General features: G+C 52.4%; 5 protein-coding genes and 1 long non-coding RNA gene across 18 annotated transcripts; 2 read left to right on the forward strand and 4 right to left on the reverse strand.

The window, feature by feature from the left end:
- Positions 1 to 45,539: 45,539 nt before the first annotated feature.
- On the forward strand, positions 45,540 to 61,170 carry ADGRE5 (adhesion G protein-coupled receptor E5). Of its 4 annotated transcripts, XM_059918306.1 has the most exons (20): positions 45,540 to 45,783; positions 49,290 to 49,340; positions 49,558 to 49,677; positions 50,250 to 50,405; positions 53,507 to 53,638; positions 54,197 to 54,343; positions 54,803 to 54,952; positions 55,040 to 55,086; positions 55,216 to 55,293; positions 56,549 to 56,726; positions 56,810 to 56,917; positions 57,138 to 57,361; positions 57,950 to 58,129; positions 58,946 to 59,137; positions 59,391 to 59,617; positions 59,743 to 59,809; positions 59,947 to 60,038; positions 60,124 to 60,292; positions 60,380 to 60,484; positions 60,569 to 61,170. In XM_059918306.1, the coding sequence occupies exons 1-20, from the start codon at positions 45,744 to 45,746 to the stop codon at positions 60,596 to 60,598; spliced, it is 2,493 nt and encodes an 830-aa protein (XP_059774289.1). In that variant the 5' UTR covers positions 45,540 to 45,743; the 3' UTR covers positions 60,599 to 61,170. The 4 variants fall into 4 exon arrangements, with proteins under 4 accessions (XP_059774289.1, XP_059774288.1, XP_059774290.1 ...); XM_059918305.1 differs by having other exon boundaries at positions 60,124 to 60,484; XM_059918307.1 differs by lacking the exon at positions 54,197 to 54,343.
- LOC132363021 (uncharacterized) lies at positions 53,337 to 59,082 on the reverse strand. Its single transcript, XR_009502529.1, has 3 exons — positions 59,020 to 59,082; positions 54,625 to 54,733; positions 53,337 to 53,708 (listed from the first exon to the last, which is right to left on the reverse strand). It is a non-coding gene; the product is annotated as an uncharacterized LOC132363021 (long non-coding RNA).
- Positions 61,171 to 61,271: 101 nt separating the features above from the next.
- Positions 61,272 to 69,273, reverse strand: DDX39A (DExD-box helicase 39A). Of its 3 annotated transcripts, none has more exons than XM_059918310.1 (11): positions 69,161 to 69,273; positions 65,290 to 65,501; positions 65,029 to 65,156; positions 64,082 to 64,174; positions 63,535 to 63,718; positions 62,710 to 62,828; positions 62,250 to 62,381; positions 62,052 to 62,161; positions 61,804 to 61,948; positions 61,519 to 61,666; positions 61,272 to 61,423 (listed from the first exon to the last, which is right to left on the reverse strand). In XM_059918310.1, the coding sequence occupies exons 2-11, from the start codon at positions 65,495 to 65,497 to the stop codon at positions 61,407 to 61,409; spliced, it is 1,284 nt and encodes a 427-aa protein (XP_059774293.1). In that variant the 5' UTR covers positions 65,498 to 65,501; positions 69,161 to 69,273; the 3' UTR covers positions 61,272 to 61,406. The 3 variants fall into 3 exon arrangements, with proteins under 3 accessions (XP_059774293.1, XP_059774295.1, XP_059774294.1); XM_059918312.1 differs by lacking the exon at positions 69,161 to 69,273 and adding an exon at positions 69,058 to 69,123; XM_059918311.1 differs by lacking the exon at positions 69,161 to 69,273 and adding an exon at positions 66,267 to 66,518.
- Positions 69,274 to 77,682: 8,409 nt separating this feature from the next.
- PKN1 (protein kinase N1) lies at positions 77,683 to 101,706 on the forward strand. 2 transcript variants are annotated; one of them, XM_059918314.1, is made up of 22 exons: positions 77,683 to 77,880; positions 82,464 to 82,767; positions 84,267 to 84,418; positions 86,050 to 86,185; positions 89,189 to 89,334; positions 89,556 to 89,769; positions 90,587 to 90,781; positions 92,775 to 92,884; positions 92,976 to 93,119; positions 95,689 to 95,764; positions 95,847 to 95,988; positions 96,078 to 96,171; positions 97,895 to 97,974; positions 98,050 to 98,125; positions 98,223 to 98,314; positions 99,570 to 99,746; positions 99,908 to 99,970; positions 100,115 to 100,191; positions 100,392 to 100,534; positions 100,804 to 100,911; positions 101,001 to 101,081; positions 101,434 to 101,706. In XM_059918314.1, the coding sequence occupies exons 1-22, from the start codon at positions 77,860 to 77,862 to the stop codon at positions 101,635 to 101,637; spliced, it is 2,835 nt and encodes a 944-aa protein (XP_059774297.1). In that variant the 5' UTR covers positions 77,683 to 77,859; the 3' UTR covers positions 101,638 to 101,706. The 2 variants fall into 2 exon arrangements, with proteins under 2 accessions (XP_059774297.1, XP_059774296.1); XM_059918313.1 differs by lacking the exon at positions 77,683 to 77,880 and adding an exon at positions 81,349 to 81,413.
- PTGER1 (prostaglandin E receptor 1) lies at positions 101,259 to 105,284 on the reverse strand. Its single transcript, XM_059918315.1, has 3 exons — positions 105,205 to 105,284; positions 103,240 to 104,219; positions 101,259 to 102,647 (listed from the first exon to the last, which is right to left on the reverse strand). The coding sequence occupies exons 2-3, from the start codon at positions 104,197 to 104,199 to the stop codon at positions 102,384 to 102,386; spliced, it is 1,224 nt and encodes a 407-aa protein (XP_059774298.1). The 5' UTR covers positions 104,200 to 104,219; positions 105,205 to 105,284; the 3' UTR covers positions 101,259 to 102,383.
- A 2,299-nt stretch (positions 105,285 to 107,583) lies between these two features.
- Positions 107,584 to 119,964, reverse strand: GIPC1 (GIPC PDZ domain containing family member 1). 7 transcript variants are annotated; one of them, XM_059918318.1, is made up of 10 exons: positions 119,859 to 119,964; positions 118,056 to 118,110; positions 116,373 to 116,427; positions 114,816 to 114,903; positions 111,168 to 111,488; positions 110,082 to 110,267; positions 109,805 to 109,985; positions 108,944 to 109,056; positions 108,538 to 108,619; positions 107,584 to 108,401 (listed from the first exon to the last, which is right to left on the reverse strand). In XM_059918318.1, exons 5-10 carry the CDS (start codon positions 111,453 to 111,455, stop codon positions 108,250 to 108,252), a joined length of 1,002 nt encoding a protein of 333 aa, XP_059774301.1. In that variant the 5' UTR covers positions 111,456 to 111,488; positions 114,816 to 114,903; positions 116,373 to 116,427; positions 118,056 to 118,110; positions 119,859 to 119,964; the 3' UTR covers positions 107,584 to 108,249. The 7 variants fall into 7 exon arrangements, with proteins under 7 accessions (XP_059774301.1, XP_059774299.1, XP_059774303.1 ...); XM_059918316.1 differs by lacking the exon at positions 119,859 to 119,964 and adding an exon at positions 118,662 to 118,766; XM_059918320.1 differs by lacking the exon at positions 118,056 to 118,110 and having other exon boundaries at positions 119,859 to 119,963.
- Positions 119,965 to 127,167: the final 7,203 nt, after the last annotated feature.

Below are 127,167 nucleotides of genomic sequence, written 5' to 3' on the forward strand. Positions count from 1 at the left end.
TAAAGACACCAGTCATTGGATTTAGGGCCCATTGCTTAAGAATCTCATCTCCAGGGCTTCCCTGGTGGTGCAGTGGTTGAGAATCTGCCTGCCAATGCAGGGGACACGGGTTCAAGCCCTGGTCTGGGAGAATCCCACATGCCGTGGACCAGCTGGGCCCGTGAGCCACAACTACTGAGCCTGCGCATCTGGAGCCTGTGCTCCGCAACAAGAGAGGCCGCGATAGTGAGAGGCCCGCGCACCGCGATGAAGAGTGGCCCCCACTTGCCACAACTAGAGAAAGCCCTCGCACAGAAACGAAGACCCAACACAGCCATAAAAATAAATTAATTAATTAATTTTAAAAAAAATTAAAAAAAAAAAAAAGAATCTCATCTCCAGATCCTTAACTGATTTTATCTGCAAAGACCCAGGTCACATTCTGAGGTTCCCATTGGACAGGAATTTGGGGAGGGAGAGAAATTCTACTCAATCTGATACACTGGGGTTTAAAGAGTGGGGTCCCTCGGCCCCTCAGACTGGGTGCACTCCCGGGGGTCTCCCTCTCTGATGGTCTCCTTGCTTTTTGCACCCAATCTGGCCTCCCCGCCTGGGGGCCCTGCTCCCTGAGGCTCCAACCCAGACCACATCCAGCCTGGCGGGATCCAGCCCCTTGGTTCTTCTTCCTTTCAGCCCTGGATGCCTTCTGAGTAGGCTACACTCCACCCCACAACCCCTTGGGCATTTCAACCCCATTCCCCACCGCGGAGACTTTGCTGGAAAACAGCTAATTGTCTCCCTCCCCTGAAGCCAGTCTGGTGGAGCTAGGGTGGTATTGGGTGAATGCGCCCTGAGTCCACAACCAGCAGCCCACACACCAACACACAGAGGTTTCTCTATTTTTTTAATTCCACAGCAATACTTTGATTAGAGAGCCAATGTGTTGTGTACGACCTCAGGGACCTCATTATTTTTCTCACTCAAATAAATACGGCGTTCGGAGAGCAGGGAGGGGCGGAAGGGGGTGGAGGAAAGGATAGACGCAGGAAACCTCATCTATAAAAAGAATTCAGGCCTTAATGAGCTTTTAAAACTTGCCAACCCCCCTCCCTCCTCACTGATCTATAAACAGAAGATATGGTTTCTGGCTTCAGCTGCAGGATTTGGGGAGGCAGTGTGGGCACAGCTGGGGAGGGGGGCTCATCTGGGTGTCTAAGATTTCGGAGGGTTCCCAGCTGCTGGGATGATGAGAGTGGTCCAGTCCAAGCTCAGAGGGAATCGCCACCATTTGGGCTCCAAGTTTGGCGTGATGATCTGAGAAAAATCTAGAGTTCCCCGATCCCCTGGGCCCTCTTGCGCTGGGCCCACACTGGCATGAGGAGGAAGGAGGGAGAGGTGGCATTGCATCATCCTTATGTGTCTGGAAATTCTTCCCCAAAGCCTCCTCTGGGAGAGGCTGGGGTGAGCAGATGGGGAAACTGAGGCAGGGCAGAGCAAAGAAGGCTGGACCATAGGGTGTGTTGGGGAGAGACCATAGGCGCTCTCCCCAACCCACTCTCATGGTGGGACAAACAAGCCTTGGGTCTGCCCAGTGGCTGATGGGGAGGGGAGCTACCACCAGCCTAAGGAACCCCTTCCTTGGCTATGATGTCGGGGTGGATGGAGTGAGGCGATGACCATGAGCTCCCAAAAGGGCAGGGTGACCTTCAAGCCACTGCTATGTTCGTCCATTCGAACAGGAGCCAAGACGCTTCCCAGAGCAGGCAGCAAAGCCAATTTCAGGTGAAGATGAGTTCTTTGGGCAGAAATGTGCTTGGACCTGACGAATTTCTGTGTGATGAAAATTCCAGGGAGCAGGACAGACTCAGGGCCTCTGGACAAGGGCTTTAGGAAGGACCCAGGGTGGGGAGAGGGAGGAAGGGGTAAAAGAAAAGATTCAGGTCATGCAAAGACATGTGTGGTGTTCAAGTGGCTGATGGGGGAGGGGTGGGATGCAGGAAGATGCAGGGGAGTGGGGGGGGGCTACATAATGGGCACAGAGGGGTGTTCAGTCTAAAATGCAGCCCCTATCCCTCATTTTCTCTCTACCCATTTTAGTTTTCTTCATGACATTTCTTGTGTCACTCTCTGACATGATGCTTGTTTGTCAGCTGCCTCCTCCACCAGGCTGGCCTCCTGCCTTGCTGCACCTGAGGGCAAGGGGTTTTGCTTCTCTTGAAAGGTGGGTGGGCAGGTGTCAGTTGGGGCAGCTGTCCTGGGATGTAAGCAATGATGTTCTGGTAAACCAGCTGGGATTTGTAATGTTTGCCAATTTACATGGTGTAAATTCTCCCACCTTGGTCAATTTCAAGCTGTGAAAGTGATGTCACTGAGAGGGAGAAGGGGGAGCTATAGACTGAATGTTATTTTCCCCCCCAGATTCACATGTTGACATCTTAACCCCCAAGGTGATAGTATTAGGAGGTGGGAGCCTTTGGAAGGTGATTAGGTCATGAGGGCAGGGTCCCCATGAATGGAATTAGTGTCCTTATAAAAGAGACCCCAGAGAGCTACCTGGCCCTTTCCACTGCGTGAGGACACAGCGAGAAGACACCATTTATGAAGCAGAAGAGAGTCTCACCAGACACCGAATCTGCCTGCGTCTTGATCTTGGACTTCCAGCCTCCAGAACTGTGGGAAATCAATGTTTATTGTTTATCAGCCACCCAGTCTATGGCATTTTGTTATAGCAGCCCCGATGGACTGAGACAGCGGGCATGAGGAGGTCTCCCGATGGATGTAAGCTACAGTGTGCTCATAAACCAGCTGGGGCAAGGGCATCTGTTTATAGTGTTTGCCAATTTCCATGGTGTAAATTCTCCCATCTTGGCAGATTTCAGGCTGTGAATGTGATACCTGATATGTGAGCCCTGAGCTAGGAAGAGATATGCATAATTGGCTCTTGTGAGCCAGTTTGATCCAACTCAAGTACACCAATTGGTGTCATCTCCTGGCCTGGAACTGGTCCTTTTGCAATTTGGGCTCAGGAAGAAGGGAGGAGAAGGAGGAAAGTGAAGTAGGCCTTCCTGCCTTCCATCCCAGGGCCATTTCACTCACTGTTCCCCGGCCTGGCATGATCTTTCTCCAAATAATAACCGAGTCTTCCCTACCCACTCTGAGCAGACCCCATCCCACCCTCCTGCTGGCCCTGCCCCCAAGCAGCCCAGCATCCTCTGAGCCCCCTGCAGTGACTACCCATGCAGGTATCATTACTGCCAAATCTGTATTTTATGAGTAGAAACATGAGGCACTGGAAGTTAAAGCGCCGGGCTAGAGGCACAGAGCCAGAGAGCGACAGGCTGGCTGCTGAATCTATTCGTGTAACAACTGGGCTTTATTACTGCCCACCTCCATCCCCTCCTCAGTACATTGTAGGCACTTTTTGCTGCTTTGTCTGCTAGAGAGCAGTGCGAGCACCAGCTCTGCTGTCTGAGCATGGCCAAGTCACTTCTTCTCTCTGAGCCTCAGTTTTCCCTTCTGCAAAATGGGTATAGAATAGTACCTACCCCCGACGTGGTGTCGTGCACCTTCACGGACGGAATACTTGGCTCATGTACCTCTAGAGCAGGGTTTCTGGACTTTGGCAATACTGACATTTAAGGCTGGGTCATTGTTACAGAGTCCTGTCCGGTGCATCGTAGGATACTTAGCAGCAACCCCAGCCTCCACCCACTATATGCTGGTAGCATCCATGCCCCAAGTGTGACAACTAAAAATGTCCCCAGATATTGCCAAATGTCTCCTGGGGATGGGGGTGGGCAGAATCCCCTCTGGTTGAGAAACACCATTCTAGATCAGCAATTCTTCACCCTGTCTGCACGTTAGAATTACATGGGAGTTTGAAAACTCCCCAAAGCCAGCCCCACCCAATTGCCTTAGGTTCTCTGGGGGTGGGGTCAGGGGTCAGCATTGTTAAACCTCCTTAGGTGATCCCAGTGGGCTGCTAAGGTTGAGACCAGTGGTGGGAGACAGATGATGCACCCAAAGTGGAGAATGGAAGAAGCCTCAATGAAGGCGTGGGCCACATCCTGGGAAATCAACAGTGGTGATGTACCCCAGGGCTGCCGGGAGCTGGGAGCTGTTACTACCCTGTCTCAGTCAGCTCGGGCTGCCAAAACAAAGAGCAGTTTGCTTAAACAACAGGCATTTATTTTCTCAGTTCTGGAGACTGAAAGTGATCAGGAAACTGACCAAGGTGCCAGCAGGGTTGGTTTCTGCTGAGACCTCTCTTCCTGGCTTCTGCACCACTGGGCTTGTGAGATCTCCGTTCCCTGACCAGGGATTGAACCCAGGCCGTGGCAGTGAAAGTGCTGAATCCTAAGCACTAGACAACCAGGGAACTCCCTCATTTAACCTTAATTACCTCCTTAAAGGCCCTGTCTCCACATACAGTCATATTGGGGGTTAGGGCTTCAACATATGAATTTGAGGGGAGACACAATTCAGTCCATAAAAAGGCAAACGGAAGAACATCCAGTATGGAGACAGACCGTGAGCTTCCAGGGATGTATGGTGCTGGGCACGCAACTGCTTTGTGCATGTAGGCTGTCGATAAAGGGCAGGAGGGCTGAGTGGGCCTGCTGGGTCCTGCCATGGCTGATACACCCATGGATGGGCATGGGGGGATGGCTGTCAGAGGCCCCCTCCAAAATGTGATTCATGCAGGACAGTGTCCCCAGAGCTGATGACCCCCCCCTACACACACACATGGGTTCCCAGATCCCTCTGCCCATCAAGGCTGGCCAGAGGCAGCTGCAGAAGGGACAAAGGGAGTCAAAGCCAAGGTCTCCAGCTCGGTAGACATAGATGAATGCTTTCTGCTTCCATATTTTGGCAGGAAGGGGATTTCCCATCCCTGAAAAATTCCTGAGAAGCTGGGAAGATGTGAAAGGCAAGGAGACCTGATGGGAGGCAGGAATGATACACATACTGCTCAACTCAACAGAGGGAGGGGGGATACCCAGGAACCCAACCCATGACCTCTGACTATAAAACTTGAAGCTGGTAACCAAGCCCCACCCCCAGGGGGACAAGATGGTACAATAAGTGTATCTTTGTGTGTATGTGTGTTAAAATACATATAACGTAGCATTTACCATTTTTTAATTGTAACCATTTTTACGCTTACAGTTCAGTGGTATTAAGTACCTTCACTTTGTTGTACAACCATCACCACCATCCATCCCCAGAACTCTTTTTATCTTGTAAATCGGAAACTGTTCCATTAAATAATAACTCCCCATCCCCCCTCCCCAAGTCCTTGGCAACCACCATTCTACTTTCTGTCTTTATGATTTTGACTAATCTAAGAACCTCACATAAGTGGAATCATACACTATTTGTCTTTGTGTGGCTGGATTATTTCACTGAGCTTAATGTCCTCAAGTTTCATCCATGTTGTAGCATATTGCAAAATTTCCTTCCTTTTTAAAAGCTCAATAATATTCCATTGTATGAGTATACCACATTTTGGTAAGCCATTCATCGATTGATGGACACTTGGTTTACTTCCATGTTTTAGCTACTGTGAATAATGCTGCTATGAACATGGGTGCACAGATATCTCTTTGAGAACCTGCCTTCAATTCTTTTGTGTGTTCACCCAAGAAGTGGGGTTGCTGGGTCAATGGTAGGTGTGTCTTTAGATCCAGCGAGACCTACTATGTACCCAGCAGTGTTCTAAGACTGGGGATGCAGCAATGAACAAAACAGAGGCGCCTGTCCTCCCTGAGCCAATGTTCCAACAGAGAGGGAGACAATGAATTAGTTAAATAATATAGAAGTTGATAAGTTCTAGGAGGAAGGTAAAGCAGAGAAGAGGAATGGGGAGTTCTGGGAATGGGTTACAGTTTTAATTGGGTGGCCAGGGAAGATGTCATGGAGAAGTTGACTTTTGAGCAAAGAGGTGAGGGAGGTGAAAGAGTTATATTTGTTATGTAGTCCTGCGTAACAAATTACCCCAAAACCTAGTGGCTCTAAACAACATGGATGATCTTGTGATGATTTGGGGGTCTGGAATCTGGGTGCCACTTAGCTGGTCCTGTAACTCATGAGGCTGCATCAAGGCATCCACTGGGGCCATATGGTCATCTCAAGGCTCGACTTGGGAGAATCACACACAAGGCTGAAGACAGAATTCAGTTCCCCACTGGCTGTTGGCTGAAGGCTACTCTCTGTTCTTTGCCACTCTCCATAGGATGGCTTACCTCATGGCCACTGGCTTCATCAGAGCGAGAGACAAGAGTGCTGGCAAGAGGGAGAGTTCAGAAGGACAGAAGTCACAGTCTTATAACCTAATCTTGGAAGTGACACCCCATCACCTTTGCCACGTCCTACTGGTTAGAAGTGAGCGGTTCAGCCCCCACGCAAGATGAGAAAATTACGCAAGTGCCTGAAGACCAAGAAGCAGGGACCATTGGAGACCATCTTAGGTGCTGCCTACCACAGGAACCGTGCAGATACCTGGGGGAAGAGCATTTGAGGCAGAAGGAACAGCATGTGCAAAGGCCCTGAGACAAGAACAAGCTTGGACTGTGGTTGGGAAAAAAAGGACAATATGCCTGGAGCAGGGATCAAGTAAGGGGAAAGGGTAGAGTGTGAAGGCAGAGAGACCAGCAGCCATCCTGAGGGCCATGGGAAGAAATCTGAAATTTTTTCTAAGAGCAATGAGAACCCACCGGCCAATTCCTAGGCAAGGCATGCATCATCTAATTTATGGTTTGAGAAGATTCCTATGATGCTTGCAGAAGTAATATGGTACTCGGGGTTTGCTTTAAAATACTCCCTTAATTAGCAGATTCAAACTTGTATATAGAGAATGGATAAACAACTAGGTCCTACTATATAGCACAGGGAACTATAGGCAATATCCTGTGAAAAACCATAACAGAAAAGAATATGAAAAAGAATGTATATATATATGTATAACTGAGTCACTTTGCTGTACAGCAGTAATTAACACAACATTGTAAATCAACTATACTTCAATAAAAAAAGATTATAAAATACTCCCTGAAAAAACACGTTGGGAGGTAAGAGATGAAACAAGATGGGCAAAACGTGGGTTATCATAAAAGTCGGGTGACAGGACTCTATGGGCTCTTCATACTCTTCTCTCTACTTTAGCACATGCAGGAAATTTTTCTATAATAAAAAGGGAAATATTAACGACAAACCATGTATCGGATTTCTGAAGTATGAACAAACAGTGGGGGAGCCAGGGTGGAAGCAGGTGTTCGAGGCAGAGGTGACTACAGTGGTCCAGACTACACGCTATCAGCATGTTGGCCAAAATTAGAGGCTGCTGATACCGAGTGTTGACGAGACGTGGAGGAACTGGAACTCTCATCCACTGCAGGTGTGCAAAAAGAGTCTGCCAGGTTTGTTTGTTTGTTTGTTATAAAGTTACACGCTCACCATACAGCCCAGCAATTGGATTCATAGGTATTTACCCAAGAGAAATGAAAACATATGTCGGTGCAAAGATCTGCTGGCAAATGTTCATAGCAGCTTTATTTGTTATTGCCGAAAAACTGGAAAAAACCCAAATGTCTAGGATGAGAGAATGGATAAACAAATTGGGGTCCGTTCATACCATGGGATACTCTGCTGCAAGAAAAAGGAACAACTGCTAATAAGGGAGCTGGATAGAGATCTCAGAATGCTAGATGCCGAGGAGAAGCAGCCAGACAAAAGAGGCCACCCTGTGTGGATTTCTATTTGTATGAAATTCTCCAAAAAAGCTAAAGTAACCCATGTCGACAGAAATCAGAATAGTGATTAGGGCTGGGGATGAGGCAGATGGGAAACTTCTGGGACCTTCTAGATGGGAATGTTCCATAGTCTGATGGTGTGGAGGCCCAGGACCCAGAGGCACCTGCAATGCACCAGGCATCTCACCTTAAAGGATGTAAATGATCTCTCAATAATAGGGCCCGGGAAAATGATTCCAAACCCGGCGTGATAACAAGGGGGTGAGAAGCAAATGGGATTTCGTACTCGGTTCCGAGGCAAAGCCTGCAAACCTTGCAGGTGGGCAGGCTGTGGAGGTGAGAGGAAGCCCTGTGGCCTCCCCCCTTTAGGGGAGGGGGAAGCCCAGACCTCCGCCCCTGGGCGGGACTCGCTGGCGGGTCTAAAAGCTTCCCTGCAGCGGCCCAGGCGGTCGATAGCAGACACCCCGGCTCCGTCCCAGTCCCGCCTGCCCGGCAACCCAGCCCCTTCCCGCCAGCGCAGTCCCCGGGAGGGGACCCGGGCCGGGTAGAGCCTGCTCCGCAGACCCCCGTCTGACTCTGGTCCCCCTCCCCACGTGTCCCTCCTTCTCTGTCCCCAGAAGTTCCAGACTCTGAGACTTGATCTCGTCCGGGGACTGGAGCGGGGCGCCCAGACAGCCGCCCCTGGGGGCTGCGCTGTGATGGGCCTGCCTGAGCCCACTGCCCACCCCTCTACCCCACACAAGAGGCACGGGGAGCACAGGTGGCTCCGTGAAAGATGGGAGCTGAGGTCTTACTGTTGGAGCCGACCATAAATCTTGACTTAGAGCCACGTCTTTGATGTCATTCAGGCTCGCTTTCGTTAGTTCATTCATTCATGCATTCATTCATTCAACAAGTATTCACTGAGTGTCTAAGACGCCTAAAAAACAAAACAACCCCCCACCCCTCCTGGAGCCGACATCCTAGACCAGCAACGACAAACATATGATGAAGCCACAAATGAGGACCCATAGGTAATTTTCAATTTCCAGTAGCCACATTTTAAAAAGTCGAAAAGAAATAGATGCAATTAATTGTAATCATGTATTCTATTTAACCCAGTATAGCCAAAATATTATCCTTTCAACACATAATCAATATTTTAAAATGCATTTATGAGATATGTTACATTCTTTTCTTAGTACTAAGTCTTTGAAATCCTGTACATTTTTATTAGAGCATACCTCAATTTCGACTGGTCATTTTTATTTTTTATTTTTTTCCACCTGGCATGCTGGGATTCTAGTTCCCCCACCAGAGATTGACCCGGCCCCAGCAGTGAAAGTGTGGAGTCCTAACCACTGGACCGTCAGGGAATTCCCATGGACTGGCCATTTTTTTAAATTGAAGTATGGTTGAAGTACAATATTATATAAGTTACAGGTGTACAATGTAGTGATTCTTAATTTTTAAAGGTTATGCTCCATTTATAGTTATTATAAAATATTGGCTATGTTCTCTGTGTTGTACAATATATTCTTGTGGCTTATTTTATACATAGTAGTCCCCTACCCCTATATTGCCCCTCCCCCTTCCCTCTCTCCACTGATAATCACTAGTTTGTTCTCTATACCTGTGAGTCTGTTTCTTTTTTTGTTATATTCACTAGTTTGTTGTATTTTTTAGATTCTACGTATAAGCGATATCATATAGTATTTGTCATTCTGTGACTTATTTCACTTAGCATAATACTCTCCAAGTCCATCCATGTTGTTGCAAAGAGCAAAATTTCATTCTTTTTTATGGCTGAGTAGTATTCCATTGTGTATATGTATATACCACATCTTTATCCATTCATCTGTTGATGGACACTTAGGTTGGACTGGTCATTTTCAAGGGCTCAGGAAGCACACGTGGCCGGTGGTGACCATGTGGGCCGATGTAGGTTGGGAGGATGGTGGGGGGACAAGTGAAAGGGATAAGCAAGCCCTGAGGGCGCAGTGAGTCATTCAGGTTTCACTCAAGTGAGACGGGGACCCCAGAAGGTTTTGAGCAGGACAGGAGTTTGATCTGACTGTTACAAGATCGATTTGGCTGCTGTGTTAACATAAATGGGAAGGAGGTAGGGTCATACCTTGAAATGCACTAAAAAGTGAGGTGGATTATACTTCAGTAGGTGGATGGATAAATAAACTGTGGTGCATCTGTACCCATGGAATATTATTCAACACTAAAAAGAAATGAGTTATCAGGCCAGGGAGAGACACAACGAAAATTTAAATGCATATTACTAAGTAAAAGAAGACAATCTGAGAAGGCTACAAAAAGTATGATTCCAACCACATGGCATTCTGGAAGATGCAAAACTATGGAAACAGTAAAACATCAGAGGTTGGTGGGGGGAGGGAGGGATGAGGGTGGGTGGAGAACAGAGGATTTTTAGGGCAGTGAAACTACTCTGTATGAGACTATAATGGTGGATTCATGTTATTATACATTTCTCCAAACCCGTAGAATATACAACACCAAGAGTGAACCCTATTGTAAACTGAGTAATGATGGAGGTCCATCGATTGTAACAAATGTACCACGGTGGCGGGGATCTTGATAGTGGGTGTGGTTATGCACATGTCGGGGCAGGAAGTATATGAGAAATCTCTGTACCTTCCCCACTATTTTGCTGTGAACCTAAAATTGCTCTAAAAAATAAATTCTTAACTAGAAAAAAATTTTCAAAAGGTGGTTGAAGTAAGTCAGAAAGAGAAAGACAAATACCACATGATATCACTTACATGTGGAATCTAAATCATGACACAAATGAAATTATTTACGAAACAGAAACAGACCCACAGACATAGAAAACTTGCAAACTTACAGTTACCAAAGGGGAAAGGGATGGGGGAGGGATAAATTAGGAGTTTGGGATTAGCAGATACAAACTACTATAAATAAATTAGATCAACAACACGGTCCTACTGTATAGCACAGGGAACTATATTCAATATCCTGTAATAAACTATAATGGAAAAGAAAAAAAATAGAGAGGTGGGTAGATAGATGGATAGACGGACAGACAGTAACAAATAGAGCAAAACGTCCATTGTAGACTCTCAGCGGTGGGTGTATGAGTGAGTATTCACTGGACAATTCTTTCAGTTTGTCTGTACATTTGACAACATTTATGCTAAAATATGGAAAAATAGTCTGTACTTGTTTCCTGTGGCTGCTGTGACAAAGGACCACAAACTGGGTGACCACAAACAACAGGAATTTGTTCTCTCCTAGTTCTAGAGGCCAGAAATCTGAAATCAGGGTGTGGGCGGGGCTGTGCTCCCTCCAGAGGCTGTAGCAGAGGATCCTTCCTTGCTTCTTCCAGCTTCTGGAGGCTCCATGCATTCCTTGGCTTGTGGCGGCATCATTCCAATCTTTGCCTCCATCATCACATGGCTTTCTTCTCTTCTTGTGTCTTCTCTTTCTTCTGTCTCTTATAAGGACACTTGTCAGTGGACTTGGGGCCCACCTATATAATCCAGGTTGTTCTGATCTTGAGCTCCTTAACTTAATGACATCTGCAAAGACCCTATTTCCTTTTTTTAAATTTTTTTTGGGGGGCCGCACTGTGCGGCCTGTGGGATATTAGTTCCCCAGCCAGGGATTGAACCTGGGCCCTCGGCATTGAGAGCGCAGAGTCCTAACCACTGGACTGACAGGGAATTCCCAAGACCCTATTTCCAAATAAGGCTACATTCACACGGCCCAGAGGATAGGACTTGGGCATGTCTTTTTGGGAGCACAATCCAACCCATGATGTAGGCCATGTCCCACAGATCAGCTGTGGGCCCCCAACACATGGCACAACCTCTCTGAGCCCCTCTCAGTGGCACAGAGTAGGTGCTCAATAAACCAAAGCTACTGTTTCCATCATCCCCAGGGCCTCTCCTGGCAGCTGGTCCACTTGCAAGCGGCCTCAGGGACCCAGGTTGGAGCACCAGGCACAGGACCTGGTATCATCTGGGGGAGAGGGCAGTGTCCTGGTTGATGGCACAGGCTCTGGCCTCAGAAGGACAAGAGTTCAAACCCTAGTCCCACCACCTAAAAAATTCAGTGCCCTTGAACAGGTGACTTTGAACCTCTGAGCTTCAATTTCCTCATTTGTAATGGGAAGGGGTGTGTCGTTGATTGCTTCAGCAAATATTTTTTGAGAACCTACCGTGTGCCAGGTACTGAGTGCGAGGGCTGGGTTTACAGTGGTGAATAAAAGAGGTGAGGTCTGCGCTCAGCAGGGAGATGAGTGATAAAAACAAGAAACATGCTATTCAGAAAATTTAAATGGGCTGATGGATTGGTGTAGAGAGGGCAGTAGAGAGGGCTTCTCGGAGGAGGTAACATTAATTGAAGTCTGAATAAGGGCATTCCAGGCAGAGGAAAAGGCAAAGTGGTCTTGGCTCCCGGGGTTTGATGATGGAGTCATTAATTTATTCACTCATTCATTCAACAAATGTTGTTCAGCACCATCTACCTGCCATGGATACAGCCCTGGATGAAGAACATTTGGTACAGGTCCTGGTCAGGCTGAAATGCTCAGTAACCATTGGCAGTTACTGATGGTCAGTAAATTCAGGGATCTCTCCGCCCCATCCTTCCCCAGGAGACTTTCCTGAGGGAGGAGCCTCTGCCCTATGGCCTTCTTTCCACAGTGAAAATGACTTTCTTGTTTTTATTCTGGTTGTAAGATGATACATACCAAGGGGAGAAAATCCAGGCAAGTAGAAAGAGAGGATAATACCTGTATTCCCACCTCCTGGAAGGAAGTATGGTTAACACTCTGAGGGCATCTTCCTGGATGTTTCTCTGTACAAGCAGGTGTGCACTCGCACACACGGGTGTGCACACATGCATGCATGCCTACAAATGCCTACCTAGGCACACATGCTTGCCCTCATGCATATACACCACACACAGAAGTGCACAAAAGCATGCAAACACGTGTGTGTTCACACCCAGGGAGACCCATGTATGCATGCACATGTGTGTACAAACACACATGTGCAAACACATGCAGGTACACAGGGCCAGGATTAGGGTCAAGTGACTGAGTCTGAGTCTTGAAATCAGGGTCAGGTCCTGACTGTATTATAATGTGGTGCTTTCAGGGAATGATATTCAATGCCTTGTAGTAACCTATAATGGAAAAGAATTTTTTAAAAAAAGAATATATATATATACATATATATATATATACACACACAACTGAATCACTTTGCTCTACACCTGAAACTAACACAATATTGTAAATGAACTATGCTTCAATAAAAAAAAGAACTATAAAAAAGAAAAAATGTAGTGCTTTAAAAAAATAAAAAAAAAAATGTGGTGCTTTGTTCATATGGAATTTTTTATTATTTTGATTTATTTAAATATTGCATTAAATGGAATATAATCTATAAGAATATCAAATCTTTATGTTGTACACCTGAAACTAATATAATATCGTAAGTCAACTATACTTCAACTAAATGTATATATATATTGCATTAAAATATTTATCTTGATGACTGAGTTTTTTGACATTCCCTCAAATTTTGCACCTGAGGTCACTGCCTCACTCGCCTCACCTTTGTCCCAGCCCCAGCACACACACACACACATCCACACTATGCACATACATGCACACGTGCATACATGAACACACAGGTACACATGTGGTCACACATATATACTGCAACCCCTTAGCGGGGGTGAAATCAAACCAGTGCATTGGAGCCATCACTTTCTTCTGTCGCCCCCCTCCTTTCTCCAGTCACTATGTAGACCCCGCCTTTTACTGGGGGTCTGGTGACATCAACCAGAACCTTGAAGACAAAAACATTGTACATATGAGAAAGACCTCCTTTCAAATGGAACAAAAGAGAATAGAAAATATCAGAACCCACTGCACAGAGAAAAGATAAATATCACTTCATAAAACTTTTGTTTCAGTTCTGAATCTGGGTAGACTACATTGCAATGTGAAAAATTAATTCCCTGATCCTTGATCAAATTGCTTGAAATCTGTGGCTATATACGACATTTGAAGCCTGTTTTCTTTTTCTTTTTCAATGAATATGTCGCAGAGGTCACGTGGTGTCAATGAATATAGGTTTGATCATTTTCATTTTCTACCATGTATTTGGGCAACCTGCTAGGCACAGACACTTTCATTGTTTCCCCGGCTTTCCTTAAAGGTTTTCACAATGATGATAATAGTATCAAGCACCTGTTATGTGTTTGGCAAAGAGACTCTGAATTTCACACACATTACCTCATGGAGTCCTCATGATAAGCCCATTGTACAGGTGAGAAAATGGAGGCTCCGTGACATCAAGTCATTTGCCTGAGGTCACACAGCTTACAGGTGGTGGAGCCAGGATTTGAACCATGGCTGTCTGACTCTGGAGCACTTAACCACCCTGCATTACTCTTTATAGATCTTTGCATATTCCTAGAAATGGACTTCCTGGGTCAGAGAGTTTACACACTTAAATGTTTAATACAAATAGCTGCACTGCCCTCCAGTGTATTACTTTACACTTCCATGAGAGTACATGAGTGTGTATACTCAAATTTCACACGTGCCGGTAAGCTTGACAAGTAAAAGGGATTCTTTAGCTGATGAATGATCAGATGGCACATCTTTACAGAGGTTTGTTGAATTTTTATCATTCCTTTGTAAGCCCTGTGCCAATTTCACACTTGGGATGTTTGTCTTTTTCTTATTGAATCATAAGTGCTCTTTATATGTTAAGGCTCTTAATGCTTTGTCTGCCATATATGTGGTCAACAATTGAATCTCCCTTGACCTGGGACCACTTTGAAAGGCCAGACAAGTCTGTTTTTATTGCACTTCTGGCCTTGATGAATGTGTCTGTTCTGACAAAACCTCACAACAGGCTGCACTTTATTGGTGGTGTCTCCAGAAGCAAAAGTGGGGACTGTGAGGTCTTATAAACCTCAGTCTTATTCAGACCAACATTTGAAAAACCCCTTAGCTTTCCACGGCAAGAAAGTCAGGACCCCCAGCTTTTTGTCCCAGGTCTGCAGCCCAACGCAATGCCTCAGCTCCTGCTCCTTCCAGGTTCAGAGGGATTGGTAAATCCAGCCACACCCACCTCCCCACCAAGCCATGCCCACTGCATACAAAATCTCCCCATTCGGCCATGCCCATCTCCTCTAATGGAGTGGAAGTAGCAGATACAGAGAAATGGTTGCTCCTCAAATATAGTCAAGGAAACTGTACAAGGGGGAGGCAGGCAGGAAGGGTCCCTTGACCTTGATGGCTGGCAACCCCTTGGTGTCCCCAGCAACCACCTGGTTAAGGAAAGAAGGAGGTCCCTGGCTACTTAAACCTACCTTTCTAACCCACTCTTTAATATATTCCTATCAGGGCCCACGGTTTCTCTGTGCCTCAGTTTTATCACCTGTAGAATGGAGATAATTTTAAGGATTCCATGAGTTGGCATCTGTAAAGGGGTTGGAATGGTGCCTGGCTCACAGTAGGTCTTCGATAAACAGTATCACTGTTTCGGTTCCGCTGTATTATCATTGAGGATAAGTTGCAGTCTGGAAAAGCAGGGCCCTGGGACACCTGGAACCAGCCCCGGGGGCAGATGGGGCTCTGCACAGCATCTTTACCCAGTGTCACCTGGAGGACTCTCTGGGGGACAAATGAGGTCCCAACTACACCCCTCCCCAGCCCTTAGTCCCCCTCATCCATGTCCCTGTCTTCAGAAGCCCAGAAGGGGCCCCCTGGGAAAGTGGCACGGTGGGGACTGCAGGCTGCCCAGTACAATTACCGTTCTCATCCTCATTAAACCACATTTTCATTCTACTTAGAGTTTCACCGCCTCCCAGAGAGAAGGGCCGATTACTTTTCACATCATTACCAGCCTCTCCCTCCCTCCTTTCCCACCCTGCCCAGGTGCCTATTCCACACCAGCTTGTCTCTCTCTCTCTCTCTCTCCCCTCTCCCTTCATCTCTCCACGGACTAGACAGAAGCACAGAACATTTATCAGTCGCCTACGGGATGCCGAGCTTGGTATTAGGAACTTTCACCCACAGCATCACTGCCTTAGCTTTGCCCTGCTCTCATTGCCCTTTTTTTCTCCAACACTTATCCCTCTGAACATGCCCTGTGATTTACTTATTCTGTTTATTGTTTATCTCTGCTCCCCCAGAATGTCAGCACCCACTTGTATCCCCAAGGGACTCCACTCCTGGGTACACTGACCCTACAGCTTCCAACAGCCAGCCTCTGGCTGCTGGATCATTCCCAGGGCGGGCAGAAAGTGCTGGAGAGCAAACACACTGCTGGAGCAGCCCTTGCCCAATGACTGGGGAAGGGCGAGGGATTAATACCCCAGCTCCCTTGCCCCTGGTGGGAAAACTCTGGGGGGTGTGCTCTACTTGGTGTCTCAGCATTTCCCCAGCAGAACTGAGTCACAGTTGTCCGCAGTGTAGATTCATTCATGAACACACTTTCATCCAATGCCTTCCCTCCCTTACTCCCCCTCTCCCCCCCATCCTTGCTTCCTGGGGTCACCTCCCAGATCAACCACATCCTGGATCTCCCAGCCTCCTTGGGGTCCAGGGAAACCAGATCTCTGAGAGAGTCACTTCAGTACTCAGCACCCAGGGTATGGGTTAAGAAACCTTCTGCAGCTCTCTCTGAAACAGAAGCTCCATTTTAACTAGAACACAGCATCACTGGGCAGCTCTGACCCAGGTTTAAAATAAACTCTCTGGGGAGTTCCCTGGCGCTCCAGTGGTTAAGACTCGGCATTTTCACTGAAATAAACTCTCTGGGTGCTCCCATTTGGAATGGAGGTAAACTGCCCAGCACTTTAGGGGAGCAGCTTGACAGTATGCATTAAAATGTGAAGTGCACAAATCACTATTTGCTTTCTGGGTGGCCAGGAGTCACTGGTCTCGAGCATGGCGGTGGAGCCAGCATGTTTTGGGCAGGCTGTTTGTGATCACGCAAACAAGAAATAATCTATGTGCCCATCAATAAAGGATGGGAAAATGAGCTACGGTACTGTGGAATACTACAAAACTGCAAAAAAGGAGCTGGATGCCTGTATTAGTTTCCTGGGGCCGACAAAACAACGTACTGCAAAGTAGGTGGCTGAAAAAAATAAGAATTTCTTCTTCCATGGCTCTGGAGGCTAGACATTCGAAATCAAGGTGTGGGCAGGGTTGGCTCCTTCTGGAGGCTCTGCGGGGAGAAGCGGTCCATGTCTCCCAGCCTCTGGTGGCACCCAGCAGTCCTTGGCTTGTGGCTGCATCACTCCAATCTCTGCCTCGGTCTGCCATGGCCTCTCTGTGTTTGTGTCTTTGTGTGTTACCTCTTTTTCTAATTGGATACCAGTCCTATTGGACTTAAGGCCCACCCTGACCCAGTATGACCTCATTTTAACTTAACTCATGTCATCTACAAAGACCCCATTTCCAAATAAGGTCATATTCACAGGTACTGGGGGTTGGGATTTATGTATATCTTTTGAAGAGACACAACTCAACCCATAATAGTGCCTGAGGGATCAACCCTAATTGTGGGCTAATTCTCTTTATGTGATCACAGTCAACCTTTATTGGGAGATTAACATTCTCCTCCTGACACCCACGCCTCCAAGCTTTAGCCCAATCACAGCTATTTCTTTTCTCCCTTGATTTAGCCAATATTCATCATGCACTTATAACATGTTCAGCACTGTCTTAAACATTTTAAGGGCATCATTTTATATAATTTTTGCAGCAACCCCGTGAAGCCTATATGGCGTTAGCCCCCATTTTACAGATAGGGAAACTGATCCCCAGGTACATTGAATCCCTATTTCCAGGTCACTCAGCTGGTAAGCAACAGAGCTGGCCCAAGCGGCCTTTTGTCACCACTGTGGCTACTGGTTACTGATTTCCCCGATGACAGTGTGTACCTTCCACGAAATACATGCGGTCGTTTATTTTTTTCCAACAACCCTGCAAGGCAGAAATTATTCTCATGTCATAGATGAGAAAATGAGGCAAGGAGAGAGAAAGTGACTTGCTTAAGGTCACACAGCAGGTGTCAGAGTGGCGATGTGAGCCGAACATGTGAACTTTAGGGGGACCACAGGCTCCATCACCTGGTAAATGGAGTGAGGGTCCCCTCCGGCCCAAATGCAGTTACAGAAAGTCACAGGGCCTGGGTCTTGGCCTCCCGACTTTGGGCTGGGGAGCGGCCCTGACTGACAGAGGCCAACCAGTGGTGCCATCTGTGGGCCCTGCTCTTGAAGCATCTTGGGACTGGTAGCCCTTTCCCACCCCAGGCTCTGAGCACCACACACCAGGGACCCAAGTCAGCCTCTAGGTCTCTCCGAGCTTGGGGATCCACAGGCATCACCCTCACCTCGCAGGGGGTAATTAATTAATGCTGATTAATATCTGTGTTCACAGAGCCAGCCAGGCCCCTGGGCCTGGAGCATCCAAGGAAGGAAAGCATGAGAAAGCTGGTAACCTGCCAAGCAACAGGGATTATTCAGACTGCCACGGCTGGCTAGCAGGGAAAGGCTCACGGTAACCAGCTGACCAGCGGGAAAACGGAGGCACAGGTGAGGACCAAGCAGCAATGGACAGCTTCAAAAGTGGTTTGCCACTTGAAAGAACAAGGAGACAAGCCTTGGAGATCCAGCAGCTTCTGGCTTCACATGAGCTCTGGGTCCCACCCCTGAGCTTCAGTTTCCTCATCTGTAAATGGGCCAAAAATTTTTTTCTTCTATTTTGGAGGAGACTCGTCAAGCTTTTATGCATGTAAAATGCTTTGCACGCAAACTCCCTTCCCTGGCTGCCTGCGGGAGAGGACTTCTGCAGCCACTTGGCTCAGTTTCCCTCTTCCGCATACAATGAGCAGGCAGGGCACCCCTTTGCTGCTCCTCCCTTTGGAAGGTTCCCAGGGCAGGGCCCGACTTCACAGAAGACTCTGAAAGATCATTTCTGATCGGCCTTGAATTAATGTCGCCGTCGTTAACGTGGTGACGAGACAGTTCCCTGCCCCCTGATTAAAAACAGAAGTTTCTCCCCCACGAGACGGAGCAGAAGGGAAAACAAAGACGCGCACACTCGCCGCCAGATAAATACAGACTCAAACACAAGCACGGCAGATAAACACACACTGGCACACCAGATATACACACAGTCGGCTGCAGAATTCCGGTGGGCTGGCACAGCCTGGCTCAGACAGCCCAGAGACCCCCAGGAATGGCCACACGAAAGGTAAAGAAACCCACCTCCCACACCACACCCCCAACCTGACCCCTACATGGATGTTGCCAAGTCTGGACCACATCCGGGCCCCTGACCACTGCAGTGCCCATGGCCAGGAGCCAGACATGAGGGGATGAATGCCCCCGGCAAGCAGTCCTTAGTCCAAGGTGGAAGGGACTTGGTGGATAAATACCTTTGCTCCCTCTCCTGGCAGCTGCATGGGCCAATGGTCTCCCAGAGGCCCCTGGAGCGTCTGCAAGCCCTGTCTCCCCTGCCTTCTCCCCATATACCCACCCTCAAGTTTCCCCCATCATCTCCTGCCTTAGTCTGTTCTGGCTGCTATAACAAAAATACTGGGTGTCTTATAACAACAGAAATTTCTTTCTCACAGTTTTGGAGACTGGAAGTCCGAGATCATGGCGGGGTTCTGGTGAGAGCTCTCTTCCAGGTTTATAGAAGGCCACCTTTACGCTGTGTCCTCACATTGACAAAAAAGGGTGAGGGATCTCTCTGGGGTCCCTTTTATAAGGCGCTGACCTCATTCACGAGCGCTCCACCCTCATGACCTAATCACCTCCCAAAGGCGTCACCTCCTAACACCACCACGTTGAGGGTTAGGATTTCAACATAAGAATTGGGGGGAAGGGAATCCCCTGGTGGTGCAGCAGTTAGGACTCCTCACTTTCACTGCCGAGGGCCCGGGGTTCGATCCCTGGTCAGGGAACTAAGATTCCCACAAGCCGCGCAGCCAGAAGCAAACAAACAAAAAGAATCGGGGGAAAACACAAACAGCCATTTTATCTCCCAAACAAACCATGTGCCCTCCACCCTTGTGTCATGGTCTGCTTCTGGGGAAAGCCAAACCAAGGCACCCACAGAGAAGCACAAATGTACAAGTGTACACTCACCGTGACCGTGTGTGTACCTATCAAAAGAGCTGCAGGTCTCAGTGGGGGTGATTTTGCCCCTCAGGTGATGTTTGGCAAGGTCTGCAGACATTTTTGGTTGTCACAATTAAGTATGTGCTACTGGTATCTAGTGGGTCAAGGCAAGTGAGGCCGCTCAACACCTTACAGTGCATGGGACAGACCCCACAGCAAAGAATGATCTGGCCCCAAATGTCAAAAGTGCTGAGGTTGAGAAATTCTGGTCTACAGGAACCCGACTGCCTCGTACACCCTGGCACCCAAACTGACCCCCATGTAGAAAGAGCTGCACAGACATGCAGTGGGGTTCACAGGCCTCAGACCACAGAGATGCACTACGCACCAGGTCCTCATACTAGGGAAAGAGCAGGAACGTTCAAGAATGGTGTGTTTCCCACCAGGATATGTGGACTGCCAGAGGGGACCTTCACAGTCTGGGAGCAGCCTGTGTGCCAAGCTCTGTTCTAAGAGCTTTTCACGGGAATAACCCATTGGATCCTCACAGCCATCTGGGGAGATAGTTCAATGATCATTAAGCCCATTTTACAGATGAGGAAACTGAGGCCCAGAGAGAGGAGTTTATGCCCAGTGACCCAGCTAGAAATCCAGGAGCCCCAAGTGGTATGTGTAGACACCTGTGAAGACAGTGAAAGCAGGGTGGATGGGAACCCTCCCTACCACTGTCTGGGGTCTGAGGTGAGGAGGGTCAGGGAAGACTTTGAGTTTCCAAATGGATTCCTACATCACTTGGGGTAACTAAGAAATCCATTTTTTAATGGTTCTGTTTTTAAACCTTTTGACCCTGGAGTTGGACACACCTATGGCTCCAACCTCAGCCTACCATTTTTGGGCTCTGTGAATCTGGGCCTCCCGGAGCCTCAGTTTCCCCATCTGTAAAATGGGGATTCCCCCATTCACGATTCCACAAGTATGCTGAGGGCCCACCGAGGCCAAGCACTGTGCCCAGCTCTAGCCCATAAAGGGTTAAGACAGGACATGCGCATAGCAAGCACTTTTTCCCCCACGTCCCCCTCCCCCAGGCATGGGGCTTCTTAACTAGTTTTGTGTGGAATGGGAGCAAACTGTAGGGCAGAGGGGCGGAGGGGCAGAGCTCTCAGCTCCTTCCACCCCTCAGCCCACCATCCCCGTGCCTCTCAGAGACCCAGAAGTTGGGGCCCGAGCAGGCATCCAGATTGGGGCCAGGGGCTGACCCCAGGTGGAGGACAGGGAAGGAGTAGTGCAGGTGCCTCCCCAGCCACCAAACGCTCGGGTTTTCCTACCTCTGCTTCCCGCAGCTAAAAGCACGCGGAGCGAGCTCCACCTGTGGGCCACCGGAGGGAGGTGCATGCGACTCCCCGGAAAGTGAGTCGCCCCTCCCATCTCTCCTCACCCAGGACACCCGCGGAGGGGGTGGGGAGGGTTGCTCAGCAATTTTGGATGCGACTCCCCCGCCTACGAAATTCTCCTCCACGTTCCGTTTTTCCCAGCCGCTGTTTCCACGTTGTAATCTTGTCGCCCGTGCATTCCCCTCCACCACCACTAGTTACTGAGCACCTGCTGTGTACCGGGCTCTGTTCTGGGTTCAGAGGACACAGAAGGAACATAGTAGGTAAAACTCCCTGGTATTCTGGAGCCTATAGTCTGGGGGGAAGACAGACGAGGAAAGGGACAGCAACCAAGGAGGCCATTGCTGGCTGAGATAAGTGTTCTGACGGGGAAAGTAAACAGAGGGATGTAACAAGACAGGGAGCCCACCCTGGATAAGGGGAGTAGAGAGGGCTCTCCGAGGAGGCAATATTTGCACTGAGGTCTGAGAGGGATAAGTCCCCGGCCATACCAAGACTAGGGCAAGGCTTCCTGTGGAGGGCACAGCAAGTGCAAAGGCCCTGGGGCAGAAAGGAGCTTGGGGTGTGTTACAAGAAAGGGTCAGGGTGGCCAGAGCTGAGAGGTGGAGGGAGAGGTCGGGTGGGATGTCAAGGCCCCTTTTGGGGACAAACCCGACCCTATACTCCCCCTTGAGGAGTTGTCTCCTAAAAGCCTGAGAGGAAAAGAATAAACCTCAGACTGAACCAAAAGCCCTCTATCATCACTCAGCTCCACACAGATGCCGTCCTCCCCACCCACCATGAAGACCTGGGAGCAAGTGTTCCCCACAGAGAAAAGCCCCAGACCATGTGTCATGCCTCCCCTCCCAGGCCTTTGCGTCTGACGATATTGGCTCCAGTGTGCCACCAAAGGACACCTGCAGTGGAGAGAAATGGGACTCGGTGACTCACTAGGGGCGGGGAGACCTAGAGTTGGCCTCAGAAGGCTCCTTGGGGGATGCCAGGGCCTAGATTGTTGGGGCAGGAACAAAACAAGGGGGTCTATGTGGACCTGCATGTCCCAGGGCTCCTTGTGTGCCAGCTGCCCCATGCCAGGCGGGCACTGGGGCAGGGGTTCGTCTCTGCTGGCAAAGCCCCCTCCTTGCTCCCTGGCTGCCTCCCTGGGGGACCCGGGAACCATACAGCCAGTCTGACTCCTGAGATAAATGCCTCTCGGCTGTGGTGAGTGCCCCCACCAGAGGGGGCATCCCCTGTCTTCACTGAGCGCCCCCAGGACTGCCCCTATCCTCCCTGTGCCCAACCCCTGTCTCTGGCATCCTCACCCCCTTCGAGGCTGGGTTATCTGCTTCAGCCCCCTCAGCCAGAGAGAAAAACCCTTAAGGGTTGTCACCAGCCCCACACCCCAGACCCCTGCCCAGCCCCATCTCCCTGTCTTCATGCCCCCCAAAAGCAAAGTCACCTTGTGTGGTCAGAAAACCCCAAAAGGGACTGCAGGGAAATGCCCGGGTCCCATGAGCACTGTTCCCTGGGGCCCTGCTTTGAGGGGTGGGCGCCCTGAGGGAGGCTGTGGGTCTCCCTCAGCCCCGGGAGGGGAACAGGGCCCTGTCCCGGTCCCAGCTGGCCTCAGCTTTGGGGACTGCCTGCCTCTTGGGGAGGGGGCGGAGCCTCCCGGAGCTTCTAATTACGGTTTCAGAGGCACAGACTTAATTACTGCCTTGTGAAGGGTTAATTACCCCTAATAGGCTGGGAATCAGACAATTCTCCTGCCTTCTGAGAACCAAAATATTTCCCCTCCCAGACCCCCCCCCCTCCTACTTGGAATCTTCTCAGTTTCCCGGCACGGAGGTGTGTGGTGGGCTAGGGAGAGTGGGGGCGGGGGGGGGGGGCGTGCGGACCTGAAACCACCAGTCTGCTGGCAGAGAATCCACCTTCTGGGCAGAGAGGAGACCTAGGTGGGCCCAGAGGTGGCTCGCTCAGCCGGAGCTCACTCAGCACCTGGGGCCACTCTGTTCCTCCCAAGAGCCCTGTGCCTGGGCTCCTGGTGACGTGAGTATCAGGACCTGCCCACCTCCCTGCTTTTCTCCTGACCCCCTCCTTAGGCCCTAGATACACCCACTGCTTCCCACCTCAGGCCCTTTGCCCTTGCAGGTCCCCCTACCTGGCTTACTTTTCCCCCCATGGTGCTGTGTCTGGGAAGCTCTGGCCCTAAAATGTCCTCTCCTCCAGGGAGCCCTCCCTGACCACTGTCTCCCCAGGCACCCTTCCTGGGAGTTCTCCAGCCTATCATGCTTTAACCCCTCTGAGAAATTGCCTTGTTTATATGCAGACTGGGTGACCCAGGACTCTGTTTCCTCATCTGTAAAGTAAGGGTGATGTCAGCAGTCCCATCAGAGTCCTGGGCCGTGACTCTGGTGACTCCAGGGGTCAGGGTGAGTTGGGACCTTCTTCTGCAGGGTCCCATGGGATAGACTTGGAGGTTCTGAGCACAGCTCAAGGGCAGTGAGCCGAGAGCAGGTAAGAGTGAGGTTCAGGTGAGCAGTTCATCAGAAGAGGTTAGAAAGGAGGCTGACCTGGGAACAGTGGTCAGGCTGTTTGCCCCTGTTTTACAGATGGGGAACTTGAGGCTCAGAGAGGTGAAGTCACTTACCCAGGGCACAAAGCTGTCTAGTGGGAGAACTGGTATTCACACCCACATTTGGCAGGTCCCACAGACAATTAAGGAGGGATGAGCCTGGGAAGGCAGTGATGGGAAGAGGTTTGTTTCAGGGAAGGTAAAAAGTGCAGTTTGACTCGGCTGTGTTGGCTGTATTGGGGGTGGGGGTGGGAGGCAAGAATGGTGGTTTAGACCAGGATTGGGTAATGATTCAATTAGAGATAGAAGGGAAGAAAGGAGGGAGGGAAGGAGGGAGGAGGGAGAAAGAAAAAGAAAGAAAGAAGGAAGGAAAGAAAGAAAGAGAGAGAGAGAGAGAGGGAGGGAGGGAGGGAGGAAGGAAAGGAAAGGAAAGGGGAGGAAAGAAAGGAAAGAGGGAGAGAAGAAGGAAGAATTATTCAGGACTATTTCAGTTTCAAGTAAAACTCCAAACCCAAACTGACTTGAGAATTTAAAAAATAATAATAATTTATTGGTTCATGTAACTGAAAAATCTAGGGTATGTTGGCTTCAGGCACAGCTGGATCCAGGGGCTGAAACAAAGTAATCTCTCCCTCTCAACTGAGCTCTCCTCTAGGGAAATTCATTCTCAGGCAGCCATTTCCCATGGGGATTAAATGGCCTCAGCAATTCCTGGCTTATATCTTATCAGCCCAGAAACTCCAAGGAAGATGGCCACTTTGCCTATAGCTCTGGCAAAAATCCTGGAGCTACCTCTCCTTGGACAGACCGAGATCCATGTCATTTAGGAATCAATCACTGTAGCCAGAAAAAGTGGAATGTGTCCGTTGGCCAGGCCTGGTCATGTGATCACTCCTGGTGATGGGGGTGGGCCTGGCCCCATCAGACCTAAGTGGACAAAAGGTGAAAGAGAAGAAGACAACTCATTCAACAAACATTTATTGAGCACCTACTATGTGCCTGGTTCTGGTTTAGGTGCTGGAAATACAGCAGAAACACCCCTGCTCTCTTGGGGCTGGTAAAGACGTGAATTCCAGTGATATTAGGTGTGTTATAGAGAAAATTAAGGCAGGGGAAGAGGGTAGAGACTGCTGGGGAAAGGGAGCTAAGATTTTTAAACAGGAGGTGGTGTGTGAGTAAAGACGTGAGGCAAAAGGAGTGAAGATATCTGGGAAAGGGTATTCCAGGCAGAGGGAAAAGCCCGTGCAAAGGCCCTGAGGCTGGACTGTGTCTGGTGTGTTTGGGGAACAGCGAGGAGGCCTGTGTGGCTGGAGGGAATGAGGGACGGGGAGAGTGGGAGGTGACGGGGCAAATTGTGCAAGGCCTTGTGGGCCATGGGGAGGACTTTGGACTTTACCCTGAGTGAGGTAGGAGCCACTGAGTGTTCTGAGCAGAAGAGAGACAGGACCTGACCGGACTCAGGTGTTCACGGGAAGAGTGGATGGTCAGACCCACAAAGTAGCCATCATATATACACAGAGAGAGAGGCTGGGTCTCTACCCATCATGATCTCCGCTGATCTGCCCACTGCCATCCTCTCCCCTGTGTCTCCCTGAGGTTTGGTGTGCTACCATTTCCCACGACCCACCGGGAGAGGCACAGGTAGGGTGAAGGGCTGGAAGGACAAGGTACTTCGGGCTTCCCCTTCCCAGGAGAACCTAGCCCCACTCTGATCCAGGATACACTTGAGCAGGACTGCTGTGGGATGTTTGCTTTTTACCCTCTCCAGGCTTGTGGGAACAGGCGTGGCTGGAGGCACAGAGAGGCATGACCAAGCTTGGCTTGGGCAAGGCTGAGGGGAAGGAAGCTGGGTCACAGAGAGGTCAACCCAGCCCGGGGAGCCCTATGGAGACAGGGGCTGCTCCCTCAGAGAAGGCACAGGGGTCCCGAGGTCAGTTTGGGCCTCTCTGGCACCTTGCTCTGTTTGAGTCTCAAGCCTGGTGCTGTAGGAAGGAGCAGGGTTCGGGTGGCAGGCTCTGTGGTTGGGCTGCCAATGGAAGTGCCGATAAGGACCCTTGAGGTTGGATTTCAGCCCTGAGAGGTTGGGCAACATCCTGTTTGGGCAGGCTCCTATGGCTTTCTCTCCTGCAGCCCTGCCCTGACCCTCGTGGGAGAATTACAGACAGTGAGAAACAGGAGCCAAGTACCCACTCAACAAGAAACAGAAATAACCTCCCCCTTGAATTTTCCGAAGAATAGGATATACACATGTAAAAGGAAGAGGAAGGAGAAGAAGAAGGGGAGGAGAGGAAGTACTTATATACTATTTCACATTCTACACAAAAAGTCACTATAAACAGATTGTAGACCTAAATATAAAAGCTAAAACTATAGGGAATTCCGGGGAGTTCCAGTGGGTTAGGACTTGGCGCTTTCACTACCGGGGCCTGGGTTCAGTCCCTGGTTGCGGAACTAAGATCCCACAAGCTGCACAGCAAGGCCAAAAGAAACAAAAAACAAAACAAAATAAAAACCCCTAAAACTATAAGACTTCTGGGAGAAAACCTATGAGGCAATTTTTGTGACCTTGGCTTAGGCAAAGATTTCTTAGACATGCCTCCAAAAGCATGACCTGTAAAAGAAAACATAGATAAGTTGGACTTCATCTAAATGAAATGTTCAGAAAAGGAAAAGACAAGCCACAGACCAGGGGAAAATATGGGCAAATCGTATATCTGGTAAAGGACTTGGATCCATAATACGTAAAAAGCTTTCAAAACTCAATAATAAGTCTCAACATCCACTCATGTTTAAAACTCTAAACAAGGTAGAAATAGACGGGAACTTCTAAACTCTCATATAAGGTACCTACCAAAAACCCCACAGCAAATATCAAACTTAATTGTGAAATAGTGAAAGACTTCCCTCTGATATTAGAACAAGAAAAGGATGGCCGCTATCACCACTTGTCTTCAACATTGCCGTAGAGGACCTAGCCAGGATAAAAAAGAAAGAAAAGATAATAGAAGATTTAAAGATTGAAATGCAGTAACTAAAACCTTCACTATTAGTGAATGACACTATTATGTAAGTAGCATATGTAATAAAATCTACTGCTAAACTAATAGAACTGAGTGAAGTTAGCAAAATCCCTGGATACAAGGTCAATATATTTTTAAAAATTTATTTATTTATTTGGCTGCACCGGGTCTTAGTTGCAGCATGCAAACTCTTATTTGAGGCATGCATGTGAGATTTAGTTCCCTGACCAGAGATCAAACCCAGGCCCCCCCGCATTGGGAGTGCAGAGTTTTAGCCACTGAACCACCAGGGAAGTCCCAAGGTCAATATTCTTTTAACAATTAATTTCTATTGGAGTACAAAGTCAATAAATTCTATTTCTGTATACCAGCAACAAGTTCTTGAAAAATAATTTTTAAAAAAACTCAGTAATAAGATACTGTACAACATGGGGAATATAGCCAATATTTTTTAATAACTAATTTAACTATGAATGGAGTATAACCTTTAAAAATTGTGAATCACTACATTGTACACCTATAACTTATATAATATTGTACAGCAACTATATTTCAATAAAAAACAAAAACAGGGAATTTCCCAGTGGTCCAGTGGTTAGGACTTGGCACTTTCATTGCCATGGCCTGAGTTCAATCCCTGGTTGGGGAACTAAGATCCCACAAGCCATGTGGTGCAGCCAAACAAATAAACAAACAAAAAAACACAAAAAACAAAATGAAAAAATATCAATAAAAGAACATTTAAAACCCAATCTAAAAAGGTTTTAAACAGATACTTCAGCAAAGAGGATATTTGAATGGCAAATGAGGATAGGAAAAGATACTCAAGATCATTAGTGGTTAGAGAAACACAAATTAAAACTACCATGAGATACCACTACACACACCCTTTGGAAGAGGTAAAACAAAAAAGACTGACAATACCTAGTGTTAGGATGTGGAGGTACTGGAACCCTCAACCGCTCCTGGTGGGTATGTAAAATGGTACCATCACTTTGCAAAACAATCTGGCAGTTTCTTAAAAAGTTAAACATACATGTCCCCTGTGATCCAGAAATGAAAGTAAACTCTAGACAAAAAATGCACATGAGTGTTCACAGCAGCCGTATTCATAATAGCCAAAATGTGGCAACAACCCAAATGTCTACCGACAGAGGAATGGATAAACAGAATGTGGTAGATCCATACAATGGAATACTACTCAGCAATGAAAAAGAACAAAGAATTGATAAACACACCAATGTGGATGGACCCCAACAACATTACACCAAGTGAAAGAAGCCGGATACAAAATACTACATCTGGGACTTCCCTGGTGGCGCCGTGGTTAAGACTCCGCCTGCCAGTGCAGGGGACACGGGTTCGAGCCCTGGTCCGGGAAGATCCCACGTGCCCCGGAGCAACTAAGCCCGTGCACCACAACTGCTGAGCCTGTGCTCTAGAACCCACGAGCCATAACTACTGAGCCTGTGTGCCACAACTACTGAGGCCCGCGTGCCTAGAGCCCGTGCTCCACAACAAGAGAAGCCACCGCAATGAGAAGCCTGCGCACCACAACGAAGAGTAGCCCCCGCTCGCCGCAACTAGAGAAAGCTGGCGCATAGCAGTGAAGACCCAATGCAGCCAAACATAAATAAATAAATGAATAAATCAATAAAAATACTGCATCTTATATGATTCCAGTTATGTGAAATTTCTAGAGAAGGCAAAGCTAGAGAGACTGAAAGCAGACCAGTGGTTGCCTGAGCCAGGAGGCAGTGGAGACAGATTACAAAGGGGAACGAGGGAAATTTTGAGCTATTGAAAGTGTTCCCAAACACCAGACTGTTGTGATGGTTGCACAACTTGGTGAATTCACTAAAAATCATCGGACTGTACACGCACACCCGGTGAATTAAATGATATGTAAATTACGTCTCAATAAAGCTAAAAAAACCCACGTTGCCCCAACAATCTTAAGATGGGATTGTCACCATTCAGTCGATTAGATCAATAAGTACCTATTTTTCACGCTGGGAACACTACAGGGAGTAAAATGGACATGACCTCGTGGAACTGATGTTCTCATGAGGAGACCGACAGGAAGCAAGACGAGAAACAAAAATCTATACAAGTGTCGGATGGTGATTGTTACAAAAAATTAAGCAGGGATGGGGAGAGTGCAATTTTAAGTCGGGGGGTCAGGGAAGACTCTCTGAGGAGGTGATGTTTGAGGAAAGACCTGAAGGAGATGAAAAGAGAGGCATGTAGAGATCTAGGGAAGGAGGGTACCAGGCAGCGGAAACGGCAGGTGCAAAGGCCCTGTGGTAGGAGCATGCCAGGATCAGTGAGGAAGCCAGCGGGGCAGAGGAAATAGTAAGGGGGGAAGTGGGAGGAGGCGAGGGCAGGGAGGGGACAGGGCAGAGTGTGCAGAGACTTGTGGTCATGGGGAGGACTTTGACTTTTGCTATGAGTGAGGTGGGAGCCAAGGAGGGTTCTTGAGTAGAGGAGGGCATTCAAGGGTGTCCTCTGGCCACTGTTGGGGGAACAGCCTGTAGAGGGGGCAAGAGTAGGAGCTGGAAGATCAGGGCAGAGGTGACTGGTCCATCATCTCCCACTGGTCCAAGTGGGAGATGATGGGGAAGGTCCAGGGTGGGGGCCAGGAAGGAGATGAAAAGTGGTTCGATTCTGGATAGATTTTGAAAGTAGAGTCCTTAGGGTTTTCTGATGCAGGAGAGAAAGAAAGAGAGAGGACAGAGCCAGGAGAGACACAGATGACTCCAAGTATTTTGACCTGAGCGTCTGGGCCACTAGGAAGGAAACTAAGGCTCAGAGAGGTAAGGGAGGTGCCAGGTTGCACATGGGTCCACAGTGACCCTCGTCCCCAGCTGAGGCATGGCCCTGATTTGAGAGTTCTGGGGGTGTGGGTATCACTAGGGGCAGAGACTGCTCAGAGCCAGGCGCCTCCCAAATCCTCACCCCAGTACCCCCTCTGGCTCTGTTCTCATTCATTTTAGTCTTCTTTCCAGAACGTCTCCTCCCTGGGGAATTCAGCCCATGTGCTTCTGATTCCTTTGTCCTGAACTCATATGGCATGAGCACCCCCCGAAAGCCTTATGTGGAAGAGCGTAAAGGCAGAGAAGGAGGAGGGGGGCACATTCCTCCCAGGGGCCAGGGCTGTGTACAGCAGCACAGCGGTATCTCCAGGGCATCCAGCAGCAAGGGAGGCATATTTCCAGGCCGGGCCAGACCAGCTGCCGCCCAGCATAGGTTTTCTTTGGACCTGGCAGTCACCCACCCACAGGCCGGGCTCCAGCTATCCTGACCCCCCCCCCCCGAGGCCTCCCATGCATTTTCTCTTAGGAGCCACGACTGTGGGATTTGGTTTCCCCCACCCTCTCCTTCTCTTCCCAGCTCCGTCACTCCCTCAGGCCGCCGCCCTGGTGGCCACAGTGGGCCTGTCTCCCCACCGAGTCCCAAATAGCCATGGTAGGGCCTGCGTGTGGCCAGAGCCACAAGCTGGGCATCCCATCTTCCCTGGTACCTCCGCATCCTCTGGCCTCTGTGTTCCCTCCTCCTCCCCACCACCTGGGCATCTCTGGTCCCCTCCTGCCTCTCCATGTCAAAGGCTTCGGAGGGGTCTCCTTAATTCATCTGCTCTTTGCTGACCACTGACCCACCAGACCATGCTCTCACTATTGGGGAGACAGACTGACCGATGCTTAAAAGCTAATATTGGGTTGGCCAAAAAGTTCATTCAGGTTTGTCCATAAACCGTTCCCGAATGAACTTTCTGGCCAACCCAATACTTGTAGAGTCCCTTCTGGTCATTAATAAATCAGCCCATCCATCTCCTGACGACTCTATGAAGGAGAAATATGGGTTCCTGTTCCCATTTACAGACAGAGAGGAGATGTTGCTTGCCCGGGGTCACAGTGCCAGAAAGTGGCCGAGCTGGGACAAACCCTTGACCACTCCACTCATCTGCTTCTCGTGAGAGAGACAGATGAGGTCTTGACCTTCCGGGGTTCTCAATCCAGGGGAGAGAGACAGGAAATAGCAAATGAAGAAGAATACCATTCAGCGACAAGGGTTTGAGGTCCCCAAGATCACCCTCGGGGTAGATGATTCACTAGGACTCACAGAACTCAGAAAAGCTGTTATACTCACAGTTGCAGTTTATTACAGGAAAAGGATACAGATTAAAATCAGCCAAGGATAATGGCACAAGGGTCAGAGTCCCAAGAAACCAGGCACAAATTTCCAATTGTCCCTTCCCAGTCATGCAGACAGCTCTCAGTTCTCCCAGTAATGATGTATGACAATAAGCATGGAGTGTTTAGAGTATTGCCGACCAGGGGAACTCACTCCAACCTTGGTGTCCAGGGTTTTACTGGGAGTCAGTCACTTAGGTACAGCTGACCACCGAGTAGCCAATTTAGGCACCAGCTCCTCCAGAGGCCAAGCTGATACTGCATGGTGGCCCAAGGACCCCATCATAAATCACATTGTGATTTATCTGGCATGGGTAGGATCCTAGGTATACAGACACTCTTATCCAGCAAGACACTCCGGGGGCTTAAAGATGACCTCCAGGAGCAGGGCAAGGGCCAGTGCTGCAGTCTGTCCTTTCTTTGAAATGTGCAGGGTTGGAGCACCTCAAGCCCACCGAGTCTGTCGGTGCGAAGGAGGTGAGAACAGAAGGCCTCGTGGACAGAATGACAGAAAGAGGGGAGTCCAGAAGCACACCCCCACTTGGATCTTGAACAACTGAGTCATACACTAAGAAGGGGAAAGTCAGTGGACAGACTCCAAGACAGCCCCTATGACCCTCATCTCCTGGTATCCACACCCTGTGTAATCCCTCCTCCTTGAGTGTGGGCAGGACCTTGTGACTTACTTCTAACAATAGAATAAAACAAAGGTGATGGGATGTCATTTCCACACTTTGGTTACAAAAGATTGAGACTTCCAAGTCTCTCTCTCTCTCTGCCTCTGATGAAATTGTATTGTGAGCTGCCCCCTAAAGAGGCCCACATGGCAAGGAGCTGGGAGCCACATCCTCAACAGCCTGTGAGAAACTGAGTCCTTCCAACAACAGTGAGTGAGTTTGGGAGCAGATCCTTCCCTTATCAAGCCTTCAGATGACACTGCAGCCCCAGCCGACATGTAGATGGCAGCCCATGAAAGACTCTAAATCAGAGAACTCAGTGAAGCCACACCTAATTCCTGGCCCACAAAAACTGTAAGATGTAACTCTTTGCTGTTATTTTAAGCCCCTACCTTTGGGATAACAGCAAGAAATCACTAATGCAGCAGGTCTGGCCAGAAGTTAGGAGGGGAACCATATATTAGGGTGTTTGTCATGTTGAAAAAAATTGTAATAGGCCTCTGCCTTGACTTTACTTCCCCCAGTTGCAGAGCCTGAGACAGGGATCTGAGTGCAGGTGCTTCCTTTGAAGGGGATTCTAGAAAGCATGAGTGGAGAAGAAGGGAAGTGTGATAGGGAGGGGCGGGAAGCAAATACTGAGGGTCTGAATGAGCACATTTTTGCTGTGAACATCTGGGACTCAGTCCCTGTGGGGCACCTCTGACAGAGTGTATAGGACACACACCTCAGTTATCCCATATGAGGGGTGAGGGAGCTGGGGTATTGATCCACCAAAAATGATGAAGGGTTATTCCCAGGCATGTTAGCTTCCTATCAGTTCAGACCTGTGGCCATGTGGTCCATAGAAAGCTCCCAGGCAGAGCATCTTGGGTGTTTACCAGGGCTGGGACTAGACTGAGGCGAGTGAGGTGCACAGATTGATTTTTCCCTCTGCCTCAGGCTCCAATATGTCTTGGTACATCATTTTGACAGATCCCGTCTTCATTTAAAATTTTGCCTTTTTATTCTTTAATTTTTTATTATTTATTATTATTATTTATTTAATTTTTATTTATTTATTTATTTTTTGGCCATGCCACGCAGCATGTGGGATCCTGACCAGGGATCAAACCTACGCCCCTTGCAGTGAAAGCACAGAGTCTTAACCAGTGGACCACCAGGGAAGTCCCCATTTTGATTATTTAAAACATTGCATTAAAATAATATTCATCTTGACTATTGAGTTCTTTGTTGCCCCCTTACATTTTGCTCTCTGTGATGAATGCTTCACTTCTCACCCTAGTTCCAGCCCTGGGGTTCATGGTCTGAGGCCAGCAGCACCCACAGGAGAGGACTCAGATGCCGGTTGCCATATCAGAGTCAAGGCAGCCTCAGTTCTGCTGCAGTGACATGTGAGCCCCACATCTCAGGGACTTAGAACATCAGAGAGTTTTACTTCTCACTCAGCCACTGTCTGGCATATTGCAGGTTGCGCATTGCAGAAGGAAAAGGAACACAGCAGGGCCAACACCAGTTCTTAAAGCTTCCACCTGGAAGTGTCATAACTGCTCACTTTTCATTGGCCAAAGCAAATCACATGGCCACACAAGTGGGCGGGGCAGTTCCGCCCTTCTGCTTGGAAGTAGAGAGGGCTGGGATGGTAATGACAGACCCCAGTGACCACTGTAGCAGCCCTGGGTGAGACTGAGGAGGATCTGGGTGTCTGAAACTAGGTGGGAAGGTCCAGGTGGGGATGGAAACGTATGAGGCTTAAAGATATAATTGGTATCGACTCCCTGGAGGGCCTGTCCCAGGCTTTGTCATCTGACAGACTCATGGGGCTGGTGGGTTCAGCCTCAGTCCCACCTCCCACCCTGGATTTTTATTCAATGTAATGAAATACACATAACAAAATTTACCATCTTAACCATTTTTGGTGTCCAGTTCAGTGGCATTAAGTGCATTCATAATGTTGTACAACCATCACCACCATCCATCTCCAGAATTCTTTGCATCATCCCAAACTGATTCTGTCCCTGTTAAACAGTAAGTCCCCATTCCTCCCTCCCCCAACCCCTGGCAACCACCATTCTGCTTTCTTGTCTCTATGATTCTGACTACTCTATGTGTCTCATGTAAGTGGAGTCATATAGTACTTGTCTTTTTGTGACAGGCTTATTTCACTCAGCATAATGTCCTTAAGTTTCATCCAAGTTGTACCATGTGTCAGAATGTCCTTCCTTTTTTTAAATTTTTAAGTAGTAAAAAAACACATAACATAAAATTCACCATCGTAACCATTTTAAGTGTACAGTTCTGCAGTGTTAAGTATATTCACACTGTGGTGCAATCAGCCTCTAGAACTTATACGTCTTGCAAAAGATGTACTCTATACCCACTAAACAACTCCCCTCCCCAGCCCTCCTCTCAGCCCTTGGCAACCACTACTTTCTTCTTCTACGAATTTGACTACTTTCGTTACCTCACGTGAGTGGAATCATGCAATATTTGTCCTTTTGTGACTGGCTTATTTCACTTAGTGTAACGTCTTCAACCATGTTGTACCATGTGTTATAATTTCCTTCCTTTTAAAGGCTGGATAATATTCCATTGTGTAGATGTACCATGTTTTGTTTATTCATTTATCCACTGATGGAAACTGGGTTGCTTCCACTTTGGGGCTATTGTGAATAATGCTGTTATGAACATGGGTGTACAAATATCTCTTTGAGACCTTGCTTTCAAATTTGGGGGAGTGGGAAGTATATACAGCATCCCAGAAGTGGGATGCTAATTCTATGTTTAATTTTTTTAAGGAACTGCCATACTCTTTTCCACAGCATCTGCACTATTTTACATTCCCACTAACGGTGCACAGGGGTTCCAGTTTCCCCACATCCTTGCCAACACTTGTTATTTTCTGTTTTCTTGATAGTAGCCATCCTAATGGGTGGGAGGTGGTATCTCATTGCGGTTTTGATTCACGTTTCCCTGATGATTAGTGATGTTGAGCATCTTCTCATGTGCTTACTGGTCATTTGTTCCACCAGGGATTTTAACAACTTGGTTTCAAAGAAAGCCCAGGGCACGGGTGCCAGTCTCTTTGTCAATGCCAGGGCCTCCTGGCCTCATGGGCATCAGGCAGCCTGTGGGGTGCCCAGGGCTGGATCCTTGAGCCAGGCAGAAACTGGGGGTGAGAGGCAGGCATGGTGGTGGCATATTCACAAAGAGATTACTGTTGAACTTCGTCCCTTGGCACCAAGACCCACATCAAAGGCCACGGAAAATCCCAGTGACACCCTCATCCCCAGATATGGGGATGCCGACAGGAAATGATCTCAGAAAAGTCATTTCTCCGACCAGTCAGAAAAGACAGTGCTCTCTGCCCAGAGGGGTCCTTTCCCCTTCCCTCACCCCGGATCCCAGTGGCTTCACCTACAAGACACTTTCGGCTGAGGCGGCACCACTCCTGCACACAGGACACAGGTCTGCTGCCCCATCCTCACCTCCTGCAGCATGGAGTTGATTGACAGCTCACAAGCATCTTTCATTCCTCTCTCCATCGACCACAGGTTGTTCCTTCAAGCAACTTTTCCTTTTTTTAATTCTTTTTTTAAAGATGTTTTTTAATATTTATTTTTATTTATTTATTATTTTTATTTATTTTGGCTGTGCTGCGTCTTAGTTGTGGCATGCGGGATCTTTGTCGGGGGCATGTGGGATCTTTTGTAGTTGCGGCATACGGGCTTCTTAGTTGCGGCATTTGGATTCCTAGTTGCCCACACGAACTCTTAGTTGCAGCATGCATGTGGGATCTAGTTCCCTGACCAGGGATCGAACCCGGGCCCCCTGCCCTGGGAGCACGGAGTCTTACCCACTGGACCACCAGGGAAGTCCCCCTTTTTTAAATTCTTAAATGAATTTATTTTGAAAGGAACCTTTTGCTGTACAGCTGAAACTAACACAGGATTGTAAATCAAATACACTTCAATAAAAATTAATTTCAAAAAAAAGAGGAACTTTTATGCCACTGCCACAAAAGGAAAACAAGACCATTTCCATAAGTGGAGGGCAGCAGAAAAAAGAACTACATTGGTGGGGGCAGTGGGGAGGTGATATTAAAGTAGGTTAATGCTGCTGCCTTCATAAGACTCAGAGCTGGGAGTAGGGTGAGGAGAGTGAGGCACTCAGGAGCAAAATTTAGGGGGTTACTGGCTCTCAGGGGCCTGAGAGCCATGGCCTTGCCCTCTATTCTAGCCATGGATCAAAGACTGCTCCCTTCCTTAAAAAAAGAAAAAAAAAAAAAAAAAAAGAAAGACAAAAAGGAAAATAAATGAAAATGGAAAGAGATTACTGAGGTGTTGAAAGGTGTCAAAAGCAGCTCATGCAACTCAATATCAAAAAAACAAACAACCCAATCCAAAAATGGGTGGAAGATCTAAATAGACATTTCCCCAAAGAAGACATACAGATGGCCAACAATGAAAAGATGCTCAGCATTGTTAATTATTGGAGAAATGCAAATCAAAACTGCAGTGAAGTATCACCTCACACCAGTCAGAATGGCCATCACCATAAAGTCTACAAATAGTAAATGCAAGAGACGGTGTGAAGAAAAGGGGGCCCTCCCACACTGTTGGTGGGAATGTAAATTGATGCAGCCATTATAGAGAACAGTACGGAGGTTCCTCAAAAAACTAAAAACAGAGTTACCATATGATCCAGCAATCCCACTCCTGGGCACGTATCCGGAGAAAACCATAATCCGAAAGGATACATGCACCCCAGTGTTCATTGCAGCACTATTTACAATAGCCAGGACATGGAAGCAACCCAAATGTCCATCGACAGATGAATGGATAAAGAAGATGTGGTGCGTGTATATGTACAATGGAATATTACTCAGCCATAAAAATAGAATGAAATAATGCCATATGCAGCAACATGGATGGACCTAGAGATGATCATACTAAGAGAAATAAGGCAGACAGAGAAAGATAAATATCATGATATCGCTTATATGTAGAATCTAAAAAAAATGATAAAAATGAACTTTTTTACAAAACAGAAATAGACCCACAGACATAGAAAACAAGGTTATGGTTACCAAAGGGGAAAGGGGGGGAGAGAGGGATTAACATACACACACTACTATATGTAAAATGGTAAACAACAGGACCTACTGTATAGCATAGAGAACTATACTCATTATTTTATAATAACCTATAAGGGAAAAGAATCTGAAAAAGAATATATATATATATATATATATATATATATATATCTGAATCACTTTGCTGTACACCTGAAACTAACACAACATTGTAAATCAACTATACTTCAATTTTAAAAAAAGAAAGGAGAAAAAAGAAAAGTGTCAAAGATATAACTACAGTAAACTCAGACTTTGACTTTCATCCATGCAACCATTATTTATTATTATTTTTTAAAAATTATTTATTTATTTTTGGCTGTGTTGGGTCTTCGTTTCTGTGCGAGGGCTTTCTCTAGTTGCGGCGAGCGGGGGCCACTCTTCATCGCGGTGCGCGGGCCTCTCACTATCGCGGCCTCTCTTGTTGCGGAGCACAGGCTCCAGACGCGCAGGCTCAGTAGTTGTGGCTCACGGGCCTAGTTGCTCCGCGGCATGTGGGATCTTCCCAGACCAGGGCTCGAACCCGTGTCCCCTGCATCAGCAGGCAGATTCTTAACCACTGCGCCACCAGGGAAGCCCTATTTTTTTTAAAATTTATTTTTGGCTGCCTTGGGTCTTCGTTGCACTGCATGGGCTTCTCATTGCTGTGGCTTCTCTTGTTGTCGAGCATGGGCCCTAGAAGGCAGGGGCTTCAGTAGTTGTGGCTTGCGGGCTCTAGAGCGCAGGCTCAGTAGTTGTGGCGCACAGGCTTAGTTGCTCTGCGGCATGGGGATCTTCCCCGACCAGGGATCGAACCCGTGTGCCCTGCGTTGGCAGATGGATTCTTAACCACTGTGCCACCGAGGAAGTCCCATGCAATCATTATTGAGCACAGCTGTGGACCAGGTGCTGTCAAAGGTACAGGGGACACAGCCTTGACCGCAGCAGGTGTGCTGGAGTGATGCGGACAATGAACAATGAATAAAACAAGTGGAGGATTCTGGTTCCCCTAGGCACTCAGAGGAGGCCCTCAGAGATTAGGGGAATAGGAGAAAACCCACATAGGGCTAACACTTTTCTCGCTGGTCAGCTTCCACACCTTGCTAGGTGTTAAAAATATTTTAAATGTCACCTCTGACTTTATAGCTGCTGCACACAATATCACCCCACGATCTCCCTGGCCTTCTCTCCCCCCTATTCACTTGGCTTCAGCCACACAGGCCTCCTTGCTCTTCCACACCTGCCTCAGGGCCTTTGCACAGGCTGTTCCCTCTGTCTGGAAGGCTCTTCCCCAGATCTCCCATGGCTCCTCCCTCCTCACCTCCTTCAGGTGTTTCCTCAACTATCATCTCCGAGAGGCCTTCCCTGACCGCCCTATTTAGTTCAGCAACCCCCCAGCACAGCCCCCTTTCATTAACCTGCTTAATGTTCCCATTCTTAACATTCTGCGTAATTTCTTATTTATCATGTTCATAGTCCTCTCCTGTGATGAAACATCAGCCCCACAAGGCACAGATTTGGGTTTGGCTTGTTCACACCTGCACCCCCCCAGTACCTAGAACAGTATGCAATAACATAGCCTGGCATGCTATGTTTGTTGAGTGAATGCATGACTGTCAGATCTGTAAAAGGAGGAACGTAATGCCTAATTCATCTCAGGGCAGTGGAAAGATGAAATGAGGGGAGACCTATGAGCCACAAAGGAGAAGTTGTGACAGGAGAGATGCCCATGGTGGGGTTGGGGGAACACTGCCGTGACCGGCTCAGGATTTTTTGAAATTGGGGTGAGATTCACGTGACATAAAATTAACCATTTAAAAGTGAACAACCCAGTGGCATTTAGTACATTCGTGTTGTGCAACTTCCACCTCTATCCATCTTGTAGCATGTATCAGAACTTCATTCTTCTTTATGGCTGAATAATGTTCCATCGTGTGGATGGACCACATTATTTATTTATTTATTTATTTATTTATTTATTTGGTTGTGCCAGGTCTTAGTTGAGGCACGCAGGCTCCTTAGATGTGGCATGTGGACTCTTAGTTGTGGCACGCATGTGGGACCTAGTTCCCTGACCAGGGATCGAACCCCAGCCCCCTGCATTGGGAATGCGGAGTCTTAACCACTGCGCCATCAGGGAAGTCCCTGGACCACATTTTGTTTATCCATTCATCCATCCGTGGACCCTTGGGTTGTTTCCACCTTTTGGCAGTTTCTAAACACACTACTATGAATGTGGGTGTCCAAGTGTGTGTTGGAGTTCCTGTTTTCAATTTTATCAGGTATCGACCTAAAAGTGGAATTGCTAGCTCATAAGGTAACTCTATGTTTGACTTTTTGAGGAATTGCCAGACTGTTGGCCAGAGCTGTTGAAAGCAGACCCCCATCTGATAGAAGACTGGAGATGGGTTTATTCCTCCCAAAGCCCCTGCCCAGAACACAGCACTTCTTTCCAGGACTGGTCATGACCATCAGCAGTATCTGTGGTCTCATAGTCCATAACCCTGGAAACCCGTGATGTGGGGGCCCAGATGGGGAAGATGAGTCATGGGGAGAAACTGACGAGGGCACTTAGCCTAAACCCCCTTCCTTCCCCGCCCCACCCCCACACTCCAGGACCCCCTTGCAGTGGCCCTGGGAGGCCGGAGTCCACCCTCACTGGGCATTGTCAGCTCCCAGCCTGCGGCTCCCAGAAGCCCTTGCAGAATGGGGAAGAAGCCGAGAGCTGTGAGAAAGAGGTGGAAACGACAGCTAGGCTTGCACACTGTTCCCAGCTCGGGACTGCAGACCTTCCTGTTGGCGGCTGCCAGTTCCCCCCTCTCCCACCCCTACCGCCCACCAGCACCCACCACCCCCAGCTGCTCCCCTTCCCCAGCTGTGCCTCCCCACCTCTGGCCACCTCCGGCTGTCTTTCTTTCCTTTGCTTCTCGTTAAAGCCTTTAAATTTTTTTTTTTTTTATAATGGGAAGACTTTTTTTAAAATTATTTGCTTTATTATTATTATTTTTTTAATTTTATTTATTTATTTATTTATTTATTTATGGCTGTGTTGGGTCTTCGTTTCTGTGCGAGGGCTTTCTCTAGTTCGGCAAGCGGGGGCCACTCTTCATCGCGGTGCGCGGGCCTCTCACTATCGCAGCCTCTCTTGTTGCGGAGCACAGGCTCCAGACGCGCAGGCTCAGCAGTTGTGGCTCACGGGCCCAGTCGCTCCGCGGCATGTGGGATCTTCCCAGACCAGGGCTCAAACCCGTGTCCCCTGCATTGGCAGGCAGATTCTTAACCACTGCGCCACCAGGGAAGCCCAGCCTTTAAATATTTGTAAATTTCAAAATATTGTTTGCAGGGCCTGGTTCACAGAATTGATGAAATGTCATTCTCATGACCATGGGTCTATCCATGACCCACTTTACTCATTAATTTTTAAAAATTCCTTAAGGTAATACCCACAAGCCCTCAACAAGAAGTGGAAGATGGCCCTGCCCTCTCCCTCCACCACCCTGAATTCTGTTTCTTATTTTCTCACTCCTTTATTTTTTTAATAATAATCACTTGTATTTTTATTTATTTATTTTTAATATTTATTTATTTGGTTGCACTGGGTCTTAGTTGCGGCTCCAGGGCTCCTTAGTTGCGGCTCGCCAGCTTCTTAGTGGTTGCATGTGAACTCTCAGTTGTGGCATGCATGTGGGATCTAGTTCCCTGACCAGGGATCGAACCCTGGTCCCCTGCACTGGGAGCGTGAAGTCTTATCCACTGTGCTTCCAGGGAAGTCCCACTCCTTTATTTTTTTAAGTTTTCTTAGACATGTTGGTATGCTGAAAACTTATCTTGTATCAATTTCTCTGTCTGAGCTTTATGACTCGGGTGGCTTTCAGATGGGCTTTGGGGACTTCTTTTTTGCTCAAGATTCGACTATGATCAAATCATCATATCACAGGCTTTAAATATATTACAATTTTATTTGTCAGTTACACCTCAATAAAGCTGGGGGGGTGGATAAAGATTCTACTACAAAACCTGTCCAGCTGCAAATTAAGATTTTTGCACTGCATCCAATTTTTAAAATGAAGAAAGGAGTGTGTTGCCAGGACCCAGCCATCTGGCAGCTGACCCCGGGGGTTCTTTTCCACAGCCGTGTAATATTCCACTGTTTCTCCAGTTGCTACTGAGGAAACATTAACGTTCTGTTAAAGTCTTAACAGCCATCTTGTTAATGTGCTGCCTTTAAAGAATCATTGGTGTTGCTCCTTTTAAGCAACTCGCTTCTCTGTTCCCTCTTACTTCCCCAAATCTTGGGGATCTCTGGGAGGGGGGGTGAAGTTGGTACACTTCGGGTTCTGGCTACCCCTGAGGAGCGCTCTCCAACCCGAGGCCATCAGCTGCCCTGTTGGCCCTGCAGCTGCTTATAAACCAGCTATTTATAGCCCCACCCCACCCCCAGCCCATGTCACTGCCCACTTCCTTGGGGCCACCAGTGAGCTCAATGCTGATGGGGAAGGGGAAGTGGGTTGCTAGGTGCTGGGGTTTGTTTAGGGTTTGAGGGTGCCCCTACAATTTCCTGAAGGTCTTCATTTCCTAGAAGCTGAGAACACTGAGGTGATAGCTCAACCTATTTTTCTTACTTCAGTCAGTTCGGGGTGAGGGAGGAGGTGGAACAGGGCACTGGGACCCCGTGCCCCTTCCTTGGCCCTAAACGCAGCCCTCTAAGGCATCACAGCTTCTTGCTTCACCTCTCATTGGCTTTGGGCTCCTCCTCCACATCTTCCTCTATCCTCCATTCAAACGGGGTACAAAGTGCCCCTGAGACCCCCATAGCCCCAGCCCCGGGAGACTGAGAGGCCTGCGCAGTCTTGGGGGCCCGGGCTAAATAGGCACATGTGCAGTGCCCCCCCCAACTCTGCCCCAGGGCCGTGGCCCCAAATAGCTCAGCTTCTATATTTAGGGGTTTGCTCAGCAGTGCCAGGGAACTATAAATACGGCCCAGCTCTGCTGCTGCCTCCCAACTCCCCAGGCTGGGCCGGGCCGGGTAGGGGCCAGGGCTTAGGAGGATGCCAGCTGGGGCAGGGCTGAGTCTGCACCAGGAGTCCCTGGTCAGGTGGATTCTGGAGGCCTGGTCTCAAGGGAACCCAGGTGTCCAGCCTGCAGGAGGAGACAATGGGCCCATTGTTGGGCCTTTCCCCAGGTTGAAGGCCATCAGCCTCTGGCCTCCCACCCCCTTCCCTCACTCCATGGGGTTTCCTGGCGCAGAGACAGCTGTCTGGCCTCACAATAGCTGTGCCGTCCTCCTGGAGCCAGCAGCTGGGCTCATCCGCATGGGGGCTGGCCCGGCCCCTTCCTCTGCCATTGTCTCCCTTCCAGGGGGTTTCCTGTTATGCCCCCTCTACCCGAAGACCCCATCTGACCCCCTCTCTCAGCCTGGGCTTGTGAGGGTGCTGGGCATGGGCTGATGGCACAAGAAGCCAGGGGGCAGGACATTGGGGTCCCCTCATCTCCCTCCCCACCGCAGAGGGCAGCAAAGAAAAGGGTACCATCCTAACAGCCACTGCTATAGTTCACTGTCTACTCTCAGCTATATCCCTGCAATCCACTCACTCTCTTATCATCTTCACCAGCCCTGCTGCGAGGTTCTGACCATTTCATAGATGGGGAAACTGAAGCCCAGAGAGGCCACATCACCCACCCAAGACCACACGGTCCAAAACATGGGGAATTCCCTGGCAGTCCAGTGGTTAGGACTCCATCCTTCCACTGCAGGGGGCATGGGTTCGATCCTTGGTCGGGGAACTAAGGTCCCGCAAGCCATGCGGCGCAGCCAAAAAAAAAAAAGGTACATGATCTCCCACAGCACCGCTCTTACTTATTACTAAATAGATTTAAAAAAAATAAAATGAGGAAGAGACTGGGTTTGTCCAAGACCTCTGATATGAGATGGTGGTGCCCTGTGACTGTGCATGTCATTTTACTACTCTGTGCCTCAGTTTCCCCATCTGCCAAATGGAAATCACAGCACCTGCCTTCTAGGCTACTGGGAAGATAAGTGAGTTCAATCCCTGCAAAGTGATTAGAGGGCAGCCAGGTATATAGTAGGCGCTGGATGAATACTGTCATCCACTGTGATGATGTGTTACCATGGCAGCTATAATAATAAAAATAAAAATATGATATAATAAATAATACTATCATTATGATTGGCTGACTAGTCCTGGATCTGCTACTTCCTAGCTGAGGAATCTCAGGCCAGTGGCCCAACCCCCCAAGTGCTGGTTTTCCATCTGAAAAACAGGGATGCATGTCCCTACCTCACACCGTTGTGGACAGAGTTCTCGAGATTGTCCAGGGCTTTGGGGCTGGAACTTCAGGGCAGAGGAAAGGGGGAGAAACACTGTGACACCTCAGCAGGGGCAAGATCATGAAGCCTGTAGTGGGCTTCCTTCAGTGGAGGGTAGTATTACTAACTATGCAGCCCTACTGGGTGCAGGCTTTGCTCTGGTTCTACAGAGACACAAATGGACCAAAGTCCTGCCCTCCAGGCTGACAGTCTAGGCAGGGTAGGGGGCAGACAGTAAACAAATTAAGTAGGTAAATTTCGTGATGGGGGGATGGTGAAGGGCGACAGAGAACTGAAAAAGTAGGGAATATTCGGAGGATTACATTTATGACATGGGGACGGGGGGTAGGGGGTAGGTCAGGGAATGTTTGGGCAAAAACATGAAGGAGAGGAGGGAGCAAACCATGAGGTTATCTAGTTCTCTGGGTAAGAGTGCTCCAGGCAGAGGCAACAGCCTGTGCAAAGGCCCTGAGGTCATGCCATGCCTGGTGCTTTCCATAAGGAAAAACTGTAGCCAAGCTACCAAGGAGAGAGTGGGAGGAGGTGAGGGCAGGGAGGTGACATAGCAGAGCAGACTGGGCCTTAGGAGCCGAGGAAGGACTTAGGATTTTACTCTGAGTGAGGTGGGAGCCATGGAGGGTGCTTGAGCAGAGGAGGGATGAGATCTGACTCAGTTGTTCCCAGGCACCCTTGGGCCACTTGGAGAGGAAAGGAGTTGGGGTGGGGTTTGGGGGGGATGTCCCTCTTCGTGCCTTCCCCAGTCCTTCTCTCCTGTATCACTGGTTCCTTCCTTACCCTGCTCTGTGAGGCCAGTAGGCAGGAATTAGAATCCAATTCACCAGAAAGGAAAACTGAGTCCCAGGATGGTTAGACCTGCTCCAAGGGCTCAAGACACATCCCTGGGGGAAGAGAAGGCATGATTGCAACCCTCGGGCAGCGGGTCCCCCAGGCTGGAACCCCTACCCCCCAGCTTTTTCAAGCACCAGCTGTCAGACCTGTGGGCCTGTGGGCAGGGGGGGCATGTCCAGCCCTGGAATTTCCAGCTTTAAGGGGAAAAAGCCAAAAATCCCCCTTGGGCCTGGTCTGGCCCCCTCCCCTCCCAGTCTCCTCCCATGTCCACTCCCCTCCCCCTGAGGAAACTGAGGCACAGAGAGACCTCAGTTACCCTGATGGGACCCCTTTCCATGCCCTGTCCAGGTCAAAGGGACAGCAAGAGCATGAAGGGGTTAATTTTAGGACTAGGGGTGCTCCATCATCCCTGGGATAATGCTTCTCTGCCTTTGGCCATGAGTGACCTTTTTTTTCCATGACTGCAATCCTCCCCTTTTAAACTATTATGTACTTAATATTTTATTTAATTTTCTAAGAAGCTGTTGCATCCTTGAATCCATTCATTTAAAAAAGAATCTTTATATTGATGTCCTGATTGGGAAACCCTTCTCATTGCCTCAAATAGTCTGTAAATTTACAAATAAATAAGAACACAAGGAACATAAAACCATGGATTCTAGCTGGATAAACCTCAGGGCCACCAAGGTGTTAGCACCCAACAGAGACTTTCTCCTGGACCTTGGGCTCATTGCAGGGACCTGGGGACTGAGCTGCCTACCTGTGGATCTCTGCTTAGCCACTTGTTACCTGTACCTCAGTTTTCCCCTTCTGCAAAATGGGAATCATAGCAACACCTGCCTCGAAGGTATTTCGAGGAGTAAGTGAGTTAAAATAGATAAAGAGATAACTCTAGGCAAATCAGGTCTGGCTCAGATGAAGTGCTTTCTAAATAATAGTGTTTTTTAAAAAAATGATCAGAGGCTCAAGATAAACCAGTCATATGACTTATTTGAAAAGGAAAACATCTCTCTTATCATGTGTTTCTCTATTGCACTCTGTGCAGTGCCCAGAAATGCCCAAAATATAAGTTTCCTACCAGGTGAGACGCTGACCCAGAAAGGCCAGCTCCAGGAGCATGGTGGCCCCGAGGTCCCGCAGTCTCTCTTCTTGGCATCAGCCTGGCATCCATGAGGGCCCCTTTGTGTCCCTCCCCCAGCTCTTCTTTGGACTCTGGCCTCTCTGTGCCTCAGTTTCTTCAACTGGAAAACAGAGGAGGAGGGTCCTGTTAGCTCAGAGGCCGGCCCTGGAGACTCAGCCCGATGAGGCAGCGAGCACAGGGTGGTCCCCCAACGTGGGTGCCCTGAGCTATCATTTCGGACGTGGCTCCTCCCCAGCCTAAATGCCAGACAAGGCAAGACTTCCTCCTTGCCCCTGGGATCAGCCAACCCGAGTACACAGGGGCCAGAGAGTTCAGACACTCAACGGGCAGGTTGTACCACTATGCCACTTCCGAGAGTGTGTGTGTGTGTGTGTGTGTGTGTGTGCGCGCGCGCGCGCGCGCGTGCACACAAAGCGCCCCTGGGTCTGTGTTTTCACTGCACTTTCCTGTTGGCTTTCAGCTGCCCTGCCAGTTCCAGGGAGGGCCCTGGGCCAGTGGCTGCCCCCGCCTTTATAAAGGGCTGGCGGGCCTTGGGGAAGCCTGCACAGCTGCCCAGCCTGGAGACACAGAGAAGCCCTGCCCTATCTTCTGCTTCCCCTGCGGGCAGCTTAGACCATGGGAGGCCCCCACGGCGTTGCCTCATTCGTCTTTCACGGTGAGAATTTGGGGGCCCCGTGGGGTTGGGAGCAGGCAGCAAGGGAGCCCCTGACAGCACCATGTGGAGCTCCGGCCCCCTTTTCCCCGGGGAGAAACGCGAAGTGCGGTTGGCAGCTCTGGGGCCAGCCTCGGAGGAAGCCACATGGTCAGGCGGGCGCTGAGGGCACATGGGGAGAGGGGCTGGTAGTGCCCAGCACCCCCAAGCCGTGGCAGGATCCCTCAGGGCGCTCTAAGAGCCTGCCCCCTCTCCCAGAGAAATCTCTGAGCTCTCTACTGGAGCCACTCTGGGGGCTGCTTCCAAAGCAGGGAAACAGGTTTGGGGAAGGAGAGGGGCAAAAAGCGAGTGCTGGGACTCCTGAAGACAGCCGGGCATAGGGGAGTGCTGGGGGCCTGGAGGGCTGGGGGGTTGGGGGTGGGACCTCCCCACTGAGGGCTTACCCCCAACCTGTCCCCCACTGTCTCAGTGGCAAGGGGCAGCCCCAGAGACCCTCATTCTGGCTCCCCCAGGCCCAGCTTGGACTCAGCTGCGGGTGGAAAGGACTTTGCCGGTGGAGGGTTTGAACTTGACTTTTGCTGCGACTTCCCCAGGGCCTCCCTTCCCGCCCCACCCAGGGTGGCTCTACCGGTTATCGGGGGACAGTTGGTTGCCAGAGCAACCAAGCAACAAAGAGAATGAAGAAATGGCATTTGGGGTACCAACCAGAGCTTCCCCGGGCCACAGGGGCGGGCTTCCCCGTGCTGGCCCGGGATGGCAGGCGTGAGTCCAGTGGCTCCCAGACTGGGAAGCAAGAAACTGGAATCTGTGTGGGGCACACCTGATGGGGGGCGGTGTGTCACTGGAACCAGATCTCGCAGCCCCTGAGTCTCACTTTCCACATCTGTAAAATGGGGCAAGACTGGTCTTCACTTTACAGGGCTGTGTTAAAGGTTAACTGAGTTTGTATGCAAACTATTCCTGGCTTGCAGAATTAAGTATTAAGTAAACGGTATTTATTATTATTATTATTATTATTATTATTATTATTATTATTATTATTATTATTATTTCACTGGCTGGTCTGGGGGGTAGACTGGGGGGTCCTTAGCAGGAGGAGCAAGGAGAGGATGACTGTCCCGTCCCCACCCCAGGAATCTTACGGCTCAGGGCTCGGCAGCGGGAATGCAAACCAGATGGGACTGGGAGCAGATGACCAGCCGCTCCACTCCCAGCTCCTGTTTGGGCGACTTCCAAGGACCCAGATGGAGAAGTCCTGGCCCAAGAGCCTCCGTGGTGGGGGAGCAGTGCCCAGCCCAGCCGGGGCAGAGGTCACAGGGCACAAAACAACTGTCCCATCCCCCTGCAGCATCTGGGGACCTTGACCCCATCAATTCCACCTTTTCCAAGCTCCTCTGTTCACCAGATTCTTCCTGAATCTTTTTCTGGGCTCCAAGCCTCAGTCTGTCCATCTGCAGAATGGACACAAACAGGGCAGTTGTGAACGTGAAAGTTGCTACTGGGGACTTTGGGAGCTGGGGACAAATCAGCCCAGGTCCCATCCTACCAGGGAAGGTTATTTTGTGGTGTGTCCTGCAAAGAGGAACTGAGCCCCAGCCGAGGGGGAAACTAGCCACGCCCGGTGACCGGAGAGGAGGACGAGAGAAATCCTCACACGAGGGAGGGGAAGGACATTCCAGCCTCAGTTTACCTTGGCTGGGAGTGCTTGTGGGAGGGACTCTTGCCCACCGCCAGCCTGAGGGGTATCAAGTTTGGACCTAGGGGCTGAGTGGTCAGGGGACCCTCCAGCCTGCACCCTTGACAGCTCCGCAAGCTTTTCTCATGATGATGGACCCCAGAATTCCCCTGGGAGCTCCCTCCAAAGGCAACGAGCTATGAGTCATCCCTTCCCTTGGCCCAGGAAGTGACTCATGCCTGCCCTTCCTCCCGGCCCCCATCCCTCCGCCCACCGCCCCTTTTGGGTCTCCCTGGATTGCTGGGGTCTGCGTTGCCTCCCTGGCATTCCCACGTGGGCAGGGACTGGACGCCTCCCCCAAGCCCTCCCCATGCCCCCGCCTGCTGCTGAGCTGCCCTCCCCGCCTCGCTCCCTTTCCCTCTGTTTCCATCCCACCCCCTTTCTAATTGTTTTTCTCTATCTCTCTCTCAATCTCCATATCTGTGTCTCTCTGTCCAATCTCTGCCATTTCTGTCTCTCTCTGAGTGTCCTGTTTTCTCTGTCCCTCTCTCTCTATCACTGTCTTAACTTCTGTTTCTCTCCATCTGTCTCTCCTCATCTCTCTGTCTCTGTCTCCCTCTTTCTCCCTCTCTCTCATCTCTGTTTTCTCTCCATCTCTGTCTTCTTGTCTGTCTCTCTCTGGTGAACCGTGAGGAGATTCCCACCTCTGAAGCCCCTGATGACTTGAGGAGGCCTCGAGAGTGGGGTGCCCCTGAGCAGCAGGTACAGCCGGGGCGGAGGTGCTCGTCCAGCACCGCCCCCAACGTGAGCCCACAACATCTTCCTGTGCACAGGGGAGGCTGGGGTGAAATGTCACCACTGGGTCTCAAGACAGCCATGAGGGCTGACAGATGTTGTGGGCGTGGTGTGCATGCACCTGTGTCCCCGAGGACGGGTGTGCGGGCTGGAAGATCTTAGATTCGGGGGTGGGGAGGATCTGAGAAAACACCCAGTCCTTTTCCTCCAACCCCCTCATTCTTACATAGAGAAACGTTGCACGGGGAACTCTACTCAATATTCTGTGATAACCTCTATGAGAAAAGAATCTGAAAAAGAATGAATACATGTGGGACTTCCCGGGCGGTCCAGTGGTTAAGATTCTGAGCTTCCACTTCAGGCGGCACGGGTTCGATCCCTGGTCGGGGGACTAAGATTGCACATTCCTCGCGGTGTGGAAAAAAAAAAAAAAAAAAAAAAGAATGAATATATGTATATGTATAACTGAATCACTTTGCTGTACACCTGAAGTTAACACAACGTTGTAAATCAACTATAATCCCATATAATTTTTTTTTAAAAAAGAAAAGAAACGTTGATGACAGTAAACGCTTTGACACACCAGGTGATATTCGCAGGCTTACTTCTCACACTACTCTAGGAAATGGGTCCCGTCACCATCCCCATTCTACAGAAGGGGAAGCTGGGGCTCTGAGAGATGAGGTAACCTGACCACAGTCCAGAATTTGAACTGCGGCTGCCAGGCTCCAGTCTGTTTACTGAACTGCTGCCCACAGAGCCCACAGGTCCGCGGGAGCCAGGACCCCCTCGGTGCTTGGGCCCCTTCTCCATCCCTCAGTTTCTGAAACCCACCTCCAGGTGGCAGGTGGCAGACCCTCTGGCCATGGGTGTCCAGTCTCTGGGAGGTGCCACATACTCACTCTCTCCTTGAGCAATGGACAGAGCCCAAGCCTGGGACGGGCCAACAGCCCCCTTTCCACAGTTGCTTCTCTCTTAGCATTGCATCTGCCCTTCCCTGCTCTGGTGACCCCCTTGACCCTCCCCTTCTCTGTTCCAGTGCTGTGTGTCTTGCTGACTCTGTCGGAAGCTGGATCCCAGAACACTAGGGGTGAGTCTGCTGGGAGCAACTCAGTCCACAGCCGGAGCCTGGGGAAGGGGCCCTAGACCCTCACCCACCCCCTCAGCCCAAACAGGAGAGAGGCCTGTTGCAGGGGGAAGGCCAGGGTCATGCCTCCCCAGCACACCCTCTTATGGAGATGATCCTGCCCCCCTCCCCAGCCCCTGACTCAGCCCTCACGTTCTGACCAAGGTCTCCATCCCCACAGACTGTGCTCCGTGGTGCCCTCTGAACTCCTCATGTGTCAATGGCACCGCCTGCCGCTGCACTCCGGGATTCAGTTCTTCATCTGGGGAGATCTTCACCAACTTCTTGGAGAGCTGTGATGGTACAGAGGCTTGGGGGTGATGGTACAGAGGCTTGGGGGTGATGGAGGGACATGCAGAGATTGTGGGGTACAGTCCAATGCCTGTGGGGGGACATGGGTGTTGGTTGGGGGCTTCAGCCTTTCTCCTCAGGACCATCATCAAGGACAGAAAAAAGAGAAAGGAAAAGCTATGAGAGAGATGGAGAGATGAGACATGAATAAACATGGCTTCCTGGAGAGAGAGGAGCTGTGTCTCCAGGAGTCTGGAGTCTGTGCCTCAGTTTGCCCTTTCGGGACTGAGGAGGGGGATGCAGAGCTTCCACCCACCCCCCACTTAAGCAGTTCCCACTGTGTCCCAATCTGAGGTGCCAGCCAGAGGGCCAAGAAGAGCAGAGCTGATAGACAAGCTTCAGGAATGGCTTGCTCCAGCCACAGCCCAGCCTCAGCAGTATTGCCTGAGAGTCTAATTCTTTCTAAAAAGACACTGATTAACCATCAGGACCAGTGCTGGGGAGCCAGGTAGGGGATGGGGATCTCTGCCCTGACCAAACTCACGCCTTTGGGAGGTGACCCTTTGCCCTGCTGTGTTCCAGACATCAACGAGTGCGGACCACCCTTGACAGTGTCCTGTGGAAAATTAGCAGACTGCGAGAACACGGAAGGGGGCTACCACTGCATGTGCAGCCCAGGATATGAGCTTATTTCTGGGGCAACAACGTTCAAGAATGAGAGTGAGAACACGTGTCGAGGTAAGAATGACCCTGCATCTTCCACCTCTCCATCCAGGAGGTTTGGGGTCACCCAAATACTGAGTCATTCCTGTAGCATCCAGGGGTCAGGGCTTTGGTTACAGGTGTAGCACCCAGGTCTGAGTTGGGAAAGTTGTACCTGTGCCTTTCCCACCTGCGCAGAGAGGCAGGGCGGCATGAGCCAGGGACCCAAATCCTGGCTTTGCCACCTGATAGCTGTGTGTGTGACACTGGCCAGGATACTTATTCAGAAATCACTGTTAACATGTGAGATGTGATAATACTATTGTGAGTGTATGTTTTTGCTTTTTTTTTAGAGTCTCTATCTTTTACAGATAAAAACAAAAGTAGCTTTGCCTTTTAGTAACTGTGTGATTTTGGGCAAGCTACTTCCCCTCTCTGTGCCTCAATTTACCCATCTGTAAAAAGGGGGTGACCAGTGGTGCTTATTACCTCATAGAATTGCCAGGAAGGTATAGGAGATCACAAAACACAAAACAGTGACGGCTCTTGGGTTTTTAAATTATAATGATTATGAGTTAATGCACCCTCTCCAGGATGGGCATCCCTGTGGTTCGTGCCCCACGGTGCGTGCTCAGGAGCAGCTGTCCCAGTCCATCCCCTTACCAGGGACCCAGGAGGAGCCTGGTCTCCACACATCACCAGGTTTTGCCCCCTTTCCAGAGGGGTCAGGCAGGCAGGGAAAGGGGCAGATGGGGCCAGCAGTGGACAGACAGGAGCCACGACTCCAGAGAGGGGTCCAGAGAGGGGGTTAGACACGAATACTGAGGATGGGGAGGGGAAGGTGGGAGGTGAGGAGGAGGCTGAGCCCAGGGTCCAGAGGACTCTGAGTAGGGTCCATAGGCCCACCCTGCTGCTACCTTGGTCCCAGCGCCTTCCCTCCTGCCCTGCAGAGGGAGGGCGGCAGAGCCTCCCTGGTGGGAGGGAAGAGAGGACCTGCATCTATGTGGAGGTGCTGCTGGTCCACAGGGGCCTCTGTGGGGGTACGCTATGCTTGAAACATGTGGCCTGGCTAGAGCCTTCATGTGAATTGGAAAAATGTCCCTCATCTCCAGGTGAATACGGTGTGTTTAGGGAATGGAGAGTGAGCTGGTTTTCCTCTCCCACTTGCCTCCTTGGCTGGACACCCTTGTGCAGTCAGCAACCTGCACAACTGCACATGGTGGTCATGGAGCCCACTCAGTGTGCCTTGACTGGGGGTGCCACCCACCCACTGTTGTGAGCCCCTGCAGAGACACGGATGAACAAGAGTGAGGTGTGAGAGGGACCTCTACGGACCTCAAGGAGCGTGACTGCGAGAGAGCAGCCTGCTGGTTTGGACCAGAGCTTGCTGCCTGAAGACCTAGCTCTGTGACTGGCTCAGCTGGACTGTCTGTGCACCCCTTCCTCAGCATTCCAACCTTTGTCGCACCTGAGGATGTGTCCACGCATGTCCTGGCCGTGGGGTCTGCTATGGGCAGGAGACACAGGCTGCTCCCTGGGTTCCTCATCCCACTTTCTCCAGGCGTCAGAGGGCCGTCCTGTGCACCTACCTCATCTCCCAACCCTCTCTGAACCCCAAGGCTCAGAACCCTTTGCAGAGGGTCACTTCCAGATGTTTGGAACATCCCCCCGGCCACCTGGCATCTTATTTGCATGAAACAAAAGAGGGGCTGGCATTCAAGATACTCAGTGAGGTCACAGCACCGTGTGTTCCAGCACAATATCTGCCCTCTTCGCCGCTGTTAGTGACTGCTGGGAGGAGACCTGCCCCGCTGGGGCCCTCTCAGACCCCCTGGGCCATGGTGGACCCTGGGACCCTGTCCAGAAATGCGGGAGGAGGGAGATTCAAGGACAGGCCCACCGTCCCTGGCCAGCCCTGCCCTGGCTCAGAAACCTGCCTGGAAAAGATGCTTCCTGGCACCCTGACACCAATTCTCAGCCGCTCAGCTTCCGTCTATTTCCCCACACAAGGCTCCACCCTGACCCTCCCCAGTAATTCCAGTTCACGGACCTGAGGCAGCTCTGATGACTGGGGCCTGGGAGGACGTTGTGTCAGGGGTGGGCAGGGTGACATCGAGCCCCCAACACGCTGGAAGAATCAGATGAACAAAGAGGCTCCCATCTGGACCAGATGACAAGAGAGGTTGTCATCAGGGACCATTGCCCCTGGCCTGACGCTCTACTGAAGAGATCAACCCAGGCCCCACGATGACCCAGACCACTTGGGGACAGAAGATGGGAGGCTGACCCCACTCAGCAGGGTCCACGGGTCTACGTCCCTGGTGAGAGGCCAAGGGCCGAGATGACAGAAACACCTGCCACCCTTCATGCATGAGCACCTGCTCCCTGCTCCAGCCACTCAGCCATTGCCCACTGCACGCCTTGCTCAGATGTGGATTCTCACCACTTCCTGCCAATCTAGGCGATGCCTTCGTGGGAATCAGAAAAAGGCACCTTCACAGGCCCAAGGCTGCCTGGTCAGACATCAGCCCCACTGTCCAGCACAGCCTGGTGCCCACTGCCCAGGTGGCCCTGGCCTTTCCGGCATCACCCTCATTTTCTGTGCCACTGCCCCAAAGCCTCGTCCTTGAGGGACGTGGCTCAGGGGTGGGTCGTGGTCCATCTCCATGCGGCTGGAGTCTCAGAGTGAGCGTGGATAGGAGAGTGCTGTCCCGCCAGGGTCACCAGGATCCAAGGAGAACTCAGCTGGCAGCACTCACTCTGGGGGAGTCAGGACAGAGTCCATCACCGGGAGCCAAGATGGGGCCTCCCTGCTCAGGGAACACAGCATCTCTCCTGCACTCAGTTCCCAGGAAGGCACCCACCACAGCTGGGAGCTTCCCAGGGAGGCTGAGAGAGCCAGAGCCAGCAGACAGGGGAGGACTTGGGTCACTCCTGGCCCCATCTGGACAACAGAACATCTGGGCTGCCATGCTCACCTATAGGATGCCTCCATGTGAATTAGAAAAGACCCACTCACCGGGGAAGAGAGAGCGGGCCCTTCTGGATGCTTCTAGGCCAGGAAATGTGGCCAACCCCCCAGCCCAGAAGGCTGTCCACAGCTGCAGGCATCCATCATCCTCTCCTTCCCCTTGCAGATGTGGATGAATGTCAGCAGAAACCCAAAATCTGTAAAGGCCGCAGCATCTGCATCAACACCCAGGGCAGCTACACCTGTCAGTGCCCACCCGGCTTGGAGCTCAACCTGGAGGACCCGAGACTGTGCACAGGTAGAGGCCCTGGGAAGACAGTGTGAGGATGGCCTGGAGCTGGAGAAGGAGTCGAGGCGGTTCCTGGAGCCTGAGGAGGAGGGAGAAGAACCTCAGGTTCCTGCAATGCCAAGGGCCTGCCGGGGCCCTGCCCAAGGATTCGCCTCCCCGAAAGGTCCCACCACAGGCCAGGGAGGCGGCAGAGCCTTCTGGGCCTGGGGTTCCCTTGTGGAGTTCCCTGCCCCCGTGAACATCCCCCAGACCTCGCCCCTTCCTCATCTGTCACATTCGAGCAGAGGAAGCTGTCACTTCCTGTTCCCAGAAGGGGAACCCCAGTCCAGGGCTGGACTTCCAAACCCCATGACTCAGTCTCCCTCCTGGTTTTACCGCCTATAGAGTGGGGCCCCTGCCACGCCCATCTTGCAGGGAGGCTACCCTAAGGTGCTTTGAGGGTGAAGTTGAAGGTCACCAGGTGATGGCACGTGCAATCACAGTGGGGTCCTTGGTGCTGGGCAGTGATAAGCAGGTACAGTGAGAAGTGGAAGTGGGGGCCGCCTGACCCTCTGGCTTTGTCCTCAGATGTGAATGAATGTACCTCGGGGAGAAACCCATGCCACAGCTCCAGCCACTGCTTCAACCTTGTGGGCACCTATAAGTGCCACTGCCGTCCAGGCTGGAAGCCAATTCCTGGGGCCGCCAGCGGCCCAAACAACACCGTCTGCGAAGGTTCAGAGCTCAGATGCTATGTTCTTGGAGACCCACACTCAAAACATCTGATCACATATTCAGTGGCACCCACACAAACCAAACAGAAAGAATGCTGGGGGAGCCCTGCTGTGCCAGGCATTAATTCCTTTGAGGCTAAATGTCAAAACATCTGGGGGTCCTGGAGAAGGAGCTGGGGTGCCAAGAGAAAAGCTCCCAGGGACTCCAGGCAGCAGCTAATTACTAACTGAGACGAAGATACTTCAGTATTTTCACAACCTGCCTATCTGTAGGGGGCTCACCTGCTAATGTGTCAGAACTCTGCACACTTCCCATAAATAACCTCAGCGTCCACCGTTCGAGGATATGCAGTCACCAGGCGGCATCACCTCCGGGAGGTGGGAGGGGGCACTAATATGGGAAAAAGAGGGGCCTCATCAGGGCTGGGACAGAGCCAGACCCCCTTCTTCGTGTCCCCAGATACGGATGAGTGCAGCTCCGGGCAGCATCAGTGTCACAACTCCACCATCTGCGTCAACACCGTGGGTTCATACACGTGTCACTGCCGCCAAGGCTGGGTGCCCAAACCCGGATTCCAGGATAAGCAAGTGGACGCCATCTCCTGCGAAGGTACCTGTCCTGACCTGACCCCAGACCCCTCCTACAACAAGCACAGACACTCTCACACCTAATGAACTGCTGTCCTGTCCCCTGCAGAGATCTCCTTCCCCACCTGGACCGCACCCCCTGAAATCAAGAGCCAGGTGAGTGGCCCCAGCAGGGAGCAGGAGGCAGGAAATCCCTCCACCCAGCTCACTCTGTCCGCCCGTTTTCCCCAAGCTCCCCCATCCAGGATGAGGTTCTCTGACCCCCCTTCTGTTCCCTCTCTCCAGAGTCTCTCTGGCTTCTTTGAAAGAGTCCAGAAAATGAGCATAGACTTCAAGTCAGCCTTGACCCAGGAAACCATCCAGGTAAGGGCAGGCCCTGGGGGGAACCCCAGGACAGCGTGGGGTGGCTGGAGGATGCTTCCGTGTGAGTGGAGATGCCCAAGCAGGGGCCTCTGTGTCTGTATGCACAATATACACACACCATATATATACATTGTACAAACACAGACATACATACGCACTCCAAAAGGTACACACACACATACACACACACACATTTGAGAGGGATATAATGGCAATAGAATGAAGCAGTTGAGAATTTCACCTCTGGAGCCAGGCCTCAAGGTTCAAATACACCCCATCCTACCCGCTGCCACTTCCTGCTGTGTGACCTCAGGCAAGTGACTCCCCCTCTCTGGGCCTCAGTCTCCTCACTTCATAAATGGTGCCTGCTTCATACAGTTGGTGAAAAGGTTTAAATGAACTAATAGAAGTAAGGCTCAAAGAATAGTGTCTGGCACACAGTATAAGCAGTATACGTAAGTTTTGGCATATGTCCTTAGCCTGGTAGAAATATTGAGCCCCTAAAAAATAATAATAATAACTTTTAAAAAGAGAAATATGTGAGGAACTTCCCTGGTGGTCCAGTGGGTAGGACTCCACACTCCCAATGCAGGAGGCCTGGGTTCCCTGGTCGGGGAACCAGATCCCGCATGCATGACGCAACTAGTAAGAGTCTTCATGCCCCAACTAAAGATGCCGCATGCCGCACAAAGATCCCACGTGCTGCAACCAAGACCCGGCGCAGCCAAAATAAATAAATAAATATTAAAAAAAAGAGAGAGAGAGAAACATGTGAGCCCCTTGTGTCATTTAAAATTTTCCAGTAGCTACACTTTTAAAATAGAAAAGTAAAGAATAAATTTAAGAGTAAAAGTAAACAAGTGAAATTAATGTGAAAATTGCATATAACCCAGTAGATTCAAATTATTACCATTTCAACGTGGAGCCATATTTCAAGCGACACCTGTGGCTCGTGGCAACTGTTCTGGGGCAGTGCAGACTTAGAAAAGGGCCTGACATAAAGCCCGTGCCTGATAAATGTTAAGTGCTGTTGTTGTTATAATACGTGCACACAGGCATATACTCAGTCCCCTTACTTGTCTTCTGGCTACTGCAGTGTCTTGAAGATTCCCCTGTGTCTGTCCCCCCAGGCAACCCAGGTGGTTCTCCAGTGTGTACCCCAGTTGTTGGGGCGGGGTGAGGGGAGGTGAGATCAGGGTCCTTCAGGCAGCCCCTGTGGTGCAATGACCCAGCAGCTGTCACCCAACACCCACAGTACCTCATCATGTCAGTGGATGACCTGTTGAAAACCCCAGGGGACCTGGAGGCCTTGGACCTGTCTTCCAGGCACCACACAGCCACCTACCTGTTCTCAGGCCTCGAACAAATCCTGAGGACCCTGGCCAAAGCCATGTCTGGAGGCTCCTTCATCTACCATTCGCCTGGGGACACAGGTGAGACCCTGTCCTGCCCCGCCGCAGCCCCGGGCCCCTTTCATACACCCAGAGCCCCTGATCACTGCCCCCTCTCCCCTCAGAGCTGTCCCTGATGGTCCAGGAGCAGGGGAGTGGAAACATCACCGTGGGCCAGAGCCATGCAAGGATGCTGCTGGACTGGGCCGTGGCAGCTGGAGCCGAGCAGTCCGGTAATGGCAGGATCTGGAGTGGGCACCTGAGGGAGAGGGATGGAGAAGCTGGGATAGGGCTAGGGGTGAGATTCAGAATATGCAGCAACTGAAAACTGACCCATGGGGAGGGACGCCAGGCATCACAGTGGACTGGTGAGCCTGAATTAGACATCTTTGGAGGGAAGATGGGGCACAGAAGGAAGCAGAGCAGAAGATAGCCAGCGTGTCTGTCCCCCAGGCCCCACCGTGGTAGGAATCCTCTCCAGCCCGAACATGCAGAAATTGCTGGCCAACGCCTCTTTGGACCTGGACTCGGAGAAGCAAACCGAGCTGGAAGAGATCTACGAAAGTCCCGTCCGCGGCGCCCAGCTCAGGCTTCTTTCAGCCGTCAACTTGGTCTTTCTGAGCAACACGAACACAGATAAACTCAACTCCAAGGTCACCTTCGCCTTCTCCCACCCTGTGAGTCCTTGGGTGGGGAGGGGGGATCAGCCCTACTGCTCACCCCATGGCCAAGGTCACCGTGGTCCCTCTGCAGCATTTGTTTCCCCACCTCCACCCACTCTGCTCCTTCCTTACAGGTATCTCAGGGCCTTTGCACTTGCTGTGCCCGCTGCCTGGGACACCTTTCCTCCACATGACTCAGTCCTTTACCTGTCTCCAGTCTTTGTTCAAATGTCACCTTCTTTTCTAGGCCTTCCCTGACCTGCTTATTTTAAATTACAATCTGTAATCACGCCCCACCTTTCCTCTTTGCCCTTTTCTTTCTTTCTTTTGCACTCAGCACCTTCTAACACTGTCTAGTTTACTTATTGAATATTTATTAGGTTTATTATTTTCTGTCTGTCTCCCCCACTAGTATGTCAGCCCCAAAAGGACAGGGACTTGTGTCTGCCCTGTTTACTCCCGTGTCCCCTGGCCTGACACACACAGTAGGTGCTCAGTAGACAAATGCCAAATGAAAAACAGCCCTCTTTGGGTTCAACCCAAGCCCAGCACCCAAGAGTTGGTTCCAGGCTAACCTCTACCACCGCCCCTACCTGCTCACAGTGGGAGATGCCCGGGACACGGCAGGAGCTGATCTGTGCCTTCTGGAAGAGTGACAGCAACAGGAGAGGGTACTGGGCCACCTCGGGCTGCCAGACGCTGGGCAGCGGGAATGGCAGCACCACCTGCCAATGCAATCACCTGAGCAGCTTTGCCATCCTCATGGCCCACTACGATGTGGAGGTGAGCAGACCAGGGGCCATCCTCAAAAACCCACAGGTGGCACGGTTGGCTTCGGTGAGACAGGCAGCTGGTTCTTGGGGATACGGTCCACCTGGTTCTATATGGTTGCACAGCACAGGTGGCCCTACACCACACCTCCCAGCCCCTTCCCTGGGACCCCCCCCCCCCAGGCCTCCACATGACCCAGCAACTAAACAGAGTGGCCTGGCACTGCAGGCTCTGCTCCGGCCAGTGCCCCTCTGACCGCTCACCCCTAACAAGTTGTTAAATATCCCTAAAAGTTCCTGAGGGAGCACCACTTTCTGTATGTGGCCTCAGAGGGATCCATAGATACGCTGGGCCATGTGAATACCTGGAATGGGCCAGGCAGAGTAGGGGAGGCTGGTGGTCCAGGCCCAAGGCCCAGGAAGGACAAAAATGTGGGTTTTGAGGAGCTCATAGTTGTGGCCAGGTGTAGGAGGGGCAAGAGATGAGGGTCAGAGAGGTGGGCTCATCAGTGTTGGGAAAGAGGGTTGCAGCCATTGAGGCCTCACTGGGGACCTTCTCAGGAGAGCTGTCTGGGTGTGTAGTGGGGAAGCCCATCCGGAAGAACTAGGGATCCCTGCTGCACCCATGGGGGTGGGGGTGGCGGTATTTAGGATGAGACACGGCAGGTTTACTCAGATGTTGATGGCAGAGGAGGTGGGGGGGAGATGCGCCACCTCATCAGAGTCCTACAGGCCAGGTCCCAGGTGCGTGTTGGTGGTGGGGCCCACAAGGAGGGCAGGAAGGCCTCAGAGTGCTAATCGAGTCCCGCCCACCCCGTCCTGCATCCAGGACTGGAAGCTGGCCCTGATCACCAAGGTGGGACTGGCTCTGTCGCTGGTCTGCCTGCTGCTGTGCATTCTCACCTTCCTGCTGGTGCGGCCGATCCAGGGCTCGCGCACCACGGTGCACCTGCACCTCTGCATCTGCCTCTTCGTGGGCTCTACCATCTTCCTGGTGGGCATCGAGAACGAAGGCGGCCAGGTGAGGCCCCGCCCCGTGGAAGGCCCCACTCTCGCCTGAGCGCTAGACCTACCTGCGAAGGCCTGGAGTGGAATAGCCCCGCCCACTCCCAGCTGGGTCCGGTGGTCGGGCCCGGGAAGCCCAGGGCCCCGCCCATTCGCCCGCTTTAACCTCGCACGTCCACGCCCTGACTCCGCCTGCCATCCGGCCTCGGGCCCGCCCACCGCTGACGTCACCCGCCCCTCTGTCCCTCCGCCCCGCCCCCGCCCCGCAGGTTGGGCTGCGCTGCCGCCTGGTGGCCGGGCTGCTGCACTACTGCTTCCTGGCCGCCTTCTGCTGGATGAGCCTCGAGGGCGTGGAGCTCTACTTCCTCGTGGTGCGCGTGTTCCAAGGCCAAGGCCTGAGAAAGCGCTGGCTGTGCCTGATCGGCTACGGCGTGCCGCTGTTCATCGTGGCCGTCTCGGCAGCCATCAAGATCCAGGGCTACGGCCGCCCCCAATAGTGAGTGCGAGGTGGTGGGAGAGGGCCAGGGCGTGGAGGCTGCACCCAAACACAGTGCCCCTGCTCCCCTCTGGCTCCCCTCTGGGTTTCCTGGGTGCTGACCAGACCCCTCCCTTCTCGCCCAGCTGCTGGTTGGACCACGCCAACGGCTTCCTCTGGAGCTTCCTGGGACCTGTGACCTTCATCGTTTCGGTAACTGCCTCGCTCCCCACCCCACCCCACACCTGTGGAAACCTGAGGTGCTTGGTTCCACAGAGCCGGCCACCCCGGCTTTCTCCCTGTGAGTTCCAAGGACACCCCCTAATCCGAATTCTGTGCTCCCCACCCAGTGCAATGCTGTCATCTTCGTGATTACTGTCTGGAAGCTCACTCAGAAGTTTTCTGAAATCAACCCAGACATAAAGAAACTAAAGAAGGCCAGGTGAGAGAAGGGGCAGGGAGGGGGCCTGGCAGGAGTGGGTGTGTGAGGTGAGGACCCTACGCGGCAACTGCCCACCTCCCCACAGGGTGCTGACTGTCACCGCCATCGCCCAGCTCTTTGTGTTGGGCTGCACCTGGGTCTTCGGCCTGTTCCTCTTCGACCACAGTAGCTGGGTGCTGTGCTACACCTTCAGCATCCTCAACTGCCTGCAAGGCCTCTTCCTCTTTGTGCTGTACTGCCTCCTCAACAAGAAGGTGGGCTGCAGGCAGGGCTGCGGGCGGGGCTGGGACCCTAGTCCGGGGGCCCCCTCCTCCCCTGACCTGGCGCCCTGTGCCCCACAGGTGAGGGAAGAGTACCGGAGGTGGGCCTGCATGGTCACCAGGAACAAGTACTCCGAGTTCGCCACATCCACCTCTGGGTCTGGCTCCAGCCACAGTCAGACTCAGGTAAGGGCTGAGCCTGGAGCGGGGGTGCAGGCCATAAAGCAGCTGGGCCTGGGATCAGTTCTCACGGGGCTCCTTTCTCTCCAGGCCCTCAGGCCCTCAGAGTCTGGCATGTGAAGGCGCGGTTCTGGCCGGGCCAGCGGCTCCCGTGGCCTCAGCAGCTTCTGCACATGCTGAAGACCTCCTCTCCTCTCCCACTGCTCTGCTCCCTCCTGCCTTGGTCCCCATACGCACCATGGAGAGAAGGGTGACACCTGCCATCTGGCACCGAACTCCAGAATACCCAGCAAGGGTGGAGAGTCGGACCTACTGGGCCTGCTTCTGGCTGCCTCTCAGCTCCACCCCAGCCAGGACCCAGGGTAGGGGCAGAAGCTGGCCCAGGACTGCAGCCCCTTGCCCTGGTACACAAGGCCCAGACAGACTCAGGGCTCCTGTGCCCAGCCTGGCCCTCCCCCCTCATCTGTCTTTGCTACAGAACAAGAGGCCAGGGTGCTGGGACTCAGCACCGGTTAAGCTAAGACTGAGGTCAGGGGTGGGAGGAGGGCAGGGCCGAAGGCTCATGGTACAGAGGCCCATCTGCCCCCAGGGCAGAGGGTTCTCACTGATGTGAAGGCTGTGGATATTGTGTAATGTTTTGTATCTGTATAAACCTTCCAGTGTTGACACTTAAAATTAAATATCATATTGACATAGAAAGTGGCATTTCTTCCTGGCTAAGGACTCGGAGACCAGGCCCATGGTGTCCACGAAATGCCGAGACAGACAGAAACAGACATGGTGGGAGCCAGGCTTCCATAATAAAAATTTATTCTTACACAAATCTACAGCTTTTAAACAGTAAAAAGAAAGGCCCACTGTCACCTAGGAAGAGAACTTGAAGCAACACATGGGAAGCAGGGAGGCTCCGGGACATCCGGGCACGTGGTTACCGGCTCTGCTCAACTGTAAGACACATACAGGGAAGGCCAGTGAGGAGGGGGCGGGGGGAAGAAAGGGCCCCACCACCATGGCCCCCCAGCCCTGTCTGAGCCACTTACTGTATGTGGAGATGTCTATTTCTTCTGGAAGCTCTGCCACATTCACTTCAAACCGGTCCTGGACATCATTGAGAATTTTGGCATCATTCTCATCAGACACGAATGTAATGGCCAGGCCTTTGGTACCAAAGCGACCCGCACGGGCCACCTGCAGGGAGACAGGAGCAGGGGTCAGGCCACAGGACACAAGCTGGGGATCTGAGAACAAGCAGGGAGAGGTCCTCATCCAACACCAATCCTGGGAAGGGGGCACCAGGGAGGGGACACCTCTGGGGGGCCACTCACGCGGTGGAGGTAGGTGTCTGAGTCCTCGGGCATGTCATAATTGAAGACAATGTTGACACGCTCAATGTCCATTCCTCGGCCAAACAGATTGGTGGCCACCAGGATCCGCCGCTGGAAGTCCTTAAACTGCTGATAACGTGACAGGCTGGGCGCAGGAGGAACAAGGGGCGGCCATCAGAGACAGGGATCCTGGGCGGTGTTCCCCTCCAAGGGGCCTGCCTGGGGCTTTGAGGGCGGCGTGCACTCACCGCTCCTCCTGGGCCATGCCCCTGTGGATGGCAATGGCTGGGAAGTTCTGCTCCACAAGGAGCTGGGCCAAGGCCATGCAGCGCTGCACCGACTTCACAAATATCACCACCTGTGAGGGAGGGAGCGGCAGTCAAGGCCAGAATCCCTCCCAAAGGCTTAGAGCCCCAGGACAGGCCACAGGAGTGCGGAAGCATCACCTGGTTAAACTCCAGCACATCCAGGAGGTCAAAGAGCTTGCGGTTCTTCTCACTGTCCTTAAGTTTGACGTAGTACTGCTGCAGCCCATGCAGCGTGAGCTTGGTCTCGTCGTCCACAAACACCTCCATGGGCTGCGCCGGAAGGAGAGGAGGAAGGGGCAGGCAGGGCTTACTTCTGGGCGTCCTGCCTGCCGAGAACCTTCCAGGAGCGACTCCTTGGCTGTAATGCTTCCAGAGAGCCTGCTGTACCCCAGTAAATACTTCTCTCTCAGCAGCTGCATCTAGGGTCTGGTCTGGCTCTAGTGTAGACCAAGCTCTCAGCTCCCAGTGTGACAAGCGAGGAAGAGAGCTCTGCTGGCCTCCCAGCATTCGTGTGCCATGAGGGCAGTGTGGGAGTGGGGGAGCAGCAAGGACTCTAGGAGGCCAAAACTACTGCACCGAGGTCTTGGCCTCTACTCACGTCTTGCATGAACTTCCTACAGACGGGCCGGATCTCCTTGCTCAGGGTGGCGCTGAACATCATGCACTGCTTCTCGTGGGGTGTCAGGCGGAAGATCTCCTGCACGTCCCGCCGCATGTCTGGGTGGGGAGGGCAAGAAACAGGTGGACGTGAGCGCCTGCCAGACCACGACCCCCACCCGAGACCAGATCCAGCCCCTCCCAACCTGTGCCAGGGAGCCGTTGGCACCATGACGAGGGCGGTGTGAGCGAGGACTGGCTGGAGGGGAGAGTCCCAGGTGCCTGAAGGCCCGGACTCGGGGTGAGCACAGGCGCGGGAGGAGCGGCAATCCACTTACACGCTGCCAGAGCGGAGCAGCCGTGCCAGCGCGCCTCGAGCCACGCTTCAGGGAGGGGAGCCTGAGGCAGAGACAGCCGCTGGGGTGAGAGCTGCAGCCGCCTCCCAGGACACAAGCCCCATCTCCCACCGGCCCTGTCAGGGCTCACTGAGGGCAGGCAGGGGCCTAGAACTAACCCAGCAGGCAGCGAGGCCGCGGTACTCTGAGGGCTAACGGGGACGTGTGCCTGGATACGGCTCACGTGGGGCGCCATGGTCCCACTCAAGCTTAAGCTCAGAAGAAGCAGGTCACTCTGCCAACACCAGAACTCTCCCTAAAATTGCTTACAGGAGACCTGAGTGCTGGCCACCCACGGGACCCCACTTCGGGGAAACCTCCGGCCTGCCGTGTCAGGGCCCGCCTAGCTCTGACGCCTGGGGGGCTGCGAGGGCGAGGAGGGTGCGGCTGCGTGGGCCTCCACAGCCCCCAGGCCCAGCGAGGACACTCACCCAACTGCTCCAGCATCTTGTCACACTCGTCCAACACGAAGTGCTTCACGTTCTTCAGGTTGAGGCTCCTGTTCCGCACAAGTGCCAGGATCCGACCCGGCGTCCCCACCACGACGTGGGGACAGTTCTTCTTCAACACCTCCTCATCTTTCTTGATGGAGAGGCCCCCGAAGAACACAGACACCTGTGCAGGCGGAAAGGTGCTTTCAACCATCTGGCGGCCAAAAGCTCACACCCCACCCTGTGCCTACGGTCGCTCAGCTAACGGCCCCGCCAGCGGCCCCCCAGCACCCCAGGCCTGGTGCCTGGAGCCAGTGGAGGCCTGAGAGTCTGGCCCCAGCTTCACCGAAAAGCAGTCCCAGGGCTGGGACCGGCACAGGCCTCTGGGGGCCATGCATAATTCATCAAGCTTTTAAGGAGCATAAACCACCACAAACCTCAAAGGCAGCCGCTGCAGCCAAGCTTGGCTAATGCTGGCTGGGCTAGAGCTGAGGCCAGCAAGGCTGCAGAGGACCACGTGGCACCCAACCTGGCCTGAGGGGCTCACCTTGACGCTGGGCATGTATTTGGAGAAGCGCTCATACTCCTTGCTGATCTGGAAGGCCAGCTCTCGAGTGTGGCACATAACCAGGACCGTCACCTGTGGGGCCGGTCGGGGAGAGACACTCAAGACAGTCCCCTAAGTCCTCCCCAGGCCAGAGCCCACGCCGGTGCTCACCCCTTGGCGGCCCCCACCCCTCGGGTCATTGGAAGGCCCAGTCCAGATGCCTCCATCTTCTTACAGCCCGTCACCTGGTGCTCATTCCCTGTGTCTTCTCACAGCTCCTCAGCTGTGTCTCCCTACGCCAGGTCCTGCACTGAGGCCTCAGTAAGGGTTAGACCCAGCCTAGCTGGCGACGCGCCCCACGCTAACAGCTTCCTGAGCCTGCCCTCGGGCCGGCCTGTGGCCACCGGGGGGAGGCTGCCCCTGCCCCCTGGCCCACAACACCAAGCACTGAGCCCACACCGTGGCCTCGAACGAAATCCTCCTCTCCTTGACCATCCACCCTAAGGTCGGTAACAAGGGCTCGCGCACCCACACACAGCCCAAGGATGTGTGCCCCAGCATGTCAAGAATGAACACCAGCATGCACCTCAACTATCCCCCAAAACAGGGGACTACAATGTTCACGACATGAGAAGTACAGCTATGGCCTATCAGCAATAACAACAGGAACAAAACCATGTTCAGTGTAATCCCACCTCCGTAAGTGTGCACGATCTAGAAAAGCACATATGGAAATAACAGCCATCTTGCTGGATGGTCAAATTGTGGGCACTTTTCAGTTTTTTCTCTTGGCTTGTCGTTTCTGGGGCGATTTTGTTACAACTAAGTACTGTGTTTAATTTTAAAAATCCAGAAAGAGGATGCGGGAACAGGGATTTTTAAAAAGAGGAGCCATGACTCCTGCTGCCTCGGGTAGCTTGGGCCTAGGAAGGAGGGTGCCCACCCACCTGTCCGTTGACGGGCTCAATCTGCTGCAGGGTGGCCAACACAAAAACCGCTGTCTTGCCCATCCCTGACTTGGCCTGGCACAGGATGTCCATGCCCAGGATGGCTTGTGGAATACACTCGTGCTGGACTGAGGGGGAGAGAGCACATGAGCTATCAGAAACCGGATGTTTCCTCTGCGCAGGCCCCTCACCGGCTGGCTGAGGGGACCACACTGAGGTGGTCAGAGGCGGGCCTCGGCGGGAAGGACCAGGGAGGCATACCCTCGGATGGATGCTCGAAGCCACAGTCCACTATGGCCCTCAAGAGCTCAGGCTTCAGCAGAAAGTCCCGGAAGCCAGAGCTGTGGATGGAAACGTAGGAACCCTTGACATCTTTCTTGGGGGCAGCTGGAGCGCTCTCTGGAGGAGCCTGGGGCTCTTCATCTTCCTCGTAATCCAGAAGCTCGTTTTCCACATCCTGTTCCGCCATGGTGCTGAGAAACAGAGGAGGGAGGGAAGGGCTGAGGGAAGCAACTAAGGTGACCGATGCGTGCAGGTAAACCCACCCAGCATGGGAGAAGAGGGAGCTGGCTGCACAGAGGCCGCAGGCTGTTGACACAGGTCCCAGAGGGGCGAGGTGCTGGCGTCAGCTCTTGCGAGCTGGCACAGAAAGCCACCCAGCCACTGAAGTCAAGACCGGACATCGTCCTCCGATCCCTCTTTAGCTCACCCCCGACACTGACTCCAACAGCAGGTCTCACCACTCCATCTGTGCAGCACCTCCCAGCTTCTGCCTGTTGTGGCCACATCTCCACCACGCCCCGCCAAGCCACCTCGCCTGTCCCTGCACCCTGCCAGCCACGCCCACATGTGCACCCACACCCTCCACCTCCAAGGGCTTCCCACTGCTCGAAGCGAAACCCCAATTCCTCTCCACTCGCAACCCTCCCCACTGGCCCCTGCCCACCTCATTCCACACCACCCCTTTCAAACCACCCCCAGCCTTATTTGGCTGCTGATACTCATCGAGCCCCTACTCCAGCTCGGGCCGCCCACCCCCACCCCTGGGAACGCACTGCTGCACTGCTTCCAAGTCCCTGCACGAATGCCTCCTTCTCAGCATCAAGGTCAAGGTCTCAGCTCTAATGAATGGCCTCAGACCAGCTAGCTTCAAGGAGTCCCCTCCCCTTCACTCCCCAAGGACCCCCCCAGCCTACACGGGGCAGGACCCCCCCACACCCCGCTTTCCCACTCCCGACCTGGATATGTGGCTGCCAGGATGCTGGAGAGACAGGAGTTTGTGAGGAAGCAGTGTCTGCCCAGGCCCAGCTACTCCTGCTATTTGTGGTCTGCACAGGGGAACAATTAAGTGCTCTCATGAAAAGACCTCCCATTGGGCCCAGAGCCAATAAGAACACAGCTGAGGTGGTAAATGGAATTAATACAAAGCACGCTCACCTCCTGGCTTCGTTTAATCCAGTACATACAGAGCGCCTACTGGGTGCAGGCTGCAAGGGACCCAAACATGAGAATACTGTCTTTTGTCCTCCCTGCTGCAACCCAGCCTCCAGACTAGGGGGTGGAAGTACTAAAGCAGTCCCTCTTCTTCCTGAGCTGGATGCTGAGGGTCCCGGGCCCAATTTCTGGCCCTTCTGCCACTCATTCTCTGTGACCATCAGCCCCAGGGCTTTAACCACCTCTGTGCAGCCTCCCAAACTGTGCCTCTATGGAGACACAGACCCCATACTCAGTTACCTAGCTGCCTCTTTCACCTCTCCCCCTGGAAATGGAGGCCTGTTTCCCCCGTCTCAAAAAAGGCAATTCCATTCTCTAAACTGTTCTGTCTTTTCTCTCTCTTTCCCTGTTCTATCAGCCAACGAATCCCGCCAGGTCAATCAGGCCACTTCTCACCCCAGCTACCTTGCCAGTCTCAGGCTGCCATCTTTCTTTTTAGATTAGAATAGCTTTATGGAGATATTCACATGCCATACAAGGCACCAATTAAAAGGTACAATTCAGTGGTTTCTTGTACAGTCATATATATGCGCCATCACTGCCACTATCAGCTTTAGCACACATTTCCTCAAAAAGACTACATCCTTTAGCTACCATCCTATGCCACCAACTCCCTTTGGCAACCACTAATCTATCGTCTTTTTATGAATTTGCCTATTTTGGACATTTCATATAATGGAATTATACAACACGTGATAGTTTGACTTCTTTCACTCACATGCTTTCAAGGTTCGTCTACATTGTAGCCGTGTATCAGTACATAATTCCTTTTCATGGTTGAATAATATTCCTTTGTACTGCGATACCACAGTTATTTTATCCACTGTCAGCTGACGGACATTTGGGCACCATCATCTCTTGCCTGGATTGTGCCAATAGCCTCCTTGTTGGTCTCCCTGCTTTCCATCCCCGACTCCCCCTTCCATGCCCCTCAGCAGCTGGAGGGAGCCTATAAAAGCTAAGTCAGAGAATGTCATTCCTCTGCTCAAAACCCTCTACAGGTTCACCCTGTGTTCAGAATAAAACAGTCCTCACCACGGCCTATCAAGCCCCACACAACCTGACTCCCTTTACACTCAGACCTTATCTCCCCCATCACCCTCACTCACTGGCCTTGCTGCTGTGCCTCAAACATGCCTCAGCGCCTTTGCACTTGCTGTTCCCACTTCTTTCAGACCTCTGTTTCTCCAAAAAGGCATTTCCCGTTGGCCCAACTGAAAATGAACCCCCTCCAGTCATGCCAGCCCAGCATCTAGTACAGGGCCTGACATACATGCGTAAGCACTCAACAGCAATGGCTGAATGAATGGAATTAGAATCAGGGCCTCAAAGCAGAGTTTAGGGGCTAAAGTTAAGCATGTATCCTTGTCTGATTCTTGAAAGAAGCAATCTGATACCAACACTGGCAAAGACACGAAGGAGTCAGTCCCCGGGCATCAGAGAGAAGAACAGGAGCCAGCAAAGGCCAGTCCAGAAACCACCAGACCCTTTCAGGGAATGGAAAGGACTGGCTGCTTGAAGTAGAGGCAGAAGACAGAGCTGGAAGAGCTGGTCAAGCCCAGGGCATTCATACTTAATTTACTAAGCAATAAAGAATCGCTGATTAAGTTTTTGAGTTGTGACTCAATCAGGATTTGCCCAAGAGCAAGTTACTCCAGAGAAGATGGAATGGGGTAAGAGACCAGCAGCAAGGAAAACCAGACACCAAATTAACTACAGTGGGGGCATTGTTAAGTAAGGAAAAAGATGGCGGAACACCCTACAGGGTGGGACCACCCCCTGGGAGAACCTCGGACAGAAAAGAGCCAGAGTCATCTACTCTGGACTTCAAATCTGGGAGTAGATAGTGTATTAAAAAAAAAAAAAAATTAGGAATTGAAAGTCTTTTTGTTTTGATGGGGAAACAAATGTGGGGACAGACTAAGTTTGATATACAAAATTTTCTAGACTAAGTGACTAGACAGGATCTAAAGCGCAAAACAAATTAGATCAGGAAAGGATTTGGCGGTGTTTGTTCCACCCAGAGAGGGTGGCCGAGACAGCTGAGGCCCCAAGAGCTGATTAACTTGAAAGCTGACACCAGAATAAGTAACAACTCTGACTCGCACGCGTACCCTTTCACCCTGAAGTGTCCCCAGAGAGAATTTCTACCTAAGAGTTTGTTCCTTATTGAATATCTTTATTGCCCGAAATCTCTGGAACCACGAGTCCTAAACGCAAGAGTGGGGGAGGGGAGAGTCTCTCGAACTCGGAGAAGACCGTCAGGTCTATAAACTCCGGCTTCTCCCACCGCGGCGCCACACCCCGGCGTCGCCCCCTGACGCCCTCCCCGAATCGCCTCGGGCCTCCTCGAACAGGCAGGCCTCCCAGAACCGGGTTCAGCCCGCGGGCGGCCATGACAGGCCCTGCCAGAAGCGGTCTCCGCACACCGCGCGCCAAAGGCCGGCCCGCCCCTTGCGCGTGCGTCCCAGCGCCCAACGGCCGCCAACGCGCGCGCCGGACACCACAACCGCCCCGCCTCCCCTCGTCTCGCACCCAGTCTTCGTCCTTCCCTCAACCCCTGGCGTCTCCCATCGCCCGCTCGCCTGCAGGTCCGACGTCTCCACACCGCGGCCCCGCGCGTGAGCCCGCCGCTCACCTGATTCCTCGTTCGCCTCCGCGTGCTGTGAGGAGCGCCAACCGACTCCTGTTACCGGTCGCGCGCCCCGACACGAGCTATCGCGCTTCCTGTCTCGTGCGTCCGACTGCAGCTCGGCTCACTGGACCGCTCGCATTTCATTCAAAAGAGGCGGAAGCGATGATTGGATTCTGCGGGAGGCGTCTGGAAGCTATTGGTGGAGAACGGAAAGAGGGCGTGCCTCATGCCTCGGATTCATTGGTCAACCTAAAAGTTGGAGCCCGAGTGGGCTGACTGAGGCGGGCGTCTGCTAGCGTGCTGTCATGTGATCGGGGTTGTGAGCTCGGTGGGTGCCGCCATATTTGGTACGGGCAACTGAAGCCTGGATATGGGCCCGGGGTGAGCGTCTCGCCCTTATGAAATATGGCCTCTACGCTGGGCTCAGAACTCAGTTTTCAAAGTGGATGTCCATCTGCGAACTCCTGGTCCTGCAGAGTGGAGGCTCTGAAAGGGTTCTGAGAAAGCTTGGGAGCTTGGAATGACTCCAGCGTGGAGAGGACATTTAGCACCAGCAGTGGGAAAGGGGCCCCTCAGGGCGTGGGAGTGAGAGAAATGGTCCTAGGCCACAATTCCCGTTTGCTGAGAGTCATTTCCTGCGTCAGACACTGTGCCAGTGACCATGCAGGTTCAGGCCAAAAAACCAAAACCAGATGTTTTCGTCATAAAACTGTTTTGTTGTTGTTAATTTTACTTTTCCTTGTATTAAATTTCCCCAACCTTTTTCTACCCCCCGCCCCCCCCCCCCCCAGTACTTTACTGAGTTGAGCTAAAGTGTATAGTAAAAGGAACAGGTCCATGAGTTTTGACGATTGACACCCGAGTGACAATTACCTGGTGAAGATATGGAACATTTCCGTCACCCCAGAAAGTTCTGCTGTGTCCCTCTGAAGTCAACCACACCCCTTTCCTCCTGCCCCCACCAGGCAACCAGTATGTGGATTTCTATCACTATCGTTCTGTCTGTTCTTGAATTTCATATTAATGGAATCATGCAGTAGATTGTCTTTTGTGTCTGGCTTCTTTTGTTCAACAAAATGTTTTGAGATTTTCCACATCGCTGCACATAGCAATTTTCCTTCTTTTTCATTCCTGAGTAGTATTCCACTGTGTGGCTATACCACAATATAGCCAGTATAGTTTCTCCACTCACCTATAGATGGACATTTGGTTTTTTCCCAGTGTTTGGCCATTATTAATAAAGCTTGTACAAGTATTTTTGTGAACACAAATTTACTTCTCTAGGGGAAATACCTAGGAGTGGAATGGTGGGTGGAAGATGATGTGGGTGTTCAGCTTTAGTAGATCCTGACAGTTTTCCTGAGTGGTTGTTCCACTTTACACTCTCGCTAGCACCCTGTGAAACTTCCAGTTACTCCCAGTTCTTGCCCATACCTCAGTCTTTTCTCAGCTATGTTAAGATTGGGGGATTTGGTGGGGGTGGGGGGAAGGAGGGAAAGTAAGTAGGACAAACTCAATAAGCCTGCTCCAGCATTCCAGTCTCCCTAAGCCCCTGACACAATTAAATCTTCCTCCACAGTTTTCCAAAGAGGTTCAAGCATTTCATTTTCATTTAGTATAAGCTATCTCAGGGTCCATGTTCTAGACAACCTCAGAGCTAAAGTCATCAGAGGTATGTAACTTCAGCCGAAAAGCCCAATGAAGAGAAACCAGTCAATCCAGAGGGAGGCTTTACATAATATAAGGTAAATATTGTATGTACAATAATAATTACATCCTAACGCTTATAGAGCACTTCCTGTGTACCCAACAGGGCCAGGATGAGGGTGATGCATGCAAAATTTAAGCGGGCACCAGGGACTTCCCAGGTGGCACAGTGGTTAAGAATCCGCCTGCCAGTGCTAGGGGACACGGGTTCAAGCCCTGGTCCGGAAAGATCCCACATGCTGCAGAGCAATTAAGCCCGTGCGCCACAACTACTGAGCCCACGTGCCACAACTACTGAAGCCCCCGCGCCTAGAGCCTGTGCTCCGCAACAAGAGAAGCAACCGCAATGAGAAGCCCGAGCACCGCAACGAAGAGTAGCCCCTGCTCGCCGCAACTAGAGAAAGCCTGCGTGCAGCAACAAAGACCCAACGCAGCCAAAAATAAAATAAATAAATAAATTTTTAAAAGGGGCGGGGGGCACCAAACACCAAACCAAACAAGAAAAACCAAAAACACTCAGTCATCAAGATAAATTGTATTTGAACGCACTATTTTAAAATCAAAATTAATTTTAAAAATCTATCTAAAATCTATGATGAACAAAATATCAAAATTTTAAATAAACACAGGGTCAGTAATAGTGCTGCGTGAAGCCGAGCCATATTGGCACCTGAGGCAAAAGGAAACGATAAGATCTACTGATCCTATCTTTCTTTGGATTTTCTGCATTATTTTGATTTTTTAAAAACTGTGCTAGGACTTCCCTGGTAGCGCAGTGGTTAAGAATCCGCCTGCCAATGCAAGGGACATGGGTTCGAGCCCTGGTCCAGGAAGATCCCACATGCCGCGGAGCAACTAAGCCCCTGTGCAACAACTACTGAGCCTGTGCTCTAGAGCCCGTGAGCCACAACTACTGAGCCTGCGTGCCACAACTACTGAAGCCCGCGCGCCTAGAGCCTGTGCTCCACAGCAAGAGAAGCCACCGCAATGAGAAGCCCACGCACCGCAACCAAGAGTAGCCCCTGCTTGCTGCAACTAGAGAAAGCCCGTGTGCAGTAACGAAGACCCAACACAGCCAAAAATAAATACATTAAAAAAAAAAATTGTGCTAAAACATGTGTATCTTGAATTTGGGGGTGCCTCTTAAATTCTGTGTCTGAGGCAAGTGCTTCCCCTCCTCACCCCAGTCCCTGTCCCGGTGTTCAGCCTTGTTCTGAGAAATCTAAATATATGAACAGACTAATCACCACCTGGAGCAGATGAGGTGCGTGTATTAGCACATCCATTGTCCATATCCATTGTCGGGTGGTTAACAAACAGGAGCTCCAGAGAGGATTAATCTCAGTCCCAAAGTCACACAGCTGGCAGGGATTCAAGCCCAGGCCATCTCTCATCATTAGACATGGCCAAAACCTCTACAGGTGGAGATAGAGGCCAAAGCCAGGTAAGTTGGAAGCCTGGAGAAAACCAGTCCCCAGGGAGGGAGGAGGTGCTCCAGGAAAGCAGGTGGGAGGTGAGCTTGGAGTAATTAGATCATCTGAGATGATGCAGGAGGAGGAGGAGAGGGAAGCTAGTTGAGTCCAGTAAAGGAGTCTGGGAAAACAGGAAAAAAAAAAAAAAAAGCCCAGCACACCCACCATCCATGCAGCTGTGGGCGGGGCAGGGGGGCGGGTTTCTATGCTTCAAAACAAACAAACAATAACAAAAAACACAAGAAACAAAAAACCCCACAAACTTTAAATCCAGAAAAGATCAGAGCCTGCTAAAGTACCTCCACCACCCAAGATGAACAAATAGTAACATTTGTCACTTTGGCTTGATTCACTTCAGAATTATTTTAAGATACAGAAAATTTGAAAACACCCACCCAAATGGCTAAAAAGGAAAAGACTCACAGTACTGAGGCTGGAGCAGAGGCTGTGGAGAAACCAGAATTCTCACTGCTAGCAGGCTTGTAAAATGAGAAAACCACTTTGGAAAACAATTTGGCAGTTTGTAGTAAGGTTAAGGAGGGTATCTCAACCCCAGCACTCTTGACATTTGGGCTGGATTCTTCTTTGTGGTGGGAGCCTTCCTGTGCATTATGGGATGTTTAGCATCATCTTTGGCCTCTCAATGCCAGTAGCACCCACGCCTCAATGTCTCCAAACCAAAAATGCCTCCAGACATTGGTAATGTCCCCGCCCCTGGGGGGAGGGGGAGGGGATCATCCCAGATCAGACCCATTGGATTGAACAGGCACCTATGTCATGACTAAGCAGTCCTCCTAGGTATAGACTTAACAATCAATGAAACACTTTTTGTCCCCAAAAAGATACGAACAGTGAACATTCTCTATGCATAATAGCTCCAAACTGGAAACAACTGAAATGTCCATCAACAAATGAATGGATAAAGAAACTGTGCTCCATCCATACCATGGAATAACACTAGAAATAAAAAGGAATAAACTATTGATATACACAACATTATGGATGAATACCAAAAACATCGTATTCTTTGCAAACATACTAAAAATCACTGGACTGTACACTTAAAAAGGGTGAATTTTATGGTGTGTGAAGTTTATTCTAATAGAAAACAAAACAAATATATTGAGTGAAAGAATCTAGACATTTTTAAAAAATCATAAAATGATTCCATTAGGTATGAAGTTCGAGAACAGGCAAAATTAGTCTATGGTGATAGAATCTACATGAGAAGGTTGCCTGGGAAAGAACACAAGTAAAACTTATGCAGCAGAGGAGTGGCCTGGGTGGTGCCACAGGGGTGTGTACGTATATACAAATTCACGGAACTGAACACCAAAAGATTTGCGTACTTTACCATATGTAAGTTATACCTCGATCAAAATAAAATGAAAGACGTAACACCTTATCGTTAAAGTGGAAGTCACTTCTGTTCACTTCCCCCACTCCACTCCCCTCCCCCACTACAGAAACATCCTCAATAAAAATAACGATACTGAACAATTACTGCACGCCTATTCTGTGCTGTACAAGAATTCATTTAAGCTTCCCAGCAACCTATGAGGTAGGCGCCACTATTATCATCCCCTTTTACAGATGAAGAAACTGAGGCACAGAGCAGTGAAGTAACTTGCTCAGGGTCTCACTGTTCATAGGCAGTGGTGTCAGGATTTGAACCCAGATAGCCTGGCGGGCCTCAGCCAGGATGCCAGGCATATAATACAAGCCCGCTACTCAGAACATTACACAAACTTAATACACAGTTTCACTTTCTGTTTTTTAGTAATTGATATAAACAATATCAAACTGTATCATTTTTTTTAACTTGCTTTTTTATCCTCCCCTCCCCCCCCCCCACACACGTGGTGTTTTTGAGTTTAGCCTTGCTGATACATTTAGTTCTTCTGGTGTCAGATGAATCTACTCCCATTTCTTTTCTCCGGCCTTGACTGGTGGAGACTTGGTTTGCAAAGAACCTTATATTTTGAGAGATAACCCTCACTCAGTTCCTCCCCTGCTAAGAATCCACCAGTGGTTCCCACAGTCCTCAGGGTCAAGTCTGAATTCCACTCCCACCATCTGCAACATCTGGAGCCTTCCCTCTACTCCAGGTTCATCAGCAGTAAAAAAAAAAAAAAAAAATCCAGCCATGCTTTATGATACCTGGTTTGTTCATCCATCTATTCATCCAGCAGCTATTTTTTGAGTACCTTCTGTGTGCTAGACCCTGTTCTAGGAGCCAGGGACCCAACAGTGAACAAGACAATGATCCCTGCCCTCTGGGAGTTGACATCTTCCTGGTGAAGTCAGGCAAGAAAGAAAACAGTAAAGTCAAATTTATTAAAATTTGCAAGGAGGAAAAATCAAACTATGTGAGGAATAGAGTTTGGTAGGGATGGAGTGGGCCTTGTTTTAGGTGGAGATGCAGCCAGGGAAAACTTCTCTAAGAAGGTGACATTTAAGTAAAGATGGAAATAAAATGAGAAAGAGAGAATGCCAAGATGAGAAGGAAAAGCACTGCAGGCAGTGAGAACAGCCAGAGCAAAGGCCCCGAGGTAGGAATCAGCATGTGTGAGGAACAGTGAGGAGGTCATGCAGCCAGAGTGTGAGTGAGGGGATTGAGGTGGGAGATGAAGGCAGAGGAACTAGGACATGCCGAGTTCTACCTCACCCACCTCTAGGCCTTTGCCCTGACTGTTCCTTCCACCAGACACCCTTTTTCTCTTTATTTATTTTGTAATTTCCTAATTTGTGCCTTAGTGCCAGCCCTTCTGCCTCCTCTATAGTGGGGCATCTATGTCCTCAAGGCATTCACTGGGCTGGGATACCTTTCTCCTGACAGCTCACAGTGTATGCATTCACTCATTCCACAACGACTGAGTGAGCTTAGGCCAGTTACTGGGAAATTTCAGAGAGGAGTGATATTTAAAATAAATAAAACAGAGCCATGGGCCAGAGATGACAGGGCATGGAGGTGCTCTGGGAAGGTCTCCCAGAGGAGGTGACATTTAAACAGAGACCTAAATGATCAGAAGAGGCCAGCCTTGGGGAGATGTGAGGGAAGGGCATTACAGACCAGGGAACAGCCAGTGCAAAGGCCCTGTGGTTGGAAATAAGGTGAGAATATTTGAGGAACAGAGAGAAGGCCAGTTTTGCTAGATGGGGATGAGGAGAATGGAGGGGGATGCGGCTGGACAGGTGGGCAGAGGCCTGACAGGACCACCCTGTAGGCCAGGTGAGGAGTGGTGTTTTTCCTAAGAGCTCCAGAGAGCCAGAAACAGGTTTTCCAGCAGGCAGAGGTGGGGGTGGGGTGGGTGTGATTTAGGGTTTCCAAGGCCCCAGAGAGGATTGGAGAGAGGCCAGAGGAGCTACAGGGAGGTGCTGGTGCAGTTATCATATTTGGCTGAGATTATACAATAAGTCCTTGGTCTCCCTGTTTCAAGCCCAGAGTGCGACTCTGTTTCCAGTGCTACCAAAGTCCCCAGTGGGTGCCGATAAATATTCACCGAGTAAATGAATGCCGGAAGCTTGGAGAGAGAATTTGGCAGGGTTCCCCAGCTCCATCCGCGGAGGCAGCCTGGCAACCGGGCAGGCAGCAGAGGGCCCATCCCTGGATAAGGTGACCCAGTTCCTGGGCTGGCTCTCAGCCTTGCTTTGCCCCCTCATCCCCATCTGTAAAATGAGTGGGCTGGAGAATTAGAGGAAGACAGGGCAAGGACTATAAACATCCTGACTTTATAATTGGGATGAGGGGCTTCTCTCTGAGCCTCAGTTTCCTCATATTTAAATCAAGAGCAAAAGAACTAGCTCAAAGGTTTCTTTAATTCAATGGATGAATATTCGGGGAACTGCCAGGAAGCAGGTGTAGCTGGAGGGAGTGAGCAAGGGAAAGAGGTGGGAGAAGAGGAGAGAGGGAAGGTGAAGGGGGCAGATCATGCAGGGCCTTGTGGGCTGCGGGTAAGACTTTGGCTTTTACTCTGAGGAAAGTGGGAGCCAAAGAGGGATCTAGGCAGAGGAGGGACATGACCTGACTCAGGTGTTCCTAGGAGTCCTTGGGGTGTTGTGGGGAAAAGAGACTATGAGGTCGAGGGAAGAGCCGAAAGACCTGGGAGGAGGCGCCTGCACTGGTCCAGGCGAACGATGATGAAGACTGGACCCGGTGGAGAGAGTGGAAGGGTCAGAAGTGGGTGGATTCTGGATTGGTATAATTTCTCCTCCTCCTCCTTCTCTCTCTTTCTCTGTTAACCACCACCACCAACAACCAGCCCCAGAGAGTCGCCCAAAGGAAAAAGGGAGAAAGAAAACATCCCGCCCCGGTCTCTGGGACGGTGCAAACCACTCACAGCTGCGGGTAACCAAGGTACCCGCAGCCCTCCACGCTCTGGCGGGTCCCAGGAGGGCACCAATGAGGCGGTGCCGCCAGGGAGCGCTCCCCGCCCCGCGCCCCAGGGACCGCGGCTTGGCTCAGTCACCGGATTTGAAAGGGAGTGCGGGGCCGGCCACGAGCCCGGCTGCATGCTCCAGAGCCTCCGGAGACCCTGAGAAGCTCCTCAAAGGTCTCCACCTTCTGCCTCTGATAGGGTAGGAGTCTGCATTGTGGAGCGCCACCTGCATGCAGCAGCCCCGAAGAAGAGGCGGGCCCCCATTTTACAGCAGGGAAAACTGAGGGCTCAGCGGCCACAGGGCCCGCAGCGAGTCCGTGACGGATTTAGGGTTCAAATCCCTTTTCATAACAACGGCAAAAACACTAAAAATCACAGCAACTAACCTTTATTGAGCGTTGTGTTCACAGCACTTGGCATGTACTGTCTCATTTAATTTTGCCAACACCTAAGGGGTGGGTAGGTAAATCCTTCCCGTTTTACAGATGAGGGGCTTTTAGGGTTTGGGGACTCCCCCAAGGCATGGAGCGCTGGGATTTGAAAACAAGTCTGCTCAGAGCTTGTCTCCAGCCTATGGGGAAGCTCCGGTGCCCTAGAATGACGGACCGTTCCAAGAGGCCTGAACTTGCAAACACAGGCGGGGATGAATTGGATTTGTTTTTTGAGAGGTCCCGGGAGGCCCAAAGGCCTCCACAGCTCCCCGCTTTAACGTGGCTCACTCTTTTCTTCGGGTTCCTGCGCGCTCAAATGGGGCACCCGTGGGCAGAGGGAGGATTCAGAAAGAGGAAAGGGCCAGGGAAGAGGACAAGGCGCTTTCGGCCGGGGAGGGGGGCGTCCGGCAGGCAGGACCCCGCAGCCCCGGGGGCCGCCGGGAGCCGCGCCCCCTCGGCCCCGCCCCCTCCTCGGGCGCCGACCTAGGCGGTCACGTGACCGAGCCAGGCGGCAGCTGGGGCCGGAGGGCGCGGCGCGCGGACACGGCGGCCAGGCCAGGCGGGGCTAGAGCCGAGCAGGCCGGAGAGGGCCGTGCGCCCGGGGCGGGGGGGTCGCGCCGCGCCCGCCCCCTCCCCGCCCCGCGCGGGGCGTACGCACGCTCCTCTCACCGCCCCTCTCTCCGCGCGGGACCCCTGGCGGACGGCGCGTGGACATGGCCAGCGATGCTTTGCAGGTAAGGCGCACCTGCGTCCTCAGCCCCCTGACGGCCAGCCGGCGCCGGGGACCCCCGCCCGCGCGCTGCCGGAGCCCCCGGGATCGGGGCGGCCAGGGCGGGTCCCCCGAGCACCGGGCACCCCCTCCCGGGGCCGGCACCGTGGAGCCAGCACAGTCCCCTTCTCGGCAGGTGGAGGTACGCACGGGGGGGAGCGGGGAGGTCCTGCAGCACCCTCAAGCTCCGCCCTTCCCCGAGAATTAGAGGGGGGGCGCGGCGGAGGCTAGAATTCAGGTGTCTGTGGCTGGCTGTGCATCCCGGTGCCTGTCGCCCCTGCCACTCGTTCTCCCTCCCAGCATTCGGTTCCGGGCAGGTGCAGCTCCACCTGAGCAGGTGCCTGGCGCGGTGCCCCGGGAAGGGAGGAGGCCGCCCGGCCCGTTCCTCTCCCCCGCACAACAAAGCTCCAGCCGCCCCCACCTCCGGACTGAGCTTTATGATGGTCCCGACGCCACCCACATTGTCACCTGTTGCCGGAAGTGCCAGAGTCACCTCATTAGGTCGGGGACGGGAGACCCACACGGCCACCCGGCTGCCAGGTGGAACCTTATCCCAGGTGGGGAGTGTCCATGTCAACAGACTGGGGATTCTCTTATACCTGGAATCCCACCTGGGCATGGGCTGGGTCACCCCACAACATACACACACACACACACAGCTGACTGACACCAACCTGCCGCCCAGCCAGGTTCTTCCTGTGCCACCTTGTGGACATCACAGCCCTGGACTCACCTTCCCTATTTGTGGCAAGCAGGGCCAGGGTGACTTCTGAAACTTCTTTCGTTCAGTGACCCAAATCTGAGACATGTCCTGTACCTCTGGTGCCCCCATTAGCGCCTCATCATCCCTCCGTCGTCCTGTGGTTGCTGTGTAACTGGGTTCTCGTCTCCTTCTGCACCTGCCCCCACATCCCCTTTGTGTCTGTCCCATGACCCCCATCCCCCACCCCAGTCCTGCTGATGGCCTGCCAGCCTTGCCGAGGAGCTGGGCGTATCTGGTGTTGCCGATCACACAAGGTCAGACCTTGGGGGCTGGGGAGGGCTGGGGTCTCTGCGTCTACACCTCAGCCCTGGGAGGGCTGTGTAGGAATCCCCTGGCGCATGCATGCGCTTGGCGTGTAGCAAACATGACCTGGACGGAGGCTGTGATTCCTGGAACGAGGCTGGACCTGTGCCCTGGTCCCCTTTCCCATCTCCTTCCTGCTCTCTTCCCCTGTCCTGGTCATTCCTTTCTCGTGGCTGCTTGGGTCTGCTAACCTGTCCCTCTGTCTGTCCCAGTGTGTGCCTGTCTGTTCTGTGTCCAGAAAACGGATGTCCTGTCCAGATTCCGGAAACGCCCAAAGCATTGAAATCTCCGGACATGGGGTCTAGGTCCCTGGCCACTCTGGGAAGAGGGGAATTCTGGAAGATGGACCCGCTGGACTTGGGGTCTCCTGCTTCATGGTGGGAGTTGGGGGAGCAGGGATTCTCCAAGGCCAGGCCAGGCTCCTGATTCATGGGTTCATCATGCTGGCCCTCAGGTGACCCCTGCCCTAGGTAGGAGTGAGTCACCCAAGACAGGAGAACCCAGGAGGGCGGGCCTCCCTCCCTCCCTCCCTGCTCTGCATATTCTCAGGCCTCGGCGGCTGGAGGAGGTGGGGCTGAGGGAGCCTGCCTCTCCTCTCTGCCTGGACTTCCCTCATTTGACCCGGCCCTGCTCCTTCCTGGCTGTACCCCCGCTCTGCCTGCTGGGGATAGTGTGGGGCTGGGTGGCAGGTGGGGCCTGGTTGGTAGCAGGTGGTATTAGGTGAGCCTGGGTTTAAATTCCAGAGCTGTCACTTCCTAACGGTGTGTCCTAGGCCCAGTGCCTTTCCCTCTCTGAGCCTTGGTTCTGCTGTCAAAAAAATGTAGCTGGAGGGTTTTCGTGGTGGGGAAAGACGTAGACCAGGCCAGCACCTTGCATGTGGGGCTGCTGTGAAATCCTTCCTGGGTCATGGTCAGCAGCTCAGCATGTACATCTGTGTCCTTTAATCCAGGGTTTCTAAGCCTCAGCACTATTGACATTTGGGGCTGAATCATTCTTTGAGATGGAGGCTGTCCTGTGTACTGTAGAACGTTGAACAGCATCCGTGGACTCAACCCAGTAGATGCCAGTAGCACCCCCAGTTGTGACAACCAACCAAAAATGTCTCTGGATATTGCCACATGCCCCCAGAAGTGGGGTGGTAGTGGAGGCGATCCCCTCCCCCACAGAGAACTGCTGCTGCCACCTCTCTGAGCCTCAGTTTCCTCACCTGTAAAGTGGGGGAGAATTATGGCAGTTGCTCAGGATAAATGTGAGGGGTCAGTAGGATCATGGGAGTGACGCTTTCGGCCTGAAGTAAATCCTCCCTGGGGGCAGCTGCCCTTGAGGTTGACTCCTGGTTGACAACCATGACTTTCTTCATCTCTGAAATGGGTTCTCATGGCGGCGGCAGATAATGTATGTGGGGCTCTTCATGCCGCACTGACACCTAGCTCAGATTCTGGGCATTCCTGTTTGAAATCCTAGTCTGCCTTCTGCTGGCTGTAGGACTTTGGGCAAGTTACGCCACCGCTCCAGGCCTCAGTTTCCTCATCTTGAAAATAGGGTGATAAGAGGGACTTCCCTCGCAGTCCAGTGGTTAAGACTCTGTGCTTCCACTGCAGGGGGCACGGGTTTGATCCCTGGTCAGGGAACTAAGATCTGGCGTGCCATGCGGCATGGCCAAAAAAAGAAGAAAGAAAATGGGGTGATAATAGCACCTTCTGGAGTTGCATTAGTTGACCTGGGTGCAGCCTGTAGTAACTGCTATCATACTTGAGCTTTAATGGAGACACTCTCACCCCAACCCTCCAGCGCTGCCTCCTCACAATGTGGGCCTCAAGGAGGTGCCGCTGGGCTGGCCAGGCCCCTTAGGCCTCCAGGCTGTGGTCAGCAGCAGCGAGAGACCGAGCTGAGAAGAAGCCGGAAGCTGGGACAGGCTGCATCTGCAGGAAGGGGGCTGGGCCACCCATATAAGCACTCATGGGTGTTTGCGTATAAGTGTGCACAGGGGTAGATGCAGCGGGTGTGCACACACTTGCTAGCCTGCGATGCGTGCCCATGCCTATAGGTGTATGAGAGTGTGTGCACACCCAAGGCAGCCCCTGGAGCCTGTATACACGGGAGAGGCTGCTCTTCACGTCCACACTAGTGGGCCTGTGAATGTGTGCACGCTGTGTACACCTTGGGCATCCTCTCGGGACAGGGGGCAGGGGCCATCCCTGGGGTGCCTCCAGAGAAGCCGGCTCAGGCCTGGAGTGGGGGCTGAGAGGAAGGCCCTCTAGATGCCCCAGAGGCCCAGAGCTGGCCTTCTGCAGGGGTTGCCGGGAGCTAGCAGGAAAGAGGAAGTAGCAGGCGAGAGGCCCTGGCAAGGCTGAGGTTCAGGAAGAGGGCGGGGCCCTCAGCCGGGACCCAGGATGGCGGAGGCCAATCCCCCTTTGGACCGGGAGCTGGAGGTGCGGGCTGGGGTCCTTGTGGGGGGCCAGCAGGGGAGGACCCCAAGTGGCACAGGCCAGGGGCCCTGCCCCCGGTACCTCTCGGTTTTGGACTGAAGGGAGGAGATGAGGTGTTGGACTTGGAGTTTTCTGTTTGAGAGATGAAACTGGGGCCCTTTGGGCTTCCAGGCTGGGGAGAGAGGAGGAAAGGGAGAGGGCTCTGCTGTTTAGGGTGCCGGTTGTAGAGGATGAAAGGAGGGGAGATGGGGCCTGTCTCCGGGATCTAGTTTGGGGGTACAGCAGGGGATAGATGAGGCCTCGCCCCATGTCCTCCTCGTTTAGGGGTATAGCAGAGGGAAGGTGAGGCCTGCCCTCAGTACCTCCTAGTCTGAGGGCACAGCGGTGAAGAGAAGGGGCCTGGGACCCCAACCGTATGGTTTGGGGGGCATCAGAGGCCTGCCCTTGATACTTCCTTGTTTGGGGAGCAGCGGAGGGAAGATGAAACTGCCCTCAGGACCTCATAACTTGGGGGATAGGGGAGTGGAGATGGGGCCTACCCTTGGGACCTCCTAGTTTAGGGGGGCAGCAGAGGGGAGAAAGGGGCCTGCCCTCAGGACCTTGTCATTTGGGGGGGCAACAGAAGGGAGACAAGGCCTGTTCTTGGGACCCCCTAATTTGGGAGGACAATGGAAGGGAGATAGGGCCTGTCCTTGGGGACCCCCTAGCTTGGGGGGCACAGTGGTGGGGTGATGGGATCTGACCTGAAGAATCCCACTGCGTAAGGACAGATGAAGGGAGATTGAACTGTATTGGTGGTCCCCTCATCTGAGGGGACAGGGAAGGAAGAAGCCCCTGCCCTTGGGACTTCGCAGTTTGGGGATGTCTGAAAGCAGGGACAGGGCCTTGCCTCACCTCCCACTTTTGGCGGCGTTGGGGGGTGCCCATCAGAGGACATGGAGCAGGCCCTGTGTCAGGAGTTACAGTCTGGGGGGCGGCCCGGCCAGGTCGGCTGAGCACGGTCTGCACCCCGTAGTCCTCCTGGCCCCGCTGACCCTGCTCCATCCTCCGCAGAGCGAGCCGCGCAGCTGGTCCCTGCTGGAGCAGCTGGGCCTGGCGGGTGCCGACCTGGCAGCCCCTGGGGTGCAGCAGCAGCTGGAGCTGGAACGGGAGCGGCTGCGGCGGGAGATCCGCAAGGAGCTGAAGCTGAAGGAGGGCGCCGAGAACCTGCGGCGGGCCACCACCGACCTGGGCCGCAACCTCGGCCCCGTGGAGCTGGTGCTGCGCGGCTCCTCGCGCAGACTCGACCTGCTGCACCAGCAGCTGCAGGAGCTGCACGCCCACGTGGTGCTGCCCGACCCCGCGGCTGGCGTGCACGGTAAGCCAGGCTTCCCCGGGGATGGGGGGCAGCAGGGCGTTCCACTGCCCAGGGCTCACCCGCCGTGTCCTAGAGCGAGGCCAGCCCATCGCCTCTGACCTCCAGGGAGACACACTCGGTCACAACAGCACCGAGCCTCAAAACACAGGCAGACCAAAGGCCAAAAGCAACACCCAGAGAAAGGTACACACAGTCACACCCACACCTGGACAACACCAAAGGGCTTACACGGGGTCACACGAATATCCAGACGCACAGAGTCACACCACCACCCGGACAACACCCAAAGACTCTTTCTAAAATATCTTTAATTTTGATTGATTAAAAAAATTTTCAATTGTGATCAAAAAACACATAACAAAATTCGTCATTTTTAAGTGTACAGTTCAGTGGTGTTGAGTAGATTCACATTATTGTGCAAGGGATCTGCAGAACTTTTTCATCTTGCCACCGAAGACAAAGATGTAACACACATCACATCAGTAGCCAGAGACATTCACACACGGTCACACCAGCACCCAGACAACTCCAAGGCCATACACACTATCATATGAATACCCACAGACTTCCATACTGGCACCCAGCACCCAGAGAAATGCACACACAGTCACGCCGACACACAGACAATACCCAGAGACTCGCACATGCTCACACCAACCCACAGAGATTCACACTCACACAGAGCTGCCCAACCCCTACAGATGTCCACCGACCTATCAACAGCCTGAGACCTATACACACGATCAGACAAGGCCTGAAGACTCAACACCACTTAGCCCAACACCCATATACCACTTAGGTGTGTCAACAGCTAGAGACCAACATTGTCATGTCAACACTCAGAGATAACAGTTCAGCCGACACCCAAAACTTCATCCGGTCACAGCTGCACCCAGGGTGACCTGGACGGTCACACCACTCGCTAGAGACTCACAGAGCCATGCCAGCATCCAGAGACACGCACGTCCGGCTGTACCAGCACCCAGACACGTGGACACGGTTGTACCAGTGCCAGGAGATCAGAAAGCACAGTTGTGCCAGCAGTCGGAAGCATATGCCTAGAGTCACCCCCAGCACCCAGAATCTCACACAGTCATTCTAACACCTCGAATCTCACAGTTACACTAGCACCTGGGGAGACACACACTCGCTCAGTTATGCCAACACCCTGTGGGTCACAGACTTAACCACTGCCACACCCACGGATGCCCACACAGCTGTGTAAGTAGTTGGGGACTTCCGTACGAAGGTAGATACAGTCACACCAACACCAAGGACTCAATGCACACCTGGACACTTGCCTGTGCTCATTCATGCTGGTCCTGCCCCAGTCCTGAAGGGGTTTCCCTACGAGGGCTGGGGTGGTTGGGCCCTCTGGACCCTGGTCCCCAGCTCTTCCTCCCCCTGGCCCCCGGGGTGGATCCTCTCAGCTGGGGCAAAACCACCTGGGCAGATGGAGGTGAGGGCCGTGGTGACTCTGCCCCATCCACCCCCTCCAGATGCCCCCCAGTCTCCCGGTGCGGGCGGCCCAGCCTGCTCTGCCACCAACCTGAGCCGCGTGGCCGGCCTGGAGAAGCAGCTGGCCATCGAGCTGAAGGTGAAGCAGGGTGCGGAAAACATGATCCAGACGTACAGCAACGGCAGCACTAAGGTGGGGGCAGCGCGAGTGCACATCCCCCTGTGTGCACGTACACCCTCAAGCGCATCACAGTCTGGGGGGGGCAGGGTGGCACCTACATCTGCTCCCCTGGGAGTCTGGGGTCCTCTGGGTTGGGGACAGAGGGGCTGATGGGTGGCTTTGCAGCAGGACTGGGGTGCGGGCAGCTCATGGGGGCATATGGGAAACGGTAACTGTAGGTGATGTCAGACAGACACATGGCAGAGACTGCCCCCCCCATACTCAGTTACCCCCAGAGACGGTCAGGGCAACACGCAGCCTCTCACTGCTGGTGGTCTCTCTCTGACACCTGTACACACAGATCAACACCTAGGTGCACACATACCATCATCCTAACATCTAGAGACACAGCCATGGTCATAACACCTAGAGACACACAGACACACATACACCGTCATAAGATCTAGAGTCACATCAGTAACAAGGCTCATAAACACGTGGAGGATAATCACCACAGCCACCTCTAGATACAGAGAGACACACACCATCGTATAACGCCCGGACACACACCATCGTATAACGCCTGGACACACGGCACAGGCCAACAGAACACCTAGACACACAGACACACACATCATTAAATTCACACTCGGAGACCAGAGTTGTCACACAGGTGCTCCCCCAGTTGTACCAACACTGAGTACACAGTCACAGGCTTGCACCAACACCCAGAGATACACCCACAGCACAGCCAGACCTATAGCTAGAGACCCGGAGAGCATCCGTGCCTGTGTGCGCACACAAATGCGAATATTATGTGGGAGGGCACGAACCATGCAGAAGTTTTTTTTTTTTTTTTTTTACCTTTTATTGATGTGTAACAAATGGACGTAAAGTGCAGAAAACGTTAAGTGTACAGACCGATGAATTTTTATCTGGGCACACATCACCCACATTGAAATACAGAACACTTCCTGACACCCGGAAAGGGTTCCCTCCTGCCCCCTTCAGTCAATACACAGGCTTCTTTCACCACAGGTTATCAGTGCCTGGTTTTGAAACACAGCACCAAGTAGATGGAAAAATCCACAACCAGTGTCCGGCGCTTGTACACACCACGGGGTCCTTGGCTATGCCCAGTCATCACTGTGCCTTGACCTGCACGCACAAACATCGGGACTCCGCTTACTGCAACTGTCTCACATCCAGTCACCCTTGGGCTCACCCACGTGGCTACAGTCAAGGCTGCACCCACCACGGGGAACGCTTACACACGTACGCCATTCTCACAGCTGACACAAATACAGTGCCTGCTGGTGCAAGGCACGGCTCTGAGCCCCACACGCGGATTAGCTCCTTTAATCCTCAGCCCAGTGTTGGTTGGTGCTATTAGTACTCCCCTTCCTGCAGATGAGCAAACAGGCCCAGAGTAGTTGAGTGGCTTGCCCGAAGTCACCCAGCTGTTAGGCGGCAGAGCCAGGATTCAAATGCCATGGGCTACATCTCCCATGAACACCCAGGAACACACGGAGGCACATGTTATCACACCCACACGTGAATGCTCTGTCACAGGGTCACCCAGGGCCTGCACGATGTGGACAGCAGGCCTGGTGGTCAGACCCTCATCTGCCCAGCCTTCCCTCATGGCCCATCTCTGCCTCCAGGACCGGAAGCTGCTGCTGACGGCCCAGCAGATGCTGCAGGACAGTAAGACCAAGATTGACATCATCCGCATGCAGCTTCGCCGGGCGCTGCAGGCCTGCCAGCTGGAGAGCCAGGCGGCCCCAGACGAGGCCCAAGGTGAGTCCCTTGCCCTGAAAAAGCCTCACCTGCGTTCCACCTTGGAGCGATCAGCTCCCAGCCCCACGAGGGGTCCCTTTCTGAGGCAGGGAGGTGGGTGCTGTGACTCACCATGTGACTGGAACCCACTCCTGGACCCTTGCCAGGCCTCAGTTTCCCATTTTGTCCTATTTCAGATTTGCATGTGATCATGTATTGGCAAACCACAGTTCTTGGACCAAATCTGCTACTGCCTTCTTTTTTTTTTTTTTTTGCAAATAAAATTTTATTGGCACCCAGCCGTGCCCATTCATTTACTATCACTTAAGGCTGCTTTTGCACTGCGACAGCAGGGCCAAGTAGTGGCAACAGAGCCTGTGTGGTCTGCAAAGCCAAAAATATTTACCCTTTGGCTCTTTACGGAAATAATGTGCGGACCCCTGGACTAGGTGATTGCCTCGTTGGCCCCTGTGCTGTAGAACTGTGGGTGTCCACGGCGTGTGTGTGTTTCCTTGTGTGTCTCAGTGTATGAATGCCTGGGGGTGTCTCAACCCCATTGTTAGCCTGAATTTGTGACAGGGTCTTGATGTATTGTGTGCAGAGAAGATTATCTGTGCTACTGACGTGTGTCAGTGTTGATGTGATGCTGACCGTGGGGACCAGAGGTTGTATGCATGCCCTGTAACTATGGTAGTTTCTGTGTCACCATGAGAGGTAAGCGTCAGCTGTTGGTGGGTGTTAGTGCATTTGGGCTGCTGTACCACAATACCACAGACTGGGGGTGGGGGCATGTAAACAACAGACATTTATTTCTCACCGTTCTGGGGGCTGGGAAGTCCAAGATCTAGGCGCCAGCAGATCCAGCGTCTGGTGAGAGCCCTCTTCCAGATTCATAGACAGCTGCTTTCTTACTGCGTCCTCACTGGTAGAAGGGGCAAGGGAGCTCTCTGGGGTCCCTTTTATAAGGACACTGATCCCATGCATAAGGGCTCTGCCCTTATGACCTAATCACCTCCCAGCGGCCCCACCAACTAATATCATCATATTGGCGGTGGGGTTTCAACGTATGAATTTTGCAGGGACACACACATGTAGTCCATAGCAATAGGGCTTGGAACTCGGGTGACAGTGCATGTGTCTTTGGAGCGGGGAGGTGTCGGCGTGACTGTGTGGTTATTCATCTGTACTCTGAATGCCTACGTGGGCTTCTCAGTGACAGTGTGTGATGGTATGATCACGTCCCTGTGCTTTCGGGTGACATTGTAACTTTTGGTGACAGCCTGATTTTGTCCCCATAAGTGTAAAAGCCTTGATGACTGGGCACATGTGACAGCAGTCCCGGTGGGTGCCACACAGCTGTGGGTGACTGTGACTGTCTGAGTGCCCAAGTCTGAGTCTAGGTCATTGTGCAGGACAGCGAGACCGTTCTTGGAATCTACAGCCTTGGATAAGGGTGACCGTGACCTTGTGTCTCTGAGTGACAAGTTTCCTGCACCTGGGTGGCAGTGTATCCTTGTGCCTGTCCCTGTGCCATTGGGTCTCTGTGTCTGTGGGTGTCAGTGATGCTGCCCTGCCTATGTGACAGTATGACGGCATTTCTTTACCTGTCCCTATGCCTTATCCATGTGGCAGTGCGATTCTGTTCCTGTGATTCTCCCTGGGCTGGAGTTAGAGCCCTGGGAGTTTTGCCACTCTGTGACTGTGTCCTATAAGGGTATTTATATTTTGAGACCATTTCCCTCTGCCCCTGTGACTGTGTCCCTTTGCGGGGGGTTGACAAGGCAGATATCTATGTAATAGCCTCACCACTGTGACAATGTCCCTATGTGGCAGTGTGATGGCGTCTTTGTGAGAGTGTTCCTCAGTGTGTGGGTGTGTGTGTTCCAGTGCCTACACTGGTGACAAAGTGATAATGCCACTGTCACCCTGTGAGTGACAGCGTGATGATGTCTGTGTGACACTGTTACTGTTCTCCCAACTACATTGTATTTCATGGGGTGGGTGGTCACTATGCATTTATCCAGACCCCTGCTGGAGGAGATGAGGTTATTTCCAATCTTTTGCTCTTAGAAGGAAGGTTGTGAATAACCATGTAGAGGTGTTTTTTTTTTTTTTTTTTTTTTAATAAATTTATTTATTTATTTATTTTTGGCTGCATTGGGTCTTTGTTGCTGCGCACGGGCTCTCTCTAGTTGCGGCGAGCGGGGGCTACTCTCCATTGCGGTGCGCGGGCTTCTCATTGCGGTGGCTTCTCTTTTTGCGGAGCACGGGCTCTAGGTGCGCGGGCTTCAGTAGTTTTGGCACGTGGGCTCTAGAGTGCAGGCTCAGTAGTTGCGGCGCACGGGCTTAGTTGCTCCGCGGCATGTGGGATCTTCCCGGACCAGGGCTCGAGCCCGTGTCTCCTGCATCGGCAGGCGGATTCTTAACCACTGCGCCACCAGGGAAGTCCCTGCAGAGGTGTTTTTTATGGGATAAAAGTCCCTGAACTGGGATTGCTGAATCAAAGGGTAAATACATTTGTGATTCTGATAGAAATGGCCAAACTGCCTCCATTGGAAAGCCACTTGTATTCCCATTAGCAATGAATAAAAGTTACTATTTTTTTTAAGTGTCCCTGTGTCTGTGTGACTATATCCTATCCAGTTGCCATGGTATCCCTGCGACAGTCCCTGGGGATGAAGTGGGACCCTGACAATGTATCTGTCCCTAAGACTTTGTTAATGGTGTGCCTGTATCTATGACTGTCCCCAGGTGACAGCTTAACTACATCCCTGGGACGTCCATGTGGGTGTGAGAGTGTCTGGATAAAAGAGGGACAGCATCTGGGTGGAAGAGTGGCCGTCTGCCTGTGGGTGACAGTGTGACTGTGTCACCGTGACCCCCCACCTTGGGAGAAAGTGATGCATATTGATGGCCATCTGTCTGTGGCCAGTGCTTGTTCCTGCAGATGGCTGCGTGTCTGGGACCGGGCTGGTTGGACCTGGGCCCAGGCTAGCCTCACTGCCTCGTGTCCCACACCCACAGGGAGTCCGGACCTGGGGGCCGTGGAGCTGCGCATCGAGGAGCTGCGGCACCACTTCCGAGTCGAGCACGCGGTGGCCGAGGGCGCCAAGAACGTGCTGCGCCTGCTCAGCTCTGCCAAAGCCCCAGACCGCAAGGCCGTCAGCGAGGTGAGGGACGCGGTGTCGACCCAGAGGGGTGGGGCTTCAGCGAGGGGTGGGACCTTATTTTCAGGGAGCCCAGGGGTAGGACCCAAATGGCTGAGGGCTTGGGCTTCCAGGGAGGAGCTCCAGGTAGGACTTAGCCAGTCGGGGGGAGGGGCCTGGGTCTGCACTTGGGGAGGGGCGTGCCGGATCCCGCCCCCAGCCCGGCCAGGCTCCTCCCACCGCAGGCACAGGAGAAGCTGACCGAGTCCAACCAGAAGCTGGGGTTGCTTCGGGAGGCGCTGGAGCGGCGGCTCGGGGAGTTGCCCGCTGACCACCCGAAGGGGCGGCTGCTGCGCGAGGAGCTTGCTGCGGCCTCATCCTCAGCCTTCAGTGCCCGCCTGGCCGGGCCCTTCCCCGCCATGCATTATAGCACCCTGTGCAAGCCCGCGCCGCTCACAGGTGGGTCCCGACGTCCACCCCCAATCCGGACCCTACCTCCTGCAGCTCCGGACTCCTGACCCCTCCGAGTCCCCCAGCCCCGAGACCCCCAACCGGGATCTCCACTCTCCCCAACCCTGGACTCCCATCCCACTGTTCCCTCCCTTCTCCATTCACCCCAACCCTCTAGACCTGGGCCCCATTTCCCATGCCAGACAGCCGCATGCGCCCTGGACTTCCCACCCCGCCTTGCCCTCTGAGGGACTCTTGCCCCCATCCCCATCCTCACTTTCGCCACCCCTCCCCGAATGGCCCTGCCGTTTTTCTCCAGCCGGAGTCCCCCAGCCCAGTCTCATAGTCCCTTGCTCTCAGAACCCTCAACCCTGAACCTCTGTCCCCCCACCCCCAGGCTAGCCAGCCCCTCCCTCCTTAGATCCCTCAGCCACTACCTCCCCAGACCAGCCCTACCATAGACCCCAGCCCCAGTGTCAGACTTCAGATCAGCCTGCCGAATCTAAGCCCGGACTCCTAGTCCTACCTGGCTCACCACCGCCTGGACCTTCAGCCTACACCCTGAACCTCTCTTCTGTCACTAAACCCCAGCATCCAGAGCCCCTCCCCAGATTGACCCACCCGTCCCCTTGTCCCATGTTTCTCACTTCCGGACACAGCCATCCCTGCATCAGACCCCCTGCCTCACGCTGATAGTCCCTCACCACCTCCCACTTGCATGCTGGCCACTTCTGCACATGCCCACTTTACCCGCAGGCCCTTCCCCTCGTCCTGCCCCAGATGTGACCACCCCCCCGCCCCCGTCATGAGCCTGCCCCTCTCTCAGGGACCCTGGAGGTGCGTGTAGTGGGCTGCAGAGACCTTCCAGAGACCATCCCTTGGAACCCCTCACCTTCAGTGGGGGTGCCTGGGACCCCTGAGAGCCGCACCCCCTTCCTGAGCCGCCCAGCCCGGGGCCTTTACAGCCGAAGTGGAAGCCTCAGTGGCCGGAGCAGTCTCAAAGCGGAATCCGAGAATACCAGTGAGTGGGCATTGAGGGTCTGGAGGGATGAGGTGGGGTGGGGGGGTCCTGGATTTCCCACATTTGTAACATTCTTAAAAACTAGTACATCACACCCATTAGGATGGATACCGCAAAACAAAACAAAACAAACAACAGCTGTTAAGGAGGATATGAGAAATTGGAACTCTTCTGCACTGTTGGTGGAAATGTAAAATGGTGCAGCCACTGTGGAAAACAGTATAATAATTATCCTCAGATAATTAAACATGGACTTACAATATGATCCAGCAATCCCGCTTCTGAGTAAATACACAAAAGAGTTGAAAGCAGGGTCTCGAAGAGATATTGGTATACCCATGTTCATAGCAGCATTATTCACAATGGTCAAAGGTAGAAGCAACCCAGCGTCTGTTGACAGATGGATGGGTAAACAAAATGTGGTCCATCCATGCAATGGAATATTTTTCTGCCTTAGAAAGGAAGGACAGGGCTTCCCTGGTGGTGCAGTGGTTGGGAATCCGCCTGCCAATGCAGGGGACACGGGTTCAAGCCCTGGTCCGGGAAGATCCCACATGCCGCGGAGCACCTAAGCCTGTGTGCCACAACTACTGAGCCTGTGCTCTAGAGCCCGCGAGCCACAACTACTGAAGCCCGCATGCCTAGAGCCCACGCTCCGCAACAAGAGAAGCCACCGCAATGAGAAGCCCGCGCACCACAACAAAGAGTAGCCCCCGCTTGCCACAACTAGAGAAAGCCCGCACACAGCAACGAAGACCCAACGCAGCCAAAAACAATAAATAAATAAAATAAAATAAATTTATATTAAAAAAAAGTAAGGACATTCTGAAACATACTGCAACGTGGATGAACTTGAGGACATTACGCTAAGTGAAATAAGCCAGTTATAAAAAGACAAGTAGTATATGATTCCACTTATATGATCTAGAGTGGTCAGATTCATAGAGATAACGGTTGAGGGTGGAGGGGAACGGAGAGTTATTGTTTAGTGGGGACAGTTTCAGTCTGGGAAGATGAAAAGAGCTCTGGAGATGGATGGTGGTGATGGTTGCACAACAGTGTGGACGTACTTGATACCACTGAGCTGTACTCTTAAAAATGGTTATGATGGTAAATTTTATGTTATGTGAATTTTACCACAATGTGAAAAAAAACTAATACATACATGTTTAAAAGTATGAATAAAAGAAGAATAACAATAGAGTAACCATCTGTGTTACCACCACCCAGGTCAAGAAGTAGAATTCTCTGAGCCCCCTCATGCCCCATCCTCAGTTCCAGCCCCTTCCTCTGTCCTAGAGGTAGCTACTCTCCTGACTCTCATGGTTATCATTTCCTTGTTTTGCTTTGTAGTTTTAGCACCCATGTACCGTCTGAAAACAATGTAGTTTAATTTGCCTATGTTTGAACTTCATATACGTGGAATCATACAGAATGTATTTCATGGTAATGGCTTCTTTTATTCAACATTGTTTGGGAGACTTATCCCTATCGTTGCATGAAACTATAGTTCATTCATTTTACCCCTGTTTAATTGTCTTAGACTGAGGCATGTCAAATTGCTGTCTTTTTTTAGGTAAAAAATAGTTGAATATCAGCCATTTCATGGTTTAGCTAATAAGACTATATTACAATTTATATATTAATTCATGGACAGTGAGATGTTTCTAATTTAGGGCTGTTATATAAACATTATATTTATGCATCTCCCGATGTATTACTTGCTTGCATTTTTCTAGGGTGAATACTTAGGAATATATTGCTGGAACTTGTATACAGCATAAAAGTGAATTTGGATGCCCGCCTCACACCACGCGCAAAAATCAAGCGGAGATGGATTAAAGACCTTAATGTGAAAGGCAGAACTGTAAAGCTTTGTCACATAGCACAGCAGAATATTATGGGGGGAGGAGAAGATTTCTTCAATAAGGTACAAGAGATTACCCTCCCCCTGCCAGCATCTCCTGACACCCTACCCCACCCCCTGTTCCAGGTGAGGTGAGCACGGTGCTCAAGCTGGATAACACAGTGGTGGGGCAGACGTCCTGGAAGCCGTGTGGTCCCAACGCCTGGGAGCAGAGCTTCACCCTGGAGCTGGAGAGGGTGAGTTCGGTTAGGGGATGACAGGGCTTGGAGGAGGAGGAGTTTGAGGCCTCGGGCATCCCAAATGATGGCCCTCTTTCTCTCCCTTGAGGCACGGGAGCTGGAGTTGGCTGTGTTCTGGCGGGACCAGCGGGGCTTGTGTGCCCTCAAATTCCTGAAGTTGGAGGACTTCTTGGACAACGAGAGGCATGAAGTGCAGCTGGACATGGAACCTCAGGGCTGCCTGGTGGCCGAGGTACAGCCTGACCCCGACCCTGAGAAAATGCCTTGGCGTCTCCTCCTCTCGGTTTTCTGGAAGGGGGAAGATGTGTTTTCCATTGGTCTCTGAATCTCGTTAGAAAAGTACATATAATTAGTCACATCAATGCATGACTTAAGCTGGGAGTGGTTTCGTTCTGAAACAAGATATTAAAAGAAGGAAAAAAAAAAAAAACCCAAAATTTTGTCAAGCTAGGAAAGAAAAGCAAAACCTAGCAACATATCACGGAGATTGCTGCCAGAGCCACGGCTGAGCAGAGAGATTCCTTCCGCAGTGATGTCAGGGTTAGGGTCCAAATCAGGGTAGCCCACCCTGGGCACTGTGGACATTTGGGCTGGATCATTCTTGGTCGCAGAGGCCGCCCTGCGCAGTGTAGGGTGCCCTGCCTCCGCCCGCAGGATGCCAGTAGCAACCCCCCGCTCCACGTTGTGGCAACCAAAAATGTCTCCAGACGTGGCCAGGGTCCCCTGATTAAGAGCCCGTAGTCTAAATAACATTCCTGGGCTTCCCTGGTGGCGCAGTGGTTGAGAATCTGCCTGCCAACGCAGGGGACGCGGGTTCGAGCCGTGGTCTGGGAAGATCCCACATACCGCGGAGCAGCTGGTCCCGTGAGCCACAACTACTGAGCCTGCGCGTCTGGAGCCTGTGCTCCGCAACAAGAGAGGCCGCGATAGTGAGAGGCCCGCGCACCGCCATGAAGAGTGGCCCCCACTTGCCGCAACTAGAGAAAGCCCTGGCACAGAAACGAAGACCCAACACAGCAAAAATAAATAGATAAATAAATAAATAAACTTGAAAAAAGGCCACAAGCAAAATTATAAAAAATAATAATAATAAATAAATAAATAACATTCCTAGCTGACCCCCGGTAGTAGTATGGCCGGGCCCTGTTCAAAGTGCTGTGCTGGCACTGACTTGTTAATCTTCACAATAACCCAACGCAAACAGGACCATTATTAGTCACATCTGATAGAGGAGGAAATGAGGCACAGAGAAAGTCACTGGCGCCCTCATTTAACCAGAATTATCCTCAAAAATTCTTTAAATTTGCCCCTAACATATACATGTGTCCTGTGTTTTGTATATATATATATACGTGTGTGTGTGTATGTGTGTGTCTCCCCATGTCCTTAAACCCAGGAGGAAATTTGTTTTTTTTTTTTGCTACTTGCTTAGATTTTTAAATACCACTTCTCTCTGCAAGAAGATCAGACCACGTGAAAGAGGTCAGAAATGTGAAAGAGAGACAGAGTTCACAATGCACAGTATAAAAAACAGCTGTATAATTAATTCTGTTTTCGGGAGTGGGATAAATATCAAGTGAGTCATTGGGTTCAAGTGAGTTTAAAGATTAACCTGAAAGAAGCTTTTCCTTGGTGGCCGGAGACCAAATATATATTACTCTAAGTTTTCACTAAAAAGTGCTTTCAAAATTAAAACACATTAGTAAATTTTCACTAATTCCTAACACGTAGTTTTTTCTTGAAAAAGTATCTAGAAAAATTCTTAAAATATTCAAGGCTATTTTACTATCCAGGTGGAAATTCTTATGTGATCTCATAATCGAGGACTCCTGAAGGAAAGGAGCAGAGAAGGGCAGACTTCAGATGGTAGGGCCACGAAATTATTCTTCTATTAGGAAGACTGTCCAAAACCCAAGTGGACAATAGAGGTGGGTGGCCCGGGGGATAAGTTCTGAGGCAGTCCTTGCCTTCAAGGTTTACTTATAACATTCTATTTTGTTCTCCCCAAAGCACCAGCCTGTAGAACTTTCTACAGTTCTGTTGTCAGTGAGCTTACAATAGTTGAGTTCTGTTGTAGGTAGAAATGTTCTATATCTGTGTCATCCAATACAGTAGCCGCTAGCCAGTTGAAGTGTGGCTAGTGTGACTGGGGAACTGACGTTTTCATTTCACTTAATTGAAATAGCCACATGTGGCTAGAGGTGACCAGATTGGACACCCATAAAGTCACACAGTTCTATGACTTCAGCACCTTCTAGAAGATGCGTTGGAATCGGGAGAATTCAACTAGACCAGTGGTTTCCCCACATGGGTGGGCGCCAGCATCACCTGGAGGGCTTGTTGAAACACAGACTCCTGGGCTCCACCGCCGGGGTTTCTGATTCAGTGGGTCCAGGTTGGGGTGGCGGTGCTGAGAATCTGCATTTCCATCAGGTTCCCAGGTGCTGCTGCTGCTGGCCTGGGACCGCACCTGGGGAATCGGGACACTAGGTGACGTGTAGGGCCTGTTTGCTGGAGTTGTATGTACATCTCATTGGATCAGACCCACTCCCCACCCCTGGAGGAGGGCCTGCTTGCCTACTTCTTGCCTTTCCAAGATGGCACTTCAGGAGGCGGTCCTGTCGAAGGATGGATTGGCTTTGTGACCCCTTAATACGATGCACAGTACTCTGTGCTTGGATGCGATGCCACAGCGATCAGAACCCCCAAAACATACGGGCGTGCACGCCTATGATCCTGAGGGCTTCCCCACCAAGCTGCCTGGAGGTGGGCGAGGGTCCTCACGCTAGCCTCTCCCTCAGGTCACCTTCCGCAACCCTGTCATTGAGAGGATACCGCGGCTCCGACGGCAGAAGAAGATCTTCTCCAAGCAGCAAGGTGAGGGGATGGGCTGGGGCAGGGGAGAGACCAGGGGTCCCGGGAGTGTCACAGAGGGTGACACCTGCCCCCGTCTCCCCAGGGAAGGCATTTCAGCGCGCTAGGCAGATGAACATCGACGTCGCCACCTGGGTGCGGCTGCTTCGCAGGCTTATCCCCAATGCCACTGCCACAGGCACCTTCAGCCCCGGGGCTTCTCCAGGACCCGAGGCTCGGTCCACAGGGTAAGGAGGGAGGGCCCCGGCGTTCCGGCTGCCTCTGGTTGCTGCCCGCGTTGCTAGGTCTTAGATGCACCCTCTTCCCTTTGCTGCAGCGACGTATCTGTGGAGAAGCTGAACCTCGGGGTTGACTTGGACAGCTTACCCCAGAAGAGCTCTCTGGGTCCTCCTTCCAGCCCATCAAGTCCGGTGAGCTTCCCCCTTGGCCTGGGCAGTGTTAGGGGACCTCCACTGCAGCTCAAGGCCCAGAGATCGCCAGGAACTTCCCTGGTCACACAGCACACCTCTGCCAGAACCGGGGTCCTGTTCTCTATCCCGGATAAAAACATGAGCCTGGGAGCCAGGCCACCTGGGTCCCGTCCCCGCTCTGCTGCCCCCTAGCTGTGTGACTCACGCCAAGCACCTTCACCTCTCTGTGTTTAGTACACTGCCCTGTAAAAACGATCACATTTAAAACTCATGTCGATGACAGACGTCCAGTTAGTGGTTTTCTCTGGGCGGGGGTTTATTGATAGGAGGGGGGGGGACATAAGAGAGCCTGGCAAAGATGATAAAAATGTTCTGCATCTTGATCTAGGTCGGAGGTCAGCACACTTTTTCTGGAAAGGGCCATATAGTCAGTATTTTCAGCTTTGTGGGCCAGAGGGTCACAGTGATGACTAGTTAATACTGCTCTCGTAGAAAGCAGCCACACCTGATACAGGCAGACAGGAAGGGGTGTTGCTCTGCGCCAGGAAGCCTTACTGAATGTCTGTCACTTTCGTGGATCATGAACTATTATTCTTCTTTTGATTTTTTTCCCCCAACCCTTTAAAGACGTAAAAATCATTCTTAGCTTACAGACTGTACAAAACATGGAGTTTACCAACCCTTGGTCTAGGCGACGGGCATCTGGGTAGATACGTATGTAAGAGCTCTTTCCATTGCCCACCTCACTGAGTGCATTTTATACCTCATTTTCTAAAAAAGTGGAAACAATAATATATGCTTCATGGCATTAAATTAAAACGAGATGCCTCATTAAATTAGATGAGTTTGGCAAAAAAAAAAAAAAAAAAATGCAAAAGTTGAATAACATTGAATGCTGGGGAGAATGCAGGAAAACAGCACGTGAATCACTACATCTCCTTCGGAGGGCACAGCTGGCTGAGTTAAAAAAATGGGCATTATCTTGACCTAGAAGTTCCACTCCTGGACATCTATGATGGACATTCACACACGTGCACCAAAATGCTTGAATGGTATAAAATACATCTAGAAAGGTACCCACGAAATCATTAACAGCAGCTGGCTCTGGGGAGGGCAGCCGGGGCAGGAGAGGACTGTTCCTATTGTACACCTGTTCACACTGATTGAATCTTTAGAACTGTCTCTATAGTGTAGAATGATGGACCAGTAGGTAAAATTTCCCACTTAAATTATTAATTTTGATTCTTCTCAAAGTTACATATGCACATGATGTAAAGAATTAGGTCACTTCATGGGACTAATACCAATAAAGGGGATAAGTAGATAAATGATAAAATACAGCATAGAATGTGCTGGGAAGAAAAATAAAGCAGAGAAAGGGGACAGGGAGTGTTGGAGCTTCTGTTAGTTATTTAGTATGGCGGTCAGCTGGCCACCTTCAAAGGTGACATTTGAATAAAGGCCTGAAGCAGGTGAGGGAGGAACAGTGCAGGTGCTGGGAAAAGAGAGTTCCTGGTGGAGAGAACAGCCCCATGCAAAGGTCCTGGGGTGGAAACATGCCTGGTGTGTTCAGGGCACAGTGAATGGAACAGTGTGGCTGAAGGGGGATTGAGTGAGGGGGGGGAGGGGGAGGAGAGGTGAGGTCAAATTGGTGACGGGAGCCTTGGTGGCTATTGTGGTTATGGGTTATTTACTGTACTCTGACCTCCTGTGTCTGCCACAGACTTCTCTGATCCAGGAAACTACCACCACTCCTGAGCTGCCTTCAGAGACCCAGGAGACCCCAGGCCCCGCCCTGTGCAGGTGACACCCCTCCCCTGGCCACCACCCACCACCCCTGCCCACTGTCCCTTCCCCACCAGCCTCCTCTTTCCACAGCCCTCTGAGGAAGTCACCCCTGACCCTCGAGGATTTCCAGTTCCTGGCGGTGCTGGGCCGGGGTCACTTTGGGAAGGTGAGGTGTGGGGGCAAGGAGTTGGGGGTCTGGGGGGTCCAGACGTCCAGGTCCTCGGACTGGCCACTAAGGCCACCCCTGCCCACTGTGGTTCCAGGTGCTGCTCTCCGAATTCCGGCCCAGCGGGGAGCTGTTTGCCATCAAGGCTTTGAAGAAAGGGGACATTGTGGCCCGAGACGAGGTGGAGAGGTGGGGACCCTGCTCAGGCCCTCTGAGAACTTTGGTCTCCTGGGAAATGGGAGACAGAGCAGTCCCCTCCTTGGAGCTGCTGTGAGAGTGATTCATAACAGTCACTTGTACTTATTAAGCTAGTATAGGGTTGGCCAAAAAGTTCATTCGGGTTTTTCTGTAATGCAGCGAGACCCGAACGAACTTTTTGGCCAACCCAATACTTACAATAGTAACGACTCCTAGAAAGCACCCACCGTGTGCTTTACATTCAGTAACGAATTCCTCACAACAGCTCTAAGAGGTAAGTACTGTTATTGTCTCCATTCTGCTGATGGCACAGAGAGGTTTGAGCAAGTTGCCCAAGGTCACATAGCCGGTAAGCAGCAGGTCCGGGATCTGAACTTAGGGACTCGAGTTCGGAAGCCTGTGCTATTAATGGTGCCATTGTACTGCCTCTGCTTTGGGGTCAGGACGCTGAGTTCAGATCCTACCTCTGCTACAGATGTGCTTAGAAACCCTAGGGAGGTCATTTCACCCTTCTGAACCTCAGGCTCCCCTTCTACAAAAGGGGAGCAATGATGCCTTTCTTGCAGGGTTGCCGGGTGGAGTGAATGAGAGGGTGACTCCAGAGCATTCTGCACAGTGCCGTGTCCCCCGTAGATACCTGAGACTGTCCCCAATCTTCTTGACATCCTTTTATTAACCAGGAACCCAATTTAGGCTTAAGCAAATACAGGAATTTATTGCTGTGCATCAGAAAAGTCCAGGGGTGGACTACCTTCAGGCATGGCTGTACGCAGGTGCTCAGCTGATATCTCTCACTTCTGCTTTTGTCTGTGTGGGCTTTGCTTGCAGTCCCCTCGCAGGGACAGAGATGCCCCCCACCCTAGCAGTTTTAAGGCTCATCTGCAAACTTTAGCTCTTCTTCCTTAAATAATTCCAGCAGAAATCCTGAGATTGAGCCCCATTGGCTTGGCTTGCCCTTTTTTGAGCCAATTCCTGGCCAGGGAGATGGGGTGCTCCAAAGGGAAGTAACGGTCCCCCTGGTGGTTTCCCAAAGGGAAGTTACTAGGACGGTTACTAGGACAATGGATGGATTCTGGGTGCCTGGTTAGCACGTTCAGAAGCATTAAGCAACTTGCCCAAGTGTGCACAGCCATGCAAGGCCCTTGACAAACATCTGATGATTGATTGAGGACTCTAGGGAGTGGGCGAGTTGGTGGTAGGGAGCTGCTGTGGTCTCTGACCCCTGCCCCACCCCCATCCTGCCCAGCCTGATGTGTGAGAAGCGGATCTTGGCGGCCGTGACCGGCGCGGGACACCCCTTTCTGGTGAACCTGTTTGGCTGTTTCCAGACACCAGAGCACGTGTGCTTCGTGATGGAGTACTCGGCCGGCGGGGACCTGATGCTGCACATCCACAGTGACGTGTTCTCGGAGCCCCGTGCTGTGTGAGCCTAGGCCCCCGCCCCACACCTCCACCCACAGGCCCTGCCTCCCCCCAGCTCCTGAAGTTACGGGGTAATGGGGGGCTTTTGAGGATGTGGGAGCCTTATGTGACCCTCTGCCTTTCCTGGAAGCCCGGCTCCCTCACACCAGCCTCTCTCTGCAGCTTTTATTCGGCCTGTGTGGTGCTGGGGCTGCAGTTTCTCCACGAACACAAGATTGTCTACAGGTGCGTGCGTGTGTGTGCACGTGCCCGCGCGCGCATGTACCCGTGCATGCATGCTCTGCCCACGGCGGGGCCCTGAGGCTTCAGGCAGGACCCAGATCCCCACTCATCCCTCTTTACATCCTCCTATCCCCCCCTCCCCCACAGGGACCTGAAGTTGGACAATTTGCTCCTGGACACCGAGGGCTATGTCAAGATTGCAGACTTTGGCCTCTGCAAGGAGGGTGATGAGGGGCAGGACTGGGATCTGAGGGGCCGGCCTCTGGGGTTTAGACAGAGAGGGGAGGGAATGGAGTCCCCAGCCCTACCTGGGTTATCCCCTACCCTGGTCCTGGGATAGGGCTGGCTGTCTGGACCACCCCATGCTGGGCTGGGCTGGAGCTGTGACCTCCCCCATAACCTCACGTGGCCCTGCTGCCCCCAGGGATGGGCTATGGGGACCGGACCAGCACTTTCTGCGGGACCCCGGAGTTCCTGGCACCTGAGGTGCTGACAGACACATCGTACACTCGGGCGGTGGACTGGTGGGGGCTGGGCGTGCTGCTGTATGAGATGCTGGTTGGTGAGGTGAGGCCCCAGGCCGCTCTGCCCTGCCTGTCCCTGGTAACCTGTATATGCCCGGTGGGGGGGGGGGGCGGGGTCAGAACTGGCCTCCATTATGTGCTGTCTGATTGAGGACACGTGGCTTTGCCTCCCCAGCCTCGGTTTCTGTATCTGTAAATTGGGGTACTTACCCTCCTAAGTGAGCCTTGTAAAAGTGCAACGGGAGGCCAGGGTGGAGCTGGGTGTGGTGTGGCCAGAGGGGCCTAATTCACCCTGGCTCTTCCTGTCCCCAGTCCCCGTTCCCAGGGGACGACGAGGAGGAGGTATTTGACAGCATCGTCAACGATGAGGTTCGCTACCCCCGCTTCCTGTCAGCTGAAGCCATCGGCATCATGCGAAGGGTGAGGACCACCCCCCAGCTTAGGGTGGGCCAGGGGAGTGGCTCTGGGACGAGGAAGGGGAACACTGACACAGAACTCCCTTCCCCCAGCTGCTGCGGAGGAATCCAGAGCGGAGGCTGGGATCCAGCGAGAGGGATGCAGAGGATGTGAAAAAACAGCCTTTCTTCAGGGTTAAGTCCCCCACTCCCAGGACCCAGTCATCCCCCCCACCCAAGACCTAGTGGCTTCACCTCCAGCACTGTCACCTCCCCTTGACACCTGCCTGCTTTTCCTTCCCCCTCCCTTACCCTCACTGGCCCTCCTACACCCACATCCACTCCAGGCTGGCCTGGGTGGGGGGAGCACTGCCCTGTGTATGAGCCCAGGCCCCTCCCCCCCACTCAGACACTTTCCCCCCCTCTATCTTGTGACTCCCTATGTTGATCCCCACAGATCCAAGGCCAGACAGGGTGCAAGGAGCAAACCCCTCCTGCGCTCTGCCCTGAGCCTCCCCTGCTGACCTGTCCCCTCTCTGCCCTGCAGACACTGGGCTGGGATGCCCTGCTGGCCCGGCGCCTGCCGCCGCCTTTCGTACCCACGCTGGCCGGCCGCACTGATGTCAGCAACTTCGACGAGGAGTTCACAGGGGAGGCCCCCACGCTGAGCCCACCCCGCGACGCTCGGCCCCTCACGGCCACAGAGCAGGCGGCCTTCCGGGACTTCGACTTTGTGGCCGGGGGCTGCTAGCCCCCTCCCCCACTTCTGCCCCCACCGAGCTGTCAGTAGTTTTTAAAAAGGCCTTTGGGATTTGCTCTATCCATGCATCCTCCGTCCCTTCTTGTGCACAGTAATGGGGGTGGGGGGGGCGTGCTTGGAGGTGGGGAGAGCTGGGAGGGGATGTGATGCGTGGCCGGCGGCGTAGGGAGTGACGGGGAGAGGCCCTGGATTATGGTGGGGGATCATTTGAAGGGGGCCAAGGGATGGTGGAGACTCGGGGCTGTTATTATGGTGGGGAGCATGGGCAGGCTGCCATGGGAGGGGGCTCGGAGCTGTGTTGAGGGACTTCCGGGGGTAGAGGCCAGTGATGGGGCGTAGTTTGGGGGGTAGGGACTTGGGGTTGTGTGGGGGAGCTCAGGGCCACAATGAGCGAATGGTTGCGGGAGTCACTCATGACGGCAGCAGGGGCGAAAAGCGCCCCCCAACCCTCCCACTCTGCTCCTAGCCGAGCCACCGCCCCAAGACTGCGGCCACGGCGTTGTGCGCATGCTCCTCCGGCTCTGCGTCTCTGCGCCCCCGCGTGACTAGTCCCGGAACTGCACACCCCGGAGGGGTACACAGCACTTCTGCGGCCCCCGCGCGGCCGCGAAGGTGCTGCAGCCACGACGGGACGCACCGCCCTGGGCTTGTCCGCAAAAAAGGTTTTAGTCCCCGAAGTCTCCGAGCTGCGGACCAGAGGCCGGCCCCGGGTGGTCTGGCTTAGCCGCCGGGCGCCCCTAGAAGTGACTGAGGCCGCTGTGCTGGGAGCTGTGCAGCGAGTTGGCCTCCCAAGCGCTCATTAGGCCCAGCCCCGTGGGGCTGCCCTTGGCACCTGCCCTTGAAGGCAGGAGGCGAAGCAGTTGGTGAAGCACAGCCCGGCGCAGCAAGATGTACACCCAGGGGTCCAGAATCTGGTTCCACGAGGCGAGGCGCACGGCCAAAAACAGCGGCCGCTGCAGGGAGCTGGAGCCCCAGCCCGCGATGGCCAGCACCACCAACACCTGTGGGAGAAGACAGTGTGAGCGGTGGGTGGTGTAAGAAAAGGGCACCGGCGAAGGGTAGGGCTGAGATGGATGGGAGAGTGTCTGGAAGGTAAGGAGGCTGTGAGGATGGACGGAACGTCACGGGGAGGGTAAATGGGAATCTAATTGGGAAGGAGCTGTGGAGAGAGGGGAGAAGAAGTGGGAGCCTTAGAGAGCGTGGCAGAAGCAAAGGCCTGCAGTGGGTGTGTGCTTGGGCAAGAAAGAAGTCCCAGGTATCCCAAAGGACAGGGGAGAAGAGAAAAGGGGTGGTGGTGGTGGAAGGAAGCTAGGGAATGAAAGCACTTAGTTGGGTGGGGTTGGAGGGGAACCTTGCCTGGGTCGGGTGAACTACAAAGACCCCAGGAAGGAGTAAGATAAGGGGACTGGGAGGAGGAGTGGGACGTCAGAAGGAGAGGGCAAAGGGTGGACTCTGGCAGGTGGGGCCTCGAGGAGGCAGTGCCCTGGCTGGGTCAGGGAGAGAGGACCCAGGTATCCCAGGATGGAAAAGGGTGGGAGAGGTCACGGAGGGCGTGGGAAGGAGCAGGGCTGGAGAGGCATGTGCGCCCCTCACCAGCAGGGGGCTCCAGCAGATGCACGACACCACCATGATGCCTACGAGCTGGCCCACCATCTCCACGTCGTGGGCACGGGCTCGCCGCGCTGAGCCACGGCCCAGGGAGCCGCCGGGGGCGGCGGAGGCCGAAGCGACGGACGAGGCGGACGAGGCGGACGAGGCGGAGGCCTGGCGGGGTCCGCTCCCTCCCCAGTGACGGCGGCTGTCGGGGCCTCCAGCCGGGAAGTGCCGTCGAGAGCGGCGGCGCCAGCGGGCGCGCAGCAGGGCCAGGCCGCTGAGCGTGTTGCACACGAGCGCGACGAGCAGCGAGGCCAAGCCGAGGCCGGCGAAAAGGCCGGCGAGCAACGACTGGCGCCAGCCTCCCGCCGGACCCAGACCGATGAAGCACCACGTACCCGGGTACTGCAGCTCGTAGCGGCCCACGCGCGCCAATGGCAGCAGCGCCACGGCCAAGGCCACGGCGACCAGCGCGGCCAGCGCCAGCCGCGCGCGGGCCACCGAGACGCCGGCTGCGTGCAGCAGCGGCCGCGTGACGCCCACGCAGCGCTCCACGGCCATGCCGCAGCCCAGCAACAGCGGGCACAGGCCGAAGAAGACCATGCATCCGCCCAGGAAGTGGCAGGCGCCGCCGGCCGGCGAGCGCCCCGCCGCGTACAGGCGCAGCACCAGCGCACCCGGGATCACGTGGCCCGCCAGGTCGGTGGCCAGCAGGCTGGCGACGAACAGCAGGAAGGTGGCTGCCGAGCGGCGGCGCCGCAGACGGCCCGCGGCCTGCGCCAGCAGTGCCATCGCCAGCACGTTGGACACGGCGCCCAGCGTCATGGAGAAGATGGGCAGCGCGGGCGACGCGCCCGCCAGGTCCGACAGCGGTCCGGCGGACGCGTTGGAGGCCCCGGGTGCTGTACACGTGGTCGCCTCGCCCGCCAGGCTCAGGTTGAGGGGCCCGCAAGGGCTCATGTCAGGTGCGGGGGGTGGGGCTGGGGAGAGGAGAGGAGGGGTAGGTGAGGTTCCACCATTGGCCTGGGACCAGCTGGTGGTCCCATCTCAGATCATCAGGACCCATTTGACCCCATGGAGTTCTTCTATGGACCCTCTGTCCATGGCAACTCCAAATGACTCTGGCTGCCCCATTCCTGATCCACTCCTCCTCCTCTTCCTTTTCCCAGCCCATCTCTTGCTCCAGGCCTCAGTCTGCCCTCATTGCCCTGTCCACCAGGGTCACCTGGCTTCAGCCCCACCTGTCTCTGACCCCACCTCTGGGCCTTAACCCACCCACTTCTGACACCCACCTCCCATTTTGACACCACAGCCAATTCCTGGCCCCCGGCCCCATCTGATACCCACTGACCCATTTCTGATCCCGGGGCACCATCTGACCCCACTGCCCCATCTTTGACCATCACTATGTCACCTTTACTCCAGTCCCATCCTAGATGCTCACAGCCCCACCTCTGCCACCTCTCTCCCCACCACTGCCTCTTTCCCCAGGGCCACATCCCTGTCCCCACAGCTCCATCCCTGTTCCCATAAACCCATCTCTGTCCCCTTGGCCACATCTCTGTCCACACAGCCCTGTCCCTGTCCCCAGAGCCCCATCCTTGTCCCCCACACTCCCATCTCTGAGCCCCATCGCTGCCTCTTGCCCAGGCCCTACCTCTGCCCACTGCTGCCTCACCCTGGATGCCCACAGTTCCGCTCCTGCCAGCTCCATGTCCCTGCCCCAGAGGCCTCAAGGCTAACCCGTCACCACCCATTCCTTGATAGCCCCTGGTGAGGGCTGAGAGGTCAGAACTGCCCGCTAGGTCTTATGGGAAGGGAGGCTGGACAGACAGTAAGATCAACAGGGACAGACAGATGGGCTGAGAGTCAAGGAACACAGGAAGGACAGGCTGGGGGAGCCAGGGCCCCATCCTTTCATGCCTTCCTCCCCCACTGGAGATCCTCGTGCCCCAGCCTTCTTACCCGGAGCTGCCTGGGACGCAGGGTCCCCATCTCCTGCCGCTTGGTCCCTGCTGCCCTGCTGCGCCCTAGCCTGCTGCGCCCGAGCTCTCCGACAGGCCGCTCCCTCCCTCCCTCCCTCCCTCCCTCCCCGGGTGGCTCTTCGCTCCCTGCCTCCTCCCGCTGCCCGCTCCAGCCTCCAGGGGCCGTTCCACCCAGCGCACGCCTCCAGGGGACCTGGGGTGACAGAGACCCCCTTTTTGTACTCCTGGCAATGGTCATGGGCCGCTCCAGGCCCCAGCTCCCCTCATGAGTAGGGGGGGCTCTGGGAAGTTGGCCTGGCCCCCATGACCCGCTCCCCCTGGTGGGGCCTGAGCAGCCCCATTCCCTCCCAGGCGTGGGCCTCTCGCCTGCCTCATTAATAAAGCGGATAAAATCTAAACACTGGAAAACGTTTGAGTGTCGCCCAGGGCAGGCTGGGGCGGCTTAGGGGTGCTACTACCCCCACCGGGGCTGCAAGGTTGGAGGGCTAGCCCTGCGTGGGGACAGCAGCACCCCCTTGCCCTGCCAGGGCCTTCATGGATGTTGGGTGGGTGGCAGTGGGTAGTGCCCTGGGTGGACCAGCTTGGGTCACGCCCAGCCTGACCGGGAGATCCGCCCATTATTTACACAGGGGCTTAAAGCCTAGGCCAGGGCTGCAGCGAGTCAAACTCTGGGGGGGGGGGGGGGGGAAGAGGGAGGAGGCTGAAGGGGGGCAGGGGAACCAGGAAGATCGGTGACCAGTGGACTGTCTCCTAGATCCTGCTTTAGGATGTGATGAGCACACACACGTCCCAAGCCACAGACAGCCACACCTGTGGGCACACAGCTGCATCCTCACCTCCTGCCCTGAGAAGTAGGATCACATCCCTGAGGGGCACACGCACGGTCACACACTCGAAGATACACAGTCATATCCCTTAACACCCTGAGACCCCCCCCACCGTCTTGGCCTGTTCCCAGCTCAGCAGCAGTCACGTTCCTCGGGGCCTTGGGGTCAGCCATCGTCACACTGAGACAGTCTCACCTCTAGCACCAGAGATGGACCCACAGTTACGGACGCTAACACCCTGAAATACAGCTCCCTGTGAAAGAGAACATCACACCCCTTAGTGCTGGCAAATGTAGTCTCACTCAGCCCTTGAGCGGTGCACACAACTGTTACCACTGACACAGCCCCCAGCCACACCCCAGTATCACCCAGAGACGCCCCCTAACAGTCCAAGACAGGCCCCACAGGTACACACCACATACACCCAAGACACAAGGAGTGGCACCCCCTGGACACCCCGAGATCTAGCCGGTCACCCCCCACCCTAGCAACAGCAACACCCAGAGACACACATGCTGTCACACGGCCACACTCCACACAGAAGCCCTGCCAGTGACATCCACAAACACCCTGGAACGCGAAGACAGTCATCACAGCCTGTTCCCTCAACACAGCCACAAACCACCAACACTCTTGAGAGACACAGTCCTACCTGCTCAACACCCAGACTCACACAGCCCCACCCCTTCACAACCGGAGCTGTATATTAGCTCAGACACACAAAGTGCCCACAGGTGCCCAGCGACGCCCAGAGTAACCCGTCCCCGCCCCCGTCCAGCTGGTCCTCCCCACTGCCCCCTCCCAGGGCCCATTGCCTGCATGTGGAAAATGGGGACCGGCCGGGCTTAGACCTCCCCTCTCAACTTGCCCCCAAACATTCCTGCGGGGACCTGTGGCCTGGTTCCCCCCACTTCAATCCTCGCTCTTCCCTCCAGGTCTGGCCTGGACGCCACCCCCCGCCCTTCCCTGATCCCCGCCTCAATCCTTAAGGATGAAATGGGTTGTCAAAACAAGCACATCCGGCACAAAGTATGGCGCTCCATGGACGCTGGCAGACCCCACATGTCCAGCGTCAGCTGAGGTCGGGGTGCATCATGACTCCTCCCCCCCAGCCTCGGGGTGGGGTTCCTCTCCATCAGCACTCAGCGGGGCAGGCCTGAGACTCCATCTTAAGCCCATCCCATCTTTCTTTCTCCATGCCTCCTGGCCCTGGGGCTCTCCATGGCCCTGGGTTGGAGCAGGCAAGGACCCACAGCCTTCTGCCTACCGTTCGCATCAGGCCAGGGGTGGCAAGAGCCTTGTTCGAGAGGGAGCAAGATTTGCACCCTCAGCAGGCCGAGAAGCTCCGGCCTTGCCTGGAAGCCTGGTGGCTTGCGGCCAAGAGCTTCCTCAGGCGGAACGGGTGGGAGGGGGCGGGCGGCTGGGGCCAGCTCCTAATTCAATTTGGAGCCCGAAGAGGATGGATTTCAGCTGCTGCATTCTTTCCCAGCCCCAGCCCACCCTCCTCTCCCACCCCGAAGCCACCACACAGGTCCAACAGCAGATTCTTTATCTTCCAGACAGCAAATTCAGATACGAAAGCCCACCGCCATCATCCCTCCTGCCCCTTCTGTCCGGGGCTGAGCTGAGGGAGACACAGGGCAGGGCAGGAGAGGGAGGGCATCTGGGGGCTTCACAGCAGACTTGTGTTTCAAATGCAGAGGTAAGAGACTCCACACTGGGGGCTCCTCTGGGGCGACGGAGGCGACGCAGGGGGAGGGTATTATTGCATTTGCTGAGGGGGGGACACCCCCCTTCTGCATGCCCTGCGTCAGGAAACTAGGGAAGTCACGACCCCCAAACAGAACCCAAGGCCCCAGGGAGACAGAGGGACCAGTTTGGCAGCTGAGGCGGAAAGTACTGGGGGCGGGGGTGGCCGCCCAATCTGGCTGGTCCCTCCCCGCGCCTGACCCGGCTGAGGTAGGTGGGGAACAGGGCGGGGCTGGGGTGGGGGGCTGGGGACCCCAGCCAGGCTGGGAACTGTTGAGGGGGTGGTACCGATTGGAGGGGGGCAGAGGTCGGGCCCCACTTCCACTCCGCATCATCTTCGGGCTACTGAGCTGGGCCCGAGCTGGACACTGGGGTCCAGCCCGTGGTGTCTCCACCCCAGAGGCTCCCACCAGGCCTGGCCCAAGTCATCTCAAGGTCCAGCGGGAGGCCTAGTAGCGGCCAACCTTGGCGTCCCCAATGGCTCCCCAGACGTCAAAGACAAACTCATCCGGGAAGGCGAAGTCACCAAGCCGTTCATCCAGGGCCTCAGCCAGCTCGTCTGGGTTCCTTTTGTCCTTTCCAAGCTCTACCATGGTGGCCGCTGCGGGGGTGGGGGGGTGCGGCAGAATGGAGGCACAGATGACAGAGGTGCTCAGGGAGGACCCAGCCCCCCAGGACCTAGAAGCTCCTTCCCCCAAACTCCCACCCATCCCCAGATCCAGGTGCCCCCCACTCACCCAGCTCTGTATCCCTGATGCCCATGTAACTCTCCAGCAGGTCATCCACCTTCTCAATGGCCTTCTCCTCAAAGGCTGAAGGCTGGGGGGCGGGAAGAGGGACAACAACATCATAATAATGTGAATATAATTGTAATTGTACCTACTAAGTGACGTGTACAATTTTTACCACTTTCGGTATAGAAACCCACAGTTCATCCTCGTGACAACCGTGAAAGTGTCAGTATCATTATCCCCATTTTACAGATTAGGAAACTGAGGTCCACTTGCCCAAGAAAGGTCCCAGAGCTGGGAGGTGGCAGAGGTGGGTTTGCATCCAGTGCCCAGAGCCCCTCAACTAAGAGGTGATGCTGCTGCCTATGAATTTCACAGGGAAGGGGGACTGGGGCCCGGCTAGAACACTCACCAGGTCCTCTACTGTGGCAGGACCCCGGGATCGGAGCCGGAGGGTCCCTCGGCCAGTGCCCAGCTGGGGACCGGAGCCTGGGCGGCCACCCCCTGAACGCACACTGATCATGTCTGTGGGAGACAGGGAAGGGGTGAGGGCTGGAGAAGCCCAATTCCAGCATGTTCTGTGCAGGAACCCAGGCATCCCGGCCTCAGACAACCCTCCACCTTCTCCAAGCTTCTGTAGGCTTTGGAGGAATTGGAGGCTGAGGTGACCCCAGGAGGGCAGGACTCCTGACTCAGGCTTGGCATGGGTGTAGGAGGTGCAGCCAGGGGCTAGGAATGGAAAAGGCTGGAGGGGAGACTGGAGGGGGCCACTTCTGTTCCCAGGGCCTGAGGGACAGGAACGGGGTGGGTCCTGGGTCCCCAGCTGCTTTCCCCAAGGCCAAGGGGGTATAGCTGCTGGGCCACAGACCAGCCCTATCTGCCTGGGGAAGTGTGTCTGAGTCCCCCACCCCCACCCCAGGGGCCTTGGGCCCATTCCTGAGAGTTAATGAAGCCAGACAAAAAAGTGGGGGGGTTGGCACCGGGCAGCCAAGCCTGGCTTCTTGGGGGGTGGGGAACTGGCCAGGGTTGGGGGCGCTTGGCTGGGCTAATGGCTCCTGGAAGCTGGGTGTGGGGGCAGCTTCCTCCTTGCCTCCATCCTCCTCCCAGGCTGGGCGGAGAGCCAGCAGCCCCTCCCCAGGGCAGGGTGGAGCTGCCCCCACCCCCTTTCCACTGTGACCCGCTGGGCTTGGGCACCACCTGTTGGTGGCCCTTGGCACTGCAGCCAGGGCCCAAGTGAGGGGGACCATCCAGGCGGCAGGAGGCAGCCCCTCACCAAAGGCCTTTCGGGGCTCTGTGAGCTTCAGCGTGAAGGTGCGGCCTCGGGGCAGCTCCTTGAGCAGCCGTGCCACCTCGTAGTGCCGGCAGCCCAGCAGGCTCTGTCCGTTGATGGCCTCGATCATGTCACCCACGCTGATGAGCCGGATGTGGTCAATCACGCTGCCCTCCTTAATGCGCTGTGGGCAAAGGAGCTGTCAGCCCCTGTGGCTCTGCTGTTGGGTCCTATGGGTAGGCCTTACCCTCAGGACTCTGGGTGCCCCACCCCCAGGCACCTTGATGAAGGCATAGCCAGCCCCGTTGTCTGTGATGGTGAGCCCCAATGCCTCCTCCGACTTGAACACCTCCACTTCCTTGCGCTGCCCCTTGACGTGGGCGAAGATGAAGTCCTCCAGCCCGATCTGGCCCCCCAGGAGCTTGTCCATGTCCACTTTGTGGGTGTTGAGGGTGCAGAACATCACCTACAGGGGTGGGAGATATTCAACCCTCACCTCCTTCCTGTGCCCTTTGCTAATCACCACCTGAGGGGGAAGCGAGAAGAGTTGGGAAAGGCCTGGGGGTCCCCATCACAGTGCCTGACCACCCCCAGAGTCAGGGCAGGGCCCCACTAGGGCTGGGTTTCTGTCCTAGCAAAAACTCCCTGCTGTTTCCGGGGTACAGAGCCTGGCACACAGTGGGTGCTCAGAAAATGCTTGTGGAATGAATGAAGGAGCACAGATACCCATCCTGCCTACTGAGACCCCTGCATCTACTCCCTGCTCAGTCCCACTGTCACCTTCTTTGCTTCCCTTCCTTTGGCCCCCAAAGTCCTTGGGGTGGGACCTCCCAGTGAATCATGGAGAAGTGAATGTTGCATCTGACCTCCAGTCCCCACAATCCGCTGGGCTGCAAACCTCTCAATGTATGATGGGAATGTAGCATCCAGCCCTGGCCATCCATTCCCACAGTCCACTGGGGCAGAGGCCTCCCAGTGCCTGATGGGGACTCAGCACCCAGTCCTGATCTCCAGTTCCCCACAATACATTGGGCTGCAGGTCTCCTAATGCCTGATAGGAACTCAGCATCCAGCTGTGGCCACCCGCCCCCACAGTCCCCTGCGGCACAGGCCTCTCAATGCCTGATGGGAATGCCGCCTCCACCTGTGGCCTCCAGTTTGCCACAAGCCAATAGGGTGCAGGCCTCCCAATGCCTGATGAAATTCAGCATCCAGCCCTGGCCTCCAGTTCCCCATAATTCACTGGGGTAAGGCCTCAGTATCTGCAGCTTCACCACCCGAGCCACAGCTCACAAACAGGATGCACGCTCAGGCCTCTCTCTAGCTCACCATCAGGGACCCCGGTGCCCGGCTCCCCAGTGGGTACCTCAGCAGCTGGCAGCCGGAAGGCCTCAGCAATCTTGCCGTACAGCTCCTTGACGTTGGTGAAGCCCTCGATGCGGCCAGTGGGACTGCCATGGGCCAGCTGGGTGTGGAACACAAGGCGGGGCCGCAGGGCAGGGGGAGGGGGGGGCAAGCCCATTTGGGGGGCCCCTGCCCCACCTCCGCCCAGGGGCCCCGGCTCCCCCACGCCCAGCCCACCACGGCCTGGCTCCGCCTCCTCATTTTCCACCAGAGGCGGCGCCTTTTTCCGCCGCCCCAGTCCCAGCGGCATGAGCAGCGAGAAGAGGGGGCACGCCCAGGAGATCTGCAGGACAGGAAAAGGGGCTCAGGGCCTGGGCAGTGGCCTCGGGCCACCTCGCCCCTACAGGTCCAATGAAATATTTAGAGAACAGACTGGCCTCAGTTCGAAATCCGGTCCCAGCTCAGAGCCAGGCAAAGCAAGATGATTGGCCAAAGGAAACCCAGAAGAAATGCCCCATATAAACGATTCAAACTACCACGAAGGCACGACTCTCTCTGAGTCCGCCCGTGTGTGCCTATTTACACGTACTCTTTTTCCTAATAAACACTTTACTTGTTTCACCTAAAAAAAAAAAAAAAAAATGCGGTCCCAGCACTTAGACACTTGCACAGAAGTAATAATATCAGCTAATATCTATCATAACCCCATGCTAACTGCTCTGTATCTTAACCCTCACACCACATCATGGGGACTATATTATCACCCCCACGATGTGATTATGTGATATACCATAATATGTGATTATGCCCATTTAACAGATGAGAAAATGGAAACTCACAGCCTACATTTTCTCTTTTTTTTTTCTACTGGTCACAGTCATTAATGCTGTGTGCTAAAAATTTCTGACTCCCCCCTTCAAAGAATGTAGGCAGATGGCACTTACTGGCCTCCTTGTGACTGGACAGGCATGTGACCAGTACTGGCCAGTGAGTTGTGAGAGGGAGTGACACATGACATTTCTGGGCTGAAGCATTTAATTACTGGAGCAAGAGCCTCCAGAAGTCCCTTTCTCCTGGTAGGGTGACCAGCCTCATTTGATGTCGTGGTGGCCCCATCAGGCCAGGCTCTGAGTGACGACAATGAATGGAACCCCCCACTGAGCTGCAATGGACACGTAGCAGGAACAAAAAATAAACCTTTGTTGAGTTTGGCCACTAAGATTTTGGAGATGTTTGTTATTGCAGCAAAACCTGTCCTGACTGACACACTTTCCTCTTTACTCTCCCTCTACTCTCTCTTTCTGTCTTTCTCCCTCCCGCCCTTCAAACAAATGTTTTGGGCACTTACTATATTCCATGCACCAATATGGATATTGCCTTCAATAAGACAAGCAAGGTTCCACATTTCCTTACCCAGAGTAAATAAGGAGCCTCTGAGGAATGGTTAATGGATGAAGAAAACAACCCTATATGGATAAATCCTGAGAGTTTACAAATACACGTACATACGTATGTGTATATATATAATATGTGTATGTGTTTAAGGAGATACATACACGTGTGTGTGTGTGTTTTAAAAAGCTTTAAGTAGGGAATTCCCTGGCAGTCCAGTGGTTAGGACTCAGCTCTTTCACTGCCGGGCCTGGGTTTAATCCCTGGTTGGGGAACTAAGATCCTGCAAGCCGCATGGCACAGCCAAAAAAAAAAAATCTTTAATTAATTATAATTCAGACTTCCCTGGTGGCACATTGGTTAAGAATCTGCCTGCCAATGCAGGGGACATGGATTCGAGTCCTGGGCTGGGAAGATCCCACATCCCGCGGAGCAGCTAAGCCCGAGCGCCGCAACTACTGAGCCTGCGCTCTGGAGCCCATGAGCTACAACTACTGAAGCCCGCGCGCCTAGAGCCCATGCTCCACAAAAAGAGAAGCCACCACAATGAGAAGCCTGCACACTGTAATGAAGAGTAGGCCCTGCTCGCCACAACTAGAGAAAGCCCACGCGCAGCAACGAAGACCCAACACAGCCAAAAATAAATAAATTAATCAATTAATTAAAAAAATTATAATTCAAAGCTGTAATTAATAATTTCATAAAAGTGTGCTACAAAATGTACCTATGAAGGTGAGAAAAAATCTCTGTGAATAACTCAATCTCATTATTGAACCACTGCACAAAATGTATGCTGGCAATATTCAAACAACTTCTATTATTACAAAAAAGAAAAAAAAAAAGACAAGCAACAAGGTCCCTGACTAGGGCCACCATGAGCAGTTACACTGGTTGTTCACTGTGCAAAAGCACCAGACCCTGGTCTGGTGAGGTGTCTGATGGGAGGAAGGGTTGCATTTTTCTAATTCATGCCTAAGGTGCTGCAGAAGGCCAGCTAGCTGGGGCTCTGTCCATGCTGTCCAGAAGCATAGTCCAGAGGAGAAGATATACAGTGAGCAAGCAAACGTGTAAATATCTAATATAATTTCTAAGAATGCTATGAAGACAATAAAACAAGACAAGTTCTACAGACAAGGTCAGGGAGGGCCTCCCTGAGAAGGTGAGGCTGAATCTGAGACTTGAAAGATAGGAAGAAATATCCATAGGAGGATATGAGGCAAGAACATTCGGGCAGAGAGAACAGCCAGTGCAAAGGCCCTGAGGTGGGGATGTGATTGGCATGTTTGAGGAACAGCAAGGAGGCATATGTGGTTGGATCCGAGTAAGGGGGACAACAGGAAAAGGTGAGGGCAGAGAAGTAACAGGCAGACTGTGCAGGGCCCTGTAGGCCAGAGGGAGAACTTGGGCTTTTGGTCTGAGTGAGGTGGCAGTCAGGGGGCGGTTCTGAGCAGACTCACAGATCAGCTGGAGACCAGTGTGGTTGACTGGAGTGAAGTGAGCAATGGGAGAACACGAAGATGGCAGGTAAAAGAGGTGACTGTGGGGGGGGGGCCTTGTAGGCTGGGAAAGAGTTCAGATTTAATTTTTTTTTTAATTAATTAATTTATTTATATTTTTAATTTTTGGCTGCGTTTGGTCTTCGTTGCTGTGTGCGGGCTTTCTCTAGTTGCGGCGAGCGGGGACTACTCTTCGTTGTGGTGCGCGGGCTTCTCATTGTGGTGGTTTCTCTTGTTGAGGAGCACGGGCTCTAGGCGCACGGGCTTCAGTAGTTGTGGCTCGCGGGCTCTAGAGCACAGGCTCAGTAATTGTGGCTCACGGGCCCAGTTGCTCCGCGGCATGCGGGATCCTCCCGGACCAGGGCCCGAACCCATGTCCCCTGCGTTGGCAGGCGGACTCCCAACCACCGCACCACCAGGGAAGTCCCAGATTTAATTTTTAAGTCACATGTCCAAAGTCACAGAAGCTGGCTGCACCCTCAGGTCTGATTCCCAAGCCCAAGTTCATCACTGTGACGCTGTCCCCTAAGTGACTCAATCTCTCTGGGCCTCAGATGCCTGGTCTGCAAATGGGGACGTTCCATCCGCCTGGTTGTGGTGAGGATCAAATTATGCCAAATTACATTTTTCTGTGTAAAGGGGACTTTCTGCTCCTCTTCCAGGGGGCCGTCCTGGATTCAGTTGAGCCCCTGGGCTGCACCATCCTCATTCAGTTATTCATTCATTCATCTGTTCTCCAACACCTCCTCTAATATCACTGGTCCAGTCCCATCAGCACTCACCTAGATCAGTGCAGTTGCCTTCTCTGTGTCTCCCAGCTTCTGCCCTTGCCCCCAACAGTCTCTTGTCAATCCAGCAGCCAGAGTGATACTGTAAAACATAACTCATATCACATCTGTCCTCTGCTCCAACCCCTCCCAGGGCTCCTGCCTCACTTGGAGTAAAAGTCAATGTCCTCCCCTTGGCCCACAGGCTCCAAATGATCTGCCCACATTACCTGTGTGCTCTCATCTCCTCCCACTTTCCCCCTAGCTCATTCCCTCCAGCCACATGGGCCTCCTCCCTGTTCCTTCAACACACTAGGCGAAGTTCAGCCTCAGGGCCTTTGCACTGGCTGTGCCCTCTGGTATCCACACAACTCACTCTCTCACCTCTTTCAGGTGGAAAACATATTTCATTCATTTAGCTTGTTCATTGTCTGTTTTGCCTGTCTTATTCATTCCTCTTTTCTTAGTGCAGAGAACAGTGCTTGGCATATAGCAGCTGCTTAATAAATATTTGTGGAATGAATGAATGGATAAACGAATGATCCTAATATTCACCAGCCCACCAGTCTCTGTGCCCAGCTTCTCTGCAGCTCTGGGGAGCCAGAGAAGCACAGGCTGTACCACCTGCCCTCAGTAGGGTCTTGTCTCCCTGGCAAAAGTACAAGTCCTACCTCTGTGGTCCCTTATCCCTTGCTTCCCAGCATAATTCTGGACAGAATAAGTGCTTCATTTAGCAACGAAGATATTGTCGTTTTGTTTTTCACTCCCCTCCTAATCAACGATGCTAAATGACTTTTAATACATTTATTAGCCATTTGGATTTGCCCTTTTGTGAACTGCCTGTTTAAGTCTTTGCCCATTTTTAAAAACTGCATTTTTTGTTTTGTTTTGTTTTGTTTTGCCACGCCGCATGGCTTGTGGAATCTTAGTTCTCCGATCAGGGACTGAATCTGTTTTTAATTGCAATGCAATCTATATGTTCTAGATACTAGAAATAAAATAAATTCTGAATGAATAAACCAGTACTGCTCTGTCAAGTTATTTTACTACACTCAATGATACTACCAAAACAAAAACAAAAACACCCAAAAAAACTCCCCCACATCAGCACCTCACCTGGTTCCCCTCCAACCACCCCCCATACATCTTAGCAGAATGCTAAGAACATAAATCTGAAACCTGGATTCGCCACTTACTAGCTGTGTGACCTTGGGCAAGTGTCTTAACCTCTCTGAGTTCCAAGGAAATCATACATGTGCTTGGAACAGTTCCTGGCACACAATAGGAGTTCCATAAATGCTGGTGACAATTACTACTATTTCCATCTGTATCATCTTTCAGTCAGTTGCCAAGATTCAAACTCCCTCCTTTTCCCAGGGTCACTACATCCTGATTACCAATTCCCAACATCCTTACTCTGCCTACACTTGATGCCCTGGTTCAGGCTGGCTTCGTGTCCTCACCCAGGAGAGGGTAATAATGGTGGTGAGGAAAGTGGGTGATTAATGAATTTGCTTTCCAGGCCAGAAGAGGCACAGTGGTGTGGGTTCAACTCCCACCCCTGTTACTTACCAGCTGTGTGGCTGTGGGGAAGTCACTTCACTTGATGGGGCCTCAGTTTCCTCATCTGAAAAACGGGCAGAATTCCTGTCTCTCAGAGTGCTTATGGGAATCCAAAGAGATTATGCAAGTAACTCAATTATCACTTTGCCTGACATCAATCTAAGGAAGTTGTTATTATTATTGTCATTATTGCTTCTTCCCTTGCCCTGCCCAGGAACATCCCAGTCCTCTCTGCCTGCCAAGGCCTACTTCAGGCCACCTCATCCAGGAAGCCTCCCCAGCTTGCCCCAGCCTGTTGGAACCGGCCCTGTGGTCCAAACTACTCAGGCCCACGAACTTAATTACATGTTGCCCTGGCAGAACTCTTGTCTTCCAGTCTTAGGCTGTTATTTAACTTCATGTCTCTATTTTAAAACATAAACCAGATCGCGTCACTCCCCAGCCTCAAATCTTACAACGGTTTCCCACCTGATGGAGGAAAAGCTCTAAACTCCTTAATGTGACCCCCAGATCCCTGCAGAATCACCGCTTTGGGTCCTCTCCTGCCCCAGGCACACCATGCCAAGATTGGTCCAGCCTCAGAGCCTTTGCCCTGGCTGTGAGCCCTGCCTGATCTTTACAAGGCTGGCTTCTTTTTGTCATTCAGACCTCGGCTCCAAAGTTACCTCCTCTGAGATTCCCCCTTTGCCCACAGATTCTACCATGCCACTCCCTCATATTTTATTCATAACATTTATCACCCTCTGCAAGTATTTTCTTTATTTACTTGTTAACTTGTTTGTTGCCTGTTTCCCCCCATTAGAATGGCAGCTCCCCAAGAGCAGGGATTTTTGTTGTGTTCACTATTGTATCCTCTGTGCCAAGAACAGTACCTGACACATAGTTGGTGCCTAATAAATATGTGTAGAATGAATGAATGTGTCTTATGCCCTCATTCTGACTACTCTCTGAGTTCCCCTATCCTCAGAACATGCCCACTGTAGACCTGCTAACTGCCACCTCCCCACCACATTCCCAGTCTCCCCTCAAACCTCAACACAGGTACGGAGAAAAGGAGTTTCAGCCCCGGGCATCGAGCAGGTTGGCTGCAATCCCAGCATCCCCACCCTCTCTTCCCTGGGAAGGGCCTGAAACTCAACAAGCTCACAGCCACACAGAGTTGCAGTGAGAGGAGCAAGAAGTGGGGAAGGGGGTTCCTGGGAGCTCACAAAAGCTGGGGGGGAGACACCACACCCAGGCTCCCCTTTTCAGCAGGGTATTGCTTGAGAGAGGAGGGCGGGAGGGCCTCTGAATCAGTCTTGAAAAACCGGCTCCTGGGTGTTTCCAGGGAGAACGCCTACCGTCCTGGGCCCAGGCTTACCAGGGGGGCCCAAGAAGCACAGAACCCCAGTGGTGTTGGACCCCTGCCTATCTCTCCCGCAGATGTCACTCTCTTCTCAGGACCCAGGTATTCTGGCCTTGCCTTTCCAGCTCAGAGGACAAGGGCCATGGGGACAGCTTCCTGTTTGAGCAGCTGGTGAAAGCAAAGACCAGCAGGTGTGCCCCAGACGGCGTGTCTGGCTGGAGGGAGTGGAGTGGAAGGAGCTGGTCAGAAACACCTGAGCTTTGGAGCCACCGGGCTTCTCATATAGTGGTGGAGACTCCAGTTCTGGACTCCAAGGCATGGGTTTGAGTCCCAGATCTGCCACTTACTCGCTGTGGGACCTTGGGCAAGTCACTCCACCTCTCTGGGTCTGCTGCTTCAGCTCTGAAATAAGTAACAGCACCTTCCATGAGGTATTGAGAATCAACGATAAATATGTGGTAAATACCTGATACGGAAGTGTTCAATAAATGCTAGCCGGGGTGATTTTTTTCATTATTATCTTCGGAACCTCGGTCCTCCCAAGGTCCCCCTAGGCCCTGGAGGATTGGGACTGGGCCAGCTTCGGGGAACTGCCCGGGCAGGGCTCAGAAATACCGATCCTGCGCCTGTCCCCGCCGGGATGGGAACTGTCCAGAGGTGCAGGGGGCTGGGGTGCGGCTGGAGACCCCATCCCGGCAGCGGGGAGCTGGGGTGCGGCTGGAGACCCCATCCCGATGGCGGGAGGCGTTTACCCCTGCCCCCAGCGGGAAGGCACGCGGCCCTCTGGGAAGGGGCCTCGGGCATCCCCCCGCTCAGCCTAGACGTCCAGCCGCGTCCATGGGGCCGCCCCATACCGCAGAATCGGCCAGATCCCCGCGGGTCCGCGATCCCGCGCGTCCGCGCCGGGATCCCCCAAGCGGCCGCGATGCGCCCCGCCCGCGGGTGACACTCACCTGCGGCACCGCCGCTGCCTCCCAGTGTGCGCCGGGTTCGGCCCTCGGCAAACTCAGGCCAGGGCCTCTCCCTCAGCCACGACCAGGGGGGCGGGGCCAGGGCCCGCGTCCGGTCAATCAGGAGCGGCCGCCCGGCGCTCGCGGCCAATCCGCTCCACGCCGCGCCGCCCCGCCCCGGGGGACCCGAAGGAAACATTCCAGAGGGATCCCTGCTCTTCGCGACACCTCCCCCGCGCCGCGGGGCGTTGGACCTTCCCGCCCCTCCTAAGCCGCGGCGGGCTGTACCACCGCAAGGCTGCGGAGGGGGGAGCTGCGGCTGGGGCCGGGCCAATCTCGGGGAAGGAAGGAGGCCAGCGGCCAATGGGAAGCTGGGGCCCCTTGACCACGTGCTGTTGGCTGAGTGTCCGTGTGGGGTGCCCTGGGTGGTAAGAGGGCGGGGGGCTGGTCGTGGGAGTCAGCTGACCGAGGCTGAGTTTCGGGGAGAGAATGCAAACTCCCGAAGTCCAGAAAAGCGGACCCTTTAGGAGACCCTGGAGGGGGCCAAGGGCAGCCCCCAATCCAGTCCTCTGCCTGGCCTGCACATGCCCCAGCCCGGCCGTCCTCGGGGCGGGTAAAAAGATGCATTCATTCTGGGCGGGCGGGGGACTGAGATGAATAGGGAGGGTCCCGAGTGTCCCTGCGTCCTGGATGGACAATGGACAAGGGCATTCATTCATTCATTCGCTCATCAAATATTTAATGTGCCCCTGCTCCGTGCCAGGCTCTGTCCTATCTCTACAGACACATAGACGAATAAGCTGAATGAATGTGCTCCTGGTAAAGGGAACAGGGCGTTTAAAGGCTTGGAGGTCGGACAGAGAGATACAGCACACTTTAGGAGAGTACAATATCGTAGGAACTAGCAAAGCAGCTAGCAAAGCACCTTTCGGGTGCAATGGAACGGAAAACAAGGGCAAGATGGCCTGTTCTCTTGCTGGCTGACCAGCGAATATTTATTGAGCACATACTAAGTGCTAGATTACAAAGGGTACCCAGCCAACCCCAGCCTCTGCCCTCAGGGAGCTGACTTTCATGAGTCTGTCTACTACATCTCTGTTCCCGCTCCCCGCAACCTCTCTCCTCCCGTTCCACTTCCGAGACTGGCACAGAGCAGGGTCTCAGTACACATGTGTGAATGAAAGAACTAGGTAATCTCACCATCTCCAGGTTTGGCTTGAAACCGGGATTTCTCCGGCAGGAGCAGGTCCAAGAAACAAAGACCCAAACACACCTTACCCAGGCGGGGAGACTCAGTTCCTAGGACAGGTGAGATTTCCTTGTTCTAGGAACAAGCCAGCCACTCAGACAGCTGGGGCCGGACCAGGAGTTCGCTGTGTGTTCTGGGAATTGTAGTTCTTGGAGACCTCTAACTGTTCAAACCTCAATGAACGATTGGGTCTTTGCAGTTCCCTGGGTGAGCTGCTGCGTTTTCCAGGCCTCGCTAGGGCTTGCAGAGGGACAAAATGAGAGGGGAGAGTGGGCCCTGGGCTTAGTTGCTGAGGGCTGCCCGGCCGGCCCCACCCAGCTGGCAAATACTGAAACTGCTGTGGCAACAGGCACAGCTATTGTCCTTCTCTTCCTGTTCTGCTGACCTCTGCCACCCCCATTGAGTGATCGGTTGCCTCTGGCTAGGCTAGTGCCCTCTGTGGGACTGTGTCCACTGCCCTGCTTGTGCCTGGCGTCTGAGCTGCCTCCTACACACCTGGAGAGGACAGTATGTGGGACATGGGGACAGCAGAGTCCTGAGCAGAATCCACCTGAATCCACCTGTTGACTGATGAGGAAGTGCCCAGGGAGGGGGGAGGGGTTGCCCACGGGCACAGAGCAACACCGGACGCCTCCTTCCTACTTGATTTTATAGCTCAAGAGGCTGGAAGCCTCAGCTGGTGAGGAGCTCAGATTTTAGTGCTACCTCTGTCCCTTTTGGGGGATGGAGGGAGAGAGTTCTGGAATGCCAGCGAATACATACAGAAGGAAAGTTTGAGTTAGAAAAGCACCATTGTGCAGCCACAAGATGAATGATTGATTCAGGCTGTGCTTTGTCAATGGGGAAGTGGATATTCAGTCTCAAAGAACCAGCCCACAGATTACTTGTTAATTTCAATGGCAAAAAGGTACCTTGGAAAAGGCACAGCGGAGAAAGCTGGCAGTCACCACCTCAACCAAGTGATCAAAAAACTTCACCACTGCTGGAACAGGCTGTCCTCACTGTGTTCCCTGCTGTGATGTATTACTGAGAAGGGCACAACATCACTTTCAAAGAACTTGGTCCTTCCCATAGTGTTTAACCTGAATCTAATAACTAGGAAAAACCCAGACACATCCTGATGGAGGGACATTCTTTAAAAAACAAAAACAAAATGGTCTGGACTCTTCAAACAGATCTATGTCATGAAAGGCAAAACCAATCCATTAATTAAAGAAATGAATGACTGGGAAACAGTTCTAGATTGAAGGAGACAAAAGAGAAAAGACAGGGACTTCACTGGTGGTCCAGTGGTTAAGAATCTGCCTTCCAATGCAGGGGACGTGGGTTCGATCCCTGGTTGGGGAATTAAGATCCCACGTGCCGTGGGACACCTAAGCCTGAGCGCCGCAACTACTGAGCCGATGTGCTCTAGAGCCCGCGTGCCACAACTAGAGAGAGAAGCCTGTGTGCCGCAGTGAAAGATTCTTCATGCTGCACCGAAGATCCCACGTGCTGCACTAAGACCCAATGCAACCAAATAAATAAATATTAAAAAAAAAATAAAGTGAGAGAGAGAGAGAAGACAACCAAAATCAATGTTTGATCCTTGATTGGGTCCTTGATAAAAATTTCAAAAAAAAGGTAAATCAGCAATGAAGGATATTCTAGGGACAACCTAGGATATTTGAATGTTAACTGGACAATATTGGGTTGGCCAAAAAGTTCCTTTGGCTTTTAAGTTAAAAATAAAGACACATTTTTCATTTTCACAAAGAACTTTATTGAACAGTGTATTCACAGTTTTGTTCCACTACCTTCTGCCATTTTTCAGGCAACTTCATAATTCCATCTTCCCAAAACTTTTTATCTTTTTGAGCAAAGAACTGTTACAGGTGCCTTTTACAGTCTTACGGGGAATGGAAATTTTCTCATTAAAAGAATTTTGTAAAGACCGAAATAAATGGAAATCTGAAGGTGCAATGTCTGGTGAATACAGCGGATGAATCAGAACTTCCCAGCCAAGGTGTAACAGTTTTTGCCTGGTCATCAAAGAAACATGCAGTCTTGCATTATCCTGATGGAAGATTATGTGTTTCCTTTGACTAATTCCAGACGCTTTTTGTTGAGTGCTGCTTTCAGTTGGTCTACTTGGGAACGGTACTTGTTGGAATTAATCATTTGGTTTTCTGGAAGGAGCTCATAATAGAGGACTCCCTTCCAATCCCACCATATACACAACGTCACCTTCTTTGGATGAAGACCAGCCTTTGGTGTGGTTGGTGGTGGTTCATTTCGCTTGCCCAATGATCTCTTCCGTTCCACGTTATTGTACAGTATCCACTTTTCATTGCCCGTCACAATTTGTTTTAAAAGTGGAATGTTTTTGTTACTTTTCAGTGGAGAATCACATGCAGAAATAGGGTCAAGAAGGTTTTTTTCGCTTAACTTACATGGAACCCAAACATCAAGCTGGTGCAAATGATTTTCAGTGCTTGATTTGAATATTTTGAGTATGCCTGCTATCTGGTATAACTTTGATTGCTCTCAATTAATGTCTCGATTTGACCTCTGTCAACTTCAACTGGTCTACCCAACCGTGGAGCAACATCCAGCAAGAAATCTCTTGCACAGAACTTCGCAAACCACTTTTGACACATTCGATCAGTCACAGAATCTTCTCCATACACAGCGCAAATCTTTGTTTTGCGTTTCAGTTGCGTTTTTACCTTTCTTGAAATAATAGAGCATAATATGCCGAAAATGTTGCTTTTTTTCCTTCCATCTTCAAGATTAAAATGGCTACTACACAAAAATTCACCAATTTTGATTTTTTTTTTTAATGCACGCTGATATGACAGCTGTCACAATACAATCTGAAAAAATTATTTCGAATGAAGTTAAAGACAACTAAGTGCCACTAGAGCCATCTTACGGAAAAAACCGAACGAAATTTTTGGCCAACCCAATAGATAATATCATATCCATGTTAAATTTCCTGAGTGTGATTGTTGTACTGTGGTTAGACAAGAGAATGTTCTTATTCTTAGGACATACTGAATTATTTAGTGTTAAATTCATGATGCCTGCAACTGTCACATGTTTCAGAAAAAAATTATATATATATATACAACATTTTATATACAATATTATAAGATGGTATACATTCCTATTAACATATAGGGAGATAGAGAAAGCAAATATGGCAAAATAGTAACAACTGCCACTGAATCCAGGAGAGTGGTATATGGGTATTCATTTTACTATTCTTTTTTTTTTTTTTTAATTTTATTTATTTATTTTGGTTGCACCTGGTCTTAGTTGCAGCATGTGGGATCTTCACTGCAGCCTGTGGGAATCTTTACTTGTGGTGTGAGGACTTCTTAGTTGCGGCATGCATGTGGGGATCTAGTTCCCTGACCAGGGATCGAACCCTGGCCCCCTGCATTGGGAGCTCAGAGTCTTACCCACTGGACCACCAGGGAAGTCTCTCATTTTACTATTCTTGTAAGTTTTCTATAGCTTTGAAATTTTTAAAATAAACACTTGAAAAAAATACCCCTATTCCCCTCCCATCCCCAGCGGCAACCCTCCAGTAGGTTTAATAGGCCCACTTGCTTGTGTCGTTCCTTGAAAATGTGCATTGTTTTATATGGGTGTTCTATTATATTTGGTTTTTTACTTTTTTCACCCACTCAGTACTGTACTGCTTGTTTGTTTGTTCTGCATTCTGCCTTGAAGATCCATCTGTATTGCTAACCTCTTGAATCTCTTTTCTTCTAACTTCTGCTTGGTGTCTCACGGGGTGCATCCCTCACATCTTACTCCTCTGTCCCCCAAGGGTGGAAACCAAGCAGCCTCCATCTCCCCACACCACAGTGAACAGCCTTGGACACGCCCCCTTAGGGACCTGATGAGAATCTCCCCAGGGGAGAGTAATGGATGCAGAGATACCGGGTCTCTGGGCATACTCAGTTTTGCTATGTGGCCTTCCGGACTAAGTAGCCCCATCACATCCACTGGCTTTGCAGGAGGGTCCCATGTCCCCACATCTCCACCAGCCGTTGGCATTACCCAACTTCTAATTCTTGCCACTCTGACTCACTGTCAAGTGACATCACCATTGCTTTATTTTACAATTCCTCTGATTTCTGATCACTTTGAGCATCTTATTTGCATGATGGCCTTCAGGTTCTCCTCTTCTGTAAATTGCCTGTTCATACTCTTTGCCCATTTTGCACTTTGGGTTGCTATCTTTTCTTGTTGATTTGCACGTGTTCCTCACAGAGTCTAGATCTGCACTGTCCAATGTGATCTGTCTAAGGTGACACTCCGCTCTCCACATGTGGTTATTGAGCACTTGAAATATGGTTCATACCAATTGAGATGTGCTCTAAGTGTAAAATACACTCTGGATTTCTAAGATTTAGTAGAATGAAAAGAGGATGTAAGATAGCGCATCTCGTTAATTAGTTTCTATACTGATTACATGTCAAGATGACGATAACTTGGGTATACTGGGCTAAATAAAAAGTATTATTATAATTATTTTTACCTGTTTCTTTTTGCTTTGTTAATGTGGCTACTAGAAAATTTAAAGTCACATATGGGCTTGCATAGTTCTATTGGATAGCACTGGGTTATTGAACCCTTGTCAGTTTCAATAATGAGAGATAATGTTTAGGCAGAGTTTCCTATGTGCCAGGCACTGATCTAAGAACTTTATATTTATTAAACCATTTAACTCTCCTAACAACCATGTGAGGTGGATACAGTGTTAGACATTGCAGATGTGGTCTACCACTGTGTCATGTGACGATTCACTTTGTCCATGTTATCCTTTGTTGGAAAGAAATTTTAAAAAAATATTCATTTATTTATTTGGTTGTGCTGAGTCTTAGTTGTGGCACGCGGGGTTTTCGTTGCCGGATCTGGGATCGTTGCGGCATGCGGGATCTTCAGTAGTGGCATGAGGGATCTTTTAGCTGCAGCATGTGGGATCTAGTTCCCTGACCAGGGATCAAACCCAGGCACCCTGCATTGGGAGCGGGGAGTCTTAGCCAGTGTACCACCAGGGAAGTCCCGTTGGAAAGAAATTTTAAATTTCACTGTAATAGAACATATACATTTTGTGGTTTGTGCCTGCGACATTTCATTCAGGAGCCCCTTTGTCCCCTTAAATCACAAAGTGTTTTTTTTTTTTTTAACCCATTCTATGATTTTTCTTTTCCTTTGTCTTTTTTCCACCTCTAGGTCATCTCAGGCTGTGGGGTATGATACAGTCATATTTCTCCATAACCTGCACTGCTCACCAGCTGTGTGACCCAGGGTGAGCCCCTTCCCTCCGTATACCCAGTCGCCTCATCTGTAAAATGGTGATCATAATAGGACCCACTTCCTAAAGTCATTACGATTATACTAGGATAAATGAACTAGTCTGTGTCAAATGCCTACAATGGTGCTGGGCAGATAGTAAGTGCTCAGTGAACATCAGCTGCTATTATTAAACTGTTGTGGTGAATAACACAGTATTCATAATAGAAACATGATAGAAATAGATACATTTATTAGTCCCTTACTGTGTGCCAGGCCATGTGCTGGCTGCTTTTCAGGAGTAATTCCACTGGATATCTCCCCCATTCTACAGAGGAGGTGTCTGAGGCTCAAAGAAGGGGAGCCACTGGGTTCCAAGTTGCACGGCAACTCATGGGCGTGATGCTTTAGCTCCTCCCCCAGCACCTGTGACATCCCTCTGGAGGTGTAGGTTGCACGCGAGGCCTGCTCCCGAGATGTGCGGGACAGGTTAGACCCAGGAGGGACATTGCTGAGGGACATTGCCTTGGCCAGAGTGATCTCAGAGTTTGATTGCCTGGCTCTTTGTGGCCTGTGGTTTGACTTCCCCTATTAGCTTGGCAGGACTGGACTGACTCAGCGGGATGGGCCTTGAGGGGAAGCAGAGGAGGTGGGCTTGACTGGGCTAGGTCCTGTGGCCCCAGGGCTCAGCCCCAGTGCCAGCAGCTGCCTTTGGCTGCTGGATTTCAGGAAGTCACCATAATACCCAACAAGAGTGCTGCTTTCTGGAGGGCTAATGGGTAGATCTCCTTTCAAAATACATCTCCAGTCATTTCCTACCACCTCCTTGGCCACCACCTGGTCCAGCCCCATCACCTCCCACAGCCAATTTCTCCCTGATCTCCCAGCTCCACCCTGGATCACCCCCAGGTCTATTCCCCACCGCCCCCCACCCCCGGGCCCACAGTACCCAGAAGGTACCTGTGAGCACCTAAGTCAGTTCCCACCCTTCCTCTGCTGATGACCCCCACAAAAAGGCCATGTGCCCTTAAAATACTTTGATGAACTATTTCATCTGGAGTCAGGCCTGGCCACATTGATGCCCAGCATAATCTTCCCAAGGAAAGTTGAGCCCCCACTGAGGCAAACCACCCAGACGTCAACTCCAACTTCCGGGCAAAAGCAAATCATGCCGTGTCCCTCCTGACTCAAGCTCTTTCAACTGGCTTCTCCTCTGCCTCAAGCATGGGGGCCAGTCTCAGCAGGGCCCTGACTCTGGGCCTGTCTCATTCCTGGGCACGCCCCACTTTACTCTCTCCTGCTCTCTCTGTTTCGCCCACACCGGGCCTCAAGGGCCTCGTGTTCCTCAGCTCAGCCTTGCTTGGTCCACGCCCCTGGTCTGTCTAGGAGCCTCATCCACAGGGCCGCAGCTCCAATGGCCCATCTCTGCAAACTGACAAGCTCCTATCCCTTGGCCTGTGTGCCTGGGGCCCACCATGCATCCTCTCTCCAAGCTCTCCGGTCATGGGAAGTATTTACTTTGCCTGCTATCATAGGCCGAATGGTGGACCCCCAGAAGATATATATGCCCGTGTGCCTGAACCTGGGAATGTGACCTTATTTGGCATGAGGGTCTTGCAGAAGTAACTAAATGAAGGATCTCAAGGTGAGATCATCCTGGCTTTAAATGGGCCCTGAATCCCATGTGTCCTTATAAGAGACAGAAAAGAAGACACAGAGACAGGAAGGGGAGATGGCCTCGTGAAGACAGAGGCAGGGATTGGAGTGATTAGCCACAATCCAAGGAACCCCAAGGATTGTTGGCAACCACCAGAAGCCAGGAGAGGTGCATGGAACAGATTCTCCTTCGGAGCCTCCAGAAGGAACCAACCCTGTTGAAATCTTAGTTTTGGCCTTCTGGCTGCCTGAACTGCAAGAGAATAAATTCCTGTTGTTTCAGGCCACCCAGTTTGTTGTACTTTGTTACAG

This window comes from Balaenoptera ricei, chromosome 3 (genome assembly GCF_028023285.1).
Source record: "Balaenoptera ricei isolate mBalRic1 chromosome 3, mBalRic1.hap2, whole genome shotgun sequence".
Taxonomy (NCBI): domain Eukaryota; kingdom Metazoa; phylum Chordata; class Mammalia; order Artiodactyla; family Balaenopteridae; genus Balaenoptera; species Balaenoptera ricei.

What these genes read in the sequence shown, in the direction of transcription:
- ADGRE5 (XM_059918305.1), top strand. Translation starts at nt 45,744, where the DNA reads ATGGGAGGCCCCCACGGCGTTGCCTCATTCGTCTTTCACG. An exon ending in TGGATCCCAGAACACTAGGG is followed by an intron (nt 49,341 to 49,557) that starts GTGAGTCTGCTG and finishes CCATCCCCACAG; the next exon opens with ACTGTGCTCCGTGGTGCCCT. An exon ending in GAGTGAGAACACGTGTCGAG is followed by an intron (nt 50,406 to 53,506) that starts GTAAGAATGACC and finishes TTCCCCTTGCAG; the next exon opens with ATGTGGATGAATGTCAGCAG.
- DDX39A (XM_059918310.1), bottom strand. Translation starts at nt 65,497, where the DNA reads ATGGCGGAACAGGATGTGGAAAACGAGCTTCTGGATTACGAGGAAGAT. An exon ending in CTTCGAGCATCCATCCGAGG is followed by an intron (nt 65,157 to 65,289) that starts GTATGCCTCCCT and finishes TCTCCCCCTCAG; the next exon opens with TCCAGCACGAGTGTATTCCA. An exon ending in AATACATGCCCAGCGTCAAG is followed by an intron (nt 63,719 to 64,081) that starts GTGAGCCCCTCA and finishes CCGCCTGCACAG; the next exon opens with GTGTCTGTGTTCTTCGGGGG.
- PKN1 (XM_059918313.1), top strand. Translation starts at nt 81,375, where the DNA reads ATGGCGGAGGCCAATCCCCCTTTGGACCGGGAGCTGGAG. An exon ending in GATCTTCTCCAAGCAGCAAG is followed by an intron (nt 95,765 to 95,846) that starts GTGAGGGGATGG and finishes CCGTCTCCCCAG; the next exon opens with GGAAGGCATTTCAGCGCGCT. An exon ending in ATGAGATGCTGGTTGGTGAG is followed by an intron (nt 100,535 to 100,803) that starts GTGAGGCCCCAG and finishes TCCTGTCCCCAG; the next exon opens with TCCCCGTTCCCAGGGGACGA.
- PTGER1 (XM_059918315.1), bottom strand. Translation starts at nt 104,199, where the DNA reads ATGAGCCCTTGCGGGCCCCTCAACCTGAGCCTGGCGGGCGAGGCGACC. An exon ending in TCTGCTGGAGCCCCCTGCTG is followed by an intron (nt 102,648 to 103,239) that starts GTGAGGGGCGCA and finishes CTTCTCCCACAG; the next exon opens with GTGTTGGTGGTGCTGGCCAT.
- GIPC1 (XM_059918318.1), bottom strand. Translation starts at nt 111,455, where the DNA reads ATGCCGCTGGGACTGGGGCGGCGGAAAAAGGCGCCGCCTCTGGTGGAA. An exon ending in CTGGCTATGCCTTCATCAAG is followed by an intron (nt 109,986 to 110,081) that starts GTGCCTGGGGGT and finishes CTTTGCCCACAG; the next exon opens with CGCATTAAGGAGGGCAGCGT. An exon ending in AGAGCCCCGAAAGGCCTTTG is followed by an intron (nt 109,057 to 109,804) that starts GTGAGGGGCTGC and finishes TGTCTCCCACAG; the next exon opens with ACATGATCAGTGTGCGTTCA.